This window comes from Haliotis cracherodii, unplaced genomic scaffold (genome assembly GCF_022045235.1).
Source record: "Haliotis cracherodii isolate W230 unplaced genomic scaffold, xgHalCrac1.p SCAF_4, whole genome shotgun sequence".
Taxonomy (NCBI): domain Eukaryota; kingdom Metazoa; phylum Mollusca; class Gastropoda; order Lepetellida; family Haliotidae; genus Haliotis; species Haliotis cracherodii.
The window spans coordinates 25,251,658-25,378,576 of NW_027266297.1; the positions used below are offsets into that span (position 1 = coordinate 25,251,658).

The following is a 126,919-nucleotide window of genomic DNA, read 5'->3' on the forward strand; positions in this document are numbered from 1 at the left end:
CGTGCCCAAGGGACGCAACTATGCATAGCGATTTTGGCCCCTCGTGTCCCCATGATATAAAAACTTGTTCCATGGCTTACGTCCTAAATCTCTTGTGTTTATATGGGAGTAGGACAACTGCTAACCAGACATTTACCACCGGACAATTTATTTGGACAAATGATGATTTGTAGATTTTTCGATCGAGAGGGTAGCTGGTTACATTTTTGGTCTCGGCCGACCCTTGGGGACAAGGCTAAGAATAATATTAAGCTTCTTACACTCGCTTGGCGATACTTAATGGGATCGGGTGATCAGGCTCTGTGACTTGGTTGATTGCGTATCATCGTACCCCGACAGCTTGGACGTCAATATGAAATTTCTGACTCTTGATATGTAATTTGAAGGTCGCGATGATATACATAAAATCTACTGACCGGTATTTAACTGACCAGTGTCTTGGTTTGGTGTGAGTAGTTAGAACGGTACAGAACATCTATGGCGGCACGACTAGACCAAAACCAATAACTATTGCTCGTCCTGAAGACTCAGCGTTCACACGGAATACTTTCAACAACCAGCTTGATAATAAGAAGCATGTTTATATAAACTCTGCATAGCTAAGGTCATATATCTAACTTCCCCCCTGGGGAATCCGGATGAGACAAAATGCTGCGTATCGTTGATCGATGCTCATGATATCACTCACCAGATCGATTATTTACATAGCGCCGTCATATGGCTTGACTTTTGCTAAGTGTGGCGTTAAACATCACACAAACAAACAAGCAAGCAAACAAACAAACAAACTCCCTTTCTCAGTCACACTTTGTTCTGTTAGCGGAATCAATTGTCATGGGCCGACATTCTTTGATGAAAACGGAGTGAGTGAGTGAGTTTTGGTTTAACGCCACACTCAGCAATATTCCAGCTACATTTCTATTATATCACGGCGTGGGGGCTTGAAGTGGCAGGAAAGCCCGAAGTGATGCAGGTCTGAGACGTATACCACTTCGGTGAAACCAGTGGGTAATGGTGCTGACAAACCTAAAAACATAAACAGGGAGAATCTGGGATTTGAGCCCACGATCATAGGTTTCTGACACACCAAAGGGACGCAACTCTGCACCGCGAAGTCACACACATATGTTCTTAGTTATGGAATGGGTTGAAAAGCAATGGTGTATTCATATCACGTCTGACATATCAAGGCACGACTGACCTTTTCTTAAATTAAAAGAAGTAAGTGAAACCCAAACTAACAAGTAACACAAAGCATATGAATAAGAGGTCGAACTTCATGTTTAGCTTTCCAAACGTTTTTATAATAGACATAGTTACTTTGTCCGGACATGGGGACCAAATTTGACGGATCAGTGACAAAAATGATGTCCGATGAAATTCCTTATTTTGACCTGTACCTTTTGACAGGTGAACAGTTGACTTGCTTTTGCATGACTTGTGTTTGTGACGGGGCTATCTGTGGGACAGGATACGTTCCCCTTTTCGCGAAAACTTGGTACCATCTTAATTTGATAGTGATTCATAAACACATGCTTACAATAAAGTGAGAATCGTACAACGGACTATGGAGATTTGTTATGATTATGAAAAGGGTTTTGTTGCGTTTAGTTTCATAGAGCTAATTTCTGATCTGAAATCGTTCAATAACTACCAAGTATCAAGTCCCTTCCCTGATTTACTCACGTGAACTAGAAATAAAGGAGACAGTGGGACCACCTCTTCTGTTTCACATTTAGATCTATTCACAAAGGTTCAGAGTGACAAAACACTCCCAACAAGACTGTAAGACAAGAAGGATGACTTCAATTTTCCAGAAGTCAATTTTCCCTTTATGTGGTGCAATATTTCAGCAGCTCCATCAGCTCCATCAGCTCAAGCCTTTGGTGTCTACATTTCACCTTTGAGGTACAATCGAGCACACCTTTTTTTAAGTAGATTTCAAAGAGGGTCATACGTTTGTTGCTGAAAAATTGTTTGATCAAGGTTACAACATTCAAGGTCTCAGAAAAGCTTTCATTTTTTCTTATGGTAGACATGTGGAGGACATTTCCAAATTTGACGCATCAATGAAAAACAGGATGTCCGATGCAATTCCCTATTTTGACTTGTAAAATATGTTCCTGTGTTTTTTTTTCAGGGAAACAGTTGACACTTGCCTTTGTCTGGGTTTATTATGAGTGCCCCCGGTGTGGCTCACCTTTTCGCAAACACCTGGTATCGGGGCTATTTGAGAGTGATTCGTTAACACACGCTCATGATACAGTCGGAATCGTACAATGGACTCATTATGGCCATGGAAAGGGGTTTCTCGCTTTTATAAAATGGTATATAGGAGTAACTGGACAAATTACAGAACTGTTATTATGTACAATACCTTTATTCAAATTCAATACATCATATGCAAGAAACAAAAGATGAACAATAATACTGTAATTCTTTATGTACAAGACATTATGGCAGGTATTCACTGCTATAGCAACCTCTAATGTAGCGATCGATGATATATACATGAATCAGATTGCGACGTGGTGCATCTGTGTTACACGGAATGAAGTGGTTATGCACACTAAGGACGATAGGTACAAGACAATGAACACGAATACAACAATGCATACCGGATGCCGAATTAATATGTTGAATATTAGAGAGAAAAAATAAATGAATTAGACCAATGAAAAAGGTCTATAACGTCTAACACAATGTTGATAAACAAATATGCATAACAATGAAGTAAATCACTAGAAGGTACACATTTTCATCATTCACATAAAAACGTCCCAGCATGAGAAGGCAATTTTAATTAAAAATTAAAAAACGATACACTACTTGTTGTCAATGAACGAATGTTTTTATAAGACTGTGACTATCACTTTATGTTCGGTGTAGACGGTTTGTAATTAAAGTGATATACCGATTCGATGTATCAATGTATTTCTATTTTTCCTGGTTTTCAGTGCATTAACTCGATAACAACACATCACATGTCAACCATGAACCAGTTATGAACAAGAACAAAATAACAAACAAATGAAGTATAAAATCAATGAGTTGAGTACAAAATCCATACCCGAACTTGTAAAGCGATCACCTGATATCCTTCAGAACATTTATGAGGTCAAGAATATCCATTAATGAAACATATCCTAGTGCCCATAATTGTGTTTCCTCCCTGGCGTTATTGCGATTAACATTCTAATCTAACCCCATACACATGAAAATCTTCTTCAATTTCGAAATTTAACGACTAATAAAGTTCCTTCAGCCTAGTGACGTAGGCTTCTAGGGTCTCAAATGAAACTTGTTTTTAATCTGTTGTGAAGGACACTAAATGACCACAATGTGCACACACACAAGGAAACACACACACAGTCACAGAGACGTACACAAGCACACGCATACTCACACTCACACGCATACACACAGAGACACGCATCTCAATTTTATGTGTTAGATGCTATGCCCCTCCTTGCATCATAAACAAAGGGACCATTTTCTCTAAAACATATTTCTTTCCGAAAATATCAGCCTTTGCGTCTCTCAGATGCCGGCGGACGACATTGCGCGGGGTACATCCTACCCGGAAGAAACTGATGTCACCTGTGAATAAAACAATATAAAGTCTAGAGTTTTGAGGAAAAACGGTAACAAATGCAGGGAGAGTAGATATGCAAGTTCCAAAGAACTATAAAAGTAAGATTCTAAATCACAAAAGGGATTATATATTTATTCTTACATATTTTACATACACAAAGATCGATTACCTTGGTCGATGTTCATACAGTTAACTACTGTAGATGCTGATTTTTCATCCGATTCCCCATCACAAAGGACAGCATCAAGTTTATGACCTGCAGAAAGACAAGCAGTATTAACATCTTAAATATGAAGTGGTTATTTTGTTTACAAAATGTTTTAAATAAAAATAACACCAGTGGGTCCATAACAAATGATACAACACACACAAATCAAGAGCAATTGGAAAAGACACAACTGGGACGAACCAAGGGAGTTGATAAGCATGTCGTGATGAGTGCTGTCAGCTCCTCCACTGGGATTGCCCGATGTGATGGCAATTGGACCAGACACAGACACGAGGTAGGCCAAGACGGAACTGTCAGGAATGCGGATGCAGATGTTGTCCTTTGTTCCAACGATATCGTAGGCATCACCGACCCCAAGATTGTACATCCATTCTCCTTTGGGTACAACACAGCTGATACCACCTGGGTAGCATCTTTCCATGAAGTTCCAAAGGAGAGGACTGAAGTCGGGCTTGGCTGCTTTCAACTGATCCAGATTGGACAGACACAGACAGATGGGTTTTGTTGCAGGACGTTCCTTGACTGTGTAGAGTCTTCGGATGGACTCGGGATGTTTGCAGGAGGCTCCTATGGCATACACGGTGTCTGTGGGAGTTCCAACCACACCACCATTACTCAGGATAGCAGCTGCGGCTCTTAGATCGGAGGATTTACGTGACTCGTACAGTGTGCATGGAGGGTAGCTTGTTTTGCCTTCAATTTCTGCTTTGGCGTCCTCCAAATGCTTGTCCACAATTTCCTGTGGTGTGCAGCCAACTCGAAAATAGGTGATCTCACCTGCAAAAAGACGGGCAGATATGATGCGAAGAGAATATGCAAGCAGGGTGGCTTTTGTTTTACAGAAAGAGTGATTCAGTATTACAAACGACTGGACTTTGCCTTAGCTGAGAAATATCTTGGCGAAACATTTACATTCTTCATTACATATCCCAGGGGCGGTCGGGTAGCCTAGTGATTAAGGCGTTCGCTCGTCAGGCCAAAGACCCAGGTTCGATCCCCGAAATAAGTACAATGTGTGAAGCCCATTTCTGGTGTCCACCGCCGTGATCTTGCTGGAATATTGCTAAAAGCGGAGTAACACCAAACTCCTCACGCACACATTACACATCTAGGAAATAACACAGTTTGACAAAATGTACTCATAATGACAACACTCGAATAGTTTGGTTGGGACTCCAAATGACATCCTCATTTATTCAGAGTGGCAAAGAAGTCTTTCTCATGAGTCACACATACCTTGGTCGATGTTCATACAGTTGACAACTGTTGATGCGCTCAGCTCTCTTGAATCGCCATCACAGATCATGCCATCAAGCTTATGGCCTGCAAAAGACATCCCGTATTGTATCAAAAGAAAGTGAAATTGCACATGCTTCTCATCTTAAGTAATAACATCATTGGGATCATATCCACTTCAGTAAATTCTATTTCCTTGCGCTTTCAAGATATTGTAGCCAGATAAGTGCTTCAAGAGTCACCGTGACTTTTGATGCTGTTAACATTATTCCTATTTAAGCTGGCTTTTTATTGAAGCGATCATCTAAGGTGTAGAATGCTGCACCATGTAGTAGCCTGATTTGACAACGTGAACCTACCTAGTGAATTGATAAGCATGTCATGGTGAATGCTGTCAGCTCCTCCACTGGGATTGCCCGATGTGATGGCAATTGGACCAGACACAGACACGAGGTAGGCCAAGACGGAACTGTCGGGAACACGGATGCAGATGTTGTCCTTTGTTCCAACGATATCGTAGGCATCACCGACACCAAGATTATACATCCATTCTCCTTTGGGTACAACACAGCTGATACCACCTGGGTAGCATCTTTCCATGAAGTTCCAAAGGAGAGGACTGAAGTCGGGCTTGGCTGCTTTCAACTGATCCAGATTGGACAGACACAGACAGATGGGTTTTGTTGCAGGACGTTCCTTGACTGTGTAGAGTCTTCGGATGGACTCGGGATGTTTGCAGGAGGCTCCTATGGCATACACGGTGTCTGTGGGAGTTCCTACCACACCACCATCACTCAGGATAGCAGCTGCGGCTCTCAGATCGGAGGATTTATTTGACTCGTACAGTGTGCATGGAGGGTAGCTTGTTTTGCCTTCAATTTCTGCTTTGGCGTCCTCCAAATGCTTGTCCACAATTTCCTGTGGTGTGCACCCAACTCGAAAATAGGTGATCTCACCTGCCAAAAAACGGGGGGATTTCATTTGAAGAGAAAATGCAAGCAGGGTGGCTTTCGTTTTACAGAAAGAGTGATTCAGCATTACAAACGACTGGACTTTGCCTTAGCTGAGAAATATCGTGGCAAAACGCTTACATTCTTCATTACACATCCAGGATATGCTACAATTTGACGAAAATGTACTCATAATGACAACACTCGAATAGTTTGGTTGGGACTCCAAATGACATCCTCATGTATTCAGAGTGGCAAAGAAGTCTTTCTCATGAGTCACACATACCTTGGTCGATGTTCATACAGTTGACAACTGTTGATGCGCTCAGCTCTCTTGAATCGCCATCACAGATCATGCCATCAAGCTTATGGCCTGCAAAAGAAATCCCGTATTGTATCAAAAGAAAGTGAAATTGCACATGCTTCTCATCTTAAGTAATAACATCATTGGGATCATATCCACTTCAGTAAATTCTATTTCCTTGCGCTTTCAAGATATTGTAGCCAGATAAGTGCTTCAAGATTCACCGTGACTTTTGATGCTGTTAACATTATTCCCATTTAAGTTGGCTTTTTATTGAAGCGATCATCTAAGGTGTAGAATGCTGCACCATGTGGTAGCCTGATTTGACAACGTGAACCTACCTAGTGAATTGATAAGCATGTCATGGTGAATGCTGTCAGCTCCTCCACTGGGATTGCCCGATGTGATGGCAATTGGACCAGACACAGACACGAGGTAGGCCAAGACGGAACTGTCGGGAACACGGATGCAGATGTTGTCCTTTGTTCCAACGATATCGTAGGCATCACCGACACCAAGATTGTACATCCATTCTCCTTTGGGTACAACACAGCTGATACCACCTGGGTAGCATCTTTCCATGAAGTTCCAAAGGAGAGGACTGAAGTCGGGCTTGGCTGCTTTCAACTGATCCAGATTGGACAGACACAGACAGATGGGTTTTGTTGCAGGACGTTCCTTGACTGTGTAGAGTCTTCGGATGGACTCGGGATGTTTGCAGGAGGCTCCTATGGCATACACGGTGTCTGTGGGAGTTCCTACCACACCACCATCACTCAGGATAGCAGCTGCGGCTCTCAGATCGGAGGATTTATTTGACTCGTACAGTGTGCATGGAGGGTAGCTTGTTTTGCCTTCAATTTCTGCTTTGGCGTCCTCCAAATGCTTGTCCACAATTTCCTGTGGTGTGCACCCAACTCGAAAATAGGTGATCTCACCTGCCAAAAAACGGGGGGATTTCATTTGAAGAGAAAATGCAAGCAGGGTGGCTTTCGTTTTACAGAAAGAGTGATTCAGTATTACAAACGACTGGACTTTGCCTTAGCTGAGAAATATCTTGGCAAAACGCTTACATTCTTCATTACACATCCAGGATATGCTACAATTTGACAAAATGTACTCATAATGACAACACTCGAATAGTTTGGTTGGAACTCCAAATGACATCCTCATGTATTCAGAGTGGCAAAGAAGTCTTTCTCATGAGTCACACATACCTTGGTCGATGTTCATACAGTTGACAACTGTTGATGCGCTCAGCTCTCTTGAATCGCCATCACAGATCATGCCATCAAGCTTATGGCCTGCAAAAGAAATCCCGTATTGTATCAAAAGAAAGTGAAATTGCACATGCTTCTCATCTTAAGTAATAACATCATTGGGATCATATCCACTTCAGTAAATTCTATTTCCTTGCGCTTTCAAGATATTGTAGCCAGATAAGTGCTTCAAGAGTCACCGTGACTTTTGATGCTGTTAACATTATTCCCATTTAAGTTGGCTTTTTATTGAAGCGATCATCTAAGGTGTAGAATGCTGCACCATGTGGTAGCCTGATTTGACAACGTGAACCTACCTAGTGAATTGATAAGCATGTCATGGTGAATGCTGTCAGCTCCTCCACTGGGATTGCCCGATGTGATGGCAATTGGACCAGACACAGACACGAGGTAGGCCAAGACGGAACTGTCGGGAACACGGATGCAGATGTTGTCCTTTGTTCCAACGATATCGTAGGCATCACCGACCCCAAGATTGTACATCCATTCTCCTTTGGGTACAACACAGCTGATACCACCTGGGTAGCATCTTTCCATGAAGTTCCAAAGGAGAGGACTGAAGTCGGGCTTGGCTGCTTTCAACTGATCCAGATTGGACAGACACAGACAGATGGGTTTTGTTGCAGGACGTTCCTTGACTGTGTAGAGTCTTCGGATGGACTCGGGATGTTTGCAGGAGGCTCCTATGGCATACACGGTGTCTGTGGGAGTTCCTACCACACCACCATCACTCAGGATAGCAGCTGCGGCTCTCAGATCGGAGGATTTATTTGACTCGTACAGTGTGCATGGAGGGTAGCTTGTTTTGCCTTCAATTTCTGCTTTGGCGTCCTCCAAATGCTTGTCCACAATTTCCTGTGGTGTGCACCCAACTCGAAAATAGGTGATCTCACCTGCCAAAAAACGGGGGGATTTCATTTGAAGAGAAAATGCAAGCAGGGTGGCTTTCGTTTTACAGAAAGAGTGATTCAGTATTACAAACGACTGGACTTTGCCTTAGCTGAGAAATATCTTGGCAAAAGGCTTACATTCTTCATTACACATCCAGGATATGCTACAATTTGACAAAATGTACTCATAATGACAACACTCGAATAGTTTGGTTGGAACTCCAAATGACATCCTCATGTATTCAGAGTGGCAAAGAAGTCTTTCTCATGAGTCACACATACCTTGGTCGATGTTCATACAGTTGACAACTGTTGATGCGCTCAGCTCTCTTGAATCGCCATCACAGATCATGCCATCAAGCTTATGGCCTGCAAAAGAAATCCCGTATTGTATCAAAAGAAAGTGAAATTGCACATGCTTCTCATCTTAAGTAATAACATCATTGGGATCATATCCACTTCAGTAAATTCTATTTCCTTGCGCTTTCAAGATATTGTAGCCAGATAAGTGCTTCAAGAGTCACCGTGACTTTTGATGCTGTTAACATTATTCCTATTTAAGCTGGCTTTTTATTGAAGCGATCATCTAAGGTGTAGAATGCTGCACCATGTAGTAGCCTGATTTGACAACGTGAACCTACCTAGTGAATTGATAAGCATGTCATGGTGAATGCTGTCAGCTCCTCCACTGGGATTGCCCGATGTGATGGCAATTGGACCAGACACAGACACGAGGTAGGCCAAGACGGAACTGTCGGGAACACGGATGCAGATGTTGTCCTTTGTTCCAACGATATCGTAGGCATTACCGACCCCAAGATTGTACATCCATTCTCCTTTGGGTACAACACAGCTGATACCACCTGGGTAGCATCTTTCCATGAAGTTCCAAAGGAGAGGACTGAAGTCGGGCTTGGCTGCTTTCAACTGATCCAGATTGGACAGACACAGACAGATGGGTTTTGTTGCAGGACGTTCCTTGACTGTGTAGAGTCTTCGGATGGACTCGGGATGTTTGCAGGAGGCTCCTATGGCATACACGGTGTCTGTGGGAGTTCCTACCACACCACCATCACTCAGGATAGCAGCTGCGGCTCTCAGATCGGAGGATTTATTTGACTCGTACAGTGTGCATGGAGGGTAGCTTGTTTTGCCTTCAATTTCTGCTTTGGCGTCCTCCAAATGCTTGTCCACAATTTCCTGTGGTGTGCACCCAACTCGAAAATAGGTGATCTCACCTGCCAAAAAACGGGGGGATTTCATTTGAAGAGAAAATGCAAGCAGGGTGGCTTTCGTTTTACAGAAAGAGTGATTCAGTATTACAAACGACTGGACTTTGCCTTAGCTGAGAAATATCTTGGCAAAACGCTTACATTCTTCATTACACATCCAGGATATGCTACAATTTGACAAAATGTACTCATAATGACAACACTCGAATAGTTTGGTTGGAACTCCAAATGACATCCTCATGTATTCAGAGTGGCAAAGAAGTCTTTCTCATGAGTCACACATACCTTGGTCGATGTTCATACAGTTGACAACTGTTGATGCGCTCAGCTCTCTTGAATCGCCATCACAGATCATGCCATCAAGCTTATGGCCTGCAAAAGAAATCCCGTATTGTATCAAAAGAAAGTGAAATTGCACATGCTTCTCATCTTAAGTAATAACATCATTGGGATCATATCCACTTCAGTAAATTCTATTTCCTTGCGCTTTCAAGATATTGTAGCCAGATAAGTGCTTCAAGATTCACCGTGACTTTTGATGCTGTTAACATTATTCCCATTTAAGTTGGCTTTTTATTGAAGCGATCATCTAAGGTGTAGAATGCTGCACCATGTAGTAGCCTGATTTGACAACGTGAACCTACCTAGTGAATTGATAAGCATGTCATGGTGAATGCTGTCAGCTCCTCCACTGGGATTGCCCGATGTGATGGCAATTGGACCAGACACAGACACGAGGTAGGCCAAGACGGAACTGTCGGGAACACGGATGCAGATGTTGTCCTTTGTTCCAACGATATCGTAGGCATTACCGACCCCAAGATTGTACATCCATTCTCCTTTGGGTACAACACAGCTGATACCACCTGGGTAGCATCTTTCCATGAAGTTCCAAAGGAGAGGACTGAAGTCGGGCTTGGCTGCTTTCAACTGATCCAGATTGGACAGACACAGACAGATGGGTTTTGTTGCAGGACGTTCCTTGACTGTGTAGAGTCTTCGGATGGACTCGGGATGTTTGCAGGAGGCTCCTATGGCATACACGGTGTCTGTGGGAGTTCCTACCACACCACCATCACTCAGGATAGCAGCTGCGGCTCTCAGATCGGAGGATTTATTTGACTCGTACAGTGTGCATGGAGGGTAGCTTGTTTTGCCTTCAATTTCTGCTTTGGCGTCCTCCAAATGCTTGTCCACAATTTCCTGTGGTGTGCACCCAACTCGAAAATAGGTGATCTCACCTGCCAAAAAACGGGGGGATTTCATTTGAAGAGAAAATGCAAGCAGGGTGGCTTTCGTTTTACAGAAAGAGTGATTCAGTATTACAAACGACTGGACTTTGCCTTAGCTGAGAAATATCTTGGCAAAACGCTTACATTCTTCATTACACATCCAGGATATGCTACAATTTGACAAAATGTACTCATAATGACAACACTCGAATAGTTTGGTTGGAACTCCAAATGACATCCTCATGTATTCAGAGTGGCAAAGAAGTCTTTCTCATGAGTCACACATACCTTGGTCGATGTTCATACAGTTGACAACTGTTGATGCGCTCAGCTCTCTTGAATCGCCATCACAGATCATGCCATCAAGCTTATGGCCTGCAAAAGAAATCCCGTATTGTATCAAAAGAAAGTGAAATTGCACATGCTTCTCATCTTAAGCAATAACATCATTGGGATCATATCCACTTCAGTAAATTCTATTTCCTTGCGCTTTCAAGATATTGTAGCCAGATAAGTGCTTCAAGAGTCACCGTGACTTTTGATGCTGTTAACATTATTCCCATTTAAGTTGGCTTTTTATTGAAGCGATCATCTAAGGTGTAGAATGCTGCACCATGTAGTAGCCTGATTTGACAACGTGAACCTACCTAGTGAATTGATAAGCATGTCATGGTGAATGCTGTCAGCTCCTCCACTGGGATTGCCCGATGTGATGGCAATTGGACCAGACACAGACACGAGGTAGGCCAAGACGGAACTGTCGGGAACACGGATGCAGATGTTGTCCTTTGTTCCAACGATATCGTAGGCATCACCGACACCAAGATTGTACATCCATTCTCCTTTGGGTACAACACAGCTGATACCACCTGGGTAGCATCTTTCCATGAAGTTCCAAAGGAGAGGACTGAAGTCGGGCTTGGCTGCTTTCAACTGATCCAGATTGGACAGACACAGACAGATGGGTTTTGTTGCAGGACGTTCCTTGACTGTGTAGAGTCTTCGGATGGACTCGGGATGTTTGCAGGAGGCTCCTATGGCATACACGGTGTCTGTGGGAGTTCCTACCACACCACCATCACTCAGGATAGCAGCTGCGGCTCTCAGATCGGAGGATTTATTTGACTCGTACAGTGTGCATGGAGGGTAGCTTGTTTTGCCTTCAATTTCTGCTTTGGCGTCCTCCAAATGCTTGTCCACAATTTCCTGTGGTGTGCACCCAACTCGAAAATAGGTGATCTCACCTGCCAAAAAACGGGGGGATTTGATGTGAAGAGAAAATGCAAGCAGGGTGGCTTTCGTTTTACAGAAAGAGTGATTCAGTATTACAAACGACTGGACTTTGCCTCAGCTGAGAAATATCTTGGCAAAACGCTTACATTCTTCATTACACATCCAGGAAATGCTACAATTTGACAAAATGTACTCATAATGACAACACTCGAATAGTTTGGTTGGGACTCCAAATGACATCCTCATGTATTCAGAGTGGCAAAGAAGTCTTTCTCATGAGTCACACATACCTTGGTCGATGTTCATACAGTTGACAACTGTTGATGCGCTCAGCTCTCTTGAATCGCCATCACAGATCATGCCATCAAGCTTATGGCCTGCAAAAGAAATCCCGTATTGTATCAAAAGAAAGTGAAATTGCACATGCTTCTCATCTTAAGTAATAACATCATTGGGATCATATCCACTTCAGTAAATTCTATTTCCTTGCGCTTTCAAGATATTGTAGCCAGTTAAGTGCTTCAAGAGTCACCGTGACTTTTGATGCTGTTAACATTATTCCCATTTAAGTTGGCCTTTTATTGAAGCGATCATCTAAGGTGTAGAATGCTGCACCATGTAGTAGCCTGATTTGACAACGTGAACCTACCTAGTGAATTGATAAGCATGTCATGGTGAATGCTGTCAGCTCCTCCACTGGGATTGCCCGATGTGATGGCAATTGGACCAGACACAGACACGAGGTAGGCCAAGACGGAACTGTCGGGAACACGGATGCAGATGTTGTCCTTTGTTCCAACGATATCGTAGGCATCACCGACACCAAGATTGTACATCCATTCTCCTTTGGGTACAACACAGCTGATACCACCTGGGTAGCATCTTTCCATGAAGTTCCAAAGGAGAGGACTGAAGTCGGGCTTGGCTGCTTTCAACTGATCCAGATTGGACAGACACAGACAGATGGGTTTTGTTGCAGGACGTTCCTTGACTGTGTAGAGTCTTCGGATGGACTCGGGATGTTTGCAGGAGGCTCCTATGGCATACACGGTGTCTGTGGGAGTTCCTACCACACCACCATTACTCAGGATAGCAGCTGCGGCTCTCAGATCGGAGGATTTATTTGACTCGTACAGTGTGCATGGAGGGTAGCTTGTTTTGCCTTCAATTTCTGCTTTGGCGTCCTCCAAATGCTTGTCCACAATTTCCTGTGGTGTGCACCCAACTCGAAAATAGGTGATCTCACCTGCCAAAAAACGGGGGGATTTGATTTGAAGAGAAAATGCAAGCAGGGTGGCTTTCGTTTTACAGAAAGAGTGATTCAGTATTACAAACGACTGGACTTTGCCTCAGCTGAGAAATATCTTGGCAAAACGCTTACATTCTTCATTACACATCCAGGAAATGCTACAATTTGACAAAATGTACTCATAATGACAACACTCGAATAGTTTGGTTGGGACTCCAAATGACATCCTCATGTATTCAGAGTGGCAAAGAAGTCTTTCTCATGAGTCACACATACCTTGGTCGATGTTCATACAGTTGACAACTGTTGATGCGCTCAGCTCTCTTGAATCGCCATCACAGATCATGCCATCAAGCTTATGGCCTGCAAAAGAAATCCCGTATTGTATCAAAAGAAAGTGAAATTGCACATGCTTCTCATCTTAAGTAATAACATCATTGGGATCATATCCACTTCAGTAAATTCTATTTCCTTGCGCTTTCAAGATATTGTAGCCAGTTAAGTGCTTCAAGAGTCACCGTGACTTTTGATGCTGTTAACATTATTCCCATTTAAGTTGGCCTTTTATTGAAGCGATCATCTAAGGTGTAGAATGCTGCACCATGTAGTAGCCTGATTTGACAACGTGAACCTACCTAGTGAATTGATAAGCATGTCATGGTGAATGCTGTCAGCTCCTCCACTGGGATTGCCCGATGTGATGGCAATTGGACCAGACACAGACACGAGGTAGGCCAAGACGGAACTGTCGGGAACACGGATGCATATGTTGTCCTTTGTTCCAACGATATCGTAGGCATCACCGACACCAAGATTGTACATCCATTCTCCTTTGGGTACAACACAGCTGATACCACCTGGGTAGCATCTTTCCATGAAGTTCCAAAGGAGAGGACTGAAGTCGGGCTTGGCTGCTTTCAACTGATCCAGATTGGACAGACACAGACAGATGGGTTTTGTTGCAGGACGTTCCTTGACTGTGTAGAGTCTTCGGATGGACTCGGGATGTTTGCAGGAGGCTCCTATGGCATACACGGTGTCTGTGGGAGTTCCTACCACACCACCATTACTCAGGATAGCAGCTGCGGCTCTCAGATCGGAGGATTTATTTGACTCGTACAGTGTGCATGGAGGGTAGCTTGTTTTGCCTTCAATTTCTGCTTTGGCGTCCTCCAAATGCTTGTCCACAATTTCCTGTGGTGTGCACCCAACTCGAAAATAGGTGATCTCACCTGCCAAAAAACGGGGGGATTTGATGTGAAGAGAAAATGCAAGCAGGGTGGCTTTCGTTTTACAGAAAGAGTGATTCAGTATTACAAACGACTGGACTTTGCCTCAGCTGAGAAATATCTTGGCAAAACGCTTACATTCTTCATTACACATCCAGGAAATGCTACAATTTGACAAAATGTACTCATAATGACAACACTCGAATAGTTTGGTTGGGACTCCAAATGACATCCTCATGTATTCAGAGTGGCAAAGAAGTCTTTCTCATGAGTCACACATACCTTGGTCGATGTTCATACAGTTGACAACTGTTGATGCGCTCAGCTCTCTTGAATCGCCATCACAGATCATGCCATCAAGCTTATGGCCTGCAAAAGAAATCCCGTATTGTATCAAAAGAAAGTGAAATTGCACATGCTTCTCATCTTAAGTAATAACATCATTGGGATCATATCCACTTCAGTAAATTCTATTTCCTTGCGCTTTCAAGATATTGTAGCCAGTTAAGTGCTTCAAGAGTCACCGTGACTTTTGATGCTGTTAACATTATTCCCATTTAAGTTGGCCTTTTATTGAAGCGATCATCTAAGGTGTAGAATGCTGCACCATGTAGTAGCCTGATTTGACAACGTGAACCTACCTAGTGAATTGATAAGCATGTCATGGTGAATGCTGTCAGCTCCTCCACTGGGATTGCCCGATGTGATGGCAATTGGACCAGACACAGACACGAGGTAGGCCAAGACGGAACTGTCGGGAACACGGATGCAGATGTTGTCCTTTGTTCCAACGATATCGTAGGCATCACCGACACCAAGATTGTACATCCATTCTCCTTTGGGTACAACACAGCTGATACCACCTGGGTAGCATCTTTCCATGAAGTTCCAAAGGAGAGGACTGAAGTCGGGCTTGGCTGCTTTCAACTGATCCAGATTGGACAGACACAGACAGATGGGTTTTGTTGCAGGACGTTCCTTGACTGTGTAGAGTCTTCGGATGGACTCGGGATGTTTGCAGGAGGCTCCTATGGCATACACGGTGTCTGTGGGAGTTCCTACCACACCACCATCACTCAGGATAGCAGCTGCGGCTCTCAGATCGGAGGATTTATTTGACTCGTACAGTGTGCATGGAGGGTAGCTTGTTTTGCCTTCAATTTCTGCTTTGGCGTCCTCCAAATGCTTGTCCACAATTTCCTGTGGTGTGCACCCAACTCGAAAATAGGTGATCTCACCTGCAAAAAACGGGGGGATTTGATGTGAAGAGAAAATGCAAGCAGGGTGGCTTTCGTTTTACAGAAAGAGTGATTCAGTATTACAAACGACTGGACTTTGCCTTAGCTGAGAAATATCTTGGCAAAACGCTTACATTCTTCATTACACATCCAGGATATGCTACAATTTGACAAAATGTACTCATAATGACAACACTCGAATAGTTTGGTTGGGACTCCAAATGACATCCTCATGTATTCAGAGTGGCAAAGAAGTCTTTCTCATGAGTCACACATACCTTGGTCGATGTTCATACAGTTGACAACTGTTGATGCGCTCAGCTCTCTTGAATCGCCATCACAGATCATGCCATCAAGCTTATGGCCTGCAAAAGAAATCCCGTATTGTATCAAAAGAAAGTGAAATTGCACATGCTTCTCATCTTAAGCAATAACATCATTGGGATCATATCCATTTCAGTAAATTCTATTTCCTTGCGCTTTCAAGATATTGTAGCCAGATAAGTGCTTCAAGAGTCACCGTGACTTTTGATGCTGTTAACATTATTCCCATTTTAGTTGGCTATTTATTGAAGCGATCATCTAAGGTGTAGAATGCTGCACCATGTAGTAGCCTGATTTGACAACGTGAACCTACCTAGTGAATTGATAAGCATGTCATGGTGAATGCTGTCAGCTCCTCCACTGGGATTGCCCGATGTGATGGCAATTGGACCAGACACAGACACGAGGTAGGCCAAGACGGAACTGTCGGGAACACGGATGCAGATGTTGTCCTTTGTTCCAACGATATCGTAGGCATCACCGACCCCAAGATTGTACATCCATTCTCCTTTGGGTACAACACAGCTGATACCACCTGGGTAACATCTTTCCATGAAGTTCCAAAGGAGAGGACTGAAGTCGGGCTTGGCTGCTTTCAACTGATCCAGATTGGACAGACAAAGACAGATGGGTTTTGTTGCAGGACGTTCCTTGACTGTGTAGAGTCTTCGGATGGACTCGGGATGTTTGCAGGAGGCTCCTATGGCATACACGGTGTCTGTGGGAGTTCCTACCACACCACCATTACTCAGGATAGCAGCTGCGGCTCTCAGATCGGAGGATTTATTTGACTCGTACAGTGTGCATGGAGGGTAGCTTGTTTTGCCTTCAATTTCTGCTTTGGCGTCCTCCAAATGCTTGTCCACAATTTCCTGTGGTGTGCACCCAACTCGAAAATAGGTGATCTCACCTGCAAAAAAACGGGGGGATTTGATGTGAAGAGAAAATGCAAGCAGGGTGGCTTTCGTTTTACAGAAAGAGTGATTCAGTATTACAAACGACTGGACTTTGCCTCAGCTGAGAAATATCTTGGCAAAACGCTTACATTCTTCATTACACATCCAGGAAATGCTACAATTTGACAAAATGTACTCATAATGACAACACTCGAATAGTTTGGTTGGGACTCCAAATGACATCCTCATGTATTCAGAGTGGCAAAGAAGTCTTTCTCATGAGTCACACATACCTTGGTCGATGTTCATACAGTTGACAACTGTTGATGCGCTCAGCTCTCTTGAATCGCCATCACAGATCATGCCATCAAGCTTATGGCCTGCAAAAGAAATCCCGTATTGTATCAAAAGAAAGTGAAATTGCACATGCTTCTCATCTTAAGTAATAACATCATTGGGATCATATCCACTTCAGTAAATTCTATTTCCTTGCGCTTTCAAGATATTGTAGCCAGTTAAGTGCTTCAAGAGTCACCGTGACTTTTGATGCTGTTAACATTATTCCCATTTAAGTTGGCCTTTTATTGAAGCGATCATCTAAGGTGTAGAATGCTGCACCATGTAGTAACCTGATTTGACAACGTGAACCTACCTAGTGAATTGATAAGCATGTCATGGTGAATGCTGTCAGCTCCTCCACTGGGATTGCCCGATGTGATGGCAATTGGACCAGACACAGACACGAGGTAGGCCAAGACGGAACTGTCGGGAACACGGATGCAGATGTTGTCCTTTGTTCCAACGATATCGTAGGCATCACCGACACCAAGATTGTACATCCATTCTCCTTTGGGTACAACACAGCTGATACCACCTGGGTAGCATCTTTCCATGAAGTTCCAAAGGAGAGGACTGAAGTCGGGCTTGGCTGCTTTCAACTGATCCAGATTGGACAGACACAGACAGATGGGTTTTGTTGCAGGACGTTCCTTGACTGTGTAGAGTCTTCGGATGGACTCGGGATGTTTGCAGGAGGCTCCTATGGCATACACGGTGTCTGTGGGAGTTCCTACCACACCACCATTACTCAGGATAGCAGCTGCGGCTCTCAGATCGGAGGATTTATTTGACTCGTACAGTGTGCATGGAGGGTAGCTTGTTTTGCCTTCAATTTCTGCTTTGGCGTCCTCCAAATGCTTGTCCACAATTTCCTGTGGTGTGCACCCAACTCGAAAATAGGTGATCTCACCTGCCAAAAAACGGGGGGATTTGATGTGAAGAGAAAATGCAAGCAGGGTGGCTTTCGTTTTACAGAAAGAGTGATTCAGTATTACAAACGACTGGACTTTGCCTCAGCTGAGAAATATCTTGGCAAAACGCTTACATTCTTCATTACACATCCAGGAAATGCTACAATTTGACAAAATGTACTCATAATGACAACACTCGAATAGTTTGGTTGGGACTCCAAATGACATCCTCATGTATTCAGAGTGGCAAAGAAGTCTTTCTCATGAGTCACACATACCTTGGTCGATGTTCATACAGTTGACAACTGTTGATGCGCTCAGCTCTCTTGAATCGCCATCACAGATCATGCCATCAAGCTTATGGCCTGCAAAAGAAATCCCGTATTGTATCAAAAGAAAGTGAAATTGCACATGCTTCTCATCTTAAGTAATAACATCATTGGGATCATATCCACTTCAGTAAATTCTATTTCCTTGCGCTTTCAAGATATTGTAGCCAGTTAAGTGCTTCAAGAGTCACCGTGACTTTTGATGCTGTTAACATTATTCCCATTTAAGTTGGCCTTTTATTGAAGCGATCATCTAAGGTGTAGAATGCTGCACCATGTAGTAGCCTGATTTGACAACGTGAACCTACCTAGTGAATTGATAAGCATGTCATGGTGAATGCTGTCAGCTCCTCCACTGGGATTGCCCGATGTGATGGCAATTGGACCAGACACAGACACGAGGTAGGCCAAGACGGAACTGTCGGGAACACGGATGCAGATGTTGTCCTTTGTTCCAACGATATCGTAGGCATCACCGACACCAAGATTGTACATCCATTCTCCTTTGGGTACAACACAGCTGATACCACCTGGGTAGCATCTTTCCATGAAGTTCCAAAGGAGAGGACTGAAGTCGGGCTTGGCTGCTTTCAACTGATCCAGATTGGACAGACACAGACAGATGGGTTTTGTTGCAGGACGTTCCTTGACTGTGTAGAGTCTTCGGATGGACTCGGGATGTTTGCAGGAGGCTCCTATGGCATACACGGTGTCTGTGGGAGTTCCTACCACACCACCATCACTCAGGATAGCAGCTGCGGCTCTCAGATCGGAGGATTTATTTGACTCGTACAGTGTGCATGGAGGGTAGCTTGTTTTGCCTTCAATTTCTGCTTTGGCGTCCTCCAAATGCTTGTCCACAATTTCCTGTGGTGTGCACCCAACTCGAAAATAGGTGATCTCACCTGCAAAAAAACGGGGGGATTTGATGTGAAGAGAAAATGCAAGCAGGGTGGCTTTCGTTTTACAGAAAGAGTGATTCAGTATTACAAACGACTGGACTTTGCCTTAGCTGAGAAATATCTTGGCAAAACGCTTACATTCTTCATTACACATCCAGGATATGCTACAATTTGACAAAATGTACTCATAATGACAACACTCGAATAGTTTGGTTGGGACTCCAAATGACATCCTCATGTATTCAGAGTGGCAAAGAAGTCTTTCTCATGAGTCACACATACCTTGGTCGATGTTCATACAGTTGACAACTGTTGATGCGCTCAGCTCTCTTGAATCGCCATCACAGATCATGCCATCAAGCTTATGGCCTGCAAAAGAAATCCCGTATTGTATCAAAAGAAAGTGAAATTGCACATGCTTCTCATCTTAAGCAATAACATCATTGGGATCATATCCATTTCAGTAAATTCTATTTCCTTGCGCTTTCAAGATATTGTAGCCAGATAAGTGCTTCAAGAGTCACCGTGACTTTTGATGCTGTTAACATTATTCCCATTTTTGTTGGCTATTTATTGAAGCGATCATCTAAGGTGTAGAATGCTGCACCATGTAGTAGCCTGATTTGACAACGTGAACCTACCTAGTGAATTGATAAGCATGTCATGGTGAATGCTGTCAGCTCCTCCACTGGGATTGCCCGATGTGATGGCAATTGGACCAGACACAGACACGAGGTAGGCCAAGACGGAACTGTCGGGAACACGGATGCAGATGTTGTCCTTTGTTCCAACGATATCGTAGGCATCACCGACCCCAAGATTGTACATCCATTCTCCTTTGGGTACAACACAGCTGATACCACCTGGGTAACATCTTTCCATGAAGTTCCAAAGGAGAGGACTGAAGTCGGGCTTGGCTGCTTTCAACTGATCCAGATTGGACAGACACAGACAGATGGGTTTTGTTGCAGGACGTTCCTTGACTGTGTAGAGTCTTCGGATGGACTCGGGATGTTTGCAGGAGGCTCCTATGGCATACACGGTGTCTGTGGGAGTTCCTACCACACCACCATCACTCAGGATAGCAGCTGCGGCTCTCAGATCGGAGGATTTATTTGACTCGTACAGTGTGCATGGAGGGTAGCTTGTTTTGCCTTCAATTTCTGCTTTGGCGTCCTCCAAATGCTTGTCCACAATTTCCTGTGGTGTGCACCCAACTCGAAAATAGGTGATCTCACCTGCAAAAAAACGGGGGGATTTGATGTGAAGAGAAAATGCAAGCAGGGTGGCTTTCGTTTTACAGAAAGAGTGATTCAGTATTACAAACGACTGGACTTTGCCTTAGCTGAGAAATATCTTGGCAAAACGCTTACATTCTTCATTACACATCCAGGATATGCTACAATTTGACAAAATGTACTCATAATGACAACACTCGAATAGTTTGGTTGGGACTCCAAATGACATCCTCATGTATTCAGAGTGGCAAAGAAGTCTTTCTCATGAGTCACACATACCTTGGTCGATGTTCATACAGTTGACAACTGTTGATGCGCTCAGCTCTCTTGAATCGCCATCACAGATCATGCCATCAAGCTTATGGCCTGCAAAAGAAATCCCGTATTGTATCAAAAGAAAGTGAAATTGCACATGCTTCTCATCTTAAGCAATAACATCATTGGGATCATATCCATTTCAGTAAATTCTATTTCCTTGCGCTTTCAAGATATTGTAGCCAGATAAGTGCTTCAAGAGTCACCGTGACTTTTGATGCTGTTAACATTATTCCCATTTTTGTTGGCTATTTATTGAAGCGATCATCTAAGGTGTAGAATGCTGCACCATGTAGTAGCCTGATTTGACAACGTGAACCTACCTAGTGAATTGATAAGCATGTCATGGTGAATGCTGTCAGCTCCTCCACTGGGATTGCCCGATGTGATGGCAATTGGACCAGACACAGACACGAGGTAGGCCAAGACGGAACTGTCGGGAACACGGATGCAGATGTTGTCCTTTGTTCCAACGATATCGTAGGCATCACCGACCCCAAGATTGTACATCCATTCTCCTTTGGGTACAACACAGCTGATACCACCTGGGTAACATCTTTCCATGAAGTTCCAAAGGAGAGGACTGAAGTCGGGCTTGGCTGCTTTCAACTGATCCAGATTGGACAGACAAAGACAGATGGGTTTTGTTGCAGGACGTTCCTTGACTGTGTAGAGTCTTCGGATGGACTCGGGATGTTTGCAGGAGGCTCCTATGGCATACACGGTGTCTGTGGGAGTTCCTACCACACCACCATCACTCAGGATAGCAGCTGCAGCTCTTAGATCGGAGGATTTATTTGACTCGTACAGTGTGCATGGAGGGTAGCTTGTTTTGCCTTCAATTTCTGCTTTGGCGTCCTCCAAATGCTTGTCCACAATTTCCTGTGGTGTGCACCCAACTCGAAAATAGGTGATCTCACCTGCCAAAAAACGGGGGGATTTGATGTGAAGAGAAAATGCAAGCAGGGTGGCTTTCGTTTTACAGAAAGAGTGATTCAGTATTATAAACGACTGGACTTTGCCTTAGCTGACAAATATCTTGGCAAAACGCTTACATTCTTCATTACACATCCAGGATATGCTACAATTTGACAAAATGTACTCATAATGACAACACTCGAATAGTTTGGTTGGGACTCCAAATGACATCCTCATGTATTCAGAGTGGCAAAGAAGTCTTTCTCATGAGTCACACATACCTTGGTCGATGTTCATACAGTTGACAACTGTTGATGCGCTCAGCTCTCTTGAATCGCCATCACAGATCATGCCATCAAGCTTATGGCCTGCAAAAGAAATCCCGTATTGTATCAAAAGAAAGTGAAATTGCACATGCTTCTCATCTTAAGTAATAACATCATTGGGATCATATCCACTTCAGTAAATTCTATTTCCTTGCGCTTTCAAGATATTGTAGCCAGATAAGTGCTTCAAGAGTCACCGTGACTTTTGATGCTGTTAACATTATTCCTATTTAAGCTGGCTTTTTATTGAAGCGATCATCTAAGGTGTAGAATGCTGCACCATGTAGTAGCCTGATTTGACAACGTGAACCTACCTAGTGAATTGATTAGCATGTCATGGTGAATGCTGTCAGCTCCTCCACTGGGATTGCCCGATGTGATGGCAATTGGACCAGACACAGACACGAGGTAGGCCAAGACGGAACTGTCGGGAACACGGATGCAGATGTTGTCCTTTGTTCCAACGATATCGTAGGCATCACCGACCCCAAGATTGTACATCCATTCTCCTTTGGGTACAACACAGCTGATACCACCTGGGTAACATCTTTCCATGAAGTTCCAAAGGAGAGGACTGAAGTCGGGCTTGGCTGCTTTCAACTGATCCAGATTGGACAGACAAAGACAGATGGGTTTTGTTGCAGGACGTTCCTTGACTGTGTAGAGTCTTCGGATGGACTCGGGATGTTTGCAGGAGGCTCCTATGGCATACACGGTGTCTGTGGGAGTTCCAACCACACCACCATCACTCAGGATAGCAGCTGCAGCTCTTAGATCGGAGGATTTATTTGACTCGTACAGTGTGCATGGAGGGTAGCTTGTTTTGCCTTCAATTTCTGCTTTGGCGTCCTCCAAATGCTTGTCCACAATTTCCTGTGGTGTGCACCCAACTCGAAAATAGGTGATCTCACCTGCAAAAAAACGGGGGGATTTGATGTGAAGAGAAAATGCAAGCAGGGTGGCTTTCGTTTTACAGAAAGAGTGATTCAGTATTATAAACGACTGGACTTTGCCTTAGCTGACAAATATCTTGGCAAAACGCTTACATTCTTCATTACACATCCAGGATATGCTACAATTTGACAAAATGTACTCATAATGACAACACTCGAATAGTTTGGTTGGGACTCCAAATGACATCCTCATGTATTCAGAGTGGCAAAGAAGTCTTTCTCATGAGTCACACATACCTTGGTCGATGTTCATACAGTTGACAACTGTTGATGCGCTCAGCTCTCTTGAATCGCCATCACAGATCATGCCATCAAGCTTATGGCCTGCAAAAGAAATCCCGTATTGTATCAAAAGAAAGTGAAATTGCACATGCTTCTCATCTTAAGTAATAACATCATTGGGATCATATCCACTTCAGTAAATTCTATTTCCTTGCGCTTTCAAGATATTGTAGCCAGATAAGTGCTTCAAGAGTCACCGTGACTTTTGATGCTGTTAACATTATTCCTATTTAAGCTGGCTTTTTATTGAAGCGATCATCTAAGGTGTAGAATGCTGCACCATGTAGTAGCCTGATTTGACAACGTGAACCTACCTAGTGAATTGATAAGCATGTCATGGTGAATGCTGTCAGCTCCTCCACTGGGATTGCCCGATGTGATGGCAATTGGACCAGACACAGACACGAGGTAGGCCAAGACGGAACTGTCGGGAACACGGATGCATATGTTGTCCTTTGTTCCAACGATATCGTAGGCATCACCGACACCAAGATTGTACATCCATTCTCCTTTGGGTACAACACAGCTGATACCACCTGGGTAGCATCTTTCCATGAAGTTCCAAAGGAGAGGACTGAAGTCGGGCTTGGCTGCTTTCAACTGATCCAGATTGGACAGACACAGACAGATGGGTTTTGTTGCAGGACGTTCCTTGACTGTGTAGAGTCTTCGGATGGACTCGGGATGTTTGCAGGAGGCTCCTATGGCATACACGGTGTCTGTGGGAGTTCCTACCACACCACCATCACTCAGGATAGCAGCTGCAGCTCTTAGATCGGAGGATTTATTTGACTCGTACAGTGTGCATGGAGGGTAGCTTGTTTTGCCTTCAATTTCTGCTTTGGCGTCCTCCAAATGCTTGTCCACAATTTCCTGTGGTGTGCACCCAACTCGAAAATAGGTGATCTCACCTGCCAAAAAACGGGGGGATTTGATGTGAAGAGAAAATGCAAGCAGGGTGGCTTTCGTTTTACAGAAAGAGTGATTCAGTATTATAAACGACTGGACTTTGCCTTAGCTGACAAATATCTTGGCAAAACGCTTACATTCTTCATTACACATCCAGGATATGCTACAATTTGACAAAATGTACTCATAATGACAACACTCGAATAGTTTGGTTGGGACTCCAAATGACATCCTCATGTATTCAGAGTGGCAAAGAAGTCTTTCTCATGAGTCACACATACCTTGGTCGATGTTCATACAGTTGACAACTGTTGATGCGCTCAGCTCTCTTGAATCGCCATCACAGATCATGCCATCAAGCTTATGGCCTGCAAAAGAAATCCCGTATTGTATCAAAAGAAAGTGAAATTGCACATGCTTCTCATCTTAAGTAATAACATCATTGGGATCATATCCACTTCAGTAAATTCTATTTCCTTGCGCTTTCAAGATATTGTAGCCAGATAAGTGCTTCAAGAGTCACCGTGACTTTTGATGCTGTTAACATTATTCCTATTTAAGCTGGCTTTTTATTGAAGCGATCATCTAAGGTGTAGAATGCTGCACCATGTAGTAGCCTGATTTGACAACGTGAACCTACCTAGTGAATTGATTAGCATGTCATGGTGAATGCTGTCAGCTCCTCCACTGGGATTGCCCGATGTGATGGCAATTGGACCAGACACAGACACGAGGTAGGCCAAGACGGAACTGTCGGGAACACGGATGCAGATGTTGTCCTTTGTTCCAACGATATCGTAGGCATCACCGACCCCAAGATTGTACATCCATTCTCCTTTGGGTACAACACAGCTGATACCACCTGGGTAACATCTTTCCATGAAGTTCCAAAGGAGAGGACTGAAGTCGGGCTTGGCTGCTTTCAACTGATCCAGATTGGACAGACAAAGACAGATGGGTTTTGTTGCAGGACGTTCCTTGACTGTGTAGAGTCTTCGGATGGACTCGGGATGTTTGCAGGAGGCTCCTATGGCATACACGGTGTCTGTGGGAGTTCCAACCACACCACCATCACTCAGGATAGCAGCTGCAGCTCTTAGATCGGAGGATTTATTTGACTCGTACAGTGTGCATGGAGGGTAGCTTGTTTTGCCTTCAATTTCTGCTTTGGCGTCCTCCAAATGCTTGTCCACAATTTCCTGTGGTGTGCACCCAACTCGAAAATAGGTGATCTCACCTGCAAAAAAACGGGGGGATTTGATGTGAAGAGAAAATGCAAGCAGGGTGGCTTTCGTTTTACAGAAAGAGTGATTCAGTATTATAAACGACTGGACTTTGCCTTAGCTGACAAATATCTTGGCAAAACGCTTACATTCTTCATTACACATCCAGGATATGCTACAATTTGACAAAATGTACTCATAATGACAACACTCGAATAGTTTGGTTGGGACTCCAAATGACATCCTCATGTATTCAGAGTGGCAAAGAAGTCTTTCTCATGAGTCACACATACCTTGGTCGATGTTCATACAGTTGACAACTGTTGATGCGCTCAGCTCTCTTGAATCGCCATCACAGATCATGCCATCAAGCTTATGGCCTGCAAAAGAAATCCCGTATTGTATCAAAAGAAAGTGAAATTGCACATGCTTCTCATCTTAAGTAATAACATCATTGGGATCATATCCACTTCAGTAAATTCTATTTCCTTGCGCTTTCAAGATATTGTAGCCAGATAAGTGCTTCAAGAGTCACCGTGACTTTTGATGCTGTTAACATTATTCCTATTTAAGCTGGCTTTTTATTGAAGCGATCATCTAAGGTGTAGAATGCTGCACCATGTAGTAGCCTGATTTGACAACGTGAACCTACCTAGTGAATTGATAAGCATGTCATGGTGAATGCTGTCAGCTCCTCCACTGGGATTGCCCGATGTGATGGCAATTGGACCAGACACAGACACGAGGTAGGCCAAGACGGAACTGTCGGGAACACGGATGCATATGTTGTCCTTTGTTCCAACGATATCGTAGGCATCACCGACACCAAGATTGTACATCCATTCTCCTTTGGGTACAACACAGCTGATACCACCTGGGTAGCATCTTTCCATGAAGTTCCAAAGGAGAGGACTGAAGTCGGGCTTGGCTGCTTTCAACTGATCCAGATTGGACAGACACAGACAGATGGGTTTTGTTGCAGGACGTTCCTTGACTGTGTAGAGTCTTCGGATGGACTCGGGATGTTTGCAGGAGGCTCCTATGGCATACACGGTGTCTGTGGGAGTTCCTATTATTCCACCTTGTGCCAAGATTCGACCGACCTTTCGTAAGGCGGATGCTTTTCGAGAGTTGAATAGTTGACATGGGATTGTCAATCTGTCCTTCGGTTGGGAATGCTAGAATGAAATATTACGGTTGCTGAGCTTTTAACATACATATATTTCTTATGATTGTTAAAAGGGGTTTGTCACCTGTTTTCAGATCAATAATTGTGTTCACACAGCATTGACAAGGTATTATTTTTATACTGAATACCTTGTAAGTCATTACAGAAGAAAGTTTCAAAGCAAGAAATACCTTTGTGTTCCTCCTGATGTCACTGGGGGTAACCACCGGAGGGCGTCGAATTATCCCAATAACCATGGTGATTTCTGAAACGAAATATAATTTACTTTATCAATCGATCTTTGTTCAACGGGACTGTTGGGTAGCCTAGTGGTTTAAACGTTCGCTCGTCACGCCGAAGACCCGGCTTCGATTCCCAACATGATTACAATGTTTGAAGCCCATTTCTGGTATACCCCGCCGTGTTATTGCTGGAATATTGCTTAAAGCGGCGTAAAACCATACTCACTCACTCTTTGTTCAACTGAAATGGTTGTGGGAGATTATGTTTTCTGACACTAGGTTTGGGTTTATGGCCGCATTGTGCACGAATGTCATGCAAACATTCGCGATTTTATACTGATATTCAAACATTACTTTCTCCAACGACTATCATTTTGTAAACAACTGTCTCTAATAATTTTAATGAAAGCACTATTATGATATTTATTCATTTTCCGATTTTGCAATTTGTTCATTAAATATAATACCACTTAGTTATATCACTTAAAGAAATGAGTAACAACGTCAGAATGAGATGAACAGAGATAGATACAAGATTATAAAAATATACATACATTATGTCTGGTGTTCGCAACGATGTGTTCTTGAACTCTTTCAAAATGACCAAAGTGAATAGATAACGCTGGTCGTGTAAATCCTTAGCTAACAACAGTTGATGTTATATCCAGGTTCACGGGTAGGTACCGAAAGTCGAAACTGAGGCCTCAGAGGGTAACGAGAAATGTAAACACACTTGGAAAATGGAAGAAAACTCGTTGAAAACGCTATCTCCAAACTCCAAGAATTCCAGTGCTTAGTTCTCAAATCCCGTATGTGCACAAGCTTTTTAACGACGTTGGAAATATAAAGAAAATCGTTTGTAAAACGCTATCTTTCAATTCCAACTCGTCTCCTCCGATCTCAAAGAGAGCTCTGATAACACTAACGGCCATCGGTCGAATATATATATACTCAACAGTGGTCCCGGCTTGTGAGTGCGGTCAGCCGATTCGTCATTGACAAGGAGGCGTGGCTACTTGTTTCAAACACCACATTTGGACTTAAGGAGGGACAACATTGGCGGCCATCTTTGATCTCGGCATGTGTAGGTTTCATTTTTAGTAACAGCTCTAGCTACCCCGTGGATCGTGGAATATATATTCAATAACAGTTGGCTGTCTATTGACGCATGCTGCGTTTTGCAGACGCGGTACGGAGAAGCTGATGTCACGTGGCGTGCGTTGACATTGAGGAAATGGTCATAGAGAGAAACTGTGAAGATGTAGAGACACGAGTCAATTTCAGTCAATATCTCAGCAGCTGATCGCTGTGTTGGCTCAACAAAGCACCGCGGGGGGTACCTAGCTTGTTATTATTGGGTGTATTTTTTTCGTTTATTACTTTAGGGGGTCCGGGCAAAAGGTCGAAATATTTATCCAATTTTGAAATTATGACACGTAATAGGTGTCAACTGGTGTAAATATTATCAATATTTATTCATATTATGTACATATTGATATACGTACAACTTCAAATACATAGGTAAAACATACTTGCATTTTCATATTCATCATAAACGTACAGATATATCATATATGTATAAATATTGTGACCTAAAGGTTATTGACCTATGCATCTTTTAAAATAGTCTATTTCATGGGGAATTTCAATAATTATGACAGGTATAATAATGATGATAATAATAGCAATAATAGTTCTACTCGTGCGTGGATTCAACTGATGAAACAATACAGGATAGGGTTGTACAGAATAACACATTAATCCAAGTTGATTCATGATTTCAAAAATTAAAAAAATCACCGGTCATTTGGTCTATTTCTGTATCATATATTTATTCTTAATATAACACAAAACCATAAATATATCATGTGGTTTAATTCGGATATATCCATAATTAGGATTTAATATCTATTTGATGTGAACTTCAAAGCAAAACCAACAACTGGTTAACGCTATATTAAGCGCTGTCATATTTTTATGAATTTCACGCCTTGTTAACGGATGCATGTCAGCCGTCAGTGTTAACCACAAAAATCCATCATTACAAGATAACAGGTTAGTTCTACATACTTAATCCCCACACAGTTAAGCGTGAGGGTGTGTCATTGTGTGCTGCTTAATTCATTAGCGTTTAGAAAACCGCAAAATCGAAAAACATGCAATCAAAAAAAAGTTTAATCCCTCGAAACATTTAAACGGAACTCCGGACTTGGGGGTTGAAAACACAAATATGTCACGAGTGACATTGGACAAGATGGGGTGTGGTGTTTTCTAAACCTTGTTTCAGCTCGTTCAGGTTTCTAGAAAAACGTCATCCAAGCATATTGCCTACGTTGTTAATGTCCGTTCGCTGGCTTCCCCGCCCCGGGCGTAACCTTTTTAAAGCTTGCTTCCGTGGCTAGTGCTTTCTTTAACGTTAGAGTCGCACGCGACCCTTTAAAGTATTGACGCGTGTCCGAACTGACCAGTGCACAAGGTCAGTTGACCACTAGGTTAACCGATCAAAATGACCACTTCAATCAAGCTCTATTTTCATTCATAGATGCGTCCGTTTCTTTATATTCTAAGTGATCAAAAACGCAATTTGATAAATATGTCACAATATGTACTGAAACAAAAACTTTAGAAATCATAAATAGTTTTAGGGATATTGTTATGAAATTGACTCTTCAGTCTTCACTACCAAAACAACCCCTGCCCCCACATCCCCACACCCCCGCCCCTACCTCAAAATATTCATAATCCCTAATATTTTAATATTTTGATAGAGAACGAAAAGAAACAAGGGGACAATGCTTGGACAACATCTACACTTTTGTTTTCGTTTTTTTAAACATTCAGATATATTATAATTGCATTCAGGATGATGTTTTTATAATGATAAAATTATACAACGCCCTTTTTGTAAGGGATATCGTTCAAACATGTCAAATATATGTATCTATGTATTTCTAACTTCAAAGAAAAACTCTACATGTCAATATGCACATGTTCAAGTTAAACGGAGGGCAACACCTTTTATATTTTAGAATAGTTTTTTTTTTAAATTGTAACAACCAGTGTTTAGTCCCCTTTTGTGTTTTTCACTTTCGTCAAATACATCGAACACGAGGAAAAGGTGGCCTGTCACGTATTGTAAAATCCGGTGTATTGTAACATGGGCTGGTGACGTAACGATTTAAAACACACGTGTTGAACACTGTTGTCTACCTAAATCTCTCCATGACAAGACAGGGCGTTTCCGTTTCACAGTCGTGTCGGATGATAAAACTCTCCATAGTTTTACACGAAACCTCACCAAAAAAAAATGCTGATAGACAAAAATATTTGCGGAAAACACTGTACCTCTTCTACTAGAAACGTTTTTCCAATAATCGTATATTTTTCCTTTAACAGATGCATTGTTCGCATACGACTACGATGAAGGAAATTGCAGAATAACATCTTGGAGGCGGAACTGTAGTATGTTTGAAACATTCATACAAAAGATATATTATAACGGTATATGAGTGATTGGGTGAATGTTGTCTAACGCCGCAGTTAGCAATACTGCAGCTGTCCCGCGTAACAAGTGAGTGAAAGCATGGCACACGTTCTTTAGGGGTAGGGTGACTCTATCAGACAAGTCATTGAGCCTGACTACCAGATCCCCGTTTAAGTTGGGTATTTGGGTATCCCGGAATCTCAACATGGGTTTCCGAACACGTCGTGTCATCAGTGAGCTTCAGTGATCCATTCATATAATTTTCAACGCTATTTTGCCTTTTACGGCCATTGGAATCGGTTTCGGCGGATAATCGAGACTGATTATTTTCTGGCATTGATGTTTTTTATTCCTTTCTATGACAGTAGACATATGATTATTCATTGAACCGTATCAATGTGCGTGTGGGTTACGTCCCTTGGTCGTGTCAGGACACGATAATAGTGGTGTGAGTCCCAGGTTCACCATGAACCATTTCAATGTGAGTGTGGGTTACGTCCCTTAGTCGTGCCAGGACACGATGATATTGGTTTGAGTCCCAGGTTCACACTGAACCGTATCAATGGGAGTGTGGGTTACGTCCCTTAGTCGTGCCAGGACACGATGGTCGCGTTTCGAGTCCAAGATTCATCCTGATAATGATTCCTGTTTTTCATTATTATTATCATTATCATTTTAAGTTTAACCTGCAGTTGAGGTAATAGGAATATCATTTATATTTTTTACAGTCTTTTTATGAGTGATGTTTTCAACATCATGGTTGTGAGAGTGAGTATGGTTTTACGCCGCCTTAAGCACTATTCCAGCAAAGTCTGGATGGGGGGACATCAGAAATGGGCTTCACACTTTGTACCCATGTGGGGAATCGAACCCGGCGTGATAAACACTATGCCGGCGCTTTAACCACAATGCTAACCAACCGCCCCATATGATCATCATGCTTGTGATTATTATCGCGTGTTGTTCTTTATTACAAAACCTGCATTGAGGCCATGAAACAAATATCAAGAATCGCAAAAGAAGATTTTGTCAGAAGGCCGAAAAAACGTGTCTCGTTTCATAATGGCTTCCATGGGGGAAATACTTTTCCTCAGCCTTCAGAGAAAGAAAATAACAAATAGAGAGAGAGAGAGAGAGAGAGAGAGAGAGAGAGAGAGAGAGAGAGAGAGAGAGAGAGAGAGAGAGAGAGAGAGAGAGAGAGAGAGAGAGAGAGAGAGAGCTTTATTTCAGTTTGAAATGTGTGAGGGGGTGTTGAGCACCTGAAACCGTGTTAAGATGTGAAAACCTGGACACAGCTTGAGGGCAATAGGACCTGGGTCTTCAATGTAACACCTACAGTCAAGGCTTCTGTCACCGGATTGCTTTAGCCATCTATCGTAACAAAATGTAGAAACGCAACATTATACGACATTTCAACCCGAAACATTGTCATATCTACTTTTAAGGCTTCCTCTACTTCAAACTTGCATCATCGTTGCAATGACTGGGTTCATGGGACACGTGACTCAATGACAGCAACATCGCTGACAACAGCCACCGTGATTGACATTAACAGACACCATTCGAAAACGTATTGAACGTGACGTAGTATACATAAATTGTAACGGTAATATAACCAAACGTAGAGTGCATAACACGCATAAGCAATACACGTGAGACCAAAAGAGTATACCCGTGATGTCATCACTGGGGGCAAAGGACGCTCATACGTATCTAGATGAGGTATCCCCCTCGTGTATCTTAATCGGTTAAAAGTATTTTAAAAGTCACGTTTTTGGCCTGTTTTCTGGACTCATTTGAGAAAGACAGTGTTGAAGGATGCATAATATAACAAAAGCAAGTCTGCCGACAATACACAGACGAACAAGGAAGTGATCTTGTTTGTTTCTGGGCCACACTGTTCATCAAGACCGACGCGACAGTGATCGTCGCAAATCAGTGAGTATTACCTTAAAGCTATTGATGCAGGTGACTGAGCTAACGACGTAGTTGGAGTATGTTAGCGGAGACCTTCACTGGAGATCACATCAGTAACGATTTTCAATGGAGGTCAGGCTTTGGAGAAATATTACGTCTATATAAATTTTTTTACATAAACTGTCTGGCAAAAGGAAGTATACACTTGAAAATTGAATTCGACAAAAACAAATCAAACTTTATCAAAACGTTACCAGGCTGAAAACAGTCGCCGAAACACTCCAAACTTAAAAATTCCAAAAACATAACTATGCATATGATATCCGTTTCAAATACATCACCATCGAATAACCATTTCTTGTTTCATTATAAAGCCACCATCAAGCATGTGAGTGTATACTTTTTTTGTCCGGCAGTTTATATCATCAGTATGGATAGCATATCGGCGTTTTGTGTATAATTTAACGAAAGTCTGTCAGCAAATGATGTTAACAGCGTTTGAATGCATGTATGTAGTTTCAATAAGTAATCCAGTAAGAAGAATGAATTAAGATAAATGTTTCGAACTCCCTAGTATTTAACCCTATCAACAGCGTTAACATTATTATTCGTTAACTCTCTAGGCAACGGTGTCTTTGCTATCAACTGAAAATGGGCAACTAATTGGCCTACTCGTTAACGTTAGCTCGTCACGACCTAAACTCCAGGGTTTGATTTCTATTATGTGTGGAGCCCATTTCTGTTGTCCACTCCGTTATTGTGGCTGGGTTATTGCAAAAGGCGGACTATAAAGATACTCACTAAAACTCGAAGCAACTATTGAGACATTGGTATGAACAGGATGTCATCCCGTCAGCTGATTTCTTGAGACCACAGCTGATTAAGTAATCAGTAGATTTCCTCAAAAGTGACGACGCGAAAGGGGAGTTCTTTGGACTGACATGGTATTTCTTAAGAAAGGCTTGCCGAATTGGTATTCATTTAATTGATGAATAAACAGAAACGATATAAGATTTCCTGTGCGAATGTTCTGTCTTTATCCTCACTGAAGACTGATATGAACAAGCAAGTATAGTTTAATGGATGTCCTGACAGCATTTAGGGCTCTTCGGTATCCTTAAATAACAAATGTATACATTCTTAGCAAGTATGTGTAGTGAACGTACACATATACAGCTGTTGCGTGAGCGGGCCGCATTCAAATCTGGAACGAATCCAGCCTCGCCGTATGTTGAGCGTGTGTGATGGCGGCAGGTAAGAGTGAGTGAGTATTGTTTCATGCCGCTTTTAGCAATATTCCAGCAATATCAGGCTGGGGACACCGGAAATGGGCTTGACACATTGTATTCATGTGGGGAATCGAACCCTGGTCTTCGGCGTGACGAGCGCACGCTTTAACCACAAGGCTACCCCACTGCCCCGTAGCAGTAAGAAGTCTTGTGGATGTTTAAGTGCGTGCCTAGCGTCGTAGGCGGGAACATCTCACGTAAAATGAACGCATGTACACGTATTAACGCTTTACTATTTGAATTCAGTACTTCGGTGATTATGCACACTTCCCATTTCGTAAGTTACGATCGTCATTTCCATATACAGTCCATGTAAAGCGAGACAATGTAAGTGAGAGTTGAGTTTAATGTCGCTTTCAACAGCATTCAGTTCATCACGTTAAAGTATTATGATGAGGATGAGATCAGTTGAAATTAATGTCGCATCAGCAACTGATCCCCATCACAGTCTTGCTATTAGGGGGCAGGGGTTGCCCAGTCATCTATGCAGAGTTGCGCCCCTTGGGCATGCCAGAAACCTATGATTGTTGGTTCGAATCCCGGTTCGCCCGGATTATGTGTCCATGTTTGTTACCACCATACCCGTCCTTGTTGGTTTCATCAAAATCACTTCCTGCATCGCTTCGGGCTTTCCTTGAAAAATTAAGCTGACACGCCGTCATGTAACTGGAATACTGTTCAAAGCGACTGTAAACTGAACTCACTCTTGCTATCATGCTGTATACGTAACGCTGGTTGGCAAGTTTTCGGTGATACAGCGAGTATCGTTACATTAACTATTTTGAATAATAATTAAAATGATACTTTATTATGATAATCCCCATTGTCATATGTATCGGGTCATTCGATTTATCGCCTTAACGATACAACACAACCCTCACTGTCAAGTGTAGGGGGGTGTTTGATATATCTGATCATAAACAAAATGATATAGTTACATATTCCCCACTTTCATGTCCTTGTTTTAGCCCCTTAATGCCGAGCGCTAGACAGGGTAACAACAAATATCATATTTTGTATTTTGTATTTTGGTATGACGCGAGAGGGGATCGAACACCGGATATTCCGCTCTCCGGGCGGACACTCAACCACTAGGCCACAGAGGCGGTCTTGTTCCGACATATGTCTTGTTAGCATTACATCCGGGTACGCAGTGATAATGAACCGACAGCAGGTCTACACTACTACCCCACCAATCAGGACATCAGGGTGAAGAGTTTAGAGGAATAACTCTGTGAGGAGATCGCAAAATAATGTTCTCCCCTGGGGCATAGTGTATCATAATATATTAAATATTATTATATATCTACGGCGCCTGTGATATCGTGAGAAATCGCGATAATCATGGCCGTCCGAATCGATGATCGGACGATTCATGTGTGTCGATGTTTAACAATCTCATTCAAATCAGACTCTTGAAGGTAGAGAGGTATCGTATCGGAGTAAATGATCTGATTAATGAGATTGTATGTTTAATTAGTTTGTCTATAAAGTTCTAAACTATAGTCTATAGTCTAAACAATAGAAAACACATGTCATGTTTGATATGGCGATGCATTTATTCTGTTTATAATGACACACAACATCTACATCCAGAGCACCAACTCCTGGTTAAACTTCACCATGCCTGGTGAGTGAGTGAGTATGGCTTTACGCCGCTTTTAGCAATATTCCAGCAATATCACGGGGGGGGGGGGGGGGGGGGGGGGGCACCAGAACTGGGCTTTACACAATATACCCATGTGGGAATCGAACCCGGTATTTCGGCGTGACGAGCGAAAGCTTAACCACCGCCCCCACCTGGTTAAATGAGATATACACAATAATTATATGTAAACAACTGACGAAAAACAAGTGACGCATGCAATAATCATAATTAAACTTTGACTGCTAATTAAACCCGGTAAGTGGACAGTTCAAACATTGTCGTAGCAAGCAGTGCAACCATGATGCCAAGCAAACAACGGTGCGCCATGATGACATGGCTTCCTCGAAGCAAGGCAGCTGAATCTTTAAGAGTCAAACATTTTGCCTGCTAATATTGTTCAGTGCCACTTGACCATTGGAATGTTACCTGTCATCAAAGTAGATCAACGGATATTTCAGCCAGGAATTACTTGGATATATTCTTTTCATTCGGAAAACACCTTTAACAAATCGGAAGCATGATACCACGGTAACAGCAATAAGAGCGTCATGTGTTACTGACAGCTGTTTTCATGATTTGATGTTGTCGGGATAGTTGGACACTTCGATCAGGTTGTCATCCGGGTCTCGGAAGTAGACGGAGCTGATTGGTCCAATAGCTCCAGTCCGTTCTACTGGTCCCTCCATGATAGTGACGTTGCAGCTCTAAAATAAAAAAAAGTGATTGAGTGAGTTGCGATGTAAGGTGAACAGTTCCCTAATACCACGACGGTCATGGTTTAATGTGGGAGGAAAACCCAAGCGGCGCATGTCTGGTGCGGACAAACCAAGGATCCTATTCGGCACAAGTGAAGAATCTGAACCAATAGCCAGTGGATCCTGGCATTGTTAAGGGACGCAACTCTGCGAAGCGGCCCTTTGGACTATTGAATCATAAAACGTTAATTGACTATATATCATACCCTGAGTTCGTAATGAATTGTCATGTGGGGTCCTAAAGATATTCACGCTCATGGAAATTCAAATTCAAACTGTTTCAAATCAGTGCCACATAGGGAAAATATGTTTTAGCTGAAAGGAAAATATTTTTCAACTTGATTTTCATGTCGTGATATTTAGTCAATGTACATGTAACCTCAGGAGGTGATCATAAATATTAAAATTAGTGAGTGAGTGAGTTGGGTTTTACGCCGCTTTTAACAGTATTCCAGTTATATCGCGGCGTGTCAGATTAATGTGGGAGGAAAGCCCGAAGTGATGCAGGTTTCAGACGTTTACCACTTCGGGGTATGGTACTGACAAACCTAGAAACATAATCGGGGCGAACCGGGATTCGAACCCACAATCATAGGTTTCTGGCGTGCCCAAGGGACGCAACTCTGTACATAAATATTAAAAACAATGTCAGTATTGGCAGTAACACGAGCGTGTAGTGTCAGAATGATCTTCATATTGTTCCCATGTCGGGAAACGAATTTACGTCTTCGTCATGAGGAGCCAAGCGTTAACCAGAAGGCTACACCAAACACCACATTACTAATATTCTGGGAGTCAATGGCACAGAAAGGCTTCCGGTTATTTTCAATTTCTCTATGAAACATTGAGTAGCATACGATAGATGATTAAGCAGTCACTGAGCTAAAGTGTGATTGGACAATCAGTCACTGGGCAAATAGTCTATGCCATCTACATAAAAACCGATTGTGTTTTAAGATGGGCGCCTCCAGTTACAAAACAAACTCTAGGAGAAAAAAGGGTCAACAAAACAGACCCCAATATTTAAACACTACGTATCTATTCAAGGGTAACACTCGTAAGGTTTAATAAGCCTAAGTATACATTGCAAAGTACATCAACTGGGAATGCTGCTCCTTCTTAATTATTAATCATACTTGAGCAGAATTATTTTTCTCTGTTTTGTCCTTTATATTTTAGTCGTTCCGTTTACTGTTGGATTGTCAACATGATGTGTGTCTGTGAGTGAGTTGGGTTTAACGCCGCTTTTAACATTATTTCAGTTATATCACGGCGTGTCAGCTTAATGTACGAGGAAAGCCCGAAGTGATGCAGGTCTCAGACGTTTACCACTTCGGTGAAACCCGTGAGCACGGGTATGGTGCTGACAAACATTGAAACATAATCGGGGCGAACCGGGATTCGAACCCACAATCATAGGTTTCTGGCGCGCCCAAGGGACGCAACTCTGCACAACGAATCGCGGCGCCCTAAACGACTGGGCCACACGAGCCCCCCGTGTGTCTGTGTGTTCAGGATGCCATAGTGGTTCAGTACCTTGAGATGCTCTATGACCTCGCTCAGCTTCGTGTGGGTGATGAAACAGACATCAGCAGACCCTGGGGTCGGGGAACTGGCCTTGGGTTCAAACTCCTTGCCACGCTCGTGGAGATTAATCTTAGAGAGGCCGAAATTGAGCGCCTTGCGACCCTGGAACAAAACGTTTATCTATTACTGGCGACCGGGGCTATTGTTTTCATATTCAAACGGTATTTCAAATTTGAGTTCTTCGATTTATATGCAAAACACATGACAATTATTATAAAAATATCTCACAGCATTACAGAATTAAGGCCTCGGGTCAGGTTGAAGATTATTTCACTCAGACAGCGAGCTGCGTGGACGTGTGTGTGTGACTGCTTGTACAAGTCCGGACTTATTCCGGTTGGTCCTGGCCCATTGAGATACCATGCCGCAGTTTAACATGATACCCCACTAAGACAAATTATGCTGACTCTAAACCGTCAGTCCTTGTTTTATTCGTAAATGCCAAGCGCCAGGCAGGGTGACAACAAGTACCACCTTTGAATGTATGCCGTTTGGTATGACGCGGCCAAGGGATCGAAACATCGACCCTCTGCTCTCCGGACAGACGCTGTATATACTACACAACAGAGACGGTGCACGAGTACACCTGAGTTGTTTTCATCATTTGTTACGCGTCTCATGAGTTGACGAGTAGCATGTCATCAGTTGTTGAACAGTATGTCATCAGTTGTTGATTAGCCTGCCATCAGTTGTTGAGTAGCATGTCATCAGTTGTTGAATAGAATGTCATCAGTTGTTGAGTAGCATGTCATCAGTTGAGTAGCATGTCATCAGTTGTTGATTAGCCTTCCAACAGTTTTTGAGTGACATGTCAACAGTTGTTGAGTGGCATGTCAACAGTTGTTGAGTAGCATGTTAACAGTTTTTGAGTGACATGTCACCAGTTGTTGAGTGGCATGTCAACAGTTGTTGAGTAGCATGTCATCAGTTGTTGATTAGCCTTCCAACAGTTTTTGAGTGACATGTCAACAGTTGTTGAGTGGCATGTCAACAGTTGTTGAGTAGCATGTTAACAGTTTTTGTGTGACATGTCACCAGTTGTTGAGTGGCATGTCAACAGTTGTTGAGTAGCATGTTAACAGTTTTTGAGTGACATGTCACCAGTTGTTGAGTGGCATGCCACCAGTTGTTGAGTAGCATGTCATCAGTTGTTGAGTAGCATGTCATCAGTTGTTCAGTGGCATGTCATCAGTTGTTTAGTAGTATGTAATCAGTTGTTGAGTAGCAAGTCATCAGTTGTTGAGTAGCATGTCACCAGTTGTTGAGTAATATGTCACCAGTTGTTGAGTAGTATGTAACCAGTTGATGAGTAGTATGTCATCAGTTGTTGAGTAGATGTCACCAGTTGTTGAGTAATATGTCACCAGTTGTTGAGTAGGATGTCATCAGTTGTTGAGTAGCATGTCATCAGTTGTTGAGTAGCATGGCATCAGTTGTTGAGTAGGATGTCGTCAGTTTTTGAGTGGCATGTCACCAGTTGCTGGGTAGCATGTTATCAGTTAGCGGATCAATATGCTGCTCTTACTTTAAATGTAGCGACCTCCATGCCAAGTACTTGCGTGTAGAAATCGACGGATGTGTTGATGTCAGCGACGGTGATTACGAAGTGGTCAAGACGTTCAATCTTGAAACCGCTGACTGACCGCCGGCCAATCGTCGGAACGGACACATTCTGCAAAACGAATGTAAAGATGAGTGAAACGAGACAGTTGATAACTACCAACACTTTGCTTTCCATAACATCACATAAGGGCGGACAGACGTACATTGGGTAAGGTGGGGGTAAAATGGGGTTAAACGTCGCTTGTTGTTTGTTTGTTGTTCTTTACCGCAGCACTTAGCAATATTCCAGCTATATTGATATCACGTGCATCGATCCACGCTCCTGGCAGAGTTGCCAATTGCTTACGTCGCGTTCAAAATTATTGCAATATATCGCGATGTGCATGCATGCACATGCGTGCGTGCGTGCGTGCTATGTGTGGCTGCTTGTACTAGTTCGGACTCTTTTACAGTGCTGGCCCACTGAGATACCATAACGCAGCTGGATATCCAATTATACACTGACTCCTCGGTCCCTCATGCCGAGCACCTGGCAGGGTAACAATAAGTACCATTTCTAACGTCCTCAGAACCCGTCCGCTCTCTGAGCACACTCTCTCTCCGCTAGATCACGAAGGCGATACGTAAATTAGGCTTTGCGAGTCTTTCAATGAGGGGAATCGAACCCAGGTGAGTATGGTTTTACGCCGCTTTTAGCAATATTCAAGCAATATCACGACGGGGGACACCAGAAATGGGCTTCACACATTGTACCCATGTCGGGAATCGAACTCGGGTCTTCGGCGTGACGAGCGAACGCTTTAACCACCAGGCTACCCGACCGCCCCCGAACCCAGGTCTTCGGCGCCATAAGCGAACGTGTTCGACTATTCATGAGGCAATACTTCGTTGCATTCCTTGATTATCGTACGATCCGACTATATGGGAACAGGTGGTTAATACGTGTGAGTCCTGTTCAACAAAAAGATCATTCGTAAGTCAATGTCGTAGCCCAAAGAAGGTTTTGTGGAAGTCACCGTCCAGCGAAAGGTGTGTTTTAACAAATGTATTAATAACTCCGCGTGCAGCACTCTATATATTGCGTGTTTCAAAAGGAAATAAATTGGATGGTTTAATCAGTTTGTGTGTCATCGTGGTCCCGAAGGCGTCCATCATTGCTCACGACTTGCCTTCTGGTCAGGACTCTGTTATTACATGCCGGGGCGGGATTATTACTCATCTGTCACACAGTGCGAACAGAGATACATGCACTTCCACTTGCCCTATTCACTTCCACCCGAGCGACTCCGAGCGACCTATTCCGTTCTACAGTACCGGGCAAGAGTGGATATCACTGAATTCCGCTTCATTAAGAAAACTTAATGGTGCCACTGTGGTAGCATAAAATGATTTTCTAAATCGAAATATCTCGTTATTTAAAATATGCCTTAAGTTTTTCGAAATATCGATTTTTTTTCTCGTTTTTTCAAGTATTATATCGAAATTTTGAATTTTTTCTCGATTATCTCACGTTATTTCGGTTATTTTCTCGAAAGTTCCGAGTTTTTTAAATACACTTGAAATAACGAGAAATAATCGAAGCAACGAGAAAAAATTCAAAACTGCGAAAAACTGAACAAATCATTGAAACAACGAGAAATTTCGATAGAACAAATACGCTTGTGCTACCAAAGTGGCACCATTAGGCTTTCGTACTTGCCTGGGCGGGATTATTGCTGACTGCGGCGTTAAACAAGACTCACTCACTCAATACCAAAGCAACCGAGCTCCAGGGCTCCGGCAAAATACAGCATTCTCTACCGCGTTCATCCTGTATCACAAGCTAATCATATTGATTTAAATAGATTTATGAATATGCACCATCAATTTGAAGCATATTCTACTTTAGATGCAATTAGAAATATCCGCATCGCCATGGTCGTGTATATATACTTTTATCCCAATAAATAAAAACAACTATCAGATAATCAAGTTTGGCTAGAGATATCCTAAAACATCTGCTGTTGGCTTACAACGTTGTATGTGGTATTTTATGTAAGAACATAAAAACCAAACAGCTAAACATCGTCACACCAACGGGTGCATAATTTGTTATATTCGGGGAGACAAAAATAATAATCATCTCTTTATTACACACAGTGCAGCTTTATTCCTATAAAATCTGAAGCGACATCTTTCATTCAGTGTCAACCTTACCATGTACACCACTGTATTCGTATCACGAACTGTATGTACTTGACCTATATAGGTTGGATATATTATGTCTAGCGCCATGGTGTGAGTCGTCACGGCTGAATGATAAAGTAAACTGCATATACATCAGAGTGTTACAAGAATACAACAATCAATAACTGACATTGTACGAGTATGAAGATTATGTCTAACTGTATGTAGGTAACGTGCCCATTGACACTGCTGTTTCACAATCACACAGCATACGTCCTATATGGTTGTTTACTAAGCTGCAATTCACTATAACATAAAACAACCCGAAATATTCTTTTGCCTGGGTATTTCGTACGAACTGTCGGAAACACTCGTCGGGGACTGAACGTACCTTTAACACGTCACTTGTTGTCATTATGGTGCTGAGGTATATATACTTCCACTTGCCCTATTCACTTCCACCCGAGCGACTCCGAGCGACCTGACCTAGAACGGTATTTTTATTCCGTTCTACAGTACCGGGCAAGTGTGGATATCACTGAATTCCGCTTCATTACGAAAACGTAATGGTGCCATTTTGGAAGCATACATTGATGTTATTATCGGATTTTTTTCGTTAGTTTAAGTATTTGTTAAGTTTGTCGAAATATCGAGGTTTTTTCTCGTTATTTCAATTATTTTCTCGAAATTTGGAATTATTTCTCCATTATTTTCTCGTTGTTTCAATTATTTTCTCGAAATTTCGAGTTTTCTAAATGAAATTGAAATAACGAGATTAATCAAGATTTTGAAAAACTAAACAAATAATTGAAATAACAGAAATTTCGATTTAATAAATACATTAATGCTACCAAACTTGCATCATTTGGCTTTCGTATACTTCATGCGTTAATACATATCTGGGGCCGAGTAAGTCTCCTCTACTCCTTTCTAGTCGTAACAGCCGAATACAGTGAAGATATGCCTACGAAAACTAACGTGTGTTCAATAACATAGAGGGGCGGTCTGGTAGCCTAGTGGTTAAAGCGTTCGCTCGTCAAGCCAAAGACCCGGTTTCGATTCCCGACATGGTGTCCCCCGCCGTGATATTGCTGGAAAGTTGCTTAAAGAAAGCGGCGTAAAACCATACTCACTCACTCAATAACATAGAAATGTGTATATGTAATCTAGTTACTGCATACTTGTCGTGACCATGCAGCAGTTTAACATGAATGCCCCACTCAGATAGAGTATACTGACTCCAGGACAACCAGTTCTTGTTTTTGCCCCCAAATGCCGAGTGCCAGACAGGGTAACAGCAAGTACCATCTTTAAACGCCTTTTGGTATGACGCGGCCGGGGATCGAACCACCGACCTTCCGCTCTCCGGGCAGACGCTCTATCCACCAGACCACAGAGGCGGTCTCGGATACAGAGTTTAACCACATGTTTGAGTGAGTGAGTGAGTATGGTTTTACGCCGCTTTTAGCAATATTCAAGCAATATCACGACGGGGGACACCAGAAATGGGCTTCACACATTGTACCCATGTGGGGAATCGAACCCGGGTCTTCGGCGTGACGAGCGAACGCTACCAGACCGCCCCACCACATGTTTGACTGTAGTTTAGTGATATAAAGGCATGTCAGTCCAGTCGGACGCAAATCGTAGACGATTCACTCTCATTATATCACTGGGTTTAACTGAGTTTGGTCTTGGTGGTTTAGTGTGACAAGGTAACTTATTTTTGCTTGGTACTGTAGAGGCATATCGGAAGTCTTGAGTGTGCAAGCGGCTTTGCATCCTACTCCCATTGTTTGTCTTCAAACAGAGGCGGCTTTCAATGAAAATTTGTACAGGATGAAAAACCGAAATTTCTTATGCGCACTGAAAAGTTTGCAGGTAACCTAATAGGGCAACGTACCTGGTATTAAGACTCAGTAAACACAAAAACAACGCGGGAAAAGTGTCAGCGGTTTTGCTCAAGGACCGCTACTCGGAGCTATAAAACAAGCCAAACATTTATTGATTACAAAACCGTGTCGACACTGAACTGATATCCTCCGGTGAAGGTGATGCTTTAATGACAGGGGGACAGTTGGATACATTCGCGATATAATCCGGTGTATTATTAATAATAGTCATTGAGGAACAAGAAAATGCATCGTTTGTGTAGGATACTGTAACATCAGGTAATAGTTATGACGCTTTGTTGCCAATTGGCTACTGTACTTGTCAGAAGAGCTCAAGGGGCACTATTGTTGACCGCCACGTCTACTTGGCGATGAAGAAAGTAAGAAAAGTTATTCAACGCCTTACTGCAGCTCCAGCTATATGACCGCGGTCTGTAAATAATCGAGTCTGGACCTGGCAATCCAATGATTGATATCATGAGCATCGATCTACGCTTTTGGGATTTGATGACATGCATCAAACAAGTCAGCGAGCCTGACCACCCGATCCCGTTAGTGGCCTCTTACGACAAGCATAGTCTCCCTTTAAGGCAAGCATGGGTTGCTGAAGACCTATTCGTCCCCGGATCTTCACGGGTCTCAAAGTTATGTGGTTTTAGATGTGTATCAGTTCAGCGAAACCACCAAGCACGGTTGCTGAAGGTAACAAATCACATTTTCAGTCAAAAATTCTCATTTCAGAGACTAGATGTTGGTCCATAGAATAGGATGTACCGCATCGGTATTTGCACTCCAGTAAAACACACACCATACGCAAAATATGGCGCATATATGGTATTTTTTCCAAAGGTGAGCCCTAACTAAAGACTATCCTATCTACGAGTACAATGACACGCTATCAACCAAGTCACCCGATCCATTTAGTCTAATAATATACCAATCTTATTCAAATCTGATTTTAATGATATTGATAACTTACACGTGTCTAAGACTTGTACCAAATCCTAAAAAACAATAGTCGATGTAAAGTATGCGTCAATATCATTTTAACATATGGTACTAGTAGCGCAAACTGGATGAAATGTCGTAAAATTCAACACTGACCTTTTCAATGACCATGAGTGAGTGAGTATGGTTTTACGCCGCCTTTAGCAATATTCAAGCATTATCACGGCGGGGCACACCTGAAATGGGCTTCACACATAGTACCAATGTCGGGAATCGAACCCGGGTCTTCGGCGTGACGAGCGAACGCTTAAACCACTAGGCTACCCGACCGCCCTCAATGACCATGAACGGTCAGTGCTAAGTGCAGTCGATGCCAACCTCTCATGCGTGAGGAACAAAGCTGAATTAACTGACGTGTCATCCGATATTCATAGATTGGTACATTAAGCTACGGAAGCCTTTTAGGGCCATTTGTTTATTTATTTATTTATTGAAATTTCAAGATGCTAAGTTGAAGTTTCAAGATATTACATAAGTTGAGATTTCAAGATCATTATCTTGAAATTTCAACTCAGTATGTATCTTGAAATTTCAAGTTAGTTTCTTGAAATTTCAACTTAGTATCTTGATAAACAATTGGCCCTAAAAGGCTTCCTTATTAAGCCTACGTTACACAAATTCACATGAGGAGGTAGCTAGTGTATTATCCGCCGCCACAAAGTGGGGCGGGAGGTATAGGAACGGATACGTCCGTCCGTCTGTCCGTCCTACCGTAGGTCCGCTTTCTCAAAAACTATTTAAGTTAGTTGGTTGGTTGGTTTGTTGTTTAACGCCGCACGAGGTTGGTTGGTTGGTTTATTGTTTAACGCCGCACTCAGCAATATTCCACCTATATGACAGCGGTCTGTAAATAATCGAGTCTGGACCAGACAATCTAGAAATTGACATTACGAGCATCGATCCACACAATTGGGATCGATGACATGCATCAACCAAGTCAGCGAGTCTGACCACCCGATCCCGTTAGTCGGCACTTACGACAAGCATAATCACCTTTTTACGGCAAGCATGGGTTGCTGAGGTACCGTTGCTGAAGACCTATTCTACCCCGGACCTTCACGGGTCTATTTTAGTTGGAGAAATGAGATTTGACACACTGATATTACTGATCATTTTACAGAGTTATGGCCCTTGCTCCGTGCTTTTCAACTAAGTGCATTGTGAGCAATGAGGACGTTATGACCATGACGTTACATAGTCGTTACTATGACGTTATCAGGGAGATACTTGTCAAGACTGAATTCGAAAATTGGTCTCGTAAATTATATTTTTCCAGAGTTACTTCCCTTTTGCATGTTTTTTTAGATTTTGAGCATACACAGTTATGGGCCTTGATCCATGTTATTTTACAAATACATAGTGTCTGCAAAAAGGACAATTGTTCTCAGAGACTACTGAAGTTAGCTTATCTAAGAGATACTTATAAAGAGGGAGTTCGAGAATTGGTGCCATAAATTATTTTTTGAGAGAAAGGGCCTTGTGTGTGTATAATTTTCACATTTCATAATTTTTTTATGATGACATAAAGTGACTCTAGTGCCTATCTCTTCTCAACGCTTTATAAAATTATAAAACTCTATTTTGTAGCCTATATTCACTACTACATGAACAAACACAATCCTAGTGTGCCCTACGGTGGGGGATATTGATAACGCTGTTTTCTTGTTTACTTATGAAACCAGAAGTGTTATTAAAGTTCTTACAAAAATGTATTAAGATTCAATCCATCTACTTGACATCGTTTACATGGTTTAAGTCCTGAATATAGGACTAATGGGTAATTGAAGAGAAAATACATGCATGTTGTCTTAAACAAGTGTATATACATGTCACATTTGGTCTACAGTAAAGTACGGTTATAACGAACTCAAGGGGGCAACTAATTATAGTTCGTTATAACCGTAGTTCGTTATAAGCATATATACAGCATAACTACAGCAAATAGTCGGGACCAAAAAAGTAAGTTCGTTATATCTGTCAGTTCGTTATAAGCGTGTTCGTCATAACCGTACTTTACTGTACTATAGTTCTTAAAATTCTCGATATGCCGTCGGTATATTATAAAATTTTAACCCTGAAATGCATGTCATTTGTTTGATAGTTTACCGCAACAACGAGAAAGAGAATTGCTAGTTTATCACGAGCCGAATGCATGTGACCTAGTTTCGGCCTGAATAGGCTGCGCTCATTTACCAAATTCAGTATACAAGGGAGGTAATCGAATAGTAGTCAAAATATAGTGTATGAACTAAAGCAGGAAATGAACTGAAACCATTATTGTCCATATTGTTTTCAACATGCCTGTGTTGATTAAACAGTTTGGGACTATTATCTTATTGTAAATATGATCAGACGAACAAAGAGTTTGCCGCCGAGTTGAGTCGCATCAAAGTTTTCTTGTAATTATAGCGCCCATGCTGAGAGAGTGAGTGAGGTTTACGCCACACTGATTAATTTTGTTTGTTTGTTGTTTAACGCCGCACTCACCAATATTCCAGCAATATGACGCGGTCTGTACAAAATCGAGTCTGGACCAGACAATCCAGTGATTGATATCATGAACATCGATCAACGCAACTGGGATACGATGACATGCATCAAACAAGTCAGCGAGCCTGACAACCCGACCCCGTTAGTCGCCTCTTACGACAAGCATGGTCGCCGTTTACGGCAAGCATGGGTTGCTGAAGACCTATTCTGCCCCGGATCTTCACGGGTCTCGCTACATTGAACAGTATTACAGTAACATCACCACGTGTTTGCTTTGTGTAGGGGAAATGCCTGAAGTGATGCGCGCGCATGTCTTAGACGTTTACCACTTTGGTGCTGATAAAGCCTTGAAACATAATAAGGACGACCCTGGGATTTGAACCAACGAATATAGGTTTCTGAAACGCCAAAGGGACGCAACTCTGCATAACAATTGCTGTGCCTTAAACAACTGAACTACCCGTGCCCCCAGGACACTGTCTTAAATAGACATTGTCTTTGTGTGGTTAGAATAGCCGTTTACTGTTAGACTGATCTACACCATACAGTTTGAGTCGGCATACAATCATGGCCACTTAATACGATATATATTTAGGGTCCATGAAACTATCTTTTGAATGATTAGAATCAAAATTTCTTGCACTGCCATTTCTGCAAATCTTTCCGAGCCTACGGCTTATTTTACGGCGACCCTAAGCATGTAAATATCAATTATGCATATATAATGAAATTTGAGTATGTTCGCGATATAAGATATTGATTTTCACAGGTGTGAAATCTTAAAATTGTCGTGGCCCAGTTGACATAAAAGTAGGTCAAGGCCACACGGAACAGGTGCGTGGCAGAACAAGTCACGTATCAATGTTTGAACAGCTGAAGGTGTCCGCTGTCTCACACTGTAGGGTTTAACGCGGGGCTACAGTGCCATTCTCTCGACCATACGGAATACTCGCGCATATTTGTTTACATATTCAGTATACCACAAAGTGTATACGGTCCCTGAATGCGCACGTATAATATCAGATACAGGTGTATTCGGGCCATGCACACATCGCATTCCCGAGCAAATCCGACGGACAGTGATTTGAGCTGAGTCAGTTGCGAAGTGTTTTAACAGGTTTCGAGTATCAATTTGCTGATTAATGGTTTGAAATATATCTATATTTCCCAAAAGCCCGAGTGCTCTTGATATATAGTTCAACAATGTATTATGTGTTTAGATTGAAGAATTCACCTTATACCGTTTTCTTTGGTTTTGTTTCTTACATTATGGACAATTTAGAACGAACAGGATAACACATAGCCACGATAAACAACCATCACTTTCTATATATCCTATACCGTTTAACTATCCTGTATTGTATGAAAATGGCGCAATCTTGGTTGTTGTTGTTTAATGCCGCACTCACCAATATTCCAGCAACATGACGACGGTCTGTAAATGATCGAGTCTTGACTAGACAATCCAGTGATTGACATCATGAGCATCGATCCACGCAGTTAGGATACGATGACATGGATCAACCAAGCCAGCGAGCCTGACAACCCGATCTCGTTAATCGCCTCTTACGTACGACAAGCATATAGTCACCTTTTACGACAAGCATGGGTTGCTGAAGAGCTAAGTATGCTACCCCGGATCTTCACAGGTCCCTTTGCATATTCAACGCCCAGTGGGTTACCATCAGACTATGTTCAACTTCTCATGTAAATTAACTGCATGGGTTAAATAAATAGAAACAAAATAAAGCCACGTTTCATCAATTGTAGGGTTAAGAGTTGTGGATAGTAACAGAAATAGCATATTTTACCTTAGAAAATTGGGCGTTAATTTATAACCATTTCTAAATCAAACGTCCAACTTCAAAGACCATGTACATATTCACCGACACATGAAACAGTGTACCCAATACGACAAGTATACGTCACACAGCACTCAACAAGTAACCCGGAAGTTCAAAGTGTGTAATGGTGAGATTCGTACTGTCAGTACAATCACATAACGCAATTGTGATACCTGGCCCATCGTCGGTGTACTAAAACGTCTCAAACTTACTAAATGCCCCGATTTACCTGTAATTGTTTCCTGAACTGCTGGCTGACTAGTCTCTGCCACATGGTTCGGAGGGAGATGCCTGTTTGCCGACTCCGATGAACCCACGTTGTCGCTATTCGCTCCTTGTACAAGGCGCTGTGAGCTCGGCGGCGGAATTCCTTTAATTGCTATATTTAGAACAAGTGCCAGGCACGGGGAAACCCCTCTCCTGGGTTGATTGCGTGTTGTGTTTTTCAGACAGTATAAGACAATAAAAACAGTTATTCTGGTCATGATGATAAAAAATCACGTTCACTGTCACCCTCATCAACATTAGCAATAACAATAAGTGTTGTTGGTATAATTCTGTTGTTATCAAAATTGTTGATATTAAGTGTTAAACCCGCTTGTCAAGAAGTGTGTGTGTGTGTGTGTGTGTGTGTGTACTAGTCCGGGCTGATGCCGATTTATAGTGCTAGCCCACTGAGATACCATGCCGCAGTTTAACATGATTTTGGTATGACGCGGCAGGGGATCGAACCCCCGGACCTTCCGCTCTCCGGGCGGACGCTCTACCTCTAGACCACGGAGGCGGTCTCCGCCTGTCAAGAAGCCTGTACAAACATACACGCTTGAATTATTGTCACTTTCCTGGCACTTGTTGACTATACAATGTCCGTCACAACGCTGTGTACATAGGAAGACATGTCACTGTACACGTTTCTCAATTGGCCGGAGGGCATGTTGATTTACTTACCCACAAGTGTCAATACACATTCAGTATATCCTTCTAACATATACAAAAACAACAATGGCGATATGCTTGTTATAGAGCAGGTTTTTTATATAGAATACTTATGTAGACTCGTCCTATATTCTTCCCAATAGCAGCTAACTCCAGAAACCTCTGCCGTCTATACCACTCAAAACAAGTTAAGGACAACCCTATCTTTCTGTATATTAGTAGTATACTTGTGATAGGGAAAATAATGTTAAGTTATATCACACTATTTAATCGCCATCACCTATTATATTCCTTTGTTTAAGGATTTTATTTAAAAGTGGTCGGAATTTTACAAAAATAGCATTGTAAGCATTCATTTAAAAGTAATATTTTGTACAGAGGTTGAATTCATGAAGAAAGTTAACATGGTTGTACCAAGGTATATAAGAAGGCAATGCACATTTCGAGCTGTCTTGTACATGGGCACTTTTTACTTGTATGAAATAGTATGTTATTAACATGAAATGTGTATCAACTTGTAACCTCACGCATGTGTAAGTGCGATGAGGGCCGAGTAAATAGCCACTCCGTTTGACTTTGATTTTTTGATTAAATACGTATAAATAAAATGAAGGTAAAAATACAAGTGAAAGGAAATGACATGTTACAAGATATGTGCTTGCTTTTTCATTAATGAAATGTGTCAACAAACTAAGTGGAATAACACAAAAGATTTATTTTTTTTAACTTCAAAATAATAATTTTGAAAACGATCTTCTTTCTATTTTCGTAAATCAAATACTAAACGTACGTCTTATTTCGTATTTTATTTCAAGGAAATACATTTATGGTGTCCGCCGCCGTGATATTGCTGGAATGTTGCTAAAAGCGGCGTAAACCAATACTCACCTATTCACTCACTCCAGGAAATAGTTGACACATAACATGAAATACCTCTCAACACATTGTGTATGTTTTCAGCGGTACTTAGTTGTGAAGTTTCTTAGCAGGATTACACACAAAATGTACAAACAAAAAAATAAGTTTTTCGTGAAGTTGAATTATATAAAACAAATATTAAAAGTGTAGTCAGTAGAACCTTAGAATCGCAATAAACACTGAAACAGTCGGTAGCTTCTCGAGTACATTCAAAGAGGTTGTTTGAGTTCTATCGGACACGCCCTCTGTAAGTGAAATAGAGATCAACAGTCACCGCTCTATTCATAGCAACATTTACATGCAGAGTGCGGAGGCCCGCCCTACTGTGTGATAATGCTCTACCGAGCAGCCTGCGGATGCAACGTGACCTACTGTTTGATGGCGCTGAATCGAGCAGCCTGTGAATGTTAGGTGACCTACTGCATGGACGACATGCCCTGCCTGCTGGTCGCTCAGCAGCGAATGGGTACCGGGTAGGGTGAGATGGTAATGTGACTGTTAACCTTCTAGCACCTCTCAGGCAGCCTGGGTTGTATACTCCCTAGGAAGCTGAGAAAAAAATTCGAGTGCACACTGATCCATTGACCTGGGTCATAATAATGTAGCGCTTTGAGCATGACTCTCTTTGGAAATATAGTGCAATATTAATGGCATTATTACTATGCTAATAATCGTCGTTGTTGTTGTTATTATTATTATTATTATTATTATTATTATAATTATTAGAAATTTATTCATGAATGAAGGCCACATGGCCCAGAGTTCACTTACAGGAATAATATATACTATGCCCATGCACAAATTTTCTTACGACAAACGTTCATCTTTTTTGACATTTTTATTTACAAAGGTAAATGTCTTTTTAAATATATGGACAGGTTTTTAATAACACAATCATTTCTGGTAGATAGAATACTGATAAATTTTGGGACAGATGGTTGTACATGGTAACATTTTGGAATTAAATGTCCCCTACTATTTTTATAAAAAAGACAAATTAACAAAAAATGGTCGTCATGATCATTATCATAATTTCTCATGCCAGCGACCATCAACGTGCGACACTCTTTTTACCCCTTTTAATGATCTTGATGGGAATATGTAGCTGTAGCGTTCCCCGACACATGTAGAGACCACGTGTTCTCTAATTGCTGAAATCAATGCAGAATATCAGTATTCACCGCAGATTCTGCTGGGCGGATTATGTAAGTAGTATCTTATTAAGATAAAAAGTTGTCTTAAAGTTCACTTTCATATCTAATAGGGCTGGGACAGGTAACTCGGGTACCCGGGTCGTGTTGGTCCTGAGTAGGACTCACTATATCTTAGTGGTTAGACTACAAGTCGCTAATGTTCGCATTTCTTTTCCTTTTGACTTGTGTATGTTTGAGTAAAGATAACGCCTCAGTCAAAACATTATCTAGAACCCTACGGTTACACTACAAGTCACTAATGTTCGCATTTCTTTCTGACTATGCACCCATTCCTTTTGATTTTTCATATGGTTGAATAAAGATATAACTTAATTCAACTTCAGTGTATGAATGACCAGATTGTTTAATACATGTATCAAAATACGTTTTGCCAGGGCTATGCTAAAAATGTTCCCAATTGGACATTTTAAGACATCTCCTGAGACCTACAGTGGGTAACCGGGTTGGGTCGTGTAATAGGGGGCTGGGTACCCGGGTAGTAAATTTGGACTCGTCCCAGCCTTAATATCTAAGTATTATATATTACCCAAGAGAAGCTGATTTTTCATAAATAAGACCATTGTATTTATCAAGGCTGCACCCTTCCAATTGTGGGTGTTCTTGAACTTGTTTTTTTAGTTACACACACACACACACACACACACACATACATATATCAGGTTTTCCCATGAAGCTGGGACAATACTTTTTAATTTACTGTCTCTACAATTAAAACGGTGTTGTCTATTGCGCATGCGCACAGGTAGGTTAATAGTCAATTGTAACAACTGTCCTTGCTATGGTTACACAGCTATAGAAAGCTGAATACGTGCATGAAATATGTTGAATAATTTATAGACGTTAGTGTAACTCTTGTACATAAATTCATCATATATGTCAATATGACCGTAAAATAACGTTGCTATATATTAAAAAATATTACAATGATAATGGGGTTACCGTAGCGGAGTGCTCAAGGGATTAGCCACCGCGTACAATACACGATCATTAAGGATATATTAAATTGCGATATATAAACAAACGCGTAACAAAACAAACCATAGCGATAGACAAATGAATGAATGAAAGAGAGTTAATGCCTATGAATGTAATGAACAGGTAAGCGGATTCACTCATTACAAGAATCAACAACAATATTAACTTTTCTTGCTATTTTGAAGTTTGCCTTCTATTTTTTAATGTATAAATTCAGTGTTCAATTTTTCCCTCTGTTATTTGACGCTTTCAAATTATTAGAAAATATAATGCAAAGCTGATATTTTCTTTTATAAATACCAATCAGTACAGATTTGCACAATCTCGGGCCACACCAGTGTTGCAGTTAGCGGTAAAGATAACTGAATATGTACGAGGTAAATATTGCCGGTTAGGCTTGGCAATTGTCGAGTTCGCTGTGGTGGGTGGGGGATCGTTGTATTGTGTTTGAACATTGCTAAGTGGTTTTATTTAACTCGTTCGGTAACACACTGTGTACTAAAGATATCCGTTGATTTGTTGAAGAACAGCGCGGCCAGATTATGTTTCTATGCACACCTAACCTTCAAGCTATACTGCGATATGTCACACCTGTCACGGCTTGTTAAGGGTGACCATGGTAACGGGGTTGTTATACCAACGCAATGCAGTTGGGCTATTTTGCTTAATATTGGAGATTTAATGGGTTTTTTAAAATAATTATTTTTGAGTAATATTATGGATATTTACTTAGGGTTTCTTTTTAAGTACACACTTTTCTTTGTTATTATCTATGTTATGATCTGTATCTGATTAGATGAAGTTGAAATAAAACGTTGATGTTAGCTTATTTTTTTTCAAGTGACTTCGTAAACTATACGGTTTGCTTTTCTATTAGATCTACCATTTATATTTTTATCATTTAGCAATAACAAGTTTGAATAAGCTGTTATTTAAGCTTTTTTGTCAAAAGTAATTAATTATGTTGTATTCAGTATAATGAATCCTAGAAGAGATGGATTTGAATGTACGGAATTCTTGATTGACTTCGTTGAATAATCCGGCTAGTGATATTAATAATCCTCGAATATTCGCGCGCCTATGAAAAGCGGATGTGACGTAGTGACCCGTTGGTCATGTGATCTACATCCGGGTCACTTGTTGGTAAGGACAGTCGAGTTGTGAATACTTGTTTTGCTTTGTCAATATCAGGGGTTAACCCTGAGACTTTTACCTTTATTTCGGTGAGTATGAATTATGAACATTCATGAACAATAATATGCCGAAGTGATTACTTTAGCACCAATATACAACCAATTGTTCTGTTTGATTATGCACCATGTATTGGCAAATTGCGTGTAATTTTGAACAAGGAAACGTGTTTTCAGCCATTTTTATGACGAAAATAGGTGACCGCTTCGAATTTAAAACAATGCGTATACCGTAATGGGGGCACTCAAAAGTACCATGTTATCGTTTGTCATTAGTTATTTCACATTCCGATTTTGAATTGATCGTATAAAAAGCTTGTTTTCAAGTATGATGGGATGTTTACGAAACTGTACAGTCGATCGAATCCAGACCAACCCACGCGTGTAGGCAGTTATATTTAGTAGAACAGTCAATGAATCGGGAATGACTCTTTTACACAAACTATACCTGTGACGAGCTTTGAAATAAAGGCTTTCGATTGTTACTAATATGTGAAACCATAATCTCATCTGGTTAATAGGCGTGGTGTTTGAGAGACATATAAAGCAAATCTTCCATGTTGGGAGTGCGTTTTATCAACAATATCATGTGTTGCACAGCCTACCCAGACAACCCTTTCACTCTCCACCGTAAATTAATGTTTGGTTGATTTACGATTTTGAAAATTCCTTTGGAAATGCATAGTGTCTGTGACTATGACAATCAAGGTTTATGCAACTCATCCTATTTCAGACTTGTCATTAGTTATATAACACAGTATATTGGAATTTGATACATTTTGGTTAGGCTAATGAATTTAGGTATATTTGTGTCAGAGTTACTGCAGGGACTGGCGGTTATTTCGACTGTTTTTCATTGTATGAAAGAAGTAAATTCATGGAAAAACTGTGTGTCATTCCCTTAGACAGTCATACTCAGACTCTTCATTATGTATATGCTAATTCGTAATATCAAGTAGGAGTTGTCTCTCAACCAGTGTTTAATTAGGGCTTTGTCAAGATCACATGATTATTTGTCATAAATTATGTATTCTCATTACAAAGATCATGGATATAATAGATTTTCAGCAACTCATGCTTGCTGCTAAAAGTGACTATGCTTGTCATAAGAGGCGACTAACAGGACAGGTGGTCAGACGGGCTGACTTGGTTGATGCATTTCATCGTATCCCAAGTGCGTCTATCGATGCTCATCACAGGATTATCTGGTCCAGACTGGAGTATTTCCAAACCGCTGTCATATAGCTGGATTATTGCTCTAAACAACAAACAAATCTCATTGCAAAATTATGTTCCCTGCAAAAAAAAAAAAATAATAAAGAAACTGATTTAGTGTAGACATGTATTACAGCATATTAATATGTGTTCTTAGTGGAAAACATAACAATTGTTTTCCCTGCAAATAAAGATGAAAGTGTATACCTACATCGTATTAATTTTGTGTTCTTGTTTCCTTTATCATTGTTGTGATGGTGGGGTAGCCTAATGGTTAAAGTGTTAGCTTTTTGCGCCTAAGACCCGGTTTGATTCCCCACATGGGTACAGTGTGTGGATCCCATTTCTTGTGTCCCCTGTCGTGATATTGCTGGAATATTGCTAAAAGCGGTGTAAAATACAACTCAATCACTTACTTTATCATTGTCAAAAGTAGTTCTTGGCATTTTAGACTTGTTTGATATATTCTGTTTGAACACTGCATTGAGCATGTTGAGGGGCAAGATGAATTAAAATATCGTGTGCTAGCAGAACCTGATCTGGAAGCATTTCTTTGGTATGCTTAGATAACAAACATCCCTATATTATATTAGTAAAGTGACTAGTTTGGGCTAGTGTAGACTCAAATGTTATATGGCACAGACTCAAAGGGGGGTGTCGGGTAGCCTTGTGGTTAAAGCGTTCGCTCGTCACTTCGAAGACCCGGGTTTGATTCCCGACATGGGTACAATGTGTGAAGCCCATTTCTGGTGTCCCTGCCATGAAATTGCTGGAATATTGCTAAAAGCGGCGTAAAACAATACTCACTCGCTCACTCACAGACTCAAAGTAAAATTATATGCAGCAGAAAATACTAAAAAGTAACTGAGGCAATGGTTATGTTGTATGTACACAAATCATGGGCAATATTCCTTCAAAATCGGGCATCCTTTCCTATAATATTTGTTCAATTAAGTTTAAAGATGAAAGGAAGATTATGTCACTGAAAACAAAGAAACCAAAATTTGCAATAAGCATATCTTTGATTCAAGTAATTGTGACTAAATTTTTGTATTGTATATGAATAAAAATGAACGGATGCAAATTTTATGCCTGTGCCTGTCGGCACAGTGTGACTTTGAGCACCATATGATGAGAAAAAGTATTTGTTTGAATCATAAAAAAACATGATGTTACCCATTTTCGAGCTTTCACATTCAATTTTACTGGTGACAGTTCTATTCTGATAAGAAATACATTCATAAGATCTGACTCCCACGTCTGAATTTCTTTATTCAATCACAAATTTGCCCATTAAACTATGAAATCTCCATCTATGACTAGTGTAAGGCTTCAAGACCTCTGATGTCACCATTATTAAACCCTTAAAGCAGGGAATCAAGAATTTCAATGGTCACCTCCATTTTCATGCCTAGCACATCCTAAAACTATTAATGAGAGTCCCCAAGACTAAGAAATACACAAACCCAAGTAATTTCCAGCCTTATAATCCCTCACAAAACATAGGTTCCAAGTCAATGATAAGCAGGATAAGATCTATGCTTGTACACAGGTGATTATATTCATTGTTGATGATTATCATATATTATCAACTAATCATGCTGATGTAATCATAATCACACAATATACATTTTAGTCCATCATTAAAACTGGTATTGTTAAAATACAACTGTCACCCGTGAAGATCCGAGGTAGAATATGTCTTCGGCAACCCATGCTTGTTGTTAAAGGCGCCTATGCTTGTAGTAAGATGCGACTAACGGGATCGGGTGGTCAGGCTTGCTGACTTGGTTGATTCATGTCATCATATCCCAATTGCGAGGATCGATGTTCATGATGTCAATCACTGGATTATCTGGTCCAGACTCGATTATTTACAGACTGCTGTCATATAGCTGGAATATTGCTGAGTGCGGTGTAAAACAACAACAAAATACAACTATGACCAATGCAGTGCAAGGAATTATGGTTATATTTGTATTGATAGTACCAATTGGTGGTTGTTTTGTTGATACTGTACTTTGAGACAAATCGTATGTTTAAGTAAATGATGTGTCATCATACCCTGGTGGTGTGGATCGTTGCTCAAAATATCAGTCACTGGGTTGTCTGGTCCAAACTCAAGATTATATACAGGCTGTCGCCATAAAGCTGGAATATTGCTGAGTGCGATGTCTATCAATACACACACGCTCAAACAGACAGCTGAAGTGATGTGTGCTTGCTGTGATCATATGATTTTTATTCACATATATCTGTTCTAGGATTCCGTAGGTGGGCGTCGTCGTCCCCTCCCCCAGTAGCTGACAGCCATGTCTGACACAAAGGAAGACAAGGGGGATGATGAGAAGGTGTATGGGGGATGCGAGGGGCCCGATGCCATGTATGTCAAGTTAATCTCATCGGATGGGCATGAATTCATCGTCAAGAGGGATCACGCCCTCACATCCGGAACGATCAAGGCTATGTTAAGCGGACCTGGTAAGTTACACATGATTTGACTATGGGTCAGTTTTGTAATATTGTTTCTTAATATGCTAATTGTAAGGATATTCCTTGTATTAATTCAGCAGAATTCATATTGTAAATACATGGTTAAGCAATGCTATTAAGGGGATTTGAAACCCCAAATCTTCTTTGCTCCTCTTCACACCCTGGCATCTCATCGTTGGAAAAATAATTGGGGTCCTGAGAGCCTTAACCCCCTGGATGCCACAGGGACATATATGTCCCTCCTCTACAACCCTCACTTTGAAGTCGAATAAAATTCAAAATACATCACCCACACAACTACACTGTACAGTTTTGAATAAGGTGGGAAATTCCCTGTTCTGTGATATCATCCATTGGCATTTTAGGCCAAGCAAAAGTACTGAACACGACCTCTGAAATTTGGGTACATCGTAAATGTCGCCATTTTTTACACATTACTAAATCACCACTCACGGCGTTATTTACAGCATGTTGTGAAATCTAAATTTCGGATATTTACTCGGAGAAATGAATTTCAAAAATAGCATATTAGTGATCACGGGTATCTGTCTTTTATGAAATCACCAATGATCATTCCAAAACGTCTCCGATAACCCTAGAATCGTTTAGAATGTTTTGGAAAAAACGAAAACACGCACGCCGAAGTGAACTTTCCGCCATATTGGATAGTGTTTACAAAATCACGTTCCAGGTACACCGGTTATGAGACGCCTGTAACATCACGTATATTTCAAATTTATCTGCGATACCTACATCATTGAATTCCTCATACATTTTAGAATCAAATGACCAGTGGTCTTTGTCACCAATACAAAGTGGCTAGATGAAATCAAGCAAAATAAGTTAGGTGTGAAAACGAACGCTGTGCTCGAAAAACTGCACATGGTTGAAATGTAAAGTAAACAAAGCAAAATTCAGATTTTACACAGTGTAGCATTTTCTCCTATTTTGAGCTATCCATTCGTCTATTCGTTCAAGATATTGGCTCAACATTTTCAGAATATGCATGGGAAGAGAATCGTAGGAAGAATTAGGGAATTTCAAATAGATACATTGCAATAATTTGATATTTTCAACAGAAGTTGTCAAAGTTACCGTTCTGGTTGACGCCATGACTGACGCAAAATCACGCACAACGACAACGGTATTTATCGGAATTTCTGACTATTTCCGTTTGTTTCAATGAAAATTATGACAACAAATAACAGTACATAGATTGTCAGAATGTTTCTGATTACTTACATGTCACATTTATGTTTATACGATCCCTGAATCAACGAAAGTCCCATCATACAATCCCGCGTACTGTTAACAGTGAACACGCCATTTTGTAAAAGTGGGTCATAGGTAGTGATGTCATACGTCAACATTGTTGTACATATTTGGTAATTTCTATGAGGTGAAGGTCCTTGAATGAGAGTGCACACGATCATTGTATCATGCTGTTTACAGTTTCAGTTATGGTGTATATTTTGCATGTCTTTTATACATTTTTTCACACAATTAATTTCACTTTGGATATTTGTCAATGTTCAAAATGAAATCATACGTACATATAGGCCACAACATGTATGAACGAACCTTTGCTAATCTCCTGTTTGTTTGAACATTGTTTACATAACAATATGAAAAGTTTAAAGTGTCGACTACGATATTTCAAGTGTTACAAGATAAAGTGTAAATGTAACTGCAGCATCTACATATTTCTTGGAATGTGTAATAAGTCAATATTATAAGTTCATATAACCAATGTCCATGAATAGCTGTTTCATTTTATTTTATAACTAAAACTGAATAAATTACTTTAACAAAATGGATATTTTTCGGTAAAATATATGCACACATTTCTGAAATGTCTTGGTCTTGGATTTGTCTTTTATGTCGTTGGATACAGAGAACAGTGATATCCAACGATTCGCCAGGTGCGCGTTAGTCACAAACAATTTACGAATTATTGCTCTCGTTTTGCATGTTATAATCAATGGTTACATTATTTTTTTAATATTTTGATCACAGGATAGTAAACAGTCTACTTTATTTGTCCTGGAATTGTAAAATGTATAAAAATAAAACCCATGCCAGGTACCCCGTTGGTTCAAACGTATACGATTATCCTGATAATTCTATACCAATAGAGCTTTCTTTGCATCTTTTATTGTGACAGAAATAATAACATGATAATGAACAAATATATGTCCAATATTGAATATAATTTTGGTTGTTTTGAAATATTCTTTTGGGAATTTCATTACGTAAATTGATGCCAGACAGGTGCGTGTCTTGTCCAATTAAGATACACGATAAACTATCTCATTGTTTACCTATTCAAGACATTATTTACTTGGTGAGAGCAGTCATTTTATGTTGTGTCGAAAAAGCGTCAAATTCCGTTCCACACATCGAGATTTTCCATACCATGAACGAAAATTAGGGGAGATATATATTAATCAAAATACCAGTGTCGTCTTTTTCCGACGTTATCAAAGACATAAAACCAGCCATGACGTCAAAAGGAATCGTGTTATTTTTAGGGTATTTCATTACATTTGATGATAAGGCTAGTATTCCATTAATAATGATGCAACATTAGTCAAATTACACTTACACAATCAGGAGAATGTTGGAATCTAAGGACTAAGTTATAGGTTAGATAAGACCATCCATTTCTCTATTACCTCCTTTTTATGAAGTACGATTTCATCATTTCTTATGGGTATGTTTTATAACTAAACGTGTACAGTTTCAATATCGATATTTGTGTTGGAATAGTTTGGTTCCTCCTGAACAAAACACCACGAAAATATATTGTCCTTACCAACAGCTAATTCTCACCAAGTGACTTGAGTTACAACAAATTAGAGCTAAGCATATCAGAGTTATGCCCCCTTTTCTTTGTACGTGTGTAATCTCTCTGTCACCTTTTGACGTCATTGAGAAAAATCTGTTTTCGTCATTTACGGCATGCTATTTTTGGAATTGAATGTATGTCGTTATACATACGCATATAACTCCATTTGATATGTAGTTATGTTGTTCAGATATTAGGCAGTATTTTGTTCGCTCACAGTTTCCGTAAAGCTTCTTAATAAAAATAATTGTCGCGCAGTACTTTTATCGGTGTACGATAAAAAGCGGAGAAATTTACTGTTTTTCAACGCAGAAAAAATTCTCGGACAAGACTTAGGAGTGTCTTACTTAAAAACCGGTTTGATATTTACAGTTAAATTTACACTATCAAATAAGAAATTTAATATTCTCCACCTCTGCGTAATTTTATAGCCATAGGTAGATCCAGTGCCGCGTGAGCGCAATTCTCGCACAACCTTCTCTTTTCCGATCTTAAAAAAATGTGCGTCAGAAAAAAAACTCGGCATCCAGAGGGTTAAGGTTTACTGCTGAACTGTTTAAAATTAAGGACCCCTTTAATAATTATTTTATAACCTTTGTGTTTTGACAATGACCTAATTTCTTTTACCCCAATATGATACTTCTCTGCGTTAAGCATGTTGAGATCGGAGGACACCTCCATTGATTGTCTTATCAGGTGAACTTTCTAATCCCTCTAAATTCTTGGGACGAGTGAGTGCATATCAGATTTCTGTATCTCAAAAACAATTCAGACAAGTAACAGGATTAGAAATTATTGCCGCACCTTTATATTGTTGTGGATATTTCATACATCCTGTCGTTTCTGAGTTATGTGGTATCTACACCAAAAAGGGACTACCACCAAAGGAATATTTATGTTCTCTGTGGGATTTCATTTGTTCAAATCAAAATATCTGAATCAATGTTTTACAAAAATTAAGCTGAATTGTTTAAGATCTTCTATTGAGGTGTCCTCAGATCTCCATGGAGATAGGTATCATATCAGTGTCAATATGTGATTTTAATTTAGTTGCTTATCTGTTAGATTTAAGTTCAAACATAACATATGCCATGTACAAATAGTTTCCTCAGTCACATGGGAAGAGATTACGGCACTCAGCAATAATATCTATGTACTATGGAGCCTTTAATTTTATTGTCCAAAATAATATTTCAGAACTTTTGTTCAGATTGATTGTCAGCCATGGTTTTACAATGTCAACGTCACTGCATCTGCTGAAATTTATGGACGTTGTAGATATTTAGTGTCTGACTTGAAAATTTGAAACACAAAACGAGGATACACACATGGAGGGACATGTTGCTTTCTCCCCAAAATTTAGTTTTGCATAAGCCACAAGGTGAACTGAGCTACAGACTCTTTGGATATGACTTAAGATATCTACCCTTGCATTGCCAACATTGTTAGTGTAAAGTGAAATTTTTATTACACAAAGATACTCAGTAGGACGCTTAAAGGTGAGGACACATGACATGGTGGTTTTTCCCTGGCTTCATTATTAAAATCGCTTTACTTGTAAATCATGTTTTGTCTCTTGTTTATTAGATTTTTATCACTCTTCTGTTTTATAACTCTGCTAATAATGATTTCATTTTCTTTCAGGTCAGTTTTCAGAAAATGAGACGAATGAGATTAATTTTAGAGAAATACCGTAAGTATTGACTTTCCTTGTGTCTACCATCACTTCTCGGCATTAAGCATGTTGAGGTCGGAGGATACCTCCATTGAATGTCTTATCAAGTGAACTTTCTAATCCCTCTAAATTCTAAGAACGAGTGAGCATTTGAACCTGCATATCAGATTTCTGTATCTCAAAAACAATTAAGACAAGTATCAGGATTAGAAATTATTGCCACACCTTTATATTGTTCTGGATATTTCATACATCCTGTCGTTTCCGAGTCCTGTAGTATCTTCACCAAAAAGGGAGTAATAATGAGATTAATTGTAGAGAAATACCGTAAGTATTGACTTTCCGTGTGTCTGGTATCACTACGTACATCTCACTGGCTGTAATGGCATCGCAAAATGGTCATGTTTAATATGAATGACAAGCATAAACAATTAAAGAAACGAAAAATCTTAGAATAAAAGAAACTGAAACGAATAAACCAGATTTGTGGCCCAAATATATAGTAATATTATGAAGAATTCAAGCAGTGTATAACTAAGCACATAGATTGCTGCTTACACTATCAGCCACTCCATTCAACCATACACAGGATCACCTTGTCCCTGATTTCTAAGGGCTTACCCATTCAAAGGTTGAGCTGTGTTACCTCCCTTGCTTCAGTTTTGTCCAGCAATTTTGATATGATGCTGTAGAAGGGACAGTTGGGAATATTGACATTTGTATATGAATCACAGCTCTAAATATGATATAGTATTGTAGTTATGTTCCTGGTCATGTTCATGTGAAAGCAAAACTGATGTTCATAAGCATATAGACAACACAATTTGACGTTCATAAGTGTTGCATGAGACTATTCTTGAAATGGCGTTAACACTGACGACTACTTCCACATTCGTGGGAAAGGCCCTGCAGTGTTCCTGTTGGCTTTTGAAAGGACTGTCATCTCTAAAAATTACCAGTCCCCCCTAATTTTTGTCAGTTCCAACTTTCAAGAAATAAAACAATGTATGAAAATTACCTGGTTTTAGTTCTTTCAACATCATGTTAAATGCAATGGCGTCATCTCTGACGTAACATAGTTATATCTACACGTCATACACGCAAAGTTCAGTCACAGTTTTCTCTTCTTCTTTTTATCCCCCGCCCAACGAAGTTGGCGGGGGATATAGAAACGGGCTCTGTCCGTCCATCACGTTTCGTTTCCAGAGCATAACTCATAAACCGTTCAATATTTTTTCATCAAGGTCTGTCAGGTACATGCTGAACTGGTGCCTTTTGCTATTGAGAAATTTTAGAAATTTTTATTTTTTACGTTTCCATGGCAACAAGATGGATTTAGGTTCCAAACTCATCATTTTTTTACAATTTCCATGACAAGTTCCACCTCGGTTAAAAAAGGTTAGGGTTTGTTTAGATTCAACTATGTCATAAATTCTGCAACAGGGGCGGGGGATTTAGCCACGTTAGTGGCAAACTCTTGTTTAATATTTCGCCACAAATATATTGTTAACCTTGAAGCAAAGCGAAATGTTATTTCCTTATAAACATGGGAAAACCCAGATGGTAAGAGACAAGCTTACTTCGTTCTTATATGACTATTGCCAATGTTTTGTTCAACCACAAAGATTTCTAAGGTATTTTATTTGCCGGTCCACATGGACTGGCAGTCACATCCATTTCCAGTCCAAGCCTACTGTGCCGGTGAAAGACTGGTAATTGCCGGTAAATGGGAACACTGTCCCTGGGAATTCCCTTGCAGGAATGGACACAAAAGCGTTGTTTCTGATCATTTAGACTCTTTAATCTTTAACTCAGCATATATTGAGAAACGTCAAGTTAATTTCGAATTTGGTCCGACAAAATCTAATTGATGTTACAATTAAACTGAAGATGAGGTGTTGATTGACGTGTTACTTTGCTTTCAGGTCACATGTCCTACAGAAAGTGTGTATGTACTTCACCTACAAAGTCCGGTACACCAACAGCTCGACAGAGATCCCCGAGTTCCCCATTGCACCGGAAATAGCACTTGAGCTACTCATGGCTGCCAATTTCCTCGACTGTTGAACTTTTGTTTTCCATAGAAATTTGCCAATTTTTTTTTCAATAATCATTACATATTAATTATTATTCTCATTGTGCTAGAGGAAACTATTTGGTGTTTAACTGGAAAGTGTTTTAGTTTTTCATACGTGTATCTTGGCTTTCAACTGCTCCCAGTTCGAGCGTTATGCAAAGTGCTTCGTCTTCTCGGAAGAAGGCAAGCAGTGGGGCATTTTTGCTATGAAGATGGATTATATATATTGATAATATTAATATTGAACGTTTCCCAATGCATGGAGAGGAAGAGAAGAGGAAAGGCTTTTTCGAGGAAGCTGAATGTGTGAAAGATGAGAAAGTGAAGCAGTGGTAATTACACTCCTAGCCGGATACTTGCACAAGTACCTCACAGAAACCTTTCAAATTGCAAGTAATAACATGCTTTGATGTCACCTAGAATAACGTAATACATGTTACATACTGTACCATCTAGGATATATCATAGTCCCTCGAATACATGTATATCCAATCCTGCATATGGAGAACACTTGTTTTTAAAAAAAATGTGTACTTTCGTTCTGCTTTAGCATCCCCCAGGGTATGGCAAAGCTCACTGCAGAAAGGAAATAGGTTTTATACATAAGGACACCTTTGTGGCGCTCTGTCGATGTGAAGTAATCAAGCGTTATCCGTAGAGTATGAACCTAAAAGCATGAACTTCGCTTGTTGTACCGGAAAAAAATATTTTTTGTTTTAGTCGTTCCTTGCGACACTACCTAGCACAGATTCTACTACCATGCTTGATCTATAGGTCACTTAATGGGTATGAAACAGTGACTTGTTTTTGTACATTTATTCTATTGAAGTTTTGTTATTTGATCCAAATTGACCCAAAATCCTTATCAGAGTCTTGTCGAGAATCTGTATTTGGTGTAAAGGGTATTCATTATCCCAGCTCTTCAACTAATGTTGGTACATTTACAAACTATAGAGTGTCTTAATAAATATGTCCTGACAGTGTTGTCGTAACATATGGATCTCCTTTGTTTATTTGACATCCAAATTCCATGTTGGTGCAGTTCCTTAGGGTACTGGTCGCTGCGTGGGCTTGGACCGGACAAAGTCTATGTTGGTGCCTTGGTTGGGACGATTCACTGATCTACACCAGTTCGAATCCTAGGACTACCCCATTTGTAATTTCCTTACCCATGTGTGTGGGTTTTGTCAAAGTTGCAAATCTGTACATTTTGCATTAGGCATGTTGGGGCTGGCTATCGATCTTAGAAATTGATAATCGTTAACTAAATATCTATCAATTAGACTTAAAAAAATAAAAGAATTAGTTCGCAGGCAATTGTTTTGAAACTATTGTGTGGGTGGGAAGTGTTTGTTCTTTTGTTGGTTGGTTGGTTGTTTTTTTGTTTTTGTGGGGGAGGGGGGGTAACTAATGTTACCAAATAAACAATTGTGTACAATCAACTTGGGAAAGGGCCTCCCTACATAAATGTATTCCTTTATGAGTAAAATACTGGAATACAGTATTTGACTACTGTTGGACTTGGGATTTTTACGGATTTTTTTGTTTGTTTTATAAAATGGAAAACGTGCAGTGTTTTGATGATGCTGGCCTGAGAACCAAAACTATTATTTTTTAAGCCTCATCGATAAATATTGGAGAAGTAATTTTGAGCAAATAATATCTTTGTTGAGTGGTGACACATATGTGCATGGATTACTTTGTCGACATTTATGATATAACAAGATCAGTTGCTTGCCATCTTTGGCAATGGACATAACAAGTCTGCTACGATAAATTAAAACTTTATTTCATCACAATAGATTATGTAAAATATCAGTGATACAATTTCATATCGATCATAGTTAATATTTCTTAACATCAACGATAATTCTAATTATCAATCTTTTTAGCCAGCCCTAATTTGCATCACTTTGGACTTTCCTTTTACAAGAAGATGACAGGCCGTGATATTACTGAAATACTGTTCCAAGTGGTTGTAACCCAGGTCATACCTGTTGTTTGTTGCTGCTACAGTCAGCAGTGTTCTATCTGTACACATTGATCAAATACCTGTGAGGATACAGGTCGAGAATGTCTTGAACTTAAGCCATGCTTGTCACAATATCGGACTAGCAGGATCGGGTGGTCAGGCTCACTAACTTGGTTGATGCATGTCATCATATCCCAATTGCGTAGACGAATGCTCCTGTTAGTAACTGGATTCTCTGGTCAAGACTTAATTATTTACAGACTGCCATCATATTGGTGGAATATTGCTGAATGTGGTGTTAAACAACAAACAAACACATTGATCTGTAAATCTGGACTGGGCATACCAACCCATTTAGTAGCCTCTTGTGAAAATCAATAGTACTGGATACCTATTCTAACCCAGGTCACTGGATAATGGAGGAAGATGAATCACAGCTGCTACCTGTCATTGTACACAACTGCACAGAATGATGCTCACACTATTCCCACAGGTTTATCTGGTCAAACTTGATTCAACTGATGGCTGTCCCAGAGCTGTAACTTGTTCACTCGGGCTGGAGTTGTATTTATGTATTTTCCAAGCAAAGTCTTTTATTTTCTCAGCATTTAATTTAGAGAAAACAAACACTGAAATAATGCTTGATAATTTATTTAATATTTTCCACTCACACTATTCTCTCTCACACCAAAAACATTCTTGCTAACATTCAACTATTTGTGTTTAACATTGTTGTTTATAGCAGCAACATGTAATGGGCTTCCCCATTTAGTTCGGAATATATTCCTTTCAATCTCCAAAGCTTCACAAACATTATTATCACTTGCAGCAGTAGCAAGACTTTTCATCGCTCTAACAATGCTTCTATCAGGACTGCAATACTGGCTAGCTATCAGACTCTTGACATCAGTCAGTTCAGACTCCACATCTTCCAACACATGGTCCACAAGGCCTATTTCTTGGGCTGTCTTTGCATCTAGCACTCGGCCACTACATAGTAAACTAAGAGATTTGGTTCTGCCAAGCAGCTGCTCAAGCCTAGTACCCCCTCCCCATCCAGTAGTCACTCCCATTTTGGCTTGGACAAAGCCCAGTTTGGCTGATGAAGACATCAGTCGAAAGTCGCATGCTGTAGCCAATTCTGCACCACCACCAAGTGCTCTCCCTTTAATAAGGGCAAAGGTCAACAAAGGCAAGTTCCAGAAACGGGTCGTTGCGTTCTGCATGTAGTAGCACATTTGGTAACCATTTTCAGGATCAAAAATCCCTCTCACAGTGGAAAGGTCTCCTCCAGAACAGAATGTGTTGCCAGCTCCTGTGAAGATTACAGCTTTACCTTCTGACCATGACTCAAGTTCAGTAACTCTTTCAGTCAATTCTACCATCATCTGCCCTGCAATACAAAAATACAATAAAGTATGCAATAACATCAAGAAGTAGCTCACTTGAAATTCTCCGGGAATTTTATATAAGATCAGAAAGGTTAACAAGGGCAAGAAAGGATAAGCAAAATGAAGAGACATCACCACTAACCAGAGACATTCTCACATGTGCAGGCAGACAATAGTACATGCATAACTGGCTATGAAGTGGGCCAAAAGTATCACAAACACCATTGAACTATTGGCAGCCACAATAAGTTTAAAGAACAATACAGTAAAACAACCTAGTTTGTTATTACCGTAGTAACATACAACATATAAACAGTAATGGTCGGGACCAAAAAAACAATTCTGTATATCCGTCAGCACAGATAATATTGACATAAAACACAACCAAGGCACTTTGCACAATAGGAAGTTTAACTCCAGAAAAGTAACTTAAGTTTTAAGATATCATCACAGTTTGGTTAATAAATAAGGTATAGTGCCGATGAAACAACAAATCATATGATACTTAAGTATGATCCAGTGTGGATTAAGGGTTTCATCATATCAAAGAAATTGTGACTTAATTTCCACAGTCTCCATAAAAAATAATGTCTTCAGTGTGTTAAAAAACCTTAAACCTATACGACAGAGTGAAATCTACTGAAAAAGATGCAGGAGGACAGGTTTGGGCTTGGACCAAGATGACGTCCATGTGTGTTCACCAGCAACACATTAGCCATGTGACACCAATGTGTGTTCACCAGCAGCACATCAGCCAGATGACATCCATGTGTGTTCACCAGCAACACATCAGCCATGTGACGCCCATGTGTGTTCACCAGCAACACATCAGCCACATGACACCATGTGTGTACACCAGCAACACATCAGCCACATGACACCATGTGTGTACACCAGCAACACATTAGCCACATGACACCCATGTGTGTTCACCAGCAACACATCAGCCACATGACACCCATGTGTGTTCACCAGCAACACATCGGCCAGATGACCTCCATGTGTGTTCACCAGCAACACATCAGCCATGTGACATCCATGTGTGTTCACCAGCAACACATCAGCCACATGACACCATGTGTGTACACCAGCAACACATTAGCCACATGACACCATGTGTGTTCACCAGCAACACATCAGCCAGAAGACGCCCATGTGTGTTCACCAGCAACACATCAGCCAGATGACATCCATGTGTGTTCACCAGCAACACATCGGCAAGATGACATCCATGTGTGTTCACCAGCAACACATCAGCCATGTGACACCCATGTGTGTTCACCAGCAACACATCAGCCACATGACACCCATGTGTGTTCACCAGCAACACATCAGCCATGTGACACCCATGTGTGTTCACCAGCAACACATCAGCCAGATGACATCCATGTGTGTTCACCAGCAACACATCAGCCACATGACACCCATGTGTGTTCACCAGCAACACATCAGCCAGATGACACCCATGTGTGTTCACCAGCAACACATCAGCCATGTGACACCCATGTGTGTTCACCAGCAACACATCAGCCACATGCCACCCATGTGTGTTCACCAGCAACACATCAGCCCCATGACACCCATGTGTGTTCACCAGCAACACATCAGCCAGGTGACACCCATGTGTGTTCACCAGCAACACATCAGCCATGTGACACCCATGTGTGTTCACCAGCAACACATCAGCCAGATGACATCCATGTGTGTTCACCAGCAACACATCAGCCATGTGACACCCATGTGTGTTCACCAGCAACACATCAGCCAGGTGACGCCCATGTGTGTTCACCAGCAACACATCAGCCAGAAGACGTCCAGGTTTGTTCACCAGCAACACATCAGCCAGAAGACATCCATGTGTGTTCACCAGCAACACATCAGCCAGAAGACGTCCATGTGTGTTCACCAGCAACACATCAGCCATGTGACGCCCATGTGTGTTCAACAGCAACACATCAGCCAGAAGACGCCCATGTGTGTTCACCAGCAACACATCAGCCAGAAGACGTCCATGTGTGTTCACCAGCAACACATCAGCCAGAAGACGTCCATGTGTGTTCACCAGCAACACATCAGCCAGAAGACGTCCATGTGTGTTCACCAGCAACACATCGGCCATGTGACGCCCATGTGTGTTCACCAGCAACACATCAGCCAGAAGACGTCCATGTGTGTTCACCAGCAACACATCAGCCAGAAGACGTCCATGTGTGTTCACCAGCAACACATCAGCCAGAAGACGTCCATGTGTGTTCACCAGCAACACATCAGCCATGTGACGCCCATATGTGTTCACCAGCAACACATCAGCCAGATGACATCCATGTGTGTTCACCAGCAACACATCAGCCACATGCCACCCATGTGTGTTCACCAGCAACACATCAGCCAGGTGACACCCATGTGTGTTCACCAGCAACACATCAGCCAGGTGACACCCATGTGTGTTCACCAGCAACACATCAGCCATGTGACACCCATGTGTGTTCACCAGCAACACATCAGCCAGATGACATCCATGTGTGTTCACCAGCAACACATCAGCCATGTGACACCCATGTGTGTTCACCAGCAACACATCAGCCAGGTGACGCCCATGTGTGTTCACCAGCAACACATCAGCCAGAAGACGTCCAGGTTTGTTCACCAGCAACACATCAGCCAGAAGACATCCATGTGTGTTCACCAGCAACACATCAGCCAGAAGACGTCCATGTGTGTTCACCAGCAACACATCAGCCATGTGACGCCCATGTGTGTTCACCAGCAACACATCAGCCAGAAGACGTCCATGTGTGTTCACCAGCAACACATCAGCCAGAAGACGTCCAGGTGTGTTCACCAGCAACACATCGGCCATGTGACGCCCATGTGTGTTCACCAGCAACACATCAGCCAGAAGACGTCCATGTGTGTTCACCAGCAACACATCAGCCAGAAGACGTCCATGTGTGTTCACCAGCAACACATCAGCCATGTGACGCCCATATGTGTTCACCAGCAACACATCAGCCAGATGACATCCATGTGTGTTCACCAGCAACACATCAGCCAGAAGACGTCCATGTGTGTTCACCAGCAACACATCAGCCAGGTGACGCCCATGTGTGTTAACCAGCAACACATCAGCCAGAAGACGTCCATGTGTGTTCACCAGCAACACATCAGCCAGAAGACGCCCATGTGTGTTCACCAGCAACACATCAGCCAGAAGACGCCCATGTGTGTTCACCAGCAACACATCAGCCAGAAGACGTCCATGTGTGTTCACCAGCAACACATCAGCCAGAAGACGTCCATGTGTGTTCACCAGCAACACATCAGCCAGAAGACGTCCATGTGTGTTCACCAGCAACACATCGGCCATGTGACGCCCATGTGTGTTCACCAGCAACACATCAGCCAGAAGACGTCCATGTGTGTTCACCAGCAACACATCAGCCAGAAGACGTCCATGTGTGTTCACCAGCAACACATCAGCCAGAAGACGTCCATGTGTGTTCACCAGCAACACATCAGCCAGAAGACGTCCATGTGTGTTCACCAGCAACACATCAGCCAGATGACATCCATGTGTGTTCACCAGCAACACATCAGCCAGAAGACGTCCATGTGTGTTCAGCAGCAAAACATCAGCCAGGTGACGCCCATGTGTGTTCACCAGCAACACATCAGCCAGAAGACGTCCATGTGTGTTCACCAGCAACACATCAGCCAGAAGACGTCCATGTGTGTTCACCAGCAACACATCAGCCAGAAGACGCCCATGTGTGTTCACCAGCAACACATCAGCCAGAAGACGCCCATGTGTGTTCACCAGCAACACATCAGCCAGAAGACGTCCATGTGTGTTCACCAGCAACACATCAGCCAGGTGACGCCCATATGTGTTCACCAGCAACACATCAGCCAGATGACATCCATGTGTGTTCACCAGCAACACATCAGCCAGATGACATCCATGTGTGTTCACCAGCAACACATCAGCCTGAAGACGTCCATGTGTGTTCACCAGCAACACATCAGCCAGAAGACGTCCATGTGTGTTCACCAGCAACACATCAGCCAGAAGACGCCCATGTGTGTTCACCAGCAACACATCAGCCAGAAGACGCCCATGTGTGTTCACCAGCAACACATCAGCCAGAAGACGTCCATGTGTGTTCACCAGCAACACATCAGCCAGAAGACGTCCATGTGTGTTCACCAGCAACACATCAGCCAGAAGACGCCCATGTGTGTTCACCAGCAACACATCAGCCATGTGACACCCATGTGTGTTCACCAGCAACACATCAGCCAGAAGACGCCCATGTGTGTTCACCAGCAACACATCAGCCAGATGACATCCATGTGTGTTCACCAGCAACACATCAGCCAGAAGACGCCCATGTGTGTTCACCAGCAACACATCAGCCAGAAGACGCCCATGTGTGTTCACCAGCAACACATCAGCCAGAAGACGTCCATGTGTGTTCACCAGCAACACATCAGCCAGAAGACATCCATGTGTGTTCACCAGCAACACATCGGCCATGTGACGCCCATGTGTGTTCACCAGCAACACATCGGCCATGTGACGCCCATGTGTGTTCACCAGCAACACATCAGCCAGAAGACGTCCATGTGTGTTCACCAGCAACACATCAGCCAGAAGACGTCCATGTGTGTTCACCAGCAACACATCAGCCAGATGACATCCATGTGTGTTCACCAGCAACACATCAGCCAGAAGACGTCCATGTGTGTTCACCAGCAACACATCAGCCAGAAGATGCCCATGTGTGTTCACCAGCAACACATCAGCCAGAAGACGTCCATGTGTGTTCACCAGCAACACATCAGCCAGGTGACGCCCATATGTGTTCACCAGCAACACATCAGCCAGATGACATCCATGCGTGTTCACCAGCAACACATCAGCCAGAAGACGTCCATGTGTGTTCACCAGCAACACATCAGCCAGAAGACGTCCATGTGTGTTCACCAGCAACACATCAGCCAGGTGACACCCATGTGTGTTCACCAGCAACACATCAGCCAGATGACATCCATGTGTGTTCACCAGCAACACATCAGCCAGAAGACGTCCATGTGTGTTCACCAGCAACACATCAGCCAGGTGACACCCATGTGTGTTCACCAGCAACACATCAGCCAGAAGACGTCCATGTGTGTTCACCAGCAACACATCAGCCAGGTGACACCCATGTGTGTTCACCTGCAACACAGCCAGATGACACCCATGTGTGTTCACCAGCAACACATCAGCCAGAAGACGTCCATGTGTGTTCACCAGCAACACATCAGCCATGTGACGCCCATGTGTGTTCACCAGCAACACATCAGCCAGAAGACGTCCATGTGTGTTCACCAGCAACACATCAGCCTGAAGACGTCCATGTGTGTTCACCAGCAACACATCAGCCAGAAGACATCAATGTGTGTTCACCAGCAACACATCAGCCAGAAGACGTCCATGTGTGTTCACCAGCAACACATCGGCCATGTGACGCCCATGTGTGTTCACCAGCAACACATCAGCCAGAAGACGTCTATGTGTGTTCACCAGCAGCACATCAGCCAGAAGACGTCCATGTGTGTTCACCAGCAACACATCAGCCAGAAGACGTCCATGTGTGTTCACCAGCAACACATCAGCCAGGTGACGCCCATGTGTGTTCACCAGCAACACATCAGCCAGGTGACACCATGTGTGTTCACCAGCAACACATCAGCCAGATGACATCCATGTGTGTTCACCAGCAACACATCAGCCACATGACACCCATTAGTGTTCACCTGCAACACAGCCAGATGACACCCATGTGTGTTCACCAGCAACACATCAGCCAGAAGACGTCCATGTGTGTTCACCAGCAACACATCAGCCACATGACACCCATGTGTGTTCACCAGCAACACATCACCCATGTGTGTTCACCAGCAACACATCACCCATGTGTGTTCACCAGCAACACAGCCAGATGACATCCATGTGTGTTCAGTAGCAACACATCAGCCATGTGACACCCATGTGTGTTCAGGCGATGTGGTGGAGGGCACACCATCTTGCAGGTCTGGTGGGCATTAATGTACCTCACAGTTCACAATAACACATCACAACTACCAGCTCAAGTGAAACTGTCAGTCTTTCAACCTGATCGCTCATCCGGTAACTATTTACAGCCTTCAATCATATTGCCACTCAAATCTTCATTTTATATACCCTTTATGACATGTTTAGGGTAGATAGGCTCCAGTCTTCCTTGGAATCCTCATAGTTCAGGTCGGTACAATTTCTATTGGTATGTGTGTTGGTGCAGGATTCACCATATGTGACCCCCAGTGAGGCACTACCAATTATATTATTAGCTTTGAGTGAGTGATGCCGATTGGTGTTTTGTACATTAACTTCAAATATACAAACTTAGGCTAAAAAAAATAATAGTCTTGGTTCTCAGGCACCATCCGATCATCATAAAGTCTGTCGCACGTTTTGTTTTTAATTCCATTTTCAAAAAATATAAAAATCCTAATACTTATGCACAAAAAAAATTGAAAATGGAAACAAAAACGAAACGTGCAAAGAACTTTATGATGATGTGGGCAGTGCCTGAGAACCAAGACTATTATTTTTTTAACCTGAATATGTTTGATGTGTCTAATCATCAAAAGTGAGTGAGTGAGTGAGGTTTTATGCCACTTTCAAAAGTAATTCCATTATATCCCATCAGTACAGCTCAATATGAGATGAAAGCCCTAACTGATGCAGATTCTAGCTTTATTTTGGTTAAATCCACATGTGATTACATGTGAGTAAAACTAAGAGTAAAGTCAGGATGAATCTGGGATTAAAACCCTGGATTTTCTGATTCTTGCATGACTTTTGACTTTGCAATAAGGTGAAATTGCTAAAAATATTTTATGATTGGATTTATGCGTATTTCAACCCTTCTCTTGAATTAACATTTTAATTCAGAAGAAAATACACCCTTCTAATCAATACTCATCTTTAAAGAACGTAGTAAATTCAGTATATAATTTGTTTGTGACCTTCAGTCGATCTTGACCACTCAAGTCTTTCAACCTTTCATTTTAGCACTTTTACAAAGGAAAAAAGATTTGAGGGCACCTACCTGACATAGCATTCATCTTGTTCACATGGTTGAGAGAGAGCACTGCTATGCCTGATGTGGAGTCAAGGTCAAGGTCAACACTGCCCCCTGGGAACTTCTTCAGCATATCTCTGGTGTCATCCAGGTTTGGGGCCTGAGGAATAGTGGACATTCGGACAAACCTGGACACACCTAGAATAAGAATCAAGTCGAACAAAAAGTCTTCAGTTTCTTAAGCCTTTTTGAATGTCCATAAATCACAAAATCAAGTCCATGTATGTCATATTTTTCAATGTATCAATAGAAACTGTGGTTCGTTCTTAAGTTTATGTACAACTAACATCATGATGAACTGTGGCAGGATCAACTATCCATGATAACACGACAATATCTGATTTTAAAAAAGCTATCTGAGCCTTCCTAAGTGAATTAGTAATGCTACTTTAAATAAACATTATTTTTCATTTAGAAGAGACAATGCTAGATTTGATTATATTTTCGATAAATCCATAAAATAAAATGCAAATTTAAACAATTCCTTAAATCAAGTACAAAATGTAGCAAGATGTGCCTAGTCTTATCAACATTGCAGTTTAATCAACAAATATAAATAAAAAATTTAAAAGGCACTTGCTTGATGTGTACATGTGTATCAATCATTTTCACAAATTTTGGCCTAGGCAGAGATGATGTATTTATTTTTTCCTGTAAATAATTGGTTTGACATAAATTCAGCTTCTAGTTGACATGCTTTTCATCTGCTAGACCTTGTGAAGTTCTCTAAACTTGCTTTATGCCTAAGTCAAAATCGCCAAACGAACAATTTGGTTCTGACAAGTTTGGCCATTGATACAATTTTAACAGAGGAAAAACCTCTTCTGTTAGGGTAACTTGTAAGTTTCATTTGACACCACTTTGAAACCTATTTCATATATATAACACAATGAGATTAACAGCACTGGTGAACTTTAATCCTGGTACAAGAACAGTTAGAATGTTAACAGTAACATTCAATGTAGAATGGAAACCATGTACAGGACACGGTGAACGTGCAGCGACTGCAAGACTCCAGGACCAGACCAGCCACAGGCTGAAGCTACATTCAGTAGATTGACATGATGTTGCAACATTATGGTATCATTCAAAAGGAAATCAAAAGAAGAACGCAACTCGCTTCCCAGACATTGGCCAGCACACTATATGCAATACCTTGCAACAGATCAGCCGTTCCCAACGAGTGAGTGAGTGAGTGAGTGAGTGAGTGAGTGAGTGAGTGAGCGAGTGAGTGAGCGAGTTACAGACATGTAGCCAAGGTACCTACCCATCTTGGAATTGTATGGTGCTAGAACCATGGTGAGTCTATCTGCGGATTTGCAGGGTCTGGACTTCCTTATACATTGTGGATGGACACGTGATGACATTTGAAGGTGCTTGCTTTATGAAATACATGATATGTCCTGATAACTTTATCTGAATGACAACAAATTTGAAACAGTCTGTAACATCTTCTCCCTTTCACATGTGGCTGATAGCATGAGGGTAGGGGTCGTGTCAAAAGAATTTAGTTCCATTCCTCGAAACTCATTTCAGAACTCTACAATAAGTGAACAATAAAAGGGTTGATGCGGCTATTCCTACATCTTCAGCATTTTCCCAAACTTTGGTCGTAAAATATTTAACAATGTATAACATACAAGTGGTGCTCTGTCAGGCCACAAAATCCTTGCAGTTTGGTTGGATCAGATCAAATGGAGTTAACGGTATTGGACAGTCGTACAACAATATGACCACAAAGGTCGGCAAGGCTGTCTGTCTTATACTGTATAGGAGTTTTTCTTGCTCTGATTTTCTCCATGAGTTGCAGGTTTGTCTTAGACAGTTTCAAATAAACATTGCGAGTTGGAAGGTATTCTTGTATTGTGGCTTTCAAACTGCCTCTAGTTCTAGTTATAGTTTTGGGTAGGCGGATGTTATGGTAACCTGCGTTATCTATCACTCATGCTTACCGGTAGGCTGTCCAGACAGGGAAGAAGCTGATGTTCAAACGATTCAAGAAAAATCTTTCCATTCATTTTTCTGTGGTAATCAATTTCTAACGCTGCGCACCTAGTGTATTTGAATTGTAACTTCATTAAGGCAAGTACCGGTGTTATAAGGGAGATGTTTACAGAACCCATACTTTCAGCCTGAATCGTTGAAGGAATTTTGCTTTTGTTTCGATTTAATACTGTCCTTCTAATGCCCCATTAATGAAAACTACATGTATCTAGTTATACATTTCTCCCCCTTTTCTGTTTTGTGACAGTCACTACATTTTCCTTTAACTGACATTGCTATATGTCAGTGTACTTTATTACATGTATTAAACAATGATTGCAACTGTATTGCATTGTTTCTGTTGAGATTCAGTAGAAATTCATTGCATTGTATTTGGACAATGATTAGTAGTCAGGAATGGAGTACTATTTAATGTAAGCAGTGGTGAGGATGTTCTCGTATTAAAGTGCTCAAATTATCTGTAAACTTCCGGAATAGTCTGGGCTGTTCTTGTGACACTGGACTTGTCAAGCACTGTGTGGAAAGTGCTGAAAGCGGGTTAGACTTTATAAGTTGAGCGGGTGCATCACTCTCTCATCTCACATTTCATTTGACATTACATCAAGACCAGATTTTGTGTGAAGATCACTTTCCCAGCCTAGGCCTTCCCGGAATCTTGACCACTGTTGCAAACAGGTGAATATTATTATCACTTAACTTTTTGATATCACCACTGCCATCATATTTTGTATTTGATACTGCCATTGAGTATTGAACTACCACTCATTGCATACTGCCATTGTTATTGCTGTGCAGTGATTTGTATTGATTTGTGAACCTAGTTAATAGTGTAATTGTGTAAGCTGACACTGAACCTCTGACCCCCTAAGGTCATTTCTGGATATGCTAAAGTACGACTCAATATCATGTTATGGGCCTTGGACCTGTCCTAACCCATGTGTTGCCAGATGGTTCAGAAAAACCTGCAGCATATGCCCTGAGAACACTTTATAAGAGCGAGCAGGACTACGGATTGAAAAGCAGGCACTCTCCCTCATTTTTGGTGTAAAAACATTTCACAAGTACCTGTTCGGTAGACATTTTACACTTGCCACAGATCACAAGCCATTGTTGGCCATATTGGGACCACAGACACCTGGCCAATACCTGTAGGTCCAAGAATGCAAAGATGGGCATTGATTTTGGCAGCCTTTTCATATGACATCCAGTTCAGGAATACAGAAGAGCATCAAATGCTGATCTACTCTCACGTCTACCCCTCCTGAACAAACGAGGGTTCACAAGAAACCCCAGTGTTCCACTTCCATTTACCCAAAATGTTGGCAACAGAAATCATTGTCATACAGTACACATGTACAAGAGATGGATGAACTGGATTATCTCCCTTAGATCACATGGTCCACATGAGCTTTACAGAGTTATCTCCTTTTACTCGATACTTTGATAACAGAGTCTCACTTTCCCCACATACAGCATATAAGTCTTTGTTAGTATGCCTAATACATGTGTGTACTTATACTGCACAATACTGTAATGTGGGACCTCAACTACCTTCTGAGAGGATACTGGTTACACCTACCAAATTGTACAAGAACTGTGTGTAACAATATAACTAATAAAGAATACCAGAACAATTTAAACAATAACCATTTCACATCACATAATAATGAATTCTAGAATATTTACAATGTTCCTTTTATAATGCCTTTCTTGAGATTGGATTATTTAGTATTATTAAACTGTAAATCTCGAACTGATACATACCTAAAAATACAAATCTATAACGTTCCAAAATATTATTAATCTAAAAACATAAAGCCTTCAAAGATACATGATCTTTTCGTAAAGCTGTACTGAGTAACATAATCAAAGTTTAACCTTGACCTTATTTCTGGTTTGCCACATACAGTATGCATAATGAACAGTGACCTCGATCATGCAACATCCGGTAATAAAATATATGCTTCACTGCTTTACTTCTGATTTTTGCATTAGTAACATTACATCCCATAAGTTTCTCAAGTTTACAGACTCTAAGGATTCATTAAAGTGCATAGTAAGCACCTAAAACTGACAACTGACACGTTGACCGCAAAACTCTGAACTACTAATACTAAAAACAGATTACAATGATTAACTTATGATGAGACCTAGATTTTAATTTCTGACAAATACATACTTTCTAGTGTTCTCATACATGAAACAGTAGGGTTAACATGATCTAGGCCTTACTGGGGAATGTGTCTCTTGTTTGATTTGAGGACACACCTGAAATATGAAATAATAATGATGATTGGAGATTTATTCCATTTGCCCAAAATGGCGGCAACAGATATGATCGTTATGTCATACTCTATGAAGCCTTGCGTCACGAGTTGTGACTTGAGAATTACATTATCAACCGTCTGTTGATTAACATAATTGTGGAACAATATTTGAAACAGAGGAGGACCTAATTTCTTACAAAATTTTAGCATTAAACACCTGACAAATACAACCAGTTTTGAAGGGGTGACATAAAACTCAACATGCTCCAACCTAATATGCAGTGCAACTTTGTTGAGAAACAGCAGAAGCAACAACTGTCTCAAGGCTCAAAGAAGTTAAGAACTTTTGATCATGGAGACGATGTTGCCATGAGAAGATTTAAAGGTCCAGCCAGATGGACCATGGGAATAGTGATGGAAAGACTTGGTCCTGTCAGCTACATGGTAGATTCTGGTGGTTGTGACATGCATGTCCATATTGATCCCCTCATCAGTGCTGAGGTCAGTGACATAAATTTCCCCTCAAAGAGACAATTCAAGTCTGATACAGGAAAGTGCTGTTCCCCACCTATATGAGCCTGCTAGCTATGTACACCACTCCTGAGTCATCCCTGGGAAACACCGCGATGTCACAGCCCCTCTGAGGAAAAACCAAACCAAGCCAAGCAACATGGTCCACCCCAACCTCCCCACCATCCACAGCCAGCTGTACCACATTATCCCAGATGTGACCCCCACAGAGATTTGATCTTCAAAATTTCCACTCCTTCCTATTATTGTTTATTAGTTCGTTGTCCATTTTAAAGAAAAAAGGGAGGCTTGTTTTGTTATTGTTCAAGTGCTAAGCTTTGGCGGAATACACTTTCCGCGACATTATAACATGACGTCAGTGGTTTCTGTACACGCCACTGTATTGAGTGAGTGAGTGAGTATGGTTTTTTCACCACTTTTAGCAATTTTCCAGCAATATCACGGCGGAGGACACCAGAAATGGGCTTCACACATTGTACTCATGTGGGGAATATAACCCGGGTCTTCGGCGTGACGAGCGAACGCTTTAACCACTAGGCTACCCCACCGCCCCTACACGCCACTGTAAGGCAGTCTAAAAATAAACTACAAGGTTTCATACAGTTTGCACATCATTTTTTTTATTCATACCTAAAAAAATCCAGTCTATCCTAAATGAACTGCAACTGTTTCACTGAGTTAGCTGAAGGTGAATGTTCGAAACAGAACAGCAACAAGAGGACAAAGTTTCTGTTTAGTTCCGTGATTACTGTAGTGGTTGTGTGTAGCAGCATTAGAAATTGGCACTCGTCCTATAGTCCTTGCCTGACTGCCCAATAGTTAAAGTACAATGAGGACTAGTAGAAATTTGCCCTATATGTTGTCATTATAAAGACGAGTGAACTACAGCTGTTGGTTTCTATCACTGTGTGGTGTGGGTTAGTGTGAGAATAGTCTGAGAAAAAATTGTCACTTCTAACATAAGCTTCCCCATCTGTGTTTTAAAACTTAATCAAGTGATATCTACCATATTTCCCTGTTGAGATTCCAATGACCCTGGCCAGCATCATTGTTGTTGATCTCTCCGCTCCACCTGCAACACACAAAGACATCGTCACAACAGGTGTTCAGAATTGAACAGTTTGTTTGTTGTATAACGCCAAACTCTCCAATATTCCAGCTAGATCTAAATATTTGAGTTTGAAGCAGACAGTCAAGTGATTACCATCATGAGAATCAATCCACGCAATTGGGATATCATGACATAGATTAACCAAGTCAGCAAGCCTGACCATCCGATTCTGTTGGTCGCCTCTCAGACAAGCATGGGTTGCTAAAAATCAATTCTAACCTGGATAATCATAGGTAATTTATTTCACAGGTTGCCGTTGCTATTTGGATGGCTTTGTAATTTTGTAGTGACATGGTGTCTTGTCGTGGGCATGATCTACATTGGATTTAAGATGCAGACCAATTACCGTAGTACATGTGTCAGTTGATGAAATCGCTGTATAGGGTGGAGGCACATCCACATACAGGATGTGTACACTACATATGCTATTAACAGATGTGGTTTGCGTCTGTCAGAGGTGTTTAACATCAGTGACAAGAATGATGTATTTAATGTAATGGTCATTACATAAATACATACTATTAATGACATGCAAACTGCATTCTATCATTGTTCAAGGTGGGACCAAAGCCCATCACCTTATAGACTTCAGATGATGCCTTGATCTATGTTATTTCTCCAACATATCTCCTAAAACACTATGCAAATGTCGATGTATAAACTGGCCTGCAACATGTCAGCAATGCACACTGGTACGTGTATCATGATAATAACATCAACCATTTGATATACACAACGCTTTGAACATTCCGTTTCAAGATCAGACAGGGCTTTTGTAAAAGACAAGTGCAGAGTTGGTAGTGGCAAAACAATGTCTTTGGACACGATTTCTATATAGGCCTAACAAATGTAATTCTGAACTTTCACAAGTTCACTGAATCTGTGAAGATCCGGGGTAGATTTCGTCTTCAGCAACCCATGCTTGGTATAAAGGCAACTATGCTTGTCGTAAGAGGCGACTAACGGGATCGGGTGGTCAGACTCGCTGACTTTGGTTGATGCATGTCATCGTATCCCAATTGCGTAGATGTCAATTACTGGATTGTCTGGTCCAGACTTGTTTCTTTACAAACATCATATAGCTGAAATATTGCTGAGAGCAGCGTTAAAAAACAAACAAACAAAACATGTTCACTGTTTAACATATTAGCGTGAAAACCTAAAATGAAAATGATTTATAATCCATAAATTGAATGACTGTTTATAGGCGCTACTGGATATATTTGTAGTATTTGGAAAATAGTGGGCGACTGACAAAGGCATCGGAGAGAAACTAATGCCAGATCCGTCAGACCTGGGCTCCTTATAGTACATTGTATACGTACGTACAATGACAGACAGTATCGTGTGATGGGGAATGTTGTTATTTCAATGATCACTCAGCTGATTACCAGCTGATTACTGATAACGATTGGGCCAGTGACTGACACGATAACCTCTTTTAATTATCGGTACTTACCAACAGGTGTTTTTGACTTACGAGTGTATGTGCGATGAAAGTTGTAATATACACTCAAAGTATTTAATACCCTCAAATTTACATGTCAAGGACGCCTTCTATCGTTTAGATGTGATTGTTGGCTCGATAGTCATCAGCGCAAGGGAAGTAACTCTCGTTTATTATTCAGCAGGTTGTCGAAGCGCATTCTTTTCGATCCTATCTTTATAGTGGCATGTTCGAGTCTCGTGCTTATTTATTTTTAGTTTGAAATGATTCATACATACATGAATATGAATGTATATAAAAGGTACAAATTGAATGTGATTCCAATGTCTATATAGGTTATGGTTACAAATAGTTAGTTGGGTGAGTTGTTTTACACTACATTCAGCAATGGTCCAGGTATGTGTTCGACGGCGGACTGTAAATAATCGAGTCGGAGCGGGAGCAGGTCTAAATGGCCTATGTCTGAACGGCCTTAAAAGTGTAAAGTCAAAACCCATAGTCAAAACGACCACCAAACAATAGTCAAAACGGCCACGCGTAAAACTATAGAGTGAGTATACTCACTCACTCTATAGTTTTACGTGTGGCCGTAAATATATGGTTTTACGCCGCTTTTAGCAATATTCAAGCAATATCACGACGGGGACATTAGAAATGGGCTTCACACATTGTACCCATGTGGGTAATCGAACCCGGGTCTTCGGCGTGACGAGCGAACGCTTTAACCACTAGGCTACCCGACCGCCCTTAATTTATAGACGACAAAACTCAATCGTTGTGTCGCATAATTTGTATATAAAACAAACACTACACTTGCAGGGGTTTATCTAGACCTGCTCAGAGGCCCCTTAGTTTCCTCATTTCCTCATTAATCAAGTCAAGTCAAGTCTCATAAATAAGAACGTGTGATACAGAGAATTAAAAAAAAGATGCTTATAAATATGTACACACATACAGACATATGTTCAGCGAGAATGCTTAACTACTACTACTACTACTACTACTACTACTACTACTACTACTACTACTATTACTACTACTACTACTACTACTACTATTACTACTACTACTACTACTACAAATATATAAGAATTATACATAGTATATGTGAGCATATACATATATACAAATACATACTAGTAACATTAGTTATAGAACTTCATTAGGATAAAAATATATTCATGTTTTTCATTTTATTCACAAGGAAAAGAATTGGGCACACGTTTTAACAACTTAGATATCCTCTCCCGAAATGTTTACATGATAAGCGTTTATATAATAATTTGTGGCTAATTATGTCTGTCCCTCGAGCCTTGTTTACATGGAGACTCTTAATTACATCAGATATGTCTGTTTCCGTAACACTAATTGTACAAGAGAAACTAGACGTGCGTGGTTCAAAGTAAGGGACAGTTTCTTTCTCTGGATTTGTATTGCAAACAGAGAAAAACTATTCGTTTAATATTTCACCTTTCGCTGTGTCCGAGAACACGATTGGTTGATCATCGTCTTCATTATAAAGAAGTAAAGGGACAGAGTTTGGTTTACCAGAACTTTAGACAACATGACGTAAGACTTTCAAGTACAAAGGCTTGTTTATAATACGTATCACTTAAAAGGTGGTCAAAATTTGAGTAAAATGATTCTTTTGCATAAAACTTCATATTATTTACTTTATTTCTGGTCAGTACAGAGGTAAAATAATTTGATGAGATTGGTTAAACAATATGGAATCTTTACAGCATGGAAGAGATAACATTGCAATAACAACATCTAACATGTACTCTGTCCAGACAGACAGACAGACAGACAGACAGACAGAAGTGTTTACACAGCCAACTCACATTGCATATTCACTTCGTTGTAGCGGGAATATGTGTTGTAGCAGGATCACGAGGGGTACCTGGGTTTTATGCGTCCCTCGTTAGGTTTTATACACGAGACGGAGGCGAGAGGTATAAAACCTAACGAGGGACGCAGAAAGCCGCATGCATGTGCTCTGCATGCACCCCGAGCAGGAGGCGAGAGGTATACAACCTAACGAGGGACGCATAAAACTGCATGTGCTCTGCATGCACCCCGAGCAGGAAGCGAGTGGTATAAAACCTAACGAGGGACGCAGAAAACCGCATGTGCTCTGCATGCACCCCGAGCAGGAGGCGAGAGGTATAAAACCTAACGAGGGACGCATAAAACTGCATGTGCTCTGCATGCACCCCGAGCAGGAGGCGAGAGGTATAAAACCTAACGAGGGACGCATAAAACCGCATGTGCTCTGTAGCATCCCGAGCAGGAGGCGAGAGGTATAAAACCTAACGAGGGACGCATAAAACCGCATACATGTGCTCTGCATGCACCCCGAGCAGGAGGCGAGAGGTATAAAACCTAACGAGGGACGCATAAAACCGCATGTGCTCTGCATGCACCCCGAGCAGGAGGTGAGAGGTATAAAACCTAACGAGGGACGCATAAAACTGCATGTGCTCTGCATGCACCCCGAGCAGGAGGCGAGAGGTATAAAACCCAACGAGGGACGCATAAAACCGCATGCATGTGCTCTGCATGCACCCCGAGCAGAAAGCGAGAGGTATAAAACCTAACGAGGGACGCATAAAACCGTATGTGCTCTGCATGCACCCCGAGCAGGAGGCGAGAGGTATAAAACCTAACGAGGGACGCATAAAACCGCATGCATGTGCTCTGCATGCACCCCGAGCAGGAGGCGAGAGGTATAAAACCTAACGAGGGACGCAGAAAACCGTATGTGCTCTGCATGCACCCCGAGCAGGAGGCGAGAGGTATAAAACCTAACAAGGGACGCATAAAGCCGCATGCATGTGCTCTGCATGCACCCCGAGCAGGAGGTGAGTGGTATAAAACCTAACGAGGGACGCATAAAACCGCATGTGCTGTGCATGCACCCCGAGCAGGAGGCGAGAGGTATAAAACCTAACAAGGGACGCATAAAACTGCATGTGCTCTGCATGCACCGCGAGCAGGAGGCGAGAGGTATAAAACCTAACGAGGGACGCATAAAACCGTATGCATGTGCTCTGCATGCACCCCGAGCAGGAGGCGAGAGGTATAAAACCTAACGAGGGACGCATAAAACCGTATGCATGTGCTCTGCATGCACCTCGAGCAGGAGGCGAGAGGTATAAAACCTAACGAGGGACGCATAAAACCGCATGCATGTGCTCTGCATGCACCCCGAGCAGGAAGCGAGAGGTATAAAACCTAACGAGGGACGCATAAAACCGTATACATGTGCTCTGCATGCACCCCGAGCAGGAGGCGAGAGGTATAAAACCTAACGAGGGACGCAGAAAACCGCATGCATGTGCTCTGCATGCACCCCGAGCAGGAGGCGAGAGGTATAAAACCTAACGAGGGACGCATAAAACCGTATGTGCTCTGCATGCACCCCGAGCAGGAGGCGAGAGGTATAAAACCTAACGAGGGACGCATAAAACCGCATGTACCCTGCATGCAAAAGGATGAGTACGTTTATACCTAGCACAGCCTCCCCACGTGCAGGTTTACTGGGATAATGATGGCAAGTTAACGCTACCCCATTTACCCATAAGGATACCGGGTTAAAATGGGTCTCCACCAGCATATGCTCGTGAAGTGGGGTCTTATATGTGGTCAGGTCAGGATGGCGTGGATCGTTGCTACTTATCCATCACTGGATTGTCTGCACCAGACTCGAATATAGCAATTTTACATAAAGCTTGAATATTGATGAGTGCGGCGTAAAACAACAAACAAAGAAACAAACCTCCGCTATGTTCCAGGTTCAATAAACCGCAAGGGGGGAGGTTTACTCCGATTACAAAATGGCAGTACTTTGTGAACTTGTACTTGTACTCCCATTTCACTTCATAATCACAGAGACGGAGGGGTAGCCAAGTGGATAAAGCGTTTGCTCGCCACGCCGAAGAAGCGGCGTAAAACCATACTCACTCACTCATCAAAGTATTTCGTTCATCCAAGTTTCATTAATAGATCGCAAAAAAAAGATAACTTAAATAACTTTAACAATTTTAATTTCCATCCTGAAATACACTTCTCCCAGATTAAATCTGACCCCGGATTCTCCCGAACGCACCCCTGAGACGTCCAAACAGAGATCTCGGTATCTGTGACTTCTTTGTCCTGCGTTTTGAAGACACGAGAGGAGGAGTATCTCCGTTGATGAGCCGAACTTCACTACCCACACCGTGGCGAGTCGGTGAATGGAACCGCCCATCGATATCTTCATGGGTCGATTCATTAACACTTACGACACTATCGTAAGGAGACAGGTCTGTCCAACTCTCCGGCTGGTCGATCCCAGTCTCCTCATTGACCTGTAACCTCTCAGCAAGCCCCCCGGGGCCTTCCCCCTCCCCCCTCTGTAGACGCAGTTCCCCTGACACCACCATCTTAATGTCCCGCACCAAGCGGTCCACATGGGAGCTGAGAGACTTGTTCTCCTCTGTGACTTGTCTCAAATGTGTGTTCAGATCTCGGTTCTTCTGCTCCAAAATCTCGGCATACTCCGTCACGTCTCGGAGTTCAGCAGCGAGAAAAATCCTGTCTTGACTGAGCTCATCTTCTCTCTCATACATCTGAGCCCTGTAAGGAAACGTACACTGGTAGATAAACGAGGCGATTTGGCATAAGAAGACTTGCGATGCAATGGTTTCACCAAAATGGTAAACGCCAAGGACCTGCATCACTTTAGGCTTTCCTCAAACTACATGCTGACACGCTATGGATCCCGAGGGGTGGGGGTAGGGGGGACAGGGGTCAGGACCCCATTTTGAAAATCAAATGTAGTGTGTTGTAGGCAGTAAAATTACTGAGCGACAGACGATTTCCCGGCCCCAAACCCCTATTTAAGAAATGCTTGAGCCGCCCTTGTTATGACTGAAATACTGTTAAAACTCGCTCATCTACGCTATTTTCTGTTGATGAACTAGTGTTCACAAGTACCTGTTAGTTAGTTAAAATAGTTACCGCTTTGGAATCAACTAATTCAATGCAATGAAATATCTCCTTGACAAGACCAGTTAAGAGTCAATCCCTTTAAAATCAGATCTTAGATCTAACGCTACACACAGCAAGAACAAGAAGATCTGATTTTAATAAGATGGGTTAAGGGTTTACGTGTTTTGTTTTGCGAGTGAGTGAGGTTCAACGCCGCTTTGAACAGTATACGAGGGGCGTTCAATAAGTTTTGCAGCTTCAGTATAAGACCAAGTCGCAGAATATCTTTTGCACTTTTATTTTTCAATATAATCTCCATTCACCTCAATACACTCTTCCATTTGTCCTTCAAGCTTTTAATACCACCTTTATAGAAATCCGCAGATTATATTGAACAGAAATACTTTTCAAAGAGGCGTTAATTACAGTTAATTACATACATGACTCAAAACACTCTGTCATCTTAATGTGTTCGTGTCGGAAGATATTGTTGCCAATGCTTCTACCACTCAAAACGTGATACGATTACACAGTTGAATATACATGCATGTAAACTACAACACACAATAGCCTGTGGAGAAAGTGATGTGTTCTCACCTTTGGAGCAACTGAAACTTCAGTTGTCTCTCCAAGATCTTCATGGATTTGAGGAGTTTCTTAACATCCGTACCTGCAGATGACACTTCTCCCGCACCTGATGAATGTAACGACAAAAATATCAAAACAATGTAAACACTATTCCAGGTGCGGTTTGGCTGCACATATCACGATTTGAAGGGCGTATATTCGTTTATAACAGTTAACCTTCCCAGTAAAGCTAACTGTGGAATATACTCACCATGCCTGGTATCTGCAGTAACGGGACAGAAGGCCGAGTTTAGTTTCGATGCTGCCACACCCGGAATGTATGACCCGTCATAGTCCCAGGAAAAAGGAGGCACTGAACGAATTGCGGTTGGTTTGATAACGCCAGTCGGGGGAGTGCTGTGGAACTCTGAAATAAGGAGTGCGTAGCTGTACAGTTTCAGCTGATGGGAAATGATGACTGTTTCAGAATGCTTTACCGCATCGCAGCATGACAATTAACGACAAATCATTGAACTAAATGGGGGCGGTCGGGTAGCCTAGTTGTTAAAGCGTTCGCTCGTCACCCGAGTGTGTGAAGCCCATTTCTAGTGTCCCCCGCCGCGATATTGCTGGAATATTGCTAAAAGCGGCGTAAAAACCATACTCACTCACTCACTCAATGAACTTAATGAAAGTGTCGACCACTAGCCTAAAATGCGCCATGAAATAAATGCGAGTAGCCATAACTTTGAAATTCAACATCTATAAATCACCAACACCGTAGGCTTAGAATTCGATGATAAAAGTTTGCTTTGTTAATAAATACCGACCGTCAACAGAATACATGTATGTTCATATTCAACTGGTTTGTGCTTTAGCTAACTACTCGCTTATAAAAAGAAAATTATCAGAAGAGACAGATGTTCATTTTCAACTGGTTTGTGTTTTAGCTATATACGCTAATAAAAAGAAAATAATCAGAAGAAAGAGACAGTTATTAATTTCAACTGGTTTGTGTTTTAGCTAAATACTCGCTTATAAACAGAAAATTATCAGAAGAGACAGCTGTTACCTTTTGGTTCTCCTTGAACAAAGAAACCCCACACTTCAGGGTCATATTCCTCGAATTTCGGCAGAACCAAGGCATCCAGTGTTCGCAAGTTTAACTGAAATAAATGCAGTTAATAATTTCAGACTTGGGGAAACTTTATATTATCTTACTCATATAAAATCATTGACCCCTGTTGTCCGGAAACATATGCTTTGTGACGAAAACTCCTTGATTTAAATCAAAAGCTGTCCTAGTTCTTACCGCCATTTGAGGAGAGGATGGCTCTGTTCTATGTTTGACGTGACATTCTTGATGAACGAGAGCTGTGTCGTGATGCTGCTGCAGTAGCGATTGACAATGACGTACAATAGCATGACGTCACAATATCTAGTAGCTACGTCGTTGTAACTGTATTCACACTAGGTTCACTCGGGTCAACTCGGAATCGAGCGGAATCTTTCGAGTGAAGCCGAGTGATTGGCGACGATTATATAAGGTAGGCGAGATACATCAGGTCATCGAGAGTTACCTGCTTTTAATAGTTGGATATCACTATCAAAGTCATCTCAACAAGATTACACTGAAAACTGATTAAAAAACAAGTGCAATTATTTAAGTGTATTGTGAATTTGATACCAGGGGCGATAAGAGAAAGTTTGCAATTTTTATCAATAAGTAAAATAAGTGAAGATCTTTATATGTTTTTAAATTTAAATTTAAATTATTTTACGATATGTGGTGCTGGGAAAGGTCTTCGTCATTCTTGTTGGACCATTGACATATTTTGTGTAAATTACAATCATTATTCAGGTAAATATGCCTTGTGTTTGTTGATATTTTTTGTCAAGATAAAAGGAACGTCGTTGTTTTGATATGTTTTGTGAGAAGTTGGAAGCTTCTTATATTATAGCTTGTGTTAGCCTGAAAAGAATACCAAAATAACTTCCAAATTTGCAGCTTCTTGACTTATTTATAACCTCATTCTTCTGTCATTCTTCTTTAACCATTGGAAGCATATCAAATAAAGTACAATAGAATCACAGGGAAACGACTGTGACAAGTATCAAGTTTCAAGATGACAATATTTCTTTCAGAAACAGTGTTGGGTATTTATCGTCACTCTATGGATAGAACTAGCTAGTTCCATCCCATCAATCCAGTTATAATCGATTACCAATAATTTTACTTTTCAAGGGAATATGCTGGAATTGTTGACCATTGCTGTCAGTAGTAACTGTACGTTTAATGAATGGTAAGTGTTTTGGGGTCAACACTGATTTATTAGGACGAAAATAGCACAGAGAGTCCGTGGTTAAAATGTAGTCTTAATCAGTTACTTAACTGTACATGTAGCATAACGTTCCCTTTGTAGCAGCCTAGCAGTATAACATTCTAACTGTATTTCTACAAACATATTACAGTTTCAATTCAAATCAATTAAAGTCAATGCAGACTGACGTTCCAGCGGTAGCTGGTCGCGTTTTTTTGCGATACGGCGGCGTTCTGAATTACGTCTGGACTCATTCGAGGGCCAATCGGGACGTTCCGAGAGCATTCGAGGGGCAATCGAAGATTCTGAACGGCATTCGAAGTGCATTCCAGCTGAATTCTTTTAATATTGAAATAGATTCCGGCAGCAATCGAGATGCATTCGAGGTGCATTCGGGACATTCTGGCAGGATTTGAAGTGGCTTGTCGTTTCGATTCTCCCTCGAATGCGATCAAAATATTTCGAATGTTGTTGGAATGCCGTAAGAATATTTAGAATGCCATCAGAGTACAGTTAGAATACACTTCGAATACCGTTTGATATTTCTCCACTTCGAATGAAACTCGAATGTTTTGAGCATGAGCAAAACATTCGGGCCGGCCACAAGAATAGGCCCGAATATGAAGTTTTAGAATGCACTTCGACTATCCAGGAATAAACATTCCGCCTCTAGTGTGACTAAGGTTTCACTAAATGTACAAATTGGGGAGAATCTTGGATTCAGATCTATCAGTCTATCAGATCTGCTGATGTATCCATGCCCCGAATGCACAAATATCAGTTTCCCACTTTTGGTCACTGATTTGATCGGACTAGGTGTAACTCTATGTGCTTAACAGACCTTCGTAATGGACCTGTTTGTATCCACTGCACGAAGATTGCTTTTCTATCGACAACTATTTACATAGATGATCACACAGTACATGTGATGAGTCCTTATAAACAACCTGTTGTACCCCGTTCACCCTGAGGCGGTGGGGTTGCCTAGTAGTCTGGCTTTGGTTTGTCACGATTCATGATTAGATTTCCTTGGAACAATGTGTCAACAAGTCAATTTCGGGTTTTCCCCTGTCGTGATAGTGCTGAACTATTGCTGAAAGTGGTATTAAGCCTCACTCACTCACTCACTCGAGATGGGTAAATCCAGCTTTTTGCATTGGGGATATATTTTTATGATTTGAAACCCGATGACCAATCATAATCTAGCATACGCAACACCTCTTTCGCAAGTTTTGGTTTTAACTTGACAGCCAAAACTGTAGCGTAAGTTGCATCAGATAAAACCCTAAGAAAACTTGACGTGTCGTGAAAATATACAAGATGACAGAATAGTTCTAACGTATCAGTTTTAATCAGTTAATCAGTTCGATATATACAATTTTGAATTATATGTGAATATAGAATTATGATTTCCTTCTTCTGAACAATTTCCTAATTCGACCAAACACAGATACAGATTTGACTGCATGGTGTCCCTCGTTGTAGAGTTCTGAGGAGTTGTTTGTTGTTGGCGACACATCAGCTGTAGAGGACAGATCACTTAGAGCGAGGTCACTGAGGTGTCTGGCTGACACATTGTCCTTTTCTGGAGACATGGATTTGTTCCTGGCGTTGTGGACAAATCCTTCACCCCCCCCCCCCCGTACCCACGCTGCCCCTTCAACTTGCCCACCTCCTTCTCCAAGCGATGCACCAGCTTCCTGAGGGAGACTTTCTGGTCCCAGAGTTGTCTGACTTGCATCTGAAGATGGAGGTTCTTCAGGTCCAGAGACTGTGATCGGAGTCCAGCATCTCGAAAGTCAGCGCGGAGAGTGTTCACCTCGGCCAGGGCAGACATTAGCTGCACGTGGAGCTCGTGCTCCGTGGCTTGTTTGTCCTCCTTAACACAGTCCCACTGGAAAGGTGGCTCTGGGCGGATGGGTGTTGGCTTGATTGTGAAATATTTTGGAGCCGAATCATGAAATTCTGAAATATATACAAATAGGTGTCATTTGTATCTAAAAGTATTAATATATATATTCCTATTTTATACCTGACACTGTCTGACAAAATCACGTTGGTGTAGTAAACTAGTATTCTTTGACTGGTTGTGAAACACGTGGTCTTTGTGAACCCTGATTATGGAAGGGAAATGGTTTCGGAATCAACTATTCTAGGTAACTTTTGGTTCGAATATGTTTTTGAACTTATAAGATCGTACACCTACCTATTGGTTGTGTTGGAGCAAAACATTCCGCCACCTCGGGATCGAACCCCTCACACTCGAACTTCGACAGGAGTCTGACGACCGGCATCTTGGTCTCAGTGAATGACTGGAAAATATACATCATTGTATTACTCTATCAATCACATCTGGTTTTTATAGTGGAAATAAAAGATGCATATTACCTTTTAATCCACAAATCCGAAAAAACTAAACCTGCGATCCTCGCATCTCAACATAGACTTACGACAGTAATAGAGATACGTTCCCTGTGCGAAACAAGGAACGACAATGCAACTTTAGGCATCCTCTTTGATAAGAACTTGTCTGTTCTTCCTATCATTATTGAATATGAAATAAAAACGAATCATTACATTTTCCTACCTTTGTAAAGCTTATTGACTGTAGTATCTTTCCGTAGCGGTACAAAACTCAAGAGACGTGATCCGTGTCTTGATACTGCTGCAGCAAAGCTGAGATAATGACAGACAATAGCGTGACGTCATAATACCTCCTAGTGACGTCATAGCGACCAAAGAATCGGTCGTTTCCGTTGCAATACTTCCATTCGTGACCAACTCGTGTTATTCCGGGACAAGCCGCTTCTTCTTGTAGGTTACGGAAAGGGGCGTGTGGTGACGAATGCAGTACTTCCTGGCATTCGACAAACCTTTGAGTTCCTGTTTTCGAGGATGAACTGATTGTATTGCACAATACATCCTCGTAAAATTGGATCAAGTTTATCGTTAATTAAAAACAGCAATTAATGCATATATTTCTATGTTGAGTTAATAATAGTATGGCTTCCTTCCTTGTAGCAGCAATAAGGATGACAATAGGACAACTGCTATTTAATGGCACTTTATCATACCACAAGGCCCCCTTTTCACACCCTACCTCGAAAATCCAGTTGTAAAGCCGTTTAGGCCCGTGAAGATCCGGGGTAGAATATGTCTTCAGCAACCCATGCTTGTCGTAAAAGGCGACTATGCTTGTCGTAAGAGGCGACTAACGGGATCGGGTGGTCAGGCTCGCTGACTTGGTTGATGCATGTCATCGATCCTAATTGCGTGGATCGATGTTCTTGATATCAAACACTGGATTGTCTGGTCCAGACTCGATTATTTACAGACCGCCGTCATATAGCTGGAATATTGCCGAGTGCGGCGTTAAACAACAAACAAACAAAACAAACAAACATAAAGCCGTCTACCCTTTTGCTTTAATGTCTAGATCCACTTATTTCATATACTGCATGTTTCCTATTTGTGTCACGTGAACCATTGTGAACTTCATTTAGTAAACGTGACGAAGCAAACGAAATGTTTTATCAGCGTTTACATATTTGTATTGCATTGATTCGAGATATATGTGCTGTGTACTGCAAAGATATAAATTCGGTCAAAGGTAGGTAACTCTGTTACATATAACTCATGATCCTAGAGTTAGTTACCTTTGATTCGTAGCAAGTGAAGATGACGGATCGTGTAAAATTCACATTGCCACAGGTGTTGTACTAGTACACTTTAAGTGTTCTCATATTTCAGTTTTAGAATCTGTTGTTGACTAATTTGAGAGGAGATGACAAATTAGTTGGTGGTGACTCGTAGAATGTTAATCGTCTCACAATAGACATTCAATAACATAAGCCCGACAGTGAATGAGATTTGCAGTTATACTGCATAATGTATTGAACAATCTCAAGGTCGGATCCAGCAATTTTAAAAGAGAGGGGTCCAAAATCTCAAAATCTTAGTCATTCTTAATGCCTACGGTACACTACGTTTTGTTTAAATTGATTGATTGATTTGTTGTTTAATGCTGCACTCAGCAATATTCCAGCTATATGACGGCGGTCTGTAAATAATAGAGTCTGGACCAGACAATCCAGTGATTGATATCATGAGCATCGATCCACGCAATTGGGATACGATAACATGCATCAACCAAGTCAGCGAGTCTGACCACCCGATCCCGTTAGTCGCCTCTTACGACAAGCGTAGTCGCCTTTTACGGCAAGCATGGGTTGCTGAAGGCCTATTCTACCCCGGATCTTCACGGGTCCATTTAGTTTAAAAGGGGTGTGGTGGATCCCAATACAACACCATCGAATAACCATTTCATGTATCTTTAACTTGTATCCACCATCAAACATGGGTGTATTTTTTCTTTTGCCCGGCCCTTTAGTTACATTCTGTGACAACAGCGCCCTTCTTGTCGCTCTTTGGCGACTCGGCTTATGAAATACACGCCCTGGGGGAAATATGCAAATCATTTTGGACCAACACGACACATGTGGAATATTATTTGCCAAGGCTGAAGGGCTTGTGTATTGACATTGTGCTAGTCGATGCATGCTCAAAACTTTCTCATTATTACCTTGGATCAGTGGACTTCAATTCAGTTAGTTAATACACGGTGAAAGACAAAAGAGCCATGGTTTAAATGATAGAACAACGCCATACCGCTATATCCAAAACAGAGCATATATATGTAGTAGTAACATTTTAAATATATCGATGCTCATGATGTCAATCACTGGATTGTCTGGTCCAGGCTGGATTATTTACAGATCGCAGCCATATAGCTGGAATATTGCTGAGTGCGGTATATACAACAACAACAACAACAACAACAACAACAACAAAAACCCAAAACATTTTGAATATAATATTGATGAACTGGCGGGCCACATCAGTAACGAGGTTAAACTAATGAAAGCGCCCATAAAATGTCTCGTAACCTCATCTACGATTTGTTTCAGATAATAAAGATTCAAGTAAATAATGGGTTCTGTTGTTCGTACTTCGGGTGAAATAATATCACATTTTGTCATGTTGACTATGAACTGGTTTATAAGTGTAACACAGGTAAACACACCGTAACATTGATGTCACGAGACTTAAAGACGAGAACGCAAACCAGAATAACAACGCTCCCACACTACTCTCTTAAACAACGGAAACATTGCCGCATGGTTGGTTTAAACTATTGACCTTACGACTATTGTGCTACGTGCTTGTCGAATAGTCTTGTATTCCGTCTCCACGACCACGCCCCTGCATGTGCATCCCACGGACAAGCCGCTGCTTGTCAGCGAGCCTTCGTCAAATATTATCATTCAGCAAGACGGAAATGAGTTTAATACAAACAGCATGTGGATATTGACGCGAGGCACAGCAATAATATTTTCACGACGTCTTGGCAGAACTTGTTACTTTCCGAGTCCAAATAATATGTGTGTGTAATTAAAGTGACTGTAAATTTAATAAAAAACATTTCGTGTGCGTTTACTTTCCGAGAAAACATAGAAAAGCATTTAAGGCTTTGTGGGCTCGTGTTGAGAAGCTGTTACCAAACATCGCGTCTCGTCTCTGTACACACGGCGAGGGTGGAACAACTCCATGCTGTCACATAGGTTAGCTTTTTGAACACAAGATGTTCTTACATCAAAGATGACGCTTATTTTTTATAATTCTCGTTGTGGCAAAAAAATAGTTTCATAACACTGACCCTACTCTACCTTCTACGTCAGTGTATACATTATGCGCTACAAAGAGCATTACGATTTTTTAAGGTCACTCAGGGTCATTTCCCTATGATAAACAGACCATTAACCATGTTGAACAGAACACGGGTTGAGGAGGTGGGGAGTTTGTGGAGTAAAATGTAGCATCAGGGGGATGTAGGAATGATTAGGGGTATATACCGATACTTGAGTTAGTGAGTTGGGTTTGACGCTGTATTGAACTGTATTTCGGTTGTAGCCAGACGTGGCAGCTTAAAGTCAGACAGAAAGCCTTAAGTGACGCACGTCGTAGATATTTACCGCTTTGATCATATAAATGTGGTGACACTTGGATTCAAACCTACGATTATCAGATCCAGACACGACTAAGGGGCGCAACTCTGCACAGAGGGTTGTGCTGGTGTAGACTACTGGCGTATGTTTAAATTTGTAAGTGTTAGTCTGAGTGCAACGTTTACTTAGTTGATTAATGCCTTTGGTACACTTGCACGTAGAGTTCGTAGTGTAAGGCCTACTATAGACCAATCCGGGTAGGATAGGTCTTTAGCAACCCATGGTTGCTGTAAAAGACGACGAACGAGATCGGGTTGTCAAGCTCGCTGACCTGGTTGATGCATGTCATCGTATCCCAATTGCGTGGATCGATGTTCAGGATGTCAATCAGTGAATTGTCTGGTCCAGACTCGATTATTTACAGACCGCCATCATATAGCTGGAATATTGCTGAGTGTGGCGTTGAACAACAAACAAACAGCAATGCGGGACCGCCATCGATCACAAGTTACTGGGACATACAACCACTTTTATCCCATTTTGACGAACGATTTCAAAGCTACAAAATTTTCTCTATATAGTGAAGCGTATATGTAACTGTATTGGAGTAAGACGACAGGTAATATCCTCCACTGGACTAGGCTTCCCAGGTGTTCTCTATGGACACTCCGCCATTGTGACCATTCAATCCCCTCCTCGGTCGCCTTATTTGACCATTAGAGCTTGAGGTAGCGTGTTTCACGTGACGAAAGAAAACGATGAGTAATGCACATTGCACGGCGGAGTGTTTTATAGTAACACTTCTAAGCTATCTCATTGGCCACGCATACGTACAGCAGCGTGACACTGCCAAGAATTCGGAGACCAAGTATTCTTAGCAGTGCAATCCTAAACAAACACAGCTGTTACCTCTGTAGTTTCTGTTTCGTTTTCTTCATGTTTTTTTGTACAGAGACACGGCTTCAAGAAATGATCAACCGACTCGATTCGGAATCTCAGTTTCTTGATGGCACGGTGGATCAATGTGAGATTAACGTTCATTGAACAAGCTGGACAGTCTTTTACAGAACAATATGGTTAGCAAATGTTGCCGGACTTTGAATGTCAACCATTGCATTAAACAAATAAAATATAGGAATGACGACGAAGGAGTAAGCATATAAACCGAAACGTTGTGTTCCTAATACTAAAGAAGTTGACATCCATATATTCTCTTCCTGACGATGTATGGTGGTTTTCATTTCTTATAACTCTGATAAACAGCTACAGCAACAGCAGCAACATAAATCTAACAATAAGATGGAACAAAACGTGACATGTTTGCTGTTTGCTGGATGCCATACCAGGTCGGTGCCATTGTAGCGCAAGGTACCGTCATGGTACCGGAAACATACAACACGATTAAGTATGTCGACTCAACAAAAACACAGAATCCTTCAAATGTGGTGATTTAAATGTCCAGTTTTTGCAGCTGATATTTATTTATAGCCATAAACAGTTTAACTGTTGGTTATATACCAGAACCTAGCGATCTATTACTGCTAGCATAAGTCTGCGTTAAGGTACAGGAGTTACAACAATCGTCACGCTGCATCTATCGCAAGTCAAATATGGGAATTTATACAGTAAATCTACGTCTATCGCATGTCTACTTTTAAGTATAGGAATTTAAAAAGTAACGCTACGTCTATCCCAAGTCCATGCTGGACATCTCCCGAACACACGGAAGATTACTCTATTCATAACTTAATGCATACATATAAAATAATGCATTATGGGTATGAGATCGGCATTGTGATTGACATCGATTCGTTACCGTTAAACGTCAAATAAATAACGGTTTTGTTTAAGAAATAAAATATGTCAAGGCATCATCTGTTGTCTATTATCTTTTGACCTCGCCTCGGACCGTGATCGAATACAGTTTGCATGTCATTAATAGTATATACATTCAATGAACGTTTAAATACATAATTCAGGGTGCGTCGTGTCACTGATGCTAACACGTCTGAGAGACGCAAACCCAATCTGTTGATAGCATGTGGAGTACACACCTTGTACTTGACGTACCGTCACTCTACACAGGTATTTCATCAACTGACGAATCTGCTGCAGACACGGGGCGGTCGGGTAGCTTAGTGGTTAAAGCGTTCGATCGTCACGCCGAAGGCCCGGGTTCGATTCCCGACATGGGTACAATGTGTGAACCCATTTCAGGTGTCCCCCGCCGTGATATTGCTGGAATATTGCTAAAAGCGCCGTAAAACCATACTCACTCACACACTGCTGCAAACACAAAGCAGTCTATATCATAAATCATGCCCATGACAAGACACCATGTCACTACAACATTACAAACCCATCCAAATAGCAAAGTCAACTAACTTCTCATGAATATCCGGATTTTCAGCAACCCAAGACAAACGGGATCGGGTGTTGAGGCTCGCTGACTTTGATCATGCATGTCATCGTATATCAATTGCGTAAATCGATGCTCATGATATCAATCACTGGATTGTCCTGTCCAGACTCGATTATTTACAGACCGCGGTCATATACATGGAATATTGCTGAGTGAGGGTTAAAACAAAACAAACAAACCAGAGGCAACAAACCACCTTGCATGCAAACATGTATCCATATTATCAAGCATCTTCCTGTAGCAAGGGAGTTAACTGACTGTAAAAGTCCAGTTTCCACCCTTGTAGAACCAGGCCGGAATTTCTAGGTTCGATTATAGTGCTACCAGTGGCTATTCTATGTCCCTTCTATTTCCCTCCTTTTGACCAATCAGACTCCACCTCTGATATCACTTGCATTTGCTTCAAACGAAATGGCGGCGCCATGTGGAAACGATATGATCGTTAATGAAGATCTATATTTTGATAAAACCCGTCTTCCTTCGCAATGTGCATCAAATTAAGTCAGCACCTTGATTAAAAACATGAAAAGATTGAGAAAGTACAGATGCTTTGCAAATCTTGCAATCGACCGAAATCTGCACGGCAGTTTACGAACTGGATGTTGATTTCGTTACGCGACTTTGCTTGGTCCATGCATAAACTCGTTAGTCCAGACAAAATAGAACTCCATAATTCCAGCCTATTTCGGCAAGGGAAACTGGGTTTTTATAGTCAGTTTACTTTTTGCCTCTGGAAGATGATAACTAAGTCACTTGGTGTTTACCGGTGTAACCATACGAAGTTTATTTGGTAATTAACGGTATTTGTAATTTGTTTGCACTCCAAGTCAGGCCAGCCCCCTCTGTACGCACAGGCCCAGCTGAAGAGGTCCACACTGTGGCAACATGTTATACATTGCTGGTACACACCCTGCTTAAACTGGGAAAATGTTGATTTAATGTGAGTCGTAATGGCTACGGTAATTGTTTGCAATGCCAACTCGTGGTGAGTATTAAAAAAATTACCTCCGTGGGGGTAAAAATACGACGATTAACTGAGCGGAAAATCAAAATCAAATATTTAAATGGGTTTTTGATAGAGTCATTCATATGTTTGCTGTTGGTTTATTTCATCGTGAATTAAATAACATTAGAGGTTAATACGAGGTGGCTGATACATGTAGTTCTATCAATAATATCAGACTCTCCTGGGATGTTGCAAATGAATACTTTTCCGTTCTTGCATAAGCGATATTATTCTTCTATTATTAGGATCATATTAAGTTCTACTTTACTGCTGCTACTACTCCCGCTAATAAAATGTACTACTATATTAATTCTCCTTCTCTACTACTGGTACAATATTACTACTACATCCGCCTACTACAACAACAACAACTACCACTACTACTACTACTACTACTACTACTACTACTACTACTACTACTACTACTACTACCACTACTACTACTACTACTACTACTACTACTACTACCACTACTACTACTACTACTACTACACCAACAACTACTACTACTACTACTACTACTACCACCACTACATGTACTACTACTACTGCTACTACTACTACTACTACTACTACTTCTACTACTACTACTACTACAGGAGCACGCATCTTGCCAGAGAGAGACCCGTGAAGATCCTGGATAGACTAGGTCTTGCTTGCCGTAAAAGGCGACTATGCTTGTCGTAAGAGGCGACTAACGGAATCGGGTGGCCAGGCTCGCTGACTTGGTCGATGCATGTCATCGAACCCAATTGCGTGGATCGATGCTTATCATAATAATCACTGGATTGTCTGTTCCAGGCCCGATTATTTCCAGACCTTCGTCATTGAGCTGGAATATTGCTGAGTGCGGCGTTAAACAACAAACAAACAAAACAATCAGCCCACTGTAGGTGACGTACATCACACTAAATAGCCCATAACACAATCATCGACTACAACGCTCACCGGGACGCTTCCATTCACTAAACAGCTGAGATGAGATTTAAAAGCATCGCCAACACCATGGAATGTTTTATTTCCACGAACTATGTGTGTACCATGTGGATTTCATAGAGAAACACATGGCCTTAGAAAATTGAGGAAATTTACACAACACCACAAGAGTGATCCAATAAACGTGTAAACTTGAGTTTGACCCCGAGTCAAAAGCGGACGCAGAGGACAGGTCTCACTGGGCTAGGCCGACATGTTTGTCACGCTTGTTGCATATTCCGAGGTTCGAATCCTAACGCTAAGCTGCCATTTGAGACTCCCGGGAAAACACTGGCCGGTGTGTTTTGCGCGTAATCTGGGTAACATTCTTTTTAAATCCGAAAAAATAGTTTTTATGTTTTTCTTTTGTCCTTTTCGTGTTATTTTCCAGAACCCTTGGTAGAACATTCTCTGTGAGATATTCCCATGGCACCAGTAGACGCCTAGCATGTTTGTTCTCAATAGAAAGGCGATTTCATAAAGAAAACTTGAGAAAGAACACCACCTTGTCATCCACCGCGGATCAGCTATATGTGGGTGTGGTTTTCTGACCTGGATTTGTAGTATTAGGACAACACGGGTTTTTTCATGCGTTTTGCGTTCAAACTCATATCATATCATGGTCTTTGTCTAGCATAGTCTAGTGATTTGATATTTTCTCGCCATATGTAATCAAGATACGTTAAGTGACGTCATTATCATATACGTGAAAACGTTTTTTTAGTGGTTGATAGGTTAGAGTTAAAGTCAATGGAAATAAAACAACAACGTTTTCAGAAGTGAAATAATGACAAATTTGGCTTTGAGAAAAAAATACGCTGCCTTACAGGGCATAAAAATAGTAGAAAAAACAAACATTTGTAAGATAAGAAATCGAATAAAAACTTTTGGCACACACCTTGGTATAAGAAATAGGCCACTCATAAGAATATTTTGTATGTATGTAAGTATGTATGTATCTAATTAAAATACATATTTAAAAAGATTTAGGTAAGAGAGGTGGGATAAATTCATACCTTTTATTGTGGCAATTTCATTTCATATGTACAAGTCACACTGACAGATAGAATGGAGACTTAAAACCGACAGATCCCCATTCTTACCTTACACATATCTTATCTCGCGGGGTTTAAGACAAAGTACATTCTTCACGTGCGCACTACACGAGCTGAAACCCGCACGCCAAAGACAAGTAGAGCACATACCTAATTATCCGTTTCCTATTGTTTCTAGGACAATTATGTAAACCCAACTTTGACACATCTTGTCATTTTTACACGGTATTTACCCTACAACACTCATTGCCATTTACCATACCATTCTCTCCCGAGATAAGACATCTCGACGCTTGGCTAAAACCACGTGACAGTGTAAAATACCCGTATCAGCCTATGTGTCAGTGCAGCGCATGGAATTATCTAGGGGATGCACCAGACTGGCACATGTGCAGCATGCAGCAGTGATCAGTAGCATAGTGGTATATACATCATTAAACACACCGGTGCCATGCATTGCTTCAGCAACAGTCATGGCACCCATCCACCTAGCTGTGGTATTTTCTAGGGGGGCTCGGGGAGGCCTTTATAACGTTTGTGGTCGCTTGTTGATAACCCGGAGACGCTATATTGGCTTACTCTTACTAGTACCCGTTTGTATCTCAATGGAATTGGGTGCAAGTTTCTGTTATCAAGGGAACATGCTGACGACTGTATTGTTGTAACACTGGCTCTCTGGTTCTAGGGAAAGGCTGATGCAGCAAATACGTGCAGGAAGATGGCTTAGAAACCTACAAACTAAACTTGTTCTGGCTACCAATCTTCGTATAACTTGATAAGAATTTAATGTTAGCCGTATCCGTGCCGACTACTTGAGATAATTTTTGTCTGTCCATTTTTTTTCAGACCTGACATTTTTCGTAGTCCATCTTTTTAAGTTAACATCGTGTCTTGAAAACTGACGTTTGTAAAACAAAACAGCTTCGCTGAACAACCACTTTAACAGGAATAAATGTGCTTTCTTATCATTGTAGCTGCAACGTTTGTAAACACTCAAGACAACATGAAACGTATTGAGAAATACCGTACTTACTCTGATAATATGCAAAGCATGTGTACCGTCAGCTTAGCGTCAACATATATTTTCCAAATCTTTTTCATGTTTTTAATCAAGGTGTTAACGTGATTTGATGCATTTTGCGTTGTAAGACCCCTTTTATTACAATAAAGATCTTCATTATCGATCAGATCGTCTTGACTGGGCGCCGCCATTTTGTTTGAAGCAAATGCAAGTGAAATCAGAGGTGGAATCTGATTGGTCAGTAGGAGGGACATAGACGGGACACATACAACTGGTAATAGCCATTGGTGGCGCAACGAAAGAACCCAGAAATTCCGGCCTAGTTCGGCAAGGCTGGAAACTGGACTTTTATAGTCAGTTAACTCCCTTGCCTCGGGAAGATGCAACGACAACTATGTGATGCTGTTTACTTCACAAAAATGTCGCTTTTATTACAATTTAATATTTTTAATTAAGTTGCAACTTGACTGACAGTACTCATTATTATCACCCAAATCCACATTCAATACATGGAAATCACTTGTCGGATGAATGATCAATAACCAAAGCCCATTCCTCGGCCATTCCCGTTGTAATATGTAAAAGTATTATAAACTGAATCAATCCGGGAAATGATTTTATTGTTTATGGTTAATTAAATAAACGGGGCGGTCGGGTAGCCTAGTGGTTAAAGCGTTCGCTCGTCACGCCGAAGACCCGGGTTCGATTCCTGACATGGGTACAATGTGTGAAGCCCATTTCTGGTGTCCCCCGCCGTGATATTGCTGGAATATTGCTAAAAGCGGCGTAAAACCATACTCACTCACTCACTAATTAAATAAACCAAACAAATGCACTTCGATACTGACACGGGACGGTGTGGTAGCCTAATGGTTAAAGCGTTCGCGCGTCACGCTGAAGAACTGGGTTTGATTCCCCTCATGGGTACTGTGTATGAAACCCATTTATGAAGTCCCCGCCGTGTTGTTACTGGAATATTGCTACAACCACTCTCACACTCACATCATGGATACTGAAGTTTTAATCATTTTTGCATAATATCAACGTAATTACAGTCCACCATGCAACAGAGTGCTCACTTAAAGTAACGTGTTAAAGATGTGTAAATATGAGACGGGGTCACTTGAAATATAATATAAGCCATTATTTATATCCCTTTAGGAGTTCCAGAACATTTCCAACAGTTCTGACTATAGGAGTTGATGCAAGCCATGAGACACGGTGGTACTTGAAGTGTACACTCCGTGTGCGTGGCTAACATCTAGCCTCTGACGTGACGACCCTGTCTACTACTGAATGTACTAGCTGCTTCCGCTCACGGCATAAACATGTATGTAACACAATGTCAGACCGACACATGCACACGTACACCTTAAAGCCAAGCAGGAAGCGCATGGGGTTGATCATGTCTAACATGCTGAACTATGACGATACAGGAAGCTCTGCCTGCTCAACAAAAACCTCCTTAAACGCTGTGTTTTTCTGGCAGATATGTTAAGTGGGTGTGCGTAAGCGCAGGAATGTTATTTTGCACCGCAGCGTGCATCAGATGCTTTTTTTTGTTTGTTTGTTGTTTAACGCCGCACTCAGTATAGGACGGTGGTCTGGACCAGACAATCCATGGACTGACATCATGAGCATCCATCCACGCAACTGGGATACAATGACATGCATCAACCAACTCAGCGAGCCTGACCATCCGATCCTATTAGTCGCCTCTTACGACAAGCATAGTCGCCTTCTGCGACAAGCATAGGTTGCTGAAGACCTATCTACCCTGGATCTTCATGGGTCTGCAGCAGGTGCATCAAAACCTAGACTAGATTCTTGATCGTATCGGGTATTCATGTTAAACTGCGGCATGGTATCTCAGCGGGCTAGCACTATTAATCGGCATCATTCTAGACTAGTACAAGCAGCTATACACATATACATTGCATAAGTGCAATAATCTTGGACGCGACGTTAAACCCCATTTCATCTCACCTCACCCTAGAGACTTATATATAATTAGATATTTTAATCCCTTGGATACACTGTGCGAGAAGATCTGACAAACAAACACACAATTGGAGGCTGCATCAGGTGACACTGGGCGAACTATCTCGTATCCTTTGGGGGGCAAAATACATCCCCAGTGCCCCTTGTCTGCCACAGAACAGGACAATGTTCGTATTGTTACACTGCTGATTGTGTCACCTCGCACCGCTTAATCTGGGTGAGGAACAGATCTGTCGGGGAATGGCTTTCATTTTGCCAACTGCTGACTTCGTCACATTTTGTCTTTTTTATAGTTTTCCTCATTTATCGTGCTTAAAAAGCCCTACACGCACATGTACACCATTAAACCGCATGCACACACGTGTAGACACGGACCTGTGTACTGAGCTGACACCTCGACTATGCCAATACGGTGGCGGCGTTTGGTGCAACGTGAGCGTTCAACTTGAGATGTCTGTGCCCTGATTCCTGGATGCAAGTTCGACATATTTTTTCACAGATCGTATAAGCAAGCAGGACGCTGTGGATGTACCTTGTTTACCTATATTTGAAATTGTTAGTTTATTCTAATTACTGATATCAATCATCCATCATGCCGCCCCACACGATGCACCACCAAGGCAGCCAGCTCTGCGGCCCCAGGTAGATTCCGGGAGGCAACGTTGGCTTGTTCTCTGACATAGCGTTCGCGGGACCAAACGTAGGCATCACGGTTATGAGATCTACCTGGCATGCACCCAAATAGTAGGCTAGAACCGTGTATTAGCGCCTACTTCCGTCATGCGCATAACCGACCTCACCGATGCCTCTCTGGCAAGTGTGTTTGTTTGTTTGTTGTTTAACGCCGCACTAGTAGTAGAAGTAGTAGTAGTAGTAGTGAGTGAGTGAGTGAGTGGGATTTAACGCCGCTTTTAACAGTATTCCAGTTATATCACGGCGTGTCAGCCTAATGTGGGAGGAAAGCCCGAAGTGATGCACGTCTCAGACATTTACCACTTCGGCGAAACCCACGAGCACGGGTATGGTGCTAGAAACATCATAGGTTTCTTGCGTGCCCAAGGGACGCAACTCTGCACAGCGAATTGCGGCGCCTTAGACGACTGGGCCACCCGTGCCCCCAGTAATAGTAGTTGTAGTTTGTTTGTTTGTTTGTTGGTGAACGCCGCGGTTACACTTGGCCATATTACAGCTATATGACAGCTGTCTGTAATCATCGAGTCTGGACCAGACAATCCAGTGATTGACATCATGAGCATCGATCTACGCAATTTGGATCCGATGACGATCATAACATGCATCAACCAAGTCAGTGAGCCTGACCACCCGATCCTGTTAGTCGACTCTTTGACGGGCATGGATCGCTGAAGACCAATTCTATCACGGATCTTCACGGGGCTGTGTTTTGGCTGGGTGTGTACAGTTATGTGGGAGGGAAGGGCCGCGGGAATGTTGGGGTGGGGAGATGTTTGTAGGGGACGGAGGGGGGTTTAAAATACTCGTTTAACACACACATACTCGTCTCGGGAAGCACCTGCCAGCACCTCGGGAAGCACCTGATGCTCTATGTAGTATAAATGCTACATCTAAAGAAGGGACTCCGCCATGTGAGTAGAACAGGAGGAATGACTTCATTTATTGTGGAATGGTGTCTATCGCAAATATGTTGGTGCAGATTGTCGCTGATACCGCCAGCTTAATGATGTGAGATCCTTCTCGGTAAAAACTCACATTGACTTAAATGTTAATATTTGTGTTTTGTTTGTTGTTCAACGCCGCGCTCAGCAATATTCCAGCTATATGACGGCGGTTTGTAAAAAAATCGAGTCTAGACCAGACAATCCAGTGACTGTCATCATGAGCATCGATCCACGCAATTGGGATATGATGACATGCTTCAACCAAGTAACGAGCCTGACCACCGGATCCCGTTAGTCGCCTCTTACAAAAAGCGTAGTCGCCTCTTAAGGCAAGCATGGGTTACTGAAGACCTAGTCTATCCCGGATCTTCACGGGTCTCTCTCTGGCAAGATGCGTGCTCCTGTTGACTCTGACCTTTCGTACTGATGAGTTTGTAGATTGTGTTTTGCTTCGCAGTATGAACGTTACATTACAGCATTACAAGATGGCGGGTCTTGGTTTGACAGACCAGGTCGATGGCGTGAGCAAAGACAGAAGAGGGTACGTTAACTAACTTTAAAAGTCCAGTTTTCACCCTTGCCGAACTAGGCTTGAATTCCTGGGCTCGATCGTCGCACCGCAAGTGCTTATCACGAGTCCCTTCTAAACCTCTCCCATGGACCAATCAGATTCCACCCCTCGTATCACTCGCATTTGATTCAAACTAAATGGTGGCCCCCAGTCAAGACGATCTGATCGATAATCAAGAAACATATTGTGTTTAAACGGGTCTTACATCGCAAAATGCATCAAATCACGTGAGCATCTAGATTGAAATCATGAAAAGATTTGGAAAATATCTGTTAACAACAAGTTGGCAGTGCACATGCTTTGCAAATCCTGCAATCGATCAAATCAGCACGACAGTTTACGAACCGGATTTCGATTTCGTTGTGCGATTTTGATGGGACTAAAAGCGGAATTATAGTCCGGACTAGTACAATCAGCCACACATACGTGCATGCACGGCCCTTGTATAAGTACAATAATCTTAAATTGAAGGTGACGTTAAACCACATTTCACCTCACTTCATCCTATCAGAGCGATAGAGAGATGTACTATTCAGAAAGAACCCAGTTTCAACCATATCCGTTCCAGCGACAAGATTTTAATGGCTGAAGAAAAGCCATTCAAATATTTTTGACATTTTTATCAAAACCTTAGTAATAAAGGCTTTATAACAATGTAAATTCGTGTATTTAAAAAAATAATATTTGTAGTATTTTGAAAATTCCCCCCCCCCCCCCCCCCCACACTTATTGGACATTTTGTAACGCCCTGAGAAGCTATAAATGAATGCAGACTGCATGTTCGCTGCATGAAGGTAACGTGTCATTGACACCTGAACGCAGTATGTAGCTGGGGGCTTGTTTGTATACAACACATCTCGTGCACCTACCGCAAACACACCTGCCTCTATTGATCACGTATGGGTGTCACCGACATGTTTGATTAGATCGACATCTGTTTGTCGTCCCGCCTTCGAATATGCTACATGTATTACAGTGTCTTATACCTGTGTGTGTATAGTAGGTTGATGCAGGGTAGTGAATGGGAACCAGGATAATTACGTTATTTGTCTGAGAAGTATGAGGGGCCGACTGTGTTTGTGCAGGTCAGTTTGCTTTGTAATCCAAAATATGAAACAAAATTGTATTTTCTCAAATTTGAAATGGCGAATGAGATGGAGCTGTTCCGTGACAGTTTTTCGGTGTGAACTGTATACGCCTGGGGCCTGGCCGCGGTCTTCAGCGACTCATGCTTGCCGTTAAAGGCGACTATTTTTGTCGTAAGAGGCGACTAACAGGATCGGGAGGTCAGGCTCGCTGACTTGGTTGATGCATGTCATCGTATCCCAATTGATCGGTGTTCCGAAGTCAATCACTGGACTGTCTGGTCGAAGAAGAAGGATTGGTCTTCAGCAACCCATGCTTGTCAAGGAGGTTCGGTTGTTGAGGCTGTTGTTGGTTGATCGTCGTCGTATCCCAGTTGCGTAGATCGATGCTCATGACGATGCTCATCACTGGATTGTCTGACCCAGTCAGTACAGTTAGCCGACATAGAGCTGGAATATTGCTGCGTGCGGCGTTAAACAACAAACGACCAACCAACCAGCACGTGGCGCCTATTCACGAAGCTGTAACAGGGCTAAGATTGTCGTTAAGGTATACTGAAAAAGATCATAGCTCAGTCTATTCTCGAAGCTGTCTTAGCGCTCTTAGGTTTATGACAAAACTTATGACTGGGTCGGACCGTTCTTGGGAACTTACAACAGGCAAGATGGCAAACAACAGACAGCATTGTGAAGACAAGGGTTCGGCAGTACGGGTCCACTGTATCATGCCTGGAAACAGTTTAAACCGAGTTTTTCTCCACTTGCACATTCAAAACACGAACAACAGATCACAGAAGACAAGCCACAAACATCGTGTATACCGATGAAGACTTCTGTGAAACAGCCAATAGCAATCATCCCATACAAAATGTTATGCGATCAATCTCCCTCCTCGTTTGTTTAATTTGGAACACAATTTGCATGATTTACACGCTGTCGCAATGACCGTGACCTTTTCGTGTCAGCGTACCATGACGACGTGGATTGTTTTTCGCAATATCAATCAATGGCTTGTCTGGTCCAGACACTAGTATTTCAGACCGCCGTAATAAAGTTGAAATATTGCTGAGTGCGGCGTTAAACAAACAATTTATGATGGTCACGTAAGTAATCAGATACAGTATGTGAATTTCATACATGACACCAGTTATAACGTCTAGGCTTAGATGAGAAGTAGGCATATTGTCCCATTCCACAAAGCGATCTAAGCGCTTACAATTAAACAATAATAAAAACATAAAAACCCTTTCCATATTCAAAAGAAATATCTGCTGAAAGACGAGTTGATTGTTTGATTCCGACTATATCATGAGCAGGTCTTAATTAATTACTATCAACTAGTGATGCTGACAGGTGTTCGCGAAAAGATGAGCGTATGCTGCCCCAATGGTGGCACCGCCACAAACACATGCAAAGGCAAGTCAATGGTTGATATTATGAATCTTAATAATCGTGTCATAGCTCAATTCTGGTCACATCAAATAGATGTAACAGTGTTCATACAAATAAATAATGTCACTATTCCTTAAGTAGAATCATCCACCTTCGATCGAAGCTTATTTGTGCCCTTGAATATGAAATTTTCCGGAATTTGCCGAACATAACATTGTGCACACATTTGATCCTCATATTACAGCTGCACCTGTGTGGTCGACTGTTTACAATTTTTGCTCATACATCTCAAACGTGCTCTTAGTAGTTATTTCAATCTTCAAAAAGCATTAGCGAAAAACCGTCGCGAGCAGTTTCTTTATGCATCTCTTACTAAAGACTCGATATATTACCACAGCAGTGATGGCACACTAATTATCGGTCACAATCTTCATCGCGCCACCAGTGTGCAGTGTGAGTCGAATCCTTTCTTCACGCATCTCAAACCCGCAGGCGTTAAATTCTGTCCATTGTCAGGCCCGGATCTGGAGTACAATACTGCTTCTTCACCACACTCACATACCAGCGTGACACGAAAACAGGAGTACATGTCACTTAAGTAAGACACAAGGATTGTCCTCGCTTGTGTTTAGCGGCTGTCAATGACAAAGAGTTATGGCCCTTTGCTGAGCAAACAGAGAGCTTTGAACGTCTATTCTCCATTCTGCTCTATGTTTTGCCAGATGATGACAGTTGTGTCATGGTTTGTATTATGTACATGTTTAAGTTACTTGGTCGCTCTGTGGATGCTTGTTGTAGTTACACGGATGTGGGATCATCGGATGGCCCGTAACTGACTTCGATTTTTAGTGACGTGAGCTGATGTCGTGGCGCATTGTCCGTACCTAACTTTTACGTTTTCGCGATCTCCAATATTTAAAGGTATATGGAGCTGCAAATTTGGTGTGTGTGTGTGTGTGTGTGTGTGTGTGTGTGTGTGTGTGTGTGTGTGTGTGTGTTATATAAATTACCACCAAAGACAATAAATAGATCTTAATGAAGGTTTCTCAGCTGTAGTGACGCTGCAATAATTAATGCTCCAGTATTCCGATCCGACTTTAAACATTAAAAACACATCATTGAACACACTCGGACATATTCCTTTCAGTAGATATTCACAGATATGTGGCTGCCATGGAAACCAAACTCATGTTTGGTACTCAACTTTGATGCCATAGACATGCCTTTTCTTTATTGCACCAATATAGCTAACTCACCATTGATCGTTGTCACGATAACAAGGCTGAAGCGTAAAACAACGTGACGTTAGCTAAAGGCAGTGTGGTTCTATTTAGCACTAACTTTACAGGCTGCATGCATATGTCTGAACTATTGTCGTAAACGCCGTAAGCGCGAGGGATGGCATACCGCCAAATGTCAAATGAAATTCAATGCTATCATAGAATTTGCGTGGATTTTAACATTAATCATCTTTACTACTCCAAATTCGTGGAATTTCCACCAGGTTGTGATGGGGAAATTGGCAATATGGTAAAATTTTACTGTTTATTGAATTAGTCTTTGTAATATATTCTCGTACGAGTTCTGTGTTGTCCCTGCGTGAGAACCGCACCGATGTGGAGTCGGCTGGAGTTGGTCTGGTCGTCTTTCCACGGGGGACAGTCGGATTGAACATCAGGCTTGTGTCTCTGTCGGTCGTCATTTATTTGGTGACAGAGAAGAGTATTGTCTCTACATGCATGCTGTAGACGGATGCTGATGTGTGTGTGTGTGTGTGTGTGTGTGTGCATGTGTTGTTTGTGGGTGTGTGCATGTGGTGTGTGTGTGTGTGCCTCTGTGTGTGGTTGTGTGTGTGTATGTGTGTACTTTTGGTTGTTTGTTGTTACACTCGGCCATATTCCAGCTATATGACAGCTGTCTGTACCTCATCTAGTCTGGACCAGACAATCCAGTGATTGACATCATGAGCATCGATCTACGCAGTTGGGATCCGAGGTGGGGGGTTGGTGGGTGGGGGGGTTGGTGAAGATGTTTGTAGGGGACGGAGGGGGGTTTAAAATACTCGTTTAACACACACATACTCGTCTCGGGAAGCACCTGCCAGCAACTTGATGCTCTATGCAGTATAAATGCTACATCTAAAGAAGGTACTCCGCCATGTGAATAGAACAGGCGGAATGACTTCATTTATTGTGGAATGGTGTCTATCGCAAATATGTTGGTACAGATTGTCGCTGATACCGCCACCTTAATTATGTGCGATCCTTCTCGGTAAAAACTCGCATTGACTTAAGTGTTAATATTTGTGTTTTGTTTGTTGTTTAACGCCGCGCTCAGCAATATTCCAGCTATATGACGGCGGTCTGTAAAAAAATCGAGTCTAGACCAGACAATCCAGTGACTGTCATCATGAGCATCGATCCACGCAATTGGGATACGATGACATGCATCCATTAAGTCAGAGAGCCTGACCAACTGATCCTGTTAGTCGCCTCTTACGACAAGCATAGTCGCCTTTTACGGCCAGCATGGGTTGCTGAAGACCTATTCTACTCCGGATCTTCACAGGTCTTAAGTGTACATTTTGCAGACAAATAAATATTTGGTGGCGGGGCGGTAGCCCTGTGTGCAGTGTGTTCTCCTTTCTTCAACCTGTCGTATTCGACTCTCAATATAGGACGAAGTGTGGACTGCAAAATAAGACAGGGTTGTATTCCATGCCTCTCACTGTCAGCACGTATTTAACACCATACTCAACACTATTCCAGTAGTATGACGGCGTTCTGAAATAACCTGGACCAGACAAGCCAGTGACTGATATCAAGAACACACCATGACATGCAATCAACCAAACCACCGATCCCGACCACCCTACCCACTTAGTCACCTCTTGCAACAAGCAAAGGATGCTGGGGACTTATATTCTTACCCAGAATTCCCCGGGTCCTCTCGCCCTTAAGCGACCAGACAATAGATTAGGTCAACAGTAACTTGACCCTGAAACGAATGAACAAAATAGGATCGGGTGGCTACTGTGTGTGATCTGGCTGATTGAATCATCGTACCCGGGCTTTGTAGGTCGTTGTTTGCGATGTTCATAGTTTCATTTTTAACACAAACTCGATTATAAAGAAGTCCGTGACATTCACTGACACACTCACTCATCACACACAATACCACAGTGGAGGGTTGGCGGTTGGAGTTACGCTTCATACACACGTAACAATGGCAACATGGTCTAAAACATAGCTTTTTATAATTTTTTCGACATACTTTTCTCATGTGTATGCATGATAACCATTCTGACTATAGGTACATCAAAATGCATATTCAAGAAAACAGTTTTCCTTATGTTAAATATTCGTGTCTGTTTTAGCAAACTTAACCGATCACTTTGTAATAGGATAGAAGCTGTGTGTTTTAGTTTTTTTAGAATATTTCTTCGCCGCTTTTAGCAACATCACGGCGGGGGAACCACACATTGGCTTCAAACTCTGCACCCAACACCCACACGCTGCACCAACCTCCTTCGGCGTCACGAGCGAAAGCACCCGTGAAGATCCGGTGTATAATTGGTAATTTTGAAAGACGTTATTGGGCCTTTATCCTAATATATTCAGGACCGTAAATTTGATCCGGTATTTAGAGAGACCATGACTAATCGACCCGTGAAGATCCGGGATAGAATAGGTCTTCAGCAACCCACGCTTGTCGTAAGATGCGACTATGCTTGTTGTAAGAGGCAATTGGGTGGTCAGGCTCGCTGACTTGGTTGATGCATGTCATCGTATCCCAATTGCGTAGATCGATGCTCATCATTGTCAATCACTGGATTGTCTGTTTCAGATTCGATTATTTACAGACCGCCGTCATATAGCTGGAATATTGCTGAGTGCGACGTTACACAACAAACAAACTAACTAACGCTTTAACGAGGCTACCCAGCGCCCAGAAGCCAACACCAGCCAGTTCAGCCAGTTTCAGCCAGTTCACGGAACACTAGGTTCCTGCAAGACTTGTAACATCCTTTGAAATGAATCTCACACTTCAGCCCGAACACGTCTCCCGAACTAACCCCGGGGGACAGGAATAGAACTCCACCTATACCCAGAGGTGGCTGACACGGAGTTAACGACGTCCCACCTGTTGATCTACAAGAGCCAGACAAAGGTCGACAGCACAACCCCCGGCACATTCTGTTGAGGTAGCGTCTGTGTACTACCGGTTTCTGGCATCGTCTTCCACAACATCAAATGTCAGCTTCGTGATATGGGGATGCCATTCAAATTCTCGGTTCCCATTTTAAATTTACTCTGAGGAATGAGTAATTTGATGAAGGAATATAAACTGCGGACTATAGAGCAAATGGGCGCGGATTAATGATGTTTTCACAAGAAACTGTTTCCTCTTACCAGGTGAATGTTTGCACTTTAAATGTTAATGTTGCTTGCATGTCTCTGCCAATTACTATAAACCCATTGAGACCTTTTTTATTAGTTGGTTCACGGACCCCCACCCCCACCCCCCATAAAAGGAAAGAAAACAAAACAGGTGGTGGAGGGGTGGGGTGACTAAATATACATTTATTCTCTCTGGTCAGCATATTACTTTTAATTGCATCATTTAAAAATATATAGGGGCGTGAGAAACGCCTGGTTTGAAAGCAAAGTCTCATCGTTGCAAGATTCAAGAACAAAATATTATGTTACACTTTTCTTTCTTTAAGGCGATGACGAAGTATTTAAAAACATTATTTTTATTTTTATTTGTATCCATGTTGTCAGTGATTTTGGCCGGCAGATATGTAGAAAAGAAAGCCTGATCTGTATTGCACGGACAGCTTAAACACAATTCTGTGTCAGATGGTTTTTAGTTTTGATGCGTGACTACTCAACAAGTGCATTCATATAGTCGAACCTCGTAATCTCGAATCTAACTTCGAGATGTCCGGACATTCGAGATTACGAGCTATAGATGTCCAGACAGGTTAAGTAACAGTATTTTAGATCCATAGCAATACGATTGCATAAACGATAAATGTCCACATGAACTATACCTCTTATAAGGCGGAGTATATATTATCGACTGAAGCAAGTGTACTTAAAATGATGACGTCGGACTATCGATAGCTGTCTGGTGTGACAAGTACTTATTCTTTTTGAACATACGTGCATTTTGACTGCATTTATATCAACATTGCTGTGATGTAGACGAAATATTTAGGACTAAACGGCGATGAGGGTAGCCTAGTGGATAATTAAGCCGTCGGCTTATCTTGCCGGAGACACTGGTTTAATTCCCCATGTGACGGCCAATTGTTGGTGTTGCACGAAGTGCTATGATCGGATTATTGCTGAAAGCAGCGAAATACCCAACACACCAATACCACAACGTGGAACTCAACCAAAGATCACGAGTATGTATGCTGAACAAAAGAAGGGATCACGAAATTGTTTCATATACCGTATACATTTATAAGAACACTGTCTTCACTGCTATAAAAGTATTCCTCTAGATATTCATGATCCCCAACCATATCTGATCAGTATACTTGTACTGAATTTGTTACAATAATTTGTCTCAGTGGAACTCATTTTCGTCTCAATGCATGAATATTTTCCCGATTCACCAAAACAAAATGTCAAGATAACCTCACTCTAGGATTACAACATCGAGAGCCGTGATGAATCTAAAGTTCATAGATGATATTGCGAACATCCAGTGCAGGGGCACCTGCATAAGCGTTTGTTGGTGGTTTCAGCATGTGAGATGACGTGAGTAGGTCATTTTTGACAGCATGCTGTTTTGTGTATCGGTTTCACACACGCGTTATGCAGACCTCGAGGGAATCGCTGTCCAGAGAGAGAAGGCACGTACTCCAAGCTTCTCGAAGACTCAAGTGAGTGAGTGAGTGAGTGAGTTTGGTTTTAGGCCGCTTTTAGCAATATTCCAGCAATATCACGGCGGGGGACACCAGAAATGGGCTTCACACATTGTACCCATGTCGGGAATCGAACCCTGATGTTCGGCGTGACGAGCGAACGCTTTAACCACTAGGCTACCCGACCGCCCCTTTCAGACTCAAGTTGGATGGAATGCTACATACAACTGCTGTACAGAATGAATGGAGCTTTGGGGGGACTATTTCAGAATATGAGCTTGTGGATGTAGTGTCATCGTAGCCCGATTTTGTGATTGGATAAGTGTTCAAGCTATCAGTCACTGGTTTGTCGAATTCAGATATTGATCGTTGTAGTTTTCGTTGATATCGAAATCACATCATTGATTGGACAGATATCAGGAACCTGTTTCTCGGGCTTCATGTAGGCCAGGGGCGAGGGTAGCCAAGTAGCAAAGCGTTCACTCGTCACGCCGAAGGCCCGGGTTCGATTCCCCAAATGGGTATAATGTGTGAAGTTCATTTCTGGGTGAGGATGTCACAAGCTGTGATGGAAAGGATGGACGGACTTCAGTGAGGACGTGGAGGTTGCAGACGGATTACCACCTGTATTTGGACTGCCACTTTGAACTCACTCACTCATATAGGCCATCGTGTAAAACGTGTGGAAAACCCAGCCAAACATGATCCATCCTGACCCTTACCTGCCCATTGCAAGGTCCATTTGTCGTTGGTTCCGACAGCCTCCGTGGTCTAGTGGTAGAGCGTCCGTCCGGAGAGCGGAAGGTCCGGGGTTCGATACCCGGCCGCGTCATACCAAAAGACGTTAAAAGATGGTACTTGTTGTTACCCTGTCTGGCGCTCAGCATTAAGGGGCTAAAACAAGGACTGGTCGGCTCGGAGTCAGTATACTGTGTCTGAGTGGGGTATTCATGTTAAACTGCGGCATGGTATCTCAGTGAGCTAGCACTATATATCGGCATCAGTCCGGATTAGTACAAGCAGCCACAAAAACACAAACACGTACATGCACGTCGCTATATAAGTGCAATAATCTTGGACGCGACGTTAAACCCCATTTCACCTCACCTCACCTTTCACAAGTTTAACGCTGAATGGGACAGCTAGCTATAAATCGGCATCAGTCCGGACTGGTACAAGCAGCCACACACATACATACACGTACACGTACACGTACACGTCGCTATATAAGTGCAATAATCTTGGACGCGACGTTAAACCCCATTTCATCTCACCTCACCACATGTCTGACCTTCTTTGTTCTGCAGTTCTTCGTGTGAGTGATGACATTGCTGTACACGATTTGTAAATTGACATTTTGGAATGTTCATGTTATTTTTTGCATGCATTGTTTTCATGCATTTTCTGAGGTCAGTGTGGCAAATTAAACCATTTGAACACTTGCAGGAGTCATTTATCTTTTGCAAACCGAAATTGTATCAGATTTGGCAAAAAACATAACTTTGCATAAAATCTTAATATTCAATGTCACAGGAACTTTTGTTGTTCAGTATATTTCAGTGATATATTTTATTTCGGTAATGAGGCCCGCGGAGGATTGATAAGAAATACATGTATAATTTGAATACTTCCGAAACAAAAGTTAGGTAAGGATCCGAGGTATTCTTCACAGTAGAATGGCGATACGTGTATGATACACTGGCTAATCGATGCTGTCAATGCCCAGATGATCTGGCCGCCATGTTGGAGTGAGTGAGTGAGTGAGTTGGGTTTAACGCCGCTTTTAACAGTATTCCAGTCATATCACGGCGTGTCAGCTTAATGTGGGAGGAAAGCCCGAAGTGATGCAGGTCTCAGACGTTTACCACTTCAGTGAAACCCACGAGCACGGGTATGGTGCTGACAAACCTAGAAACATAATCGGGGCGAACCGGGATTCGAACCCACAATCATAGGTTTCTGGCGTGCCCAAGGGACGCAATTCTGCACAGCGAATCGCGGCGCCTTAGACGACTGGGCCACCCGTGCCCCCCGCCGCCATGTTGGAACACCTCATGTCAATGTTTCAGTTCCCACAGCCTTTACTGTTCCCAATGTTCCCAATAGCTGGTGGATAAATTCTTACACGTACTTGTTAGGTGACATGGAACAGTCTCCGCGCACATGCCATTGTCTTAGAGAGGGAAGTTTATTGTTTCAACCGTATCCAACATTGGTCGGTCCAGCGGATCAGTCGGTGCGCCGGGCTATCAGTTTTACAACATGGGGGTATGAGAGTCACGACGTGTGATAGGGAGGGTGGGGGAGGGGGGATGTCACATCGTGGTATGGGTGGATTGAGAGACTTCAGTCGTCGCCCGGGACTGACATTGTTACATGATGGGGGTGGAAACGTCACAACGTGGGATGGGTGGATTGAGTGAGTGAGTGACTATGATTTTACGCCGCTTTTAGCAATATTCCAGAAATGGGCTTCACACATTTTACCCATGTCGGGAATCGAACCCGGGTCTTCGGCATGACGAGCGAACGCTTTAACCACTAGGCTACCCGACCGCCCCGGGTGGATTGAGAGACGTCAGTCGTCGCCCGGGGCTGACATTGTTACATGATGGGGGTGGAAACGTCACAACGTGGGATGGGTAGATGGGGAGACGTCAGTCGGTGCCCCGGGCTAACACTGTTACATGGAAAGGATGGGACTTGAGTCAGGAGTTGCGCTGCAATGTCGCCAGTACTCGGTCTGCTACTTTGAACGGGGTCATCACCGGCTAGATGTCATATTGATTAACCTTTCTTGGAACGTCCCCTGGAATCATGATGTGGGGGGAGGGCGTTAAATACCAACCCTAGTTGTCTCTTTTTAGATAAAAGTACCATAAACTGACGATGTCAATGATTACATAAGTAATATGAACTGCCGGGCAAACGAAAGTATACATTTGAAAATTGGAATTTACCAAATAATTACAAACGTTATCAAAACGTTACTAGGCTGACCACAGCCGCCGAAACACCTCAAACCAAAACAACTATGATACCCGTATAAACTACGTCACCATCGTATAACCATTTCTTGTCATCAAACATGGGTATATACTTTCTTTAGCACGGCAGTTTATTATGGCAGTTTATCATTTTCATTAAGTGCATTTCTTTTACCTTATACCTATAGCTAGCCTCAATGAAGAGTTACTATGGTTCTACATATAGACATTTACAAGCCACTTGCTATGTAAGTCGCTCAATATAGTCATATGATTGTGATTCGAATAAGAACAGATAAATTTATTATTCTATATTTTGAGATTAGGAAAACGCGGTTCATATGTAACAGACAGTATAAATTGAAATAAAAAGTAATAACATCAGATAGTTTAGGTGATAATCGATCAGTAGAATTTGGATTTTTCGATTTTGAAGGAATGTCTGACGATGAAAGATAGGCGTAGTGAGTGAGTGAGTGAGTTGGGTTTAACGCCGCTTTTAACAGTATTCCAGTTATATCACGGCGTGTCAGCTTAATGTGGGAGGAAAGCCGGAAGTCATGCAGGTCTCAGACATTTACCACTTCGGTGAAACCCACGTGCACGGGTATGGTGCTGACGAACCTAGAAACATAATCAGGGCGAACCAAAAGGAATAGGTGGGTGACGCAACGATATGTGAATCGGGTGAATTTAACAGTTGTTAATTCTCAGTAGTAAATATAATGTTGAATGTATTATGTTTACTGAGAACCAACTTGCAAGCTGATTCCTCAATGAGAAAGCAGCCGTGTCCTTGGCAACAACGTGTTCCCAGAGACTTAGTGACATTGACCAGCATTCAGAGATAATTATATCCTTTTATATCAGCACTCGTCACTGTGAGGGTCTGTCCTCCGTCACACTAAATACTGGGCACGGGTGGCCCGGTGGTCTAAAGCGGCTATGTTTTCCTCTGGCTATGGGTTTGAATCCCCAAGTCGTCCGATTATGACCCTTGGTTTGATTGGTTGGTTGGTTTGGTGTTTAACGCCGCACTCAGCAATATTCCAGCTATATAACAGCGGTCTGTAAATAATCGAGTCTGGACCAGACAATCCAGTGATTAATATCATGAGCATCGATCCACGCAATTGGGATCGATGACATGCATCAACCAAGTCAGCGAGCCTGACCACCCGATCCCGTTAGTCGCCTCTTACGACAAGCAAACTCGCCTTTTACGGCAATCATAGGTTGCTGAAGACCTATTCTACCCCCGAATCTTCACGGGTCCCCTTGGTTCGACAACACCACACCTTCACACTGGGTTTTACCAATGTGGCGGACATCAACGATCTGGGTCACCTTGCACTTTCCGACAACATAAACCCCACGCGCAGTAGTATAACTGAAATACTGCTTAAAGTGGTGTTAATTCAAGCCCTGTAACTGTCCCATTTCTTTTTACATTCAGTATAACAGCGGACTCGACAATCCGATGACAGTAATGCACAATACTCACAAACGTATGTTGATACTTTTTTGACAGCCAGGACAATACCACGGCCTATTAAAAAACAACACGAAGAAAAATCCAACACTTCCGAACGGTCTTAAGTCACGTTTAATGTCCATGGGAATATGCAAGACCGTCTTATATTTCATTCTAGACTGTGATTGAGGTTATTTTCTCATGAAGTATCTAAATATGCCTGTCATTAATTCAGAACAGTTTTAATTCAAACCGGATGTCTAAAACTATCATATTTCAGCAACAGCACGATCGACACAAACGTTTTAGTGTTCTAGCTCGGGAAATTCACATACGTAAACGCATAAGGAATGATTCATTGCCAACGACGTCCCACACAGCAAATAACGTTCACAACAGTTAAAACACCTTTTGATATATCACGTCACATACTTATTAAAATCACGTGTTTGTTGGTTTGGACACAAAGCACAGTTAGAATCATATACATATTGCAAATGTCGTACATTTGGCTCCAAGCCTGTGAAAATCAGGCTTAGAATAGGTATTCAGCAACACATCAAGCTGTCACGCCGAGGTATAGATTGTTCATAGCGGTGCTCACTCAACCCAACTCACGCCCTCAAAGGTCAGACGTGATAAGTCCAGAACAGAATATATCCCCCGTACATGAATTGCATAGGAAGTGATTAACTTTAGGATGGGAGGTGATGACGTGTGATTGTTTGCTCATGTTATCAATCACTAGATTTCCTGTTCTGAATTTTTATGTCCAGTCTGACAGTGCAGAGAAGTTGACAACCGAATACACATTCGTGTATTTCAAATTCACATTTATCGGCAACCCGTGACGATCCGGGGTAGAATAGGTCTTCGGCAACCCATGATGGCCGTAAAAGGCGACTATGCTTGTCGAAAGAGGCGATTGGGTGGTCATGCTCACTGACTTTGTTGATGCGTGTCATCGTATCCCAATTGCGTGGATCGATGCTCTTGATGCCAGTCCTTGGATTGTCTGGTCCAGACTCGATTATTTACAGACCGCCGTCATATAGCTAGAATATTGCTGAGTGCGACGTTAAACAACAACCAAACAAACATTTGGCCCTCAACGCGTAGTCATACAAAAACTAGTTCGGTATATAAAAAAGCACTAGCCCGTCAACTTCAGGAAGGTAGCGTTAAACCAACCCGAGAAGATGCTGCCAGGGTTTGCAATGGTTCTGTGACAAGTAGGCGTGATGGCTAACTATGAACACGTGTCTTCATCTCGATATTCTCCAATCCATATTTACATGGCAAATTGTATATGAGGAAGATATTTATCTCTCAACGTCATCAAAGAGAACCTATTTCGCCGCCTCAACGCTGAGGCTTAGATCTGAAGCTGTAAGACTGCCTTGTGATGTTTGAATGTAATTAGGGGTACATACAGTGATCTGGCCTGTACAATAGGAGACGTGATACAGATATGATGTGTCTATGGGGACTTATATCCGCCACGTGATGTAGATATTGCTACAAAGGGAGAAATGTGACAACCGTGTATGACATTCATAAGCGTGACATATGAATCGCACTTCCACTGTCTATGTCACGTGCGTATTTGTCCCAAATGACTTCTTTATGTTCTGATGATATCGTATACCTGAAAACACAATCAAATCTTTCTCTCCCATGGTTTTAGCAAGAGGAAATATAGTTCACCGCGTAGCATAATTAAATTAATGTTTCATGTTCAGCTCTTTCCAATGGCATGGACGTCATAGTAACCAGAGATTTCGTTCGACATGCAGAAGGTGTAGGTTTGAATCTAATTGAAATATTTAACTAATGCTGAAATTGGTGAAACATATTGTTGCCTCTCTTGTGATGACACCCTAAGAATAGATTAACGCTCAAGATTTGTTTGTTTGTTATTTAACGCCGCATTCAGCAATATTCCAGTTATATGACGGTGGTCTGTAAATTAATCGAGTCTGGAACAGACAATCCAGTGAGTAACATCATGAGCATCGATCCACGCAATTGAGATACAATGATATGCATCAACCAAGTCAGCGTATCTGACCGCCCGATGCCGTTAGTCGCCTCTTACGACAAGTATAGTCGCCTTTTACGGCAAGCATGGGTTGCTGAAGACCTATTCTGCATCGTATCTTCACTTGTCCTAACGCTTCAGAGCTTCAATCCGGGGCAACTGAATGTCAAATAAATTGGATACCAAATTATTTGAGGTTTACGTCACGTTCCTCCTGTTGTTACGGTTACCTTGACCTTCCCCCGCAATTTCCTTAAATGTCTGTATACATGGGAGCAGATAAAATCATGTACCGCCGATTTCTTAGTACGAGGTAGCGTTATACTAATAGAACCAGGCATCACCTGTTAATCAACGTGTCCGTGAAACCCATTCGTCAGGCCGCCTTCGTGGTCTTGTGGTAGAGCGTTCCCTCGGAGAGAGGAAGGTCCGGGGTTCGATCCCCGGCCGCGTCATACCAAAAGACGTTAAAAGATGGTACTTGTTGTTACCCTGTCTGCCGCTCGATATTAAGGGGCTAAAACAAGGACTGGTCGGCTCGTAGTCAGTATACTGTGTCTGAGTGGGGTATTCATGTTAAACTGCATGGTATCTCAGTGGGCTAGCACTATAAATCGGCATCAGTCCGGACTAGTACAAGCAGCCACAGACACACACGTACATGCACGTCGCTATATAAGTGCAATAATCTTGGACGCGACGTTAAACCCAATTTCACCTCACCACCTTTCGTCAGCTGTGTCACCTTCATATCATTTGTTGTTTAACGCTGCTCTCAGCAATATTCCAGCTATATGGCGGTCTGTAAATAATCGAGTCTGGACAATACAAGCCATTGACTGACATCATGAGCATCATACAATTGGGAAACGACGACACGTAATCAATCAAGTCACCGAGCCTGACCACCCGATCTCGTTAGTCTTTTCTTACGAGTAGCTGAGGACCTATGTTCAGGTTGCTGGGGGCCTATATTCGTACCCGGAGTCCCTCTTCTGTGGACCTATTCTAATCTTAAATCGCAACGGGGAACCGGGAGCCTATTCTATTCTTGAATCGCAGCGGGGCACTGGGGATCTATTCTGTCCCTGAATCGCCAAGAGGCACTGGGGACCTATTCTATTCCTGAATCGCCAAGGGGCACTGGGAACCTTTTTCATCCCTGAATCGCAACGGGGAACTGAGGGTCAATTGTATCCCTGGATTGCCACGGGGCGCTGGGGCTCTATTCTATCCTTTAGTCACCACAGGGAACTGGAGACGTATTCTATCCCTGAATCGCCAAGAGGCACTGGGGACCTATTCTATTTCTGAATCGCCAAGGGGCACTGGAGACCTATTTTATCCCCGAATGGTCACGGAACACCGAAGGACCTATTCCATCCCCGAATTGCAACGAGGAAGGTTAAATTGAATTGTAAAATTGAATGAAATTAAATGGAAAAGAATTGCATGTTAAGAGTAAAATTACCTCAATGTGAAATTAAACTCTTAATCTTCGCAGAATTGCCGCAAGGGTATCCAGAATTTAACATTATCAAAAGTGGGTGTGGTTGTGCCCTAATTTATTTTAGTCCACAATGTATGAATAATTTGGCATTTATTAAGTTTTGTGGAGATTCTTCCCGATAAGAATCCGAAAAACAAATCAGTAAATTGTTTGGGCCTAATGAATCACCCCGATACTGTACAGAATAGCGGTTAAACTGAGTGATTGGGCTATGCGCTGTGAGACATTAGAATGTTTGCCTCGTGTGTACCCATCTTCCCATTATTGCCACACTATAGACCGCGTCTACTCCGAGTTGACCGGCCTTTCATGTGCCCCCTCTGATGTCATGTAATAAAGACAGTGCCAGCAAACTTCCCATTTAACACAGACCCACTTGGAACATGTACTCTTGTCCACCTGACGAGAAGGGCAACACCTGTCGGTTCACCTGTAATTAGCCGACCGGGTGCTTGCTACAAACTGGCCCTTGTGTGTATTGTTAGCTTATCAGCTCTAAAGCTTGGCCCACTGTAGATGGATATAGCCACGTGCGAGAAGCCAAGATATACCGATCACAAAAACTAGTTCAAATGGATATTAATGTGTACTACCACTACATAAATTACTGTCATTCACCCTCAGGAATCGCAGGCTGTCTGTGTGTCGCACATAGTCAATCAGTTGAGCCCCGCCCCAACAATAACTAGAGTACAGGTACGAGTGATGGGACGCAAACACCGGCGTGTTCGGTTCTGACCAGTCATATAATTGACTTCCGTGGAAGCCATGTCGCTTCTGTTCAATAGGTGCGACTTGTGCTGTAGTGCCATGTGGTGGAAAGAGGGCGATAGTCATAGTGAAAGTGGGGAGGAATTGTTATCAGGGATAAGATACAACTCTAAATGCACGTGAGGCGGTTGAACTGTGATCAAAGACATGAAGCCAACTTTGCATGCACGTGAGGCGGTTGAACTGTGATCAGACACATGAAGCCAACTCTTCATGCACGTGAGGCGGTTGAACTGTGACCAGAGACATGAAGCCAATTCTTCTTGCACGTGAGGCGGTTGTTGGATGTTATATACAAGTACGTCTGTTGTCATGGGAGAAGGCACCAAGGGGCGGTCTGGGTCACCGCTTCGAAAAATATTTCAGTTATATCATGGAGTGTTAATGTTGACCAAGCCTAGTCTGACACAGGTTGTAGACGTTACCACCTTCGCGAAACCCATGAGTTAGGGTAAATGAAAGGACAAAACTCTTTCTATTACCATAAGAAATATGTGCTGAAAGCAGAATATGTTATACAATATTCCGACACTATCATATCTTGGTTATGAGTCACTATCAACTAGTAAGTGAGTGAGTGAGTTGGGTTTAACAGTGTTACAGTTATATCACGGTGGAGGAAAGCCCGAAGTGATGCAGTCTATGACGTTTACCACTTCGGTGAAACCCACGAGCACGGGTATGGTGCTGACAAACCTAGAAACATAATTGGGGCGAACCGGGATTCGAACCCACAATCATAGGTTTCTGGCGTGCGAGAGGGACGCAACTCTGCACAACGACTCAAATAGTGATGATACCAGGTGTTCACGAAAAGGTGTTCGAAACCTACTCAACCGGTTGCACATATGGTAAAGTCATCTGACGTCATTTCGGTGCGTCAAATATGGAAATGTTCTCATTATGTACATGACTTTCATAAAACGCTTTGAAAAGCGAATTAAAGAATTGAAAATCCAATTAGAATATAATTTTGGTGAAAAAAAACAGAGTTGAAAGATCGTAAATTTCGTGGTTTATGCTGACTGCCTGAATGATTCAAAAGAAAAGTCTGTGCGTATTATACACGACAAACATATTTTTCCAAAAATTAACTGCCCGTAATTAAGGGTGCATATAACACACGAGTGTGTATTATACACGAATTAATAAGTCTTGTGTACATTGATCAATCGGAAGGGGTGTTCACTAGCCAATATTTTAGCAAATATCACCAGGGGCGCTCATTAGAGCGGGGCGCTTATTACGTCAAATACGGTACTCACACACTGTACAGGGAAATACAGTGTATACCTTGACCCCTGTTTTACCCCCACGGTGGTAATCGTGTGAATTCCGCTCGAAGTGAGTGTGTAATATTCCAGCACTATCACTGCAGGTGACAGCAGAAAAGGGATTCACACAATGAACCCACGTGAGGAACGAACCCGGACCTTCGGCGTGACGAGCATCTTCCCGAGGCAAGGGAGTTAACTGACTATAACAGTCCAGTTTCCACCCTCACCGAACTAGGCGAGAATTATGGAGTTTTGGCTGGACTAACGAGTCTATGCATAGTCCAATCAAAATTGTGTAACGAAATCGACATTCGGTTCACAAACAACAGGGCAGATTTTGGTCGATTGCAGGATTTGCAGAGCATGTGCAACGTTAATTGGGCGTCGACAGATGTTTTCCAAATCTTTTCATATTGGTAATCCAAGCGTTCAAGTGACTTGATGTACTTCGCGAGGTAAGACACATTTTATGACAATAAACATCTTGATTATCGATGTGGGTGTCGTTGTACAAAGCGATCTGAGCGCTTAGGTCATCGTAACTCCCATACCTTAACATAGACTTACGACAGTCGTAGCGCTAAGGTTCTTTTGTACAACGGAACCCAAATCGTCTTCACTGGGCGCCGCCATTTTGTTTGAAGCAAATGTAAGTGATATGAGCGGTGGATTCTGATTGGTCAATAGGAGGTAAATAGAAGGGACATAACTCGGAACAGCCTCTGTTGGCGCTACGACCAAGGTCAGAAATTCCATCCTAGTTCGGCAAGGGTGGAAACTGGACTTTTGTAGTCAGTGCATTCCCTTGCCTTGGGAAGATGCGTGACGAGCGAACGCTTCAACAACGCCCACCCCCATTTCGATGTATCCCCCGTTGTGATACTTGGAAAAAAGACAGTCACTGTTAAAAGAAAGGAATTGTTTGCCACAAAAAATACATTAAAAGATGGTTTTACCTTGTATTTAGGGACATAGTTTTAATTGAAAAACATACATCTGGTTTTGCATCAGTTGAAAATATGCAGACTCAATCAACAATATTTGCAGGTTCTATTTTTGTTATTAAAAATAATCCTTATTGTGTCTACTGAGCCAAGATGACTATAAACAGGTTTATCACTGAACAAAGTAAAATACTTTCTAAAGCGCAGATCTGACATAGCCTCCCGTAGCGCGCCTTTAAGACGTTGTCAGGCACCTGCTATCATTTAATTTCCATAATCTCAAAGCCATATCCATGAAGCAGGTTTGAATGGTTATGACTTTGCTTTACGTCATGTTGTATTTAAATTCTATTGAAGTTGTAAACACATTTTTTAATACCAGGCACTGTAGTATTCATATGGAATCACACCCAAAGCTAATGTCTTGCACTACAACAGCTGGCGGATGCAGTGAGCATGCATGTTCATTCTTTGCGTTGAATTAGAAATATTTTATGGATATAATGAATTTCCTCTTATTTAATATTTAATATGTATTATCTAAAAAGCTGTCTCACGTGTCACACGAAGGTATGTATTTTAACTAATAATGATTTTGATCGTGCTCTATCAGCGTTGTCCCATTCGGATATAAAAATTAACAACAGATCTCTACTGCGGGTGTTAACCACATATTCAGTTACTGAGGCAGGCTCTACGCCGTTTGTACAATATTTAAGTAAAACCCAAAGTGCTGCGTCAGCATTATTTG

General features: G+C 41.9%; 4 protein-coding genes and 1 pseudogene across 8 annotated transcripts; 1 reads left to right on the top strand and 4 right to left on the bottom strand.

The window, feature by feature from the left end:
* Nucleotides 1-35,561: 35,561 nt before the first annotated feature.
* On the bottom strand, nucleotides 35,562-49,159 carry LOC139479721 (glyoxalase domain-containing protein 5-like). 2 transcript variants are annotated; one of them, XM_071262573.1, is made up of 4 exons: nucleotides 49,045-49,159; nucleotides 39,378-39,524; nucleotides 37,802-37,954; nucleotides 35,562-36,214 (listed from the first exon to the last, which is right to left on the bottom strand). In XM_071262573.1, exons 1-4 carry the CDS (start codon nucleotides 49,087-49,089, stop codon nucleotides 36,080-36,082), a joined length of 480 nt encoding a protein of 159 aa, XP_071118674.1. In that variant the 5' UTR covers nucleotides 49,090-49,159; the 3' UTR covers nucleotides 35,562-36,079. The 2 variants fall into 2 exon arrangements, with proteins under 2 accessions (XP_071118674.1, XP_071118675.1); XM_071262574.1 differs by lacking the exon at nucleotides 49,045-49,159 and adding an exon at nucleotides 41,973-42,063.
* A 4,824-nt stretch (nucleotides 49,160-53,983) lies between these two features.
* LOC139478456 (elongin-C) lies at nucleotides 53,984-65,350 on the top strand. The gene is made up of 4 exons (XM_071260918.1): nucleotides 53,984-54,081; nucleotides 57,528-57,744; nucleotides 62,249-62,297; nucleotides 64,205-65,350. Exons 2-4 carry the CDS (start codon nucleotides 57,576-57,578, stop codon nucleotides 64,344-64,346), a joined length of 360 nt encoding a protein of 119 aa, XP_071117019.1. The 5' UTR covers nucleotides 53,984-54,081; nucleotides 57,528-57,575; the 3' UTR covers nucleotides 64,347-65,350.
* Nucleotides 65,351-66,983: 1,633 nt separating this feature from the next.
* On the bottom strand, nucleotides 66,984-82,394 carry LOC139479841 (ethylmalonyl-CoA decarboxylase-like). 4 transcript variants are annotated; one of them, XM_071262737.1, is made up of 4 exons: nucleotides 82,334-82,394; nucleotides 80,700-80,765; nucleotides 74,859-75,029; nucleotides 66,984-67,721 (listed from the first exon to the last, which is right to left on the bottom strand). In XM_071262737.1, exons 2-4 carry the CDS (start codon nucleotides 80,740-80,742, stop codon nucleotides 67,042-67,044), a joined length of 894 nt encoding a protein of 297 aa, XP_071118838.1. In that variant the 5' UTR covers nucleotides 80,743-80,765; nucleotides 82,334-82,394; the 3' UTR covers nucleotides 66,984-67,041. The 4 variants fall into 4 exon arrangements, with proteins under 4 accessions (XP_071118838.1, XP_071118837.1, XP_071118836.1 ...); XM_071262736.1 differs by having other exon boundaries at nucleotides 82,285-82,394; XM_071262735.1 differs by having other exon boundaries at nucleotides 82,264-82,394.
* Nucleotides 82,395-86,330: 3,936 nt separating this feature from the next.
* LOC139479343 (uncharacterized) lies at nucleotides 86,331-89,110 on the bottom strand. The gene is made up of 5 exons (XM_071262201.1): nucleotides 89,105-89,110; nucleotides 88,865-88,958; nucleotides 88,064-88,219; nucleotides 87,823-87,919; nucleotides 86,331-86,871 (listed from the first exon to the last, which is right to left on the bottom strand). Exons 1-5 carry the CDS (start codon nucleotides 89,108-89,110, stop codon nucleotides 86,331-86,333), a joined length of 894 nt encoding a protein of 297 aa, XP_071118302.1.
* A 2,406-nt stretch (nucleotides 89,111-91,516) lies between these two features.
* On the bottom strand, nucleotides 91,517-92,407 carry LOC139478371 (uncharacterized; annotated as a pseudogene).
* Nucleotides 92,408-126,919: the final 34,512 nt, after the last annotated feature.

What these genes read in the sequence shown, in the direction of transcription:
- LOC139479841 (XM_071262737.1), bottom strand. Translation starts at nt 80,742, where the DNA reads ATGATGCTGGCCAGGGTCATTGGAATCTCAACAGGGAAATATG. An exon ending in AATCTCAACAGGGAAATATG is followed by an intron (nt 75,030 to 80,699) that starts GTAGATATCACT and finishes TTCTTATTCTAG; the next exon opens with GTGTGTCCAGGTTTGTCCGA. An exon ending in CAAGATGAATGCTATGTCAG is followed by an intron (nt 67,722 to 74,858) that starts GTAGGTGCCCTC and finishes TTTGTATTGCAG; the next exon opens with GGCAGATGATGGTAGAATTG.
- LOC139479721 (XM_071262573.1), bottom strand. Translation starts at nt 49,089, where the DNA reads ATGTGGCAGAGACTAGTCAGCCAGCAGTTCAGGAAACAATTACAG. An exon ending in AGTTCAGGAAACAATTACAG is followed by an intron (nt 39,525 to 49,044) that starts GTAAATCGGGGC and finishes TTCGTTTTGCAG; the next exon opens with AATGTGTCCGTTCCGACGAT. An exon ending in TGGAGGTCGCTACATTTAAA is followed by an intron (nt 37,955 to 39,377) that starts GTAAGAGCAGCA and finishes GTTTTGTTCCAG; the next exon opens with GGTCGCAAGGCGCTCAATTT.
- LOC139479343 (XM_071262201.1), bottom strand. An exon ending in TACTGCAGATACCAGGCATG is followed by an intron (nt 87,920 to 88,063) that starts GTGAGTATATTC and finishes TACATTCATCAG; the next exon opens with GTGCGGGAGAAGTGTCATCT. An exon ending in AAGTTTCAGTTGCTCCAAAG is followed by an intron (nt 86,872 to 87,822) that starts GTGAGAACACAT and finishes GTTTCCTTACAG; the next exon opens with GGCTCAGATGTATGAGAGAG.
- LOC139478456 (XM_071260918.1), top strand. Translation starts at nt 57,576, where the DNA reads ATGTCTGACACAAAGGAAGACAAGGGGGATGATGAGAAGGTGTATGGG. An exon ending in GGCTATGTTAAGCGGACCTG is followed by an intron (nt 57,745 to 62,248) that starts GTAAGTTACACA and finishes ATTTTCTTTCAG; the next exon opens with GTCAGTTTTCAGAAAATGAG. An exon ending in ATTAATTTTAGAGAAATACC is followed by an intron (nt 62,298 to 64,204) that starts GTAAGTATTGAC and finishes CTTTGCTTTCAG; the next exon opens with GTCACATGTCCTACAGAAAG.